Source organism: Triturus cristatus, chromosome 1_2 (assembly GCF_964204655.1).
Source record: "Triturus cristatus chromosome 1_2, aTriCri1.1, whole genome shotgun sequence".
NCBI lineage: Eukaryota > Metazoa > Chordata > Amphibia > Caudata > Salamandridae > Triturus > Triturus cristatus.
In genome coordinates this window covers 936,046,750-936,190,928 of record NC_140580.1, presented here as the reverse complement: position 1 = coordinate 936,190,928, position 144,179 = coordinate 936,046,750, and positions in this window count along the sequence as shown.

Below are 144,179 nucleotides of genomic sequence, written 5' to 3'. Positions count from 1 at the left end.
TGAGGCTTCAGCCTTCCAAGTTGCCCATGGTGAAGCCTGCACCAGGACCCAGTTTGGGTTCAGAGTTGTTGCATCTGTATCCTTTGCACAAACCTAAATTGCTTGCTGGACAAATGCCATTATAAAACATTAGAGGTTCAAACATGTCTGATGATCTTCGAGTTGACCCACGCACAATCTCATAGGAGATGTAGAAATTCTAGTGCTTAGAGCGCAGGAGCTAAAACAACATACGGAGTTATATCCTGACCCAAGGAGCTTTTAGCACCTTATTAATTTATGTGTGTATTCTGCTGTTAATTGATTTATTTACCTACCTCTTAATGAAAGTCAGTTTTGTTTGATTTTTAAAGACAAAATCCATACAGGACATTGTGGTTATTAATAGGATTAGGATAAAGTTTAACTACGCCAGAGTAATCGGAGTAATTGAATTAATTACACATTACTCTTTAATGCGAAATTACTGAGAGTACACTAGCATGAGTTATTAAGAATAATTTCGGGGCAAAAATCCTACCGCAGGAGCACAGGACCACGAACTAAGACAGAGCGAGCAGCTGCTGGCTACTGCTGTTCGAGTCCTGTAGGCTGCTGTTCGAGTCCTGTAGCATTTAAAGCTATATTCTTAGTGCAAAATGCTGCTCATGCCCATTTTGGACGCGATGGTGCATTTCGCACTAAGAAAACAACGCTAAATGCTGGATTACACTTCTCACACAATTAAGCATAATTATAAGTAATTTTGTGTCAATTATTAGTAGAATTACACTAGTTACACCCAGCCCTAGTTATTAAGGGTAATTTACTGCCTCTTACTATATTTTAGTTTCAGCCACTACCGTCTTCTACAATTAGTCTTGACTATTCACCCTTGCTATCTATCATCAGAGAGTCAAGTCTCCAAAAAAATAAACTTGATTTCGATTTGACATGCAAGAGGATTGTATCTCCTGGACACCAGTGGAAAACAACAGCATCCTCAAAGGATGCCCGACAGAAACCCTTGCCTGTCCCACGAACACAAGAAAAGGCCTGAGAATGGATGCCCACCTTGCTCCCAAGAGCCACCCCCAAATCCGGACACATCTACGTGCTCCCAAGAAGTGCCATCGTGTGGCACCTACGTGAAATTAGATTCTATGGGAATCCTTTAAAGAAAAGTGAGCTCAACACAATTGTCCTACAGCTTACTCAGCGGAGCAAGATTGCTTGGAACCAGGTGCCTCGGTTTAAAGCTTTTGGAGAGTCAAGTACCTTGGCCAATACCTACAGTGTGTTTGCAAGAGTTCAAAATATTTAGAAAGTCCTTTCAGTGAATAAAGTCCTTCTGTTCGGACACTTTCCATGCTTTGATGTTGTGAGGCTAGATAGCTCCTAGTGTCATCCCACGGTACTTAGAAACATCTATGTACCAAAGAACTCCTCCAATCCGAGGAGCCGCAAAAGCCCCAATTGGCATCAACCAAGAGGTTCTCCATCATTGAGAACAGCCCTCACTGATTCTTACTCTCTTGCTGGGGATCAGGGGATCCCTCCTTCCGAACAGGATCGCCCAGTGTGGGGTAGCCATCACTGAAGGCCAACTAGGCCACGGCGCAACTGGACAGCGCTTAGATACTTAACACTGACTGGTATTCAAGGGAGAGAAACTCTCAACCCTCCAGAAGCTGAGGAGGAGGCAGGAGTGAGATGTTTCTCTACTTTGAATCTGACACTTACCTTTGCCATTTTATTTATGTTCAAAGCAATTTACTAACAACATTGTTATGGTTCTATTTTTGCTGAAACATGATTGTGTGATATTTTTCTGTGCAGAAAGAGTGCATTCCTTTTAAAAATAAGCTGCTAAAACGATGCTTATTTATTGAAATTGCTTCTATATGTTAACCACTTTGTGCAGAGTACATTTTTCCCAATGGGTGATTGTTGAATACCTTTGTGGAAATTTAGCTCGCAAACTGAACATTATCTGCGCCATCTTGCCCCTCCCCAGCGCCACGCACAGCGAATGCACGGCCGCCATTTTAGGCACCCCACTCTCTCCCCGCTCACTCTCGACCGCCAGCGCTTTCCCCTGGCGCTGCGAGCATCCCCCCCCCGCGCGCCGGCCACCCCCGCTCTCTCATACAGGCCATAAACCCTCTCCTTCTGCGCGACCCTGCTACAGAACCACTTCCGACCGACAACCCATACATGGTCATGCCTCTCCTTTGATAACCCCCTTCCTCTGCGCCCCATTGTCTGAACTGGTCCCAGGCCATCACCTAGCCCTGCGGATGCAGTTTATTGCCCCTACTGTAAGGGAAACACCCCACATCAAAGGGATTACAGTAGATCAAAGCCCCTACCCCCTGAGACCCGGCCGGTTGCACACACCCCCGGGAATTAGCGGAATTCCCTGCTGCGCGATAGCCATCTCCCACTGCGGGTAGGGTGGGAACCTCTACTGTAACCATGTGTGGGATCGGATCTGAGCCGGGGCTTCAGGGGATACTTCCCCCGCACATCAAGGGAATCTCAAGAATGTACTATGTATAATAAAGCAATAAACCAGTGTATAAGAGACCAGGTCTCAGAGATGCAGTTAGAGCACCTCGTGACGATACCTTGCTGTCTGATCTGATGTGTTCTGCTCCGACGGAATAAAACCTTGTTTCCTGCCTTCCAGTCTCCAGCGCCTGCCTCTTTTATTGGTAAATTATCGAGTGGTATGAGAGGCGATTACCGCCGGGCAAATACTTGAAAGGATACCGACTGAAACTGCCGCTACCATTTAACAATTGGCGTCCCAAACGTGGGGCCCATCAGCGACACGTGGATCCAGTGGGAGAGGTCCCGACGACAGAGTGAACGACTGCAACGATCGGGAGAGCTCCTGCCCAATAGACCCTCGTCTGGCAGCCGATCATCCGAACTTCACTGGTTCCGAGCAGACCTCTCTCGAGTGATCTACGGTCCTGACTGGGAACCATCAGGAGTGCCGCGGCAAATACGGAGAGTAGAGGACGATCGGGCGCTGGAGGCGGAAGACGAGAAACTGTCCACGCGGTCCGGGTAAGGTCGTGATACACGACAAATTGAGAAATAATTGATTGATTGTTTAATGCTCTGGAAATACTAGTATTGCTCATTGATTGTGCTCATTGATTGTTCTCTTTGAGATATTCGCTGTCTACAAACGGGGAGGAGTAGAAATACTCTCTCTCTCTCCCTTTGCAGATAGTGAAGGGTAGGTAACGCAGACTTTTGTCCCCGTTGAAACCCGTCGTGCCTATCTTTATCTCCCCATTGATTGATTGTCCGAACATTGATTGTTTTGAAGAATAGTGCTTTTTGAGATATTCTCTGTTTGCAAATAACGTAGAATAGGAATATTCTGTCTAGTCTTTGCAAATAGTGAAGGGTAGGTAACGCAGACTTTTGTCCCCGTTGAAACCCGTCGTGCCTATCTTTATCTCCCCATTGATTGATTGATTGATTGTCCGAACACTAGTTGTTCGATATTGGTTCTTTGGAGGTATTCTCTGCTTACAAATAACGAAGAATAGAGATATTCTGTCTAGTCTTTGCAAGCAGTGAAAAGATAGGTAGTGCTGACTTTTGTCCCCGTTGAAACCCGTCATGCCTATCTTCTCCCCACTGATTGGTAGTTGGTTCTGCCCGGACCGCTTATTAGAGGTGAACCATCCGGCTCCACTGGAAGGCACCCCTAATAAGGACATGTTCACTAAATATGGACTAGTCGCCGTAGCCTATAGCAAGCTGTGGCATAAATATACCAAGAAGGACCCCGAAAGTCAGTGGCCACTGATGGGATCCTTCGACGACCATAAGATAGAAGCGCTAGAAATAGCTCTGCGTAGCAATAAGACGACGCCTACTATGCTTGACAGTATCGGCATGTGGCGCAAAGAAGCAACGCAACGGAAAAAGAGGGAAGAAGTAAAAGCAGAAAAGGAATTACGAAAGGCAGCTCACCTTGCCGCTAGAAAGTTAGAAGAAGACATAAAAGAGAGAAGGGAAACTAAACTAAGACAGGAACCCGAAACCTCAGGCCAGTACGCTGTTAGGACCCCTTCTTTGCTCTACCCTGAGTTGTCCTCCAAGCAGCGAACGAATGACGAGTTACTGTTAGGTCCTCCGATCATTTACATGCCCCCTCCGTATGCACCCTCCCAATCAATAATACAACACCTACAATCCCCGAACACGAGCGAAAGCAGTACAAGGGCCTCGGCCCTCACGGCCTCCGCGCCGGCTGAGCCTCTTGTGCCGAACCCAACGTCGACTACAACGCTAGACGACCATGAGATAGGAAAGAAAGAGTCCACCAGAATGAATCGATTAACTAAGGATGAACGAACAGGAATCGACAAGATAGTAAAGGCACTGGTAGGATCCTTTTTGACCTTACAAAAACTAAAATAACGCTAGGAGTTAGCCCTTTGTGGGACATATGAAACCAAGGGAACGAGTCAAGCTCACGGTCGAGACGACCGCGAGGTAGCCCGACTCCATTACTCTCGCTACCTAAACATGTCTGCCCTACTGCCCACCCCGCCCAATAAGCATGACAAAATCCCGCACAAACGGAAGCCTGCTGACACCCACCATCGACGTCACCAAACTAGGGCTAGATCGCGCACAATTGGGCTATGTTAATTTTCCGATTGCACAGTAACCTCCTTGTGCTCGTCATCAAACTACAAATATGTACAAACACTCCAACGAAGTAATGTAGTTATAACATTTTAATAACTTATAGGATATAACAAACACACCAACAGGGTAAACAGGTTAAAACACGTTTTAAAACAACTATTTAAATGACAGTCTGCTGCAACCTCCATCCCAAAGCCTTAACGTCCACGTGACACCGTCCTCGCCTCTCCTTCCTCGAAATCGCAACATTGGCCTGTTTTGGGCGGTCCCTCTTAGTTGACTTTGGGCTATAAAAGCCATGCAAAAATCCCTTGATATCAGTGGCGGGCGATTGTGCGAATAGGCCGGAGGCTATACGAAGCGCCGAAGTTCTGGCAACACCAAGGCGGAGCCCGCCACGCTGTGCGGGCCTTTCCGCTTTCTCTTCTTTCTTTAATGAGGGCTGGTGCCCTGGCGGGGGGAGGCGACGCGGACGGACCTCCCCCACCTCCCCAGGTGGAGGCTTGCCAGGCACCCCGACCGTCTTTTACTCGCCGGCCAGCTAAGCTGCACCCAGCCATCTTTTTCATCGGCCTGCTGAATTTCACCCTGGCACGCTGTGCGGATCTTCCCAGTCACTTCTTCCTTCCATAACGGGGGGTGCCCTGGCGGGGGGAGGCGACGCGGACGGACCTCCCCCACCTCCCCAGGTGGAGGCTCGCCAGCAGATGAGGGCACCCCAAACCACACCTTTCACACGTCGGCCAGCTGAGTTGCGCCCTGCCACTTCATTCGCCGTTCGGCTGAGCCGGCACCCCTGCACGCGGCCGCCAGGCAACCACCCAAGCACCGGGTTCACCAGGACTGCCGCTAGCGCCCGACGTGAGGAGTGGGCCCCCGCAGCAAGGTAATCGGGGACCCACCCCGGTGGTGATACCATCCAAACTGCTGTCGTCACTGCTACTGGAATCACCCCGGTGGCAGCACCACCCGAACTGCTGCTGTTACTGCTGCTGGCTCCTCTCCGGTGACTGTACCGAAGAGCTGCTGCTACTGCTGCCCTTGAACTCCGGCGGTTGACCCCTCCGGTTCCAGGCCTGGCCCACCGTGAGACAATTCTGGACTCGAAAGCTTGTTTGCTAGGGCATGGGCCCCACCCTTGACAGAACGCTCCCCTCAGCCTTGCAGAATTGGTTGGAGTCATTTGACGTTCGACTCCTGCGGACTTCCGGTAAGGACAAAACCACCACCATTGCTCTTTTTGCCCCCGGGCGGCAGCCACCTTGCCTCCGCTTGATACAGTGAGACAGTAAAGCGTCGGCGGAAGAACCCGCCTGCTGCCCCGCCCTAAGAACAAACCGTGGCATTGCTACAAGGTTGCAGTGACGCCATGCTGACGCAAAGTTGACGCTAACGAAAGTTCTCGAACCACCGAAAGGAATTCTGGTTCAACTGCTAATTCATGGAAAAACTTAGACTGTGCACTGGCCCGACCCCGCCCTAAGATGGCGCTGATGTAGGAGTGGCCTACAACTCCTTGTGGCGTTCCAGTCACATGACATTCGTGTTAAAAAGAGATATATATACATGTATGCGATGCTTTCACACATGACGATGGGGGAGAGGGGGGAACCGACTTTTATGTTAATCTAGTGTTGCTCATGTTGCTCGACGCCTCTTGCACCGTGGCCGGCCTATAGCGGCTGTAGGCCCGTATTTCTACACTGACATTGTTTTAAATAAAGGTCTTCTTAAAAAGGAATTACGGAATCAGTGTCATGACTAATCATCTGGGTTGTTGAAGGTTTTTCTCTTAAATAAATGATTGTTACTCCTAAGCGAAAGCATACAGATAATACAGACCCAATTTGCCAAAAAAAAAAAAATCTTTTTGTTTAACGAAATTTGTACCCATCATGCCTGCCCTTTTTCCAAGAATTGTTGAATCAATAATGAACTATAACTTAAGGTATATGTCGCACGCAAGGTATGGTATCCTGCACCATAATACACGACCAATTGAGAAATACATGCACGACCAGGGAACCCGAATTTAGGAAATGAATGAACTAGAGCATCTTTGCCTCGAACTAAAGAATAATAGGTCCGTGGTATTACCCACCCCTGCGGCTAGCCTGGTACATGGTAGGTAGAACCTTTCGTGTCTGCGCGCGCTGGGGTATTTTGAATACTGCACCTCCCCTCCCCTCCCCTCTTATTTTCCCCTCTATAGGTCACGACGAAGTTCCGACTGAAGAGTGGAGTGGACATGGACCGAACCAAGTTCAATATCAGGGAAAACATAGACAAACGTTGTGAGATAGTGCGTAAAATTACAGACCACCATTGGGAACATGAAAAACTGTATGATATGATTGTGCGTGTGTACTACGATTATACGATATGAATGTGTATGCATTTCATGTTCGGGTCACTTGAAGAGAGCGTCATCGTATGATTGAGGTGCTCGTCCACCGATCAAAGGGAGGAAGAATAAAGGGTCAGACAACCCATAAGATAAACTACAAAATGCTAAAGGTACGCAGCATACATAGGAATAGAGGACAGGAAAGGAGAGGTCCCCGTGCTCGACGCAGCCCTGAGTCTCCGTCTTGATGCATGTACTGTCACACCCTATCCGGCATTTGTGTATACGTGGTCACCGAATTTATGTCTTTTCCCCGCTTGTGTTTTCTTATATGGAACAGACCCATGCTACTCCATGTTGTGTGTGCACCAAGTGGCCTATTATCTTACCCATCTCTCTCTCTCTTGTTTTGTGTCGTATGTACGCCAAAGTAGCCTACTTGATGCACACGTCTCTCTCTCTCTCTCTCTCTCTCTCTCTCTCTCTCTCTCTCTCTCTCTCTCTCTCTCTCTGCACACGTCTCTCTCTCTCTCTCTCTCTCTCTCACTCTCTCTCCCCCTCCCTCGCAAAAGGCTCTTTCTTGTCCTCCTTCTTCTTGAATAAATTAACGACATACACCTCTTTGGTAAGTGTATAATTGGCCCGAACACGGTGGTGTTCGAACAAAATTGACAGAAACAAAAACGACCATACTTTACCACGATTACTACCTCTCCTTTCTGCAAACGTTAAGCCTAATCGGCTGAGAAAGAAAGGACAGGTAAGACGACTGATGTCTCCCAATTTGACCCTCAACACGGGGACTATATGTCAGTGGTTTTTGTTCTTAAAGGACACCATCTCCACCACCCAGAATCACTCCTGACCAATTAGCCCGAAATAGAATGTCTAAAGCACCCTGTTCTCCCAGAAATAACTCCAGCCCTATACTAAGCCGTCTCAGAGTATCCCGAACGAAACAACTGATGGCCCTGTTTTAAGCTGATAAAGGGTCACCTACTGTATGAAAAGGATACTCATGAACGCATGACAGTAGCACCTCGCACTTACGGGTACTACCAAACCTTGTATTATAAGGCGCAGAAACCGACACCTAGAAGGCCAGACGATGGACAGGGACACCCACAGAACCCTGCACCACAGCAGTAATTAATAGATTAGTAACACGCACATTAACATCAGAGTTAATAGGCACCAATCATGTAGTAACAGATAAGAGCATTTCCGCAACTACCCAGTGGTTGGGAGAGAGAATGAAGTATGTAAATGTCTTCCCTGCCAAGATCTCTAAAACTTTCGTTTCTTATAACCTATTCAAGGATAACCTGCAGCCATCGGAAGAGAGGGGTCGGATGTGGCGCACAGTCTGGCTGCGGATCATAAAACATCTATGACATCGACCAAGGGGGAAGCGACGAAGCAACAAGAGTGTGAGACGAGGCACCATTATCAGAACGATGAGCGCGAAGGGCTACATCGAGGCCCCTGCTCACTGACCAGCGTGCCTGAAGTCTCAACCCGTCGGGCCCGATTGATGGGCCCAGTGCTGAAAAGATTCTGCTCTCCTTGGTCCGCATTTTTGATCCGATCCCATGCCACCCCATTCTCTCTTCCTCTTTCATTTGGACTATGACTTTGACCTACTACCGAGGAACAAAGGCCGGCACCCTGTCTCAAAAGTACCTGTGGTGAACTGTGTTAGGAAACAGGACTGGAATCAAAGAACAGTGAGTGGTCGCACCCTGCCACGTGAAGAAATCGGATTTGAGCTGGACCTTAGTTCCACCGCCGGTGCTCAACAGTGCCAACGAAAGAAGAACAACAATGAGAGCTTACCAGTGATAGCTCTTTATGAAACAAGGACACTGGAAAGAAGAACCCATGTCAAAGTTGAAAATCCTCTCCCAACCACCTTATTATATTAACTATCTTCTTATCAAGTTTTCATGATGTTGCATCAATCACTTCCGACTGTACACTGAGAAGTTAAAAAAATGTAACTTTGTATAGTAACATTCATACAACACCAGCCATGTACACGACTATACTGCAACTTTGAATGTACTTCCTCCTCGCCTACTTTATCAAACTGTATGAGACAATGTACAAATGTGTCAGATTACTCCTGCCTACCCTAAACGACTCTGTATCTTTAAAATGTGTGACGAACATTGACGATACTGTAACTAAAAGGCTAACAAAGGCGAATATTGGCCGGACAAGCTGGCGAGATATGTTAAAAGGGAGGACTGTGGAAATTTAGCTCGCAAACTGAACATTATCTGCGCCATCTTGCCCCTCCCCAGCGCCACGCACAGCGAATGCACGGCCGCCATTTTAGGCACCCCACTCTCTCCCCGCTCACTCTCGACCGCCAGCGCTTTCCCCTGGCGCTGCGAGCATCCCCCCCCGCGCGCCGGCCACCCCCGCTCTCTCATACAGGCCATAAACCCTCTCCTTCTGCGCGACCCTGCTACAGAACCACTTCCGACCGACAACCCATACATGGTCATGCCTCTCCTTTGATAACCCCCTTCCTCTGCGCCCCATTGTCTGAACTGGTCCCAGGCCATCACCTAGCCCTGCGGATGCAGTTTATTGCCCCTACTGTAAGGGAAACACCCCACATCAAAGGGATTACAGTAGATCAAAGCCCCTACCCCCTGAGACCCGGCCGGTTGCACACACCCCCGGGAATTAGCGGAATTCCCTGCTGCGCGATAGCCATCTCCCACTGCGGGTAGGGTGGGAACCTCTACTGTAACCATGTGTGGGATCGGATCTGAGCCGGGGCTTCAGGGGATACTTCCCCCGCACATCAAGGGAATCTCAAGAATGTACTATGTATAATAAAGCAATAAACCAGTGTATAAGAGACCAGGTCTCAGAGATGCAGTTAGAGCACCTCGTGACGATACCTTGCTGTCTGATCTGATGTGTTCTGCTCCGACGGAATAAAACCTTGTTTCCTGCCTTCCAGTCTCCAGCGCCTGCCTCTTTTATTGGTAAATTATCGAGTGGTATGAGAGGCGATTACCGCCGGGCAAATACTTGAAAGGATACCGACTGAAACTGCCGCTACCATTTAACACCTTTGCCTGTCTTTAGTTTAGGTTAAGGCCCCTACTACCAATATGTTGGTAATACCAGGAGGTAATACCGCCTGGAGACAATTGGATAGTATAGAGTTTGTTTTTGCCTTGTAAAAACAAAGAATAGAGAAACAAAGTTTGGAGCATAACCACGTCCATTTTGAGTTCACAGATAGGGTTGGAAATAACATAGTTTACTGTAGTTTTTCCACCTTCCACACTGGAAAAACGAGTAACATTGCAGTCCTTCATGGCACAAATGTTGCCACATTTTAGCTGGTGGAATTTCATTTGTAAATGGAAAAACACCTCGGCCATGTTATGATTCCGTTATCTACGCTGCGATAATGCAGAAGGGGTCTGTACCATGCTTGTTGGGTCTTGAGCGCATACATTACCTCGTAATATCTTCGAGTTAATGCATGTCTTTCTGACAGCAGAGTTCGGAAACTCAAAGAGGCAATTACTTCTGCACTGTGGTGCCAGAAAAACATGCAGTAACTCCAGTGCTTTAAGTGGGCAGGTACTCAACAGTACTGAGTACCAGCACTTCAGTTTTTTCTTTAGGGTACCTGCACTTCTCCTTGGCCAGGTAGATAACCTGGACTCACGTGCTCTAAGCAAGAGCAGCTCAAAATACGGGGTTTTCTGATAATGACGGCAGGGTGGACTGGGACAGAAAACAGGCCCTGACCTCAAAATAAAAGTGACCCCTATTAGTGAAATAGATAGCTAAAAAGTGCCCCATTATTGCAGATGGTGGCAGTTTCGAACTTGCAAGGTATAGAAAACTGCATTGATTTGAACTTGCTGCGGGCTATGTTTTTTATTTTTTATTTTATTATCACAGTGACGTTTCAGAACAGCCCATTGGCCACTGCCTGGTTGCCCGATAGGCCAGTCCGACCCATTATGGCGCTGATACCACTCTGAGTGAGCTCGGAGCACCAGTCTAGCTTCGTACTAAGGTTGTATCAGAGCCATCCCGGTTGGAGGTCCTGCGTCACACCGTGATTGACAGCGCGGGGCCAATCACATTGATGTGACACAGTGTGTGCCCCCTTGTTATGCGCATGCTGAAAATCCAGGCTGAGGTGGGGGCAGGCAGAAACTAGGAGAAATTAAATAAGTAAAACATGTTTCGAATGCCGTGTGCTAGGCTGTCTTTGTGGGCCTCTGTCACTGGGGTTTTGTGTATGTGTGTGCGTCAGTATGTGTGTTGTGACCACCATTTCTTATCCCTGGTAAAATGCTGCTCTCTGAATAACCTGTTAGGAAAATTCGGGCTTTCAGAAGCCTGGGTGCAAATATCACATCTCAACTTCATTTGTGTAAAAAAAAATGTAACTTTTTGACAACGTGTTATTGTTTATACATATATCTCAGGAGTAAAGACCAATATTTGAATTATGCAGCAGAAGGAGCGGCAAATCATGTAGTGGGTTTGACTCGATTATGTGGCAAGAAAAGTCAAATTATGTGGCATAAAGCGGTACCTTTTGTGATAGGATTGTTTTATTATTTTGACCTTTACACAAGAAAACACCGCCTTGGTAAGTTTTCAACTCATTAGGATGAGTTGAACTTCTAAATACAGCACTCAGCAAATTACAGGTGACCAGTTAACCCTTGTAATAGCTAGTCTGCATAGTAATACGTGGCAGTGTTTAAGTAACTTTTGATCTGTTTGAGTTAGAAACCATTTTTTTGTTAAAATTTCAAACTCTGTAGCAGATGAAGTATTGTTTGCAAGAGCGGCAAATCCATAATTATGTGGAAATCACAGCATCAGCTGAATCGAATAATCCAGTGTCCTTGGTAATGAGGAAGCATTTCATTTTTCTATTTTAGCTGGGCTGTGATACTTACTTTGCATCATGTTTTAGTATGTTCAGCAAACTGCTGTAGGAGTTCTAAACTTTGTTATGTTCGGCTGACATGCAGTGAAGAGTGACTTAGTTTAAACTTTGTACCAAGAATTCACCAAGATAAGACATTAGGGGGCATATCAACAAGGGCTTTATCTCTGATTTTTTGGCTTTAACCCCTTCAGTGCCCATGACAAGCTGGACTCGTCATGGGCCGCGGTTGCACTGTGCCCATGACGAGTCCAGCTCGTCATAGACCCCGCCCGCTAATGCAACGGCCGGCACAGGGCGGGGAAAGGGGCGGGCACTGAAGGGGTTAAAAGCCAAAAAAAGAGAGATAAAACTAGCGCCCTATCAACAACAGGGTGCTAACATGCAAATTTGCATGTTAGCACCCTTTTACTCTACGCTTCCCCTTGCATCTCTAATGAGATGCAAAGGGGGCGTTCCAGAGTAAAATAATAGGGTAAGCGACATTTCTCCTATTATCAAGAATGTCGCTAACCCTGTTAGAGACAAAAAAAGCAGCGCTAACCGCGGTTAACGCTGCTTTTTTATGTCTGGTATTTTTCTGACTTAGCTATGATATCCTATGGAAGGAGGATATCATGGCTAAGTTTGCCTGTCCCTATCAACAAGGTAACGTGAGATTATCGCTGGGTTTCCAGCGATAATCTCATGTTAGCCTGTTAGCGTGAGGATTTTTATCGCTATTGAGATAAGCGTTGCTAATAGCACGCTATCTCAGCGATAAATATTTACGCGAGCCGGCGATAATTATCCTAGCGCTAAGTGCGCTTAGAGATAATTATCGCCGGTTGTTGTTGATATGCCCCTAAGTGACATAATATAAACTCAGTGACTAGTGATTTTTAAAAACAATTATTAGTAGCCATCTAGAGGCTCATAACAATCACTGGTAAAGCCAATGAACCTGTCTTTCTAATTATGAAAATCCTTTGCATGTTGAGAATAAACTCGTCTCTGTGTTTGTTGCAAGAGTCACTTAAGTTATTGAATTATGTATTCATAGTATTCACTGATGAAAGTACAGGTTCAATGCTAATAGTTGGTGTTCATGAAATGCTCTTGGAGAGGAAAGGTACACACATATTAACTACATTAACTCTCTTACTATGGGTTCCTCATAAAAGAATATACTTAAATTGTGCACATAATCAGAATACCAAATCTCAGTAACACTATACCTGATGGGACTGTATTGCCATTTCTAGCAAACAATGTCAGAAGCACTTGTGTCAGTGTACTCGCTGGCACACTCCAGGCGCAACTACTTACACAGCAGTGTGCAATATCCCACAGTCAAGTATGAGACTCCTGTATCCAGTACTTACGTAAACCTTTTCCCCAAGAAAGCGCAACCGATTCATAACCTATAGGAGGACATCCAGTAGTAAAACCAGGAGCCTGCCAAATCGATTTGAACACTGAAAGTGATGGCTTTCATACATATATGATTCAAACTTATTTAGAACCCTGCCTAGGAGTAAGGCATGCCACAGTGATAGGGCGCAGTTGAAAGTTATACTTTGCTCTAATAGGAGTGAAGCTTAGCCTCTGAATTTGGACATGATCTATATGGATGAGAGCCTCTAAGCACTTGGGGGCGATCTCTGAAAACTGTAATTCTTCCCTTTACACCTACCTCTGGAAGTCATTATATTGTTGTGTGGTCCTGAAGAAGGTGGTTGGCAGAACCATATGCCCACACCGAAACGTACGTTGACCGCTCGTTGGAAAACAGATCCCAGTCCACAACACTACAACTGATGTAAATTCAATCTGTGTTTCTGCCGTTGTCTGTTCTTATGTATTTTTAGTCTGCTGGGACGTTGATATGATTGTTGAGCATGGTAGTTTTTGAGTCTGAATGAATATTAAAGTGAGAGGATTGGTTATGAGGGCAGCTCTTTGAAATGGTAAAATTTTGTTTTTATAGAAATTATAAATATATATGTCTATATTTAGTATAACAGTCATGTCACAATACATGGACTTTCTAAATATGTATGCTGTTTTTCAACAACAAATATGAAACATAAGATATTTTGAAAAAAATAATAAACCTGATTTTACGAAAATCCATAAATATGTAGCATTATATTACTAGTTTAACAGAACCAATAGCACTTAGCAAAAACATTAGAAGAAATACAGGTCAAGTGGATATCTTTTTTACTGTAGCAATATCCCACAGTGCCTGAGTAATATCGTACAGCGTGAAGGGGCAACATGGCACAGAGCAGGTCCAGTATCACTCAGCAGTACTCCAATATGCCTCTCTGCTGGTGGGATGCTGGCCGCACTCAATCCTTAGCCCCAGACTAAAATGGGAAACAGACTTTACAACACGAGCTGAGCCACGTGTGCCATTCGCCACAAGCAGAACCACGCTTGCCATAACCACGCATATGCCTTAACCACGCATATGCCTTAACCATGCAGATGCCTTAACCACTCACATGCGTGGTTAAAGCAGTGCACAGCCTGGTGCACGGATGTACAGGCACAGGAAGAGGAAGGATCGGGAGAGGACGCAGTTTAGTAAGTGGGTCTGGAGCCGGGATTTGGAGGGTGGGGATAGTTTTTAGGGCTCAGGAGGGATGGGGTTGTTTATAGGGCAGGGGGCCAGCTTGTAGGGGTCAGGGCAGGAGGGTCGGGGTCGTTTTCAAGGTAGGGGAAAGGGAGGTAGGAGGCTTTCTTTTTCTGATGATGTATTTAGAGATGAGGATAGTAAAAATCTGAATACAAAGTTTCAAACTGCGTCAAGGAGGACCAGGATCTTGTAAAGCTTAATGTGATGGGTGACACAGTCAGTGGCGGAAGGGCAGGTCGTCTCAGCGGACTGTATGGGGTGCTTTTCGATCCAGGTAGGAGGCGATCAAAAAGAAAAGAAGCTGGAACTGAAAAAGTAGAAATGTGGCAAACAAAAGACCCACTTAAGGATTTCAGAGAGAAAAGATAGAAGTGAAGGCTGGTATTTGACGAGGAACAAAGGGCCCAGCTTGGGTTTCTTAATCAATGGAATAATCTAGGCAGACTTCAAAGGAGAAAATAAGCGTGCCAGAGGGGACAGAGATGGACAAATGAGGGATAAAAGGCAGGAAATGGGATGCTGGATGATATGAAGTCATTACTTTTGAAAGCTAATAATTCATGCATCAGATTTTGTGATATGGAGATCAAAGATTTGTCTTGCAACTTCCACTAAATTGGGTTGATGAGACATGCTGTTTTAACAGTGTTTATATTCAACGGCTCCGCGCTGGCAAATCACGGATATCTGCATTTATGGGAAGACGTCTGCTCTTGGCCCTGATGTGCTGGTACCGGCCGATGCTCACCAGAGAGAAACACAAGGATTGAGCATGGCGAGGATGTGAACTCACCCACTGCACCATGTAAAGCAGGGATCATGGGACTGTGGGATGTTTGACCTAAGCTGTATTACCTGACACAAAGCTGAAGGACGTTTTTACATCCCTGCCTCTTCCCTAGAGAGTCATTGTCAAGGCCGTCATAGACTAGTCTGGCCTAAGACTGGGCTCAGTCTTTTCCATGGACTTCAAACCCCTCCAGCAGGAGGCAGCAAAGAGTTGAGAGAAGTGCAGTCTAATTTACTTTGAAACCTCAAGGGAAGGATCCTATTCCTAGCTCTACACTGACCTTTAGTTACTGAGCTCAATCAGTGTCTGGCACTATGGGCATTTGAGCCACCATGGCTCCCCTTTCCGGAAGATGTGATATCTCCCTGGTTCCCATTGTGATCTCTTCGATGATCAGGAGTACATCACCTTCTGACAGGTCCTTTCTTTTAGAGAACCCAGGAGGCTCTCCAGCCGCAGAAAGTAACATTATTCAAGCCTCTCCTCACCCAAGCAGAAACCAAATGATTTATGAATGAAAATCAAAAAATCAAAATTAGGTGTAGTAAAGTCTCAGGTTCACCTTTCATTAGTATGGTTTATTTGGCCATGAGGACAAACGAATGGCAAGCGCATGCCCTAAAATATCATAAACATGGGGTGGGGGGGCATCTTCCTGAAAATCCTGTGAGGTCACGGCCACAAAGAACTTCCCCAAGTGCTCTCAGATCTGATCATGAAAAATCCACCAGTTCAGCGTCAAAACAGAAAATGGCTGGGAACTGGGAGTTGGCGTGGGCAAAGATAAAAATCAAAAGCTCCTGTGAAAAGTCTAAGAAGGAGGCGCCCCCAGATGTTCGGCGAAGATGCATAACTGCTCTCCGGGGTTGAGTGGACTGTGGAGCTGAGCAAATAGATGTGGGCCAAGGTCCGAGAGGCTTGACCCTCGAAAGACTTCCAGTGCTCCTGCAGGCAGAGGTGCACAGCAGTGAGAAAGAAGAGTGCAAGGCAGAGCACAGCCCCTGCACAGATGGAGGCCACAGGTTACTCCTGCAGTGAGGGAACAGTTTGGAAATGTGGACTCTAGGAAGGAGTTAGGTGTGTGGCAGTCCTGCCAGGAGGGCCTGTAGTTTACACAAATTTGCCCAGACAGAGCTGAGGTTGAGCAAGGGAGTGTACTGAGGAAGATCAAATATAACCACAAAAACACATGGTAAAAGAGTACACCTTGGAGTCCTATGCAATTCCCCCATCGGAGGACTGCTACCTTCTGGATGGTGAGATATTGTGGGAAATAAAGCAGAGCACCTGTTAGCGTTATGGAGCATTATTATGGCATGAAAGACACTTGTAGACCAGTAGGGAGCAGAAGGGGAAATACCTAAAAGAGAAGTCAAATATCACACTAAATAAAGTAGATTACCAAGTAAGTCTACCCAAGAGACCTGAACAAAGCAGAAACTGAAGAGGGTGCTGTAAGCAGTCAAATCAACCCTGCCCCAGGAGGACAATTCCAAATGGCCCCCTGAGAAGTAGAAGGTGCTCCTCAAAGTGACAATACCTCCTAAACTTACTCCTATTTGACCTAAGGACAATGGAAGTTGGGGTCATGGCCACAAGATGGCAGCAAACTTGTGAGGCACTGGCAATTGTGGCCTATATCCATGCTGAATTGCCGCCATCATTGCCCCTAGTCTGCAGATGATGGCAGACCTTTGTTCCTGTTTGTGCAGCTGCCGACAGCTTGGTTTCTGGGCATGGCAGCCACCTCCAAAACACCTGTTTTGACTTGAGCGGCCTGCGAAGCCTGACACTCCCTCGGAGGCCCCACGGTGACAGGGACCACGTGCGAGCCTGAAGCTGAGACCACCCGGTCTCATCGGTGCTGCGGGCCTGCTTGTTCCATTAGGCCACTACCCAGTGAGTGGACCACTGATGGTGCAAACCCCTTGCGGCCGCCGCACTCCCTGATCTTTGCCGTCCAGAGCCTATGACCCTGGGTTTGAGGTCCTACTTCGGATCACCTGCTTCCAGAGGAACGGCCCGCGCAGCTGTTTTGCTCGATTTTCCCGGCCTTCTTGTGAGGAAAAGATGATTAAATGTGACTTCAGTCTCTTTCCATTCAAGTCTAAGGGTTAGAGTAGTGAATGGAGCCTATTTACTAGGCACTTCGACATGATTCTGTGCTCTTCCCCATAGATCAGGGCTCGCACACATAGCCTAGGGGATAGATTCGTTAGTATTAGGGATAACCTGTCCTGTAGTGAGGGTATTTCATGGAGCCGTGCTGAATTCAGGCCTGGTAGGCCTCAAACGGGAGAGACTCCATCTTTCTTTCTGCTCCGGCAGCTTGGGATGCTTCTAGGTCAAAGGTAATGTTTTAGTTATGAGGTGTTATTCGCTTGGAGAGAACCGGTTCAGGCCGGCCCTTATCGAAGGATTGTATTTTTCTTCATGCCGAAGACACTACATCAGGCCGGCCGGCTGGGAACGTGTCCTTGGTACGGGGAGGTACAAGAATTTGGTGGGCGGCAGGTTACGGGCCGGAATTTTCCATGAGGAAACGCACCTCTATATTAGTGAAAGTCTGAGGCAGTTACATGTTTAGTCCGTAGGCGGCATCTAGCCGTTAGCAGTAAAGCTACTACTTATTCCAGGGAAGACAGACGCCATCTGGAAGGCGGAGAAGAACCGAGAGACAGATGCTTTCCTAGCAGAATAGCCAGAGAGGAGAGAGTAGCCGATAAGGAAGAGGTCCCAGTGACTCGGAGAAGGGTGATTCCAGGCGAGCCGAGGCACAGACGAGAAGGGAACCTAGATGACCACTGAGTGCAGGCTACATACTACTAAGGTGATGTCGACCCTTTCTTATTAGAGTGTACAACTTAATCTTTCACTTTTCTTTGCAGGTTATGTGTTATATCGTAATGTTATGTGATTGTGTATGTAATGAGTAATAAAGTATCCAGTTTGTAGTGAACCAACATGTGCTGCGTGTTCTTGTATAAGAGGGTAGCCTATTCTTCTAGTCAGCTGCGGCTACATGAACAGATGTTAACCCTGATCAGGTAAGTGGTAACTGAATAAGGGAAAGAGGAGCCCCTCGAACCTGAGGACAGGCTATGCTCGAACTGGCAATCCTTGTGTGATCTGATGAATAGTAAGACTGATTCCCTTTGTGTATGTTATGGTGATCATAGGATGAACTGTCGTATGAGACTGCCGTCTAGGTAGAGAGGTCTGGATTCGTATAGGATCGCGAGGCCGCCACTTGTGATACTGTCGTATGGGCAGAGAGGTCTGGATTCGTAGGGGATCGCGAGGCCGCCGATTGTGCTGAGACTGCCGTCTGGGTAGAGAGGTCTGGGTTCGTATGGGACCGCGAGGCCGCCACTTGTGATACTGTCGTATGGGCAGAGAGGTCTGGATTCGTAGGGGATCGCGAGGCCGCCGATTGTGCTGAGACTGCCGTCTGGGTAGAGAGGTCTGGGTTCGTATGGGACCGCGAGGCCGCCACTTGTGACACTGTCGTATGGGCAGAGAGGTCTGGATCCGTATGGGATCGCGAGGCCGCCGATTGTGCTGAGACTGCCGTCTGGGTAGAGAGGTCTGGGTTCGTATGGGACCGCGAGGCCGCCACTTGTGATACTGTCGTATGGGCAGAGAGGTCTGGATTCATAGGGGATCGCGAGGCCGCCACTTGTGATACTGTCGTATGGGCAGAGAGGTCTGGATCCGTATGGGATCGCGAGGCCGCCGATTATAAGAGGTCTTGGTATGCATAGTAGGAATCCCCTGTCCTTAGGTGGTAGATATATGTGGTTGCAGGATTGTAAATAGGTTCTAGGGAGGGGGTAACGTTCTGGCTGGGTTAGTGAGGCTCTGATGAGCGGGTTCTATCTGATCCGAAAACCCAAGCAGAACAGCAGCCCAGCACTGCCTTGGAGGCCCCGCGGCGACAGGGGCCGTGGGTGAGCCTGAGGTCGGGTCCACTCGGGTCCGCTGGTGCTGCGGACCGCTCACACAGCTAAGCTGCACCCTGGTGGTCCCAGCAGCCATTCCCCTCCACGGCTGAGTCCCTGCCTAAACTGCCAGGCACGAGACTGGCAGCCTACATCTGGCTAACACAGTGGCCCCGGCAGCTCTGGGATAGCACAAGGTGATCGGTGAGTGCTCTCCACTTGGGGAGAGCTGCATATTTCTTCATGCCAATACTGCAGCCCTAACGCACCTCTGGGGAGCCCAGTGAAGCCTGGATTCTCCTGGGCCTACTATATCTTTGGGTCCCCCGTAGCGCTCTGGTGTCTCCTGGCCCCTGGGGCTACATCTCATGGGCTTCCTGCCACTTCCTGATAGCTGTGTGCTGCTGTGGCTGCCAAATCGTCTGTGTCCCTTATGGAGCCTGAAGGCTGTGCTGTCTTGGTTGGTGCACTTTGGGCCTTCTCTTGGTCATACCTAGCTGCTGGGATACTTGCTGGCCCTGGTTACTGGTCCATGTGGGTGCTGCTCTTCTTTTACTTCACATTCCCCCTTATTGACTCAATTGATGGAGCTCTGCGACTTTACTTCTCCTGTCATATCTTTAGCCTGGCCTACCCCGAGGCCCACCTGCGCTGATCCAACTCTACACACCTGCCATCCTATAGTGTTTTCCATGTATTATTTTCTTGCCTGGCGGTGGTCCGACTAGGCAACTATACTCTGAGGCCTTCTTGCTATTACTGCAGCGCATACCTTCTCCACATCTCTCTGCGCTGCTCACTCCCCTAAGTCCATGGACTGCATGGATCCCAAGCAGCGTAAGCTACTCTTCTATCAGGTAAAACCTGCAAGAAGACACAATTTTGACTCAGATACGGTTTAACCCATGGTTTGCAAACCCAGTACTGATACAGCTAACGGCCCTCTGCTCTCATGGCAGAACTCAAAGCGGGGTTTCGTGCCAGGGCGCCAGTTTCAATACCTTGGCCAGCCATATAGATAAGCTGGGGGAACGCTCCAATCGACCCGGCGCACGGATTGATGGCACAGAGGAATGCATATGGGGCCTGGAGGATGGCGCTGCTAACTCGCTAAAGCTCATGGATAAGATGGAAGGTATTCTTAAGCAAGTTGCCATTTAGAACGAAGACTCAGAGGTCAGGTCCCGTAGAAATAATATCTGTATCTCGGGTATTGTAGAAACTACAAACATGAGGAAAACGGATGTGTTAGTTGAACAGCTTCTTGTCAAACTTTTTGATCGCACCAGATTTTCATTTACCTTTTCAGTCGAACACGCTCATAGCCCCCTGGGCCTTCGGCCATCTGAGGGTGCCCCATCTCAGTTTCTCAGAGGGCGTCTTCTTAATTGCAGGGACAAAGGCACTGCCCTTCAACTGGTCCGGGATTATGCCCCTCCGCTGTCAAGGCACAATCATCTCACTTTACCCTGATTTGACTGTTACTGTACAGGAGGCTCGCACAAAAATCAATGATGTCAAGAACTCCCTTTGTAAACAAGTCCTCGAATATGCCATGCTCTATCCCGCATGTCTATGAGTCCAACTCAATGGAAAGTCCCGAATCTTTGACGCCTCGGCGGAGGTGGGCGCTTTCTGTAAACAGTTACCCTCCAAGCCTTCTACACCTCGACAGGCATCACATGCTAGATCTTCCACTCCTCTGCGGCAACTCCTCTGGATTGAGCTGGCCTGACACAATTCACACATTGGACCCATCCCTCACCTTTGGGCCACCCCCATATGGCGTTAATGCTATGCCCTAGATGCTGTGCACTGTTTTTTGTCTTTTCATCATTTCTCTGTACATTTAAGGAATGTATACATGCAGTTGATTCTTTTTTGCCTTTCAGAGACCTTTAAATTAGTATGCCACGCCATGACGAGCCGTCGCCTATCCCCCATGGTGAACACCGCCCTCAAATTGTTGGGACTGTTTTGTTTTTCGTTTCTATTTTCTGGGATTCACTGGATGCATATCTATCTGGTGTGGGTGGAGGTTCTATGAGTCTTTTCTTTGTTAGTTCTTGAATATTTTCTATGTTCATTTTTCATAGCACATCATATACTTCCTGCACCATGGTTTGACAATGCGCCACATTCCATACTCTCTGCCTTTCTATGACACCACACTCCTGGCCAAAAATGGCAATAGATATCTCCCTCATCACGTGGAACATATGTGGGATTAACAATCCACGGAAGGATTAACAAATTCTGTCCTATCTGTCCAGACATGCGAGAAAAATAGCCTTTCTTCAGGAGACACATCTCTCACCCAATGATGATCATCCATATGCATGGGTATGGGAACACATCACTGTTTTTCTAGTTATAGTTAATATTCCTGCGACATTTGCATTCTCATACACAAAAGCATCCCTTTTTTCCTCCATAATTGCCATTCTGACCTGAACGGCTGTTATATCCTTTTGCAGGGTATCCTAGCCGACAAGCATGTTTTACTGGTAAATGTGTATGCCCCAAACATCGATAACCCAGAATTCTTCCATGAGCTCTATGCCCACATGGAACACCTGAATGTCGACTACATAAAATTGGGCGGAGACTTCAATATGGCACACAACCTTCACCTTGAATCTACCAGCACCTTGTCCAGTAGCAAATCCTGAGCAAGGGATGTGTTCCTACACATCACTGTCACATACGCTCTACAGATTGCCTGGTGTGCCCGGTACCCGTCTGTTCCCGACTTTACTTTCTATTCCGCTCCCCACGCCGTCTGGACAAGGTTAGACTACTGGTTTCTTACTGTTAATGCCTAACTCTGGGTCACTGGGGTCACATTGCTGTCACTGACCATAGTCCCATTCTTCCTGACCTCTAGATACCCTACTGGTGTGGTCAAGATCACACCTGTAAGTTCCATGCCGAGCCTCTCCATGACCCTGTGTTTGGTAGTGAGATACTTGACTCCAATAGTTGAATACTTCATATTGAATACAGGAACAGTCTCGACACAGGCTACCCTCTTGGAGACCTTCAAAGTGTACATAAGCGGAATGTGCATTTCTAAACATGTTGGTATTCTCTGAGACATCCTCTCCCAACTCCAACATATAGAAATGTATTTACAGGATATAGCCCGAGGTGCTGCTTCTGGCGGGGACCCCCGATTGCATCAACGCTTAGTCTTACTGATCTAGTTCCAAGACCTTGCCGACAGGGAGATCACATATATGTGGAAGCATGCCAAAGCCCAGCATTCTGGCAAGAAAGAGTGCCCTAGCTGCACCCTCGCATGTCTACTGTGTCCTAACCAATTAAAAGTTATGTCACCGAACTATGTGCGGACTCTGGATCTCCGATACTAGATGGTGACAATGTCCTGGCAGAGTTCCAGCATTATTATGAACATCTCTATGCTCCTTGTGTGCCTGATGACACACAGGAGATCTCAACGTATCTTGAGAGAGACCCAACGGTTTGACTCACGGATGGCCAGCTGCAGTTTCTTAGTGAACTGATTACTCAAGTGGAGATCGTTAAAGGCAATTGATACCCTATATGGGTCCAAAGCCTTGATGGCTTAATGGGGGCTTTTTACAAGGCCTTCAAAAGTCAACTTGCTCCCCATCTATTATCGCTTTATGCTGAATCTCTAGCTTCTGGTACATTGCCGCCTCCACTCTGCAAAGCGTTCTTACACTCCTATTGAAACCTGGGAAAGATCCCCACCTCTGCTCCTCTTACCGACCCCTCACCCTCATAACCCTAGATGATAAAATTCTAGATAAAGTTCTCGCTATCCGATTGCCTCTTTTAATGGAACAGATTATATCCCCTGTCCAATCCGGCTTTGTTCCCCATGGATCCACTTCCCTTAACTTACACCCCCGTCCCCTCGTCTCTTTATCATTGCGATGGATCCCATAGTCCGTTAATGACAGGAGCGCCATTCACACCGTGGCCTTCAACTCACACATGGCTCCCTTCTCCTCCCCTTCTACACTGATGACATTTTATTGTTTATTTGCAATCCATCGGATAACCTTCCCCCACTTGTGCAGGAAATTATGCATTTCAGCACTCTATCTGGGCTTCAAATCAACTGGGCCAAGTCTGAGACCTTCCCTCTTACTGACGTTGCTCAATCTGCCCCTGCAGGCTATCCTTTAAGATGGGCTGCAGGGGTACCAAATATCTAGGCATCCAACTCCATAGGGACAAAGACCAGATCTTACAGCTTAATTGTGGTCCTGCCCTTGCTGACCTTACTACACAAGTAGAAAGCTGGATTGAATTGCCACTCTCCTTGGCGGGACGAGGGGCAATTATAAAAATGGTGGTACTCCCCAGCTTTCTGAACCTCTACTTAAATATCCCCATCCCCTTCACACAGAATTTTTTAAACACTCTACATAGCCTTCTCATATGCCTTATCAGGGTGGGAACCACCCCTCCATTTGCTGGGACACTCTTACTTTTCCCAATGACAGCAGTGGCTTTAGGGCCCCAGATCTCTATTTGTATTACCTTGCGGCTCAATGCCAATATGCACATCGGTGGTACCACCCACACACCAGCATTCCTTATCTGAAGCCTGAGTGGGACTATTTGGGAGATCTCTCCCACTCCTCGATCCTACCTAAGGGTGTCCCGCTAGACACCTGTGACATTCAGCCTGTGTCCACGAGCTGTTGGGCATGGTGAAGGATTAGGCACATACTAGGCGGTGAACTCTCAACTCCCCCGCACTCCCTCCATTAGATAAACCTTGGCTTCCACCCAGGAGAGAGATACTAGTGCAATACCCACTTAGCTACCATAACCTGCTCACTCTAGAGGACCTCTTTCCTAATGGACATGTCTTGCAATACTCTGATGATCCTCGCTTTCATACGGCTTCATATATGGACCCCTTTGCTCTCCAAAGATTACATAATACCATACGATCTCTTCTACCTTTCTACCCCTTGGCCCCAGAAGACGTTCCACCATTAACGCTTGTAGTATCAGACACTGATGGAGATCGACTGATCTCCAGGCTATACTGACTCTGCATCACCATGAAGCCGGATACCACTATGTTCACGCAGAAGGCCTGGCCCATCACACATAAAATATGATTTTATCGTTGGCACAGACACATGTTATATAATTTTATTCAAATGTGTTATTATTGCTTCCAGTAATGATTTTACATGAAAGGCTGCAATGCTTTATTAACTATAATGGGGGCAGATGATTGCATTGCTTGATGAATTATAAAGATTGCAGATGGATTATGCTTACGGAAGTCAGTGATAGAGTGATGCATTATAACATGTGATTCTGGTCTTTAAGTGTGTGTGTTTGTGTTACCTTTCCTATTCTAAAGAAAAGGCGCAGTCTGGACAGTCATTTATTGAGTGTTATTATTGCGTACCAGTGAATGGTGATTACTAGCCCACACCCCCTCCTGAGTAGGCCTTGTACTGCTCTGATACTCTACTCTGAGAGAGTCAAGCGCTACAATGGGGTGTATGGTTCCCAGTGAGGGGGTAATTGTGGCCCTATTACTAATAAGGATCAAGCCTGCTTCCTCAAAGATATACAAATCTTCCTTTATATTAGAAGGGTGCACAGCTTTGTTTGAATGTCAATGAATAAAAAAGCTTGAACTTGATTAGAATATTTGGAGTAAAGGCTTTCAATAGGGTGAAATGATTTTTTATGATCAATAGAATGAGAATGTTGGACGTAGGAGAGATGCTTACAAAGGTGGTCACGGTTTTGTATCAATTGCCTCAAATCTGAATTCTTGACAACAGGGTACTTTCCCTGTGGTTTACCCAAAGACATGTGAAGCAGCCTCTTAATTGTATTAGATATTGAGCCATTGGCCATTGCCTTATGGAACTCCCCACAGGTCAAAAGAAAGCCATTCTTGAGGGTGAACAGAGCATGCTGTTAGTTGCAGAGGACGTGGCGCTGATCTGCCTGGATCCCTACCTAAGCCAATGTCCATCTTAAAAGATTGCAGAGAATTGGTCAGGTATAAAATGAATGCAGGAAAGGTACCTCTCTAACCAGTTCATTTGGACAGTACCGTGTAAGAATAACTACGGCTGCATAAAATGACAGTAATATATCAAATTCTTGGGGAACATATAACACCTTGGATAGCTGTGATAGGTTTGATTCGGGAGCTTAAGAAAGACTTGGGGCGATGGAAGCGTGAGTACATTTCCTGGGTGGGTAGAATAAGAGCTCTGAAAATGAATGTCCTCCCCAGACTGCCATGTCTACTGCAAGCCCTCCTGATACTCACAGAGAAAGATGAATTTCAGAGGATGCAGAGATACATGCTGGACTTCATGTGATGGGGAAGCCACAGCAGCTGCCAGCTAACCTAGTAAAAACTCCCATAAAAGAAGGTTTTATGGGCCACCTTGACACAAGGGACAATTACAAAGCAGTCCAACAGTGGATAGTGGAGGAATATGCTCACAGACAATCCAATAAACCTTGGCTACACCTGAGCCAAGCAGTGGCAGTTCAAGCTCTCAGCGCATTATATTTTATTATATATGACTCCCTAGGGGAAGTAGACAGCCTAGGCTAAACTGCAATCAGATCACAACTGCTTTTGGTGGAGAATGGGACATGATAGCAGAGTTGAAACACCGAACATCATATTCCTCAGCCCCACGTGGCGGCAAGGCATACAAGTAATTGAGAGATGGAGACAGCAGGACCCTATGTTACCTGTTTGAGATCCTGTGAAAACTGTAAGAAAACATACAAACTACCTGAAGGAAAGCAGTTTAGATTTTTCCCTATCGGACATTGGGCTATTCAACCCACTAACAGGTCTGCCGCGTGCAGACAGAAGATGCAGCTCGAAGGCGCACTGCATTTGTTGGCTGGCACTAGGGGCCTGATCTCCACCCTGTACCAACTATTGGCTCAACCCATAGACACGATTAGTAGGAAATACATGTCCAGATAGGGAAATATCAGACAAATCCTGGGGAGGGCTGTGAAGAGATATAGCATAGCACAATAGGTCAATCCACCACAGAGAATCCATAACATAAATGGTGACAGATTGGTAGCTGACCCCAGATAAACTAATTAAGGGGCATATTCACAAGACGGCGATATGAAATTATCGCCGCTTTTGCGTCCGTTTTCGGGTGAAAAGCGGTGATAATTTCATCGCCTTACCAGCAAAGACACGCTATCGCGTGTCTTGCTGATTTAGTGCCCGTTTCCAGCATGCCTAACTTTGCATCGCTAATGAGATGCAAAGTAGGCGTGGCTGTGAAACCAACCAGGGAAAATATCGGGAAGGCAGCTTTGCGATATTACCAAGGAAGGGTAGTGATTATTTAAATCGCGTTAAGTATGCCTTAACGCAGGAATTTAACGTCTGTTAAATTCCTGACTAAGGCATGCTTAACATGGGGGGTGGATTCTGTGGCTAAGACCACAGGCCCTATCGTCTAGGATATCGCCGTTTTCCACCATGGAAAACGGCGATATCCACACTATCTCTGGGATTTTTATCGCCTCAGCGATGCGCGTTGTTGATAACGCACTAACCGGGCGATAAATTCCAGAGATAGCCGGCGATAAATATGCAAGCGCTAAGCGCGCTTTGCGATATTTATCGCCGGCCCTTGTTAATATGCCCCTAAGATGTATCCAGGAACGTCAGGCAGATGCTGACATGGTTGTTGGTCTAAGGGAGATCCTGTTCATACCCAGCGATCATGCAGACTTTTACCAGGTTATTGGAAAAAGGTCCAAGGAGCCTTAGAGGAAATTTTGGATCAACTGATACGTGACAGAGAGAGGGCACAACACTGCTGGACCTACGCCCAGACTCACTGGACACAACGGTTGGTAGTGACTGCGCATTGATTTTTCAACTAGTGGTAGCGGCGAAGATTAAAACAGCAGCCGCCCCTCCGCACACTGTGTATGTGGTATAGACATATATGGGACACCAGACAATGGAGCATCTCAGACACCACGTATATACCAAGATGATAGCCGGAGTCCCTGGCTACCTGCACTGCACTGTATGGAGCACCAGGAATCACACCTGCCCAGCAAGACTGAGAGCTCTATGTCCATTTCACTGAACAACCCTGTCTGGCGAGGAACACGGGGCAAGTGATGAAAGGGGAATGACTCGGCCAAGGGCAACTCATATTACAGAACCTTTCTGTTGTGGTCTAGTTACTAACCCAAGCTGATGGGCGAGGGGTGGCTAGAAGTGGAGAGAAGGTCATCTTCTGTTCCCTCTCTTCCCGCTTTTTCAACCATTGATCCAGAAGACATGGGTAATAATGACTAAGGTTAGTGGTAGACACCGCAGGGTCCTTTATTGATTCCAAATGCATTTTGAATACGGTTTTAAAAAAGTATAATCAAGATAGCATAGCATGTCAAAGCAATATCGATTCAGCTGTTTCTGCGGATCCATGTTCTGCTGTATTTGGATCTGTGTTTGGAAGGGCAGAGGGAGCGCTCACAGACCTCTGTCTAAATTGTCACAGAACTCTTTACATGCAGTCTGTGTCACCGAAATGGATGATTAATATTTTCCTTTAATCGCTTATTAAGCTCTGCCTACCCCAAGGGCAAGGGGACGCTGTACAAAACCAATATTGATTTTTATGAATATCTAAGTTTGCATATTTTTTATTAGATTGTAGTAATACATTTACTTTGTTGTACTTTCTTCCAAATCAAAGTAAAAGCCAGGAGCACACCAATAAGTATAAGCGAGGAAAAATCCAATTCCAAAATAAAAACAGAAAACAATCAGGAAAACCAATGAATAGAAAAATCAGTCTGAGACGGCAAGTGTAAATTGGTATCTGCAAAGCATGGCAAAAGTTCAGAAGATCCTGGACGTGGCACATTCAGGTGGAAGAGAATACCGCAGGTGCTAAAATGTCAGTTTTTTAAAAACAATTTCTCCATTTTTATTTCACGAACAATAGTAAGACATTCAACTCTCAGGTCAATCAAGGTTATACAGTAGGAGTTAGGATTTGATAAGTACAGACAAATTGAGACCTGATTAGCACGTCCTACCCACGTTCCAACACAGTCGATGGGTTCAGACAATGCAATAAACCATTGTAACCCCCAACAAGAGACTACCCACCCCCCACCCCCGGAGCTTCCGTGAAAGCTAGCCTTTAGGAGGTTTACGTGTTGACTCTTTACCAACCCAGAGTCCATGTTGTCATCGTCACATTCCTGGGACCTGTCACCCACCCTTCCCAGGAAAATTCCCCCCAAGTGATCCTGTCCCCTATGTGTTCGACCCCCGATCTCTCAGGTGAAGTTCCGCTATGGGAAATTGTATGCAAGAGTAGACACCGAGTCAACTCCCCCCAGGCCGTCAGAGCCTCCTGTGACTTCGGGTCCCATGTTGTCCATCTCATGTGTATTTCCTTTGCTCCTGCCCATTCTATGAGATCCCGCTCCCATGCATCCCTAGTCGGCACATGGAGACTTATCCAGTGGATTGCGATTCTCCTTATTGCAATCAGGAGACCTAAAACTGCATATCGCCTACGTAGCTTTTTCTTAGGATTCTCAGGGAGAAGGCCCAACAAACAAACCCTCACTGTCTGTGGGATCGTCCAGCCCGTGGCTATTTGCAGCAGGCCCAAAAACGATGCACCACGGACAATACCAGGTCATGTGTAAGAACTTAGCGGGTTCCAGATGGCGCCTAGGGCAATGTGGCTCTCTGGCAGGCTATATATTATGTACACATTTCGGGGATAGGTAAGTCATGTGGGTGTAATATTGAATCAATTTAAAGCAGGCGCTCACCGACACTTTCTTGGCTCCCGAGTGTATTTTTAGCCAATTCGTTGAGAAATTGGGTCCTCAACATGGCGTTGCCAGGCTTCTTTTATTGGGAGTGGGCGCTGCTGGCTATCTGCTCGCAATGCTCGATAAAGATGTGTTATTAATAACCCTGGGCGTAGTTTGCATAGTAGCGCTACGTGTAGCTACGCGAAGTGCACTTCGCACTACGTGAGATACGCGTAGCACTACGCGAACTGCATAGTGCGCTGTTCGGGATGATTGCACAATGCCAGATGCTTGTCCGCACTGTGCAATCATTGAAAACAACATCTCGCATAGTGCGAGCTGTTGTTTTCTGCCGCTTGAGTAGATTTTTACTCGAGCGGCAGCTTTCTCAACGCGGACTGGTAGTTTCTCATCACGAGCGAGCTGACGAGTGCATACGCGACCACTCGCAATGAGAAACCTGACCTCCCCGCGTTGAGAATCTCACTGGGAGGTTTATTTTCCACACTCGCGATCGCCAACTTGATGTTGCTGATTGCGAACGAGGAAAAAGTCTTGCCGGGATGTCTTTTTGCTCGCTCGCGGTCGGCAACATGACGTTGAGGACCGCGAGCGAGCAAAAATTGTCAACTGCGCTACGTGTTTTTGCACTGTGCTACGTGCAATTCGCGTATCGCGAAGTAGCACAAACTACGCAAGCGTAGCGTAGTTGGCCGCCCAGGGTTACTTATTAATTTAGAATTTCCTACTGTTTCCAACAGATTAACCAGCATGTGTGTGCTCTCTGGTGCCTCCGGGAAGGTAGGCCAGATTTGCTTTGCCGTTTCAGCAATCTTTGCATATTGGAGGAATTGGCCTGTACCCAAATTGAAAGATTCTATGGTGTCCTGCATGGAGATAAATCTCTACTCAGGGTATAGGTCAGATAACATCAAACAACCCCCCTCTTGCCATTTGTCAAAAGCCATGGAGTGTGCAATTTCAGCAAACGGTATGAGCAGCCAAATATCCAAGTCTGGGGCAAATGGGGCTCGTCAGAATATGTGCCTGACTACTCTTTCCCATATTCTTCCCATCAGCCGGATTACATGGGGTAGAGTCTGCAGAATCCTAGTACCTTCCAACAAGTTTCATTCCCAGCTCACCATCCAGCCAATGAATGGCATACTGCAGTTGTGCTGCATAGTAATACAGTTCGAAGTCCGGAACTTCCATAGCCCCCTTTTCCCACTCATGCCTCAGCATTGCTAGACATACTCTACATCTTCTCCCTTGCCAGAGAAGTGTTATAGTTAATTTGTTAAGGTCTACAAAGACATCTCAAGAGAGCTCGCAGAAGGTGTCCTGCATCACATACAGGCAGAGTGGGAGCACCACCATCTTGAGGAGAGCATTTTTGCCTTAAGAGGTAGCTGGAGGGAGTTTCAGAATTGTATAGACAATTTTAACCCCACCATAACTCTCCCCATATAGAGATAAAAAAAATGCTTTTCATTATGGGTAATGTGAACACCTAAATATTTAACACTGTCTGTCTTCCATCGGAGGCCAAGGTCTGGCAATGTTTCCACTTGTTGGTTGGCTAGAAGTCTGAGCAGGAATCGATTTTTGGACATTTACTCATGGTCCCGAGATCTCCCAAAATTCTTTCAAGATCCTGAGCAGCATTGGGACCAACATTTCTGGTTGTCTGAGGTAGGCCAAGGCATCGTCTGCGTACAGAGAAATTATGAGTTCAGTATTGCCCACTGGGATACCCCAACCCTGGAGGGTTTGTCTAAGTTTGCAGGCTAGGTGTTCAATTGCTAACGCAAAAAGTAAAGGTGATAGGGGGCACCCCTGCCTTGTTCCCCGTTGTAACGGTATTGTTTAGAGACATACCGACCAATACGAATCTGTGCCCTGGGCAACTAATACAACAATTTAACCCAATTTATGTACGTGGCCCCCAATCCAGCCCTGGCCAGAACCTTCCACAAATATTCCCAATCAAGGGGGTCGAAGGCTTGCTCAATATCCAGGAAGGCCAGGGCGTAGTTCCCTCCCAGGATAATTGGTAAAATGTCTGTTTGTAGAAAGCACATGAGCAACATTGGTTCCTAGATATCCCTTTGAAGGAAATTTAAAACATGCTTAAGAACAATAGGGCTTGAACAGTGCTTTATCCAGACAGTGTGAACAAAACCAACATCACTTAGTGAGTTATTTAATACTGTTATAGTAAAAGGGCAGACTAGACAATGATTATCAAAATATATACATCTTACTAATTGAAAAAAGGCAAATTATTCATTAATGTTTAGGTGCTGTAGGAGTCAAGAAGGGTGATGGTGCAAAGATAAAAAATGTGATTAACATTATGAACTGTAATACATGGTGATGAACATGTGAAACATGGGGACAAAAACATGAAACTAGACTGATTCTATAAGGACAGTTAACTTTGTAGTGAAGGCAGTCAGAGGCAGATTAGCTGGGATGTGGTCCAATGATACTATCATGCAAAAGGCACCCCAGATTAAGTTCTATTGATGTTTCAACCCACTAAGGTAGTCAATGCGGGGGAATTCCTCAAGACAAATGGAGTAAGGAGGCAACTCGTGTGGCACCATAAACATAACAAATAATATTGTGTTTTTAAGTAATGATTAATGCGAAAGTTCTGTTAGAAAAAGTGAGTTTTGGAGGTGATGCTTACCTGGGTTGTTAAGGGTAATGTTATATAAGAGAGTTTACATATCTTCTGGAAAAAATAAAAGCACTGTCAAAATTGGTGTACAGGGTAGTATAGAGAAGGAGTCTGAGAGACACAGAAGGCAAACAGTTTGATGCTTTAAAACCATGACACGACAAGAGCTTAAACCAGGCACATTCCAAAAAGTTGCAAAAATGTAAGGGAGAAACCCTAATGCTAAGAAAAGGGATGCGTTTGTCAAGCGCAAAAACAAAGAAATCCCTTTTCAACTAGAATGATTGTAACCATGATGGCTATACGAGTAAATATTATAACCTTCTTCAGATGCAGATCATGTGGTATAGGTACTTAACATACATATAAGCAAGCAATAACATCTTTAGTTAATGCAAGGAATTGAGAGAAAATAATCAGTGTTGAGGTAGTTGAGATTTTATAACAGTGATTCCAAACAAGCAATTCCTTAAAGGACAATAAACAATAATGTGCTTCAATTCCAATTATTTTATTAAAAACACTCTTGGTTGTGAACCAGACATTTAAAAACCCAATGATTAAAAACATTTATCACAGTGATTTCATTACCAATTACATCTCTTTACCTTTATCTGTAATATTGTATCTAAAGGTAAATTACAAATACAGAATGATTTTTTCTTTAAAAACACAAACTGCAAATATTATATAAACAGAACAACTGTCAAAAACAGTCGACGTTGCGTTTCGGCGAGATTTTCGTGCTTCCTCGCCTTCTTCAGGACAAACACGTTTTATTTCAGTTTCTCAAATAAAGTTATATTGAGACCCTTCAACAAGTTGTTTCTTGGCTCAACGTCCAAATGGAAGGGTCCTATTTCCCTCCAGTGGTATACTGCTGATAAAATTCAACGTGGTCATCCGTGAACTTTGCGTGACCCGCACTGCAACGTCTTAAAAACACTAATCCCAAATTCCAATTAAATATTGTCACTCACAATATCTTTGGTAGAGCATTTTAAATTTAAAAAAAACATGCTGTTTGTCTGTGGTCGTAATGCCTGTCAGAGGATGGCCATGTAATCTTTCGACCTTGGTCCATCCTGGCAATCCACTCGGGTTTTGCCAAACTGCCACTATGCTTTTTCAATATTGCTGTGTGGCTTTGTTGCAGGTAACCAAATACACCGGTCATTAACTTTCGATCGTGTCCACGCTCTGTCGGTTGTGCGTAACGTGCCTCCGTTCTCCAATTGTGTCTGACAGGCATTACGACCATAGACAAACCGCTTGTTTGGGTTTTTTTATTATTGATTTCAAACACTCTATCAAAGATATAGTGAGTGACAATATTTGACTGGAATTTGGGATTAGTGTTTTTAAGACATTGCAGTGCTAGTCACGCAAAGTTCATGGATGAACACGTAGAATTTTATCATCAATATACCACTGGAGGGAAATAGGACCCTTCCATTTTGACGGTGAGCCAAGAGACGACTTGTTGAAGGGTCTCAATATAACTTTATTTGAGAAACTGAAATAAAATTTGGTTGAACTGAAGAAGGCGGGGAAGCACTAAAATCTTGCCGAAACGCCACGTCAACAGTTTTTGACAGTTTTTCTGTTTATATAATATTTGTATTATGTGTTTTTTTTAAAAATCATTCTGTATTTGTAATTTACCTTTAAACATAGTTTTATTGCCATTTTCATATTTCACACATTGTACATCATACACAGTTTTCAAATAGTTAAGTCAGACTTTACGTCCAGTGTTGTAATTTACCTTTAGATACAAAACTACAGATAAAGGTAAAGAGATGTAATTGGTAATGAAAACACTGTGATAAATGTTTTTAATCATTGGGTTTTTAAATATCTGGTTCACAACCAATAGCGTTTTTAATAAAATAATTGGAATTGAAGCACATTATTGTTTACTGTCCTTTAAGGAATTGCTTATTTGGAATCACTGTTATAAGATCTCAACTACCTCAACACTGATTATTTTCTCTCAATTCCTTGCATTAACTATAGATATTATTGCTTGCTTATATGTATGTTAAGTACCTATACCACATGATCCGCATCTGAAGAAGGTTATAATATCTATTCAAATATCCATCACGGTTACAATCATTCTAGTTAAAAAGGGATTTCTTTGTTTTTACATTCCAAAAAGTGTCAGTCATGCTTTATAAACAACCAGACAACCAGATGTCCTTAGAACATTTGATGGAGGAGTAAGGAAATAACTAAAACAACCAGGAGGAAAAGTCACTCCAAGCAGGAGGGTCAAACAAATCACAATTAAGCAAAGAAAACCAAGAGACTGTGAAACTGTGAGTAGTGGGTTAAATGAAGTTAAGGATGATTTACGGTGTGACTTTCATTGTGCAAGGACCTGCAAGGACGCTACGCTGACAAAAGGGGGAAGGCTGCTGAATCCCACTGCTACGGGACTGCGAGGACCACGGTGCTCAGCGCCGAATTGATTGACCTCACCTGGCTCCTCTTCCCGTTCCTGCCTCCACCACTCACGCAACGACTCGCGGCCCCCGCTTCGCGGGAGCCGCTCGCAGGTCTCACCTGTATAAATCCTCGGCTGGGTGCTCACTCTGTGTGTGACTTTCGTTGTGCAAGGACCTGCAAGGACGCTACGCTGACAAAAGGGGGAAGGCTGCTGAATCCCACTGCTACGGGACTGCGAGGACCACGGTGCTCAGCGCCGAATTGATTGACCTCACCTGGCTCCTCTTCCCGTTCCCGCCCCTCTTGCCCTCCTGGTCATCTGCAAGACCCCACTTGAACGCGCTAGCGGTACGCGCGCGGGACGTAGCACGGGGCGAAGACCGGGCTAAGAGCGGGCCGTTTGTGGCCGTTCGTGGACGGCCGTGGACGGGACGGGCCATTACCCCTAAGTGTGACATTGTTCGTGCCATATAAACTTCTGCGATAGTGTGAGTTACTGCCCTACCTTTACTCGGTTGTTAGCCTGATGTAGTAGCTGTTGTGTTATACTTTCGTATTTTTTCACCTTCTTTTATTACAAACTCAACGTGTTTTTAGGCACATCTCTTTGCACCTTTTCCCTGGCTGCCCCCGCTATTGCGTGTTCCCCACCCTTGAGGATGACTTCCCTAAGGTCTGGTAGGAAGATTACGCAGGACAGTATTGGGGGTCGTGTTACAGGGACTTTGGACAATTTTATTACTAGGGCAGCTCGGGTTCTCGAACAGGAAATTATTTTAACTGAAAAAAGACTGTCTCTAGAAATTTCTGCCAAGAGATCGTCCCTTGGTAACATCATGACAGCTACTTCCCCTGAATGTAGGCCGCCCCAACCTATTGTTGATCAATCAGTTAGCAACGTGTTAGGGTCAGTGGTCCCTTCTGCTTTGAGTACGTTGGATAATGCATCCGCTATCATAAATACTTCTGCACACAGTGGCTTGCTTTCAAACCTTAGTGATAATCATTCCCAGCTCATTATTGAGCAGCCAGGTATAGATACCACGACTCTGGGTTGTAAGCCACTGTCCACTCAAGGCAAGAGAAAACCCGGGGGAGTGCCCCCCAAGGGTAAACGTGCCAAAGTGTCCAAATTGTCCAAACTAGTAAACCCATGTCATGCTCCTCATTCCCATATGTCTCGTAGTACTTCTACCGATGTTGGGAGTTCCTTCCCATCTTATTCTCCCACTACCCTGCCTCCTGGCTATACCGAGCCCCTAGAGCAAATACTTAAATCGTTCTTCTTACCTTATACGAGAGAGTTAATCGTCTCTCCTCTTCTCTAGAGAAATTAGAGAGCATGGTGTTCACTAATACGTCCCTATTGGAGAAGATTATGGTGACACCTCCTGTCTCTAAGATCCCACTTTCTCCTGACACAGCTGTTAAAGTGGGGGTTGCTTCCAATGGCATCACTCCCATGGCTAGTGCACCCTCCGATCCACATGCTCTTAAAGACCATGCTGTGGAAGCATCCCATCCACTAACAAGTATCGTTACGCTTAATGATCCAGTTAGTAACGCTGTCACTACCATGAGTAACCCTACAATCCGACAATCCATTACTGAGGGTGATGGTTCTTTCCTTAAATTCCCACGCATTAACCTCCCCCCAGAGTCACACCCATACACTGTTATTTTGGTAGGGGTTCCAAGGCTCCCGCAGGCTAAGATCGAGTCCCATAGTGAGCTGAAGAACAAAGTAATCTACTGGTTAAATCAAAATAGGCCATTACCGGCTAGATTCTGTGCTGAGATTTTGACAGTTCGCAGGGTGTGTTGGTTGGGCAATGGGGTTAAGAGAGTGGAGGGTGATTGTGTGATTATTAATTTTCGGGATCCCAGGGTGGTGAGTCATATATGTTCCCATCCTAATACCACGAGTGCCACTAGAATAATCACTCTGGATTTGTCACATTTCTATCCTCTTGACCCACGTGTTATACCTAGTGACATGGCAACTGGTTGGGAAAGGGTCAACAGGGGCTTTCGCTGCCAGCCAGGTTTAGATTTTCATCTTCCACTGTCAAATTTCTTCGCCCCCCTGAACAATTTAGATGGGGTTGATTGACCATCCCCAAATCCTCTCAATCTGGGTCGTGTGTCTAAGGCCTTTGATGGCACCGTTCATTCTGGGCTTGTAAGTTGGGGTGGGACTAGGGGGGCACATATGGATTCGGGTGTTTTGTTTTCCAATTATGCTCGTGATCTACAAACTGCCCCTCATAGAAATTTAGATCCCCCATCACCAGCCCCGGAGTGTTTTGACAATTATTTGCTCATTAGTTCCATTATCGCCAATTCACCAAGAACTGAGTTGGTACTCTGTGCTGGTGCGTCGCTAACTGACAATCCTCCAACTACACCCTCTGATCCCTGTGTCCCTGAGACTGAGAAGTTGGCATCTGGCAATATCGCATCCTACCCAGCAGTTCTGAGTTCCTTACCCGCTCCGTTGCTTACTGATATCTCTAGCTCTCCCCCCCTCACTCTGGCCTCATGGAACATTGCTGGTCTCCGAAGTAAAATAATCACGGAGGATTGGTCTGCCTGGGTAACCACCCACGATATTCTCGTTTTTCAGGAAACGTGGGCTGTGGACCCTATTTTTTTCCCTGGATATGTGAACTTTTACAAGGGGGCTTCCAGTGGCACAAGGGGCCGTCCTTCAGGCGGCCTCTGTATATGGGTTAGGCAAACCCTTAAGTTTAGTTTTACTGAGCTGGCCATTGATAGCCCTGATTTACTGATAATCTCCCTGCAACATAATGATGACCCCAAAATTTTGATTATTAATGTATATAACAGGGGCCTTCCAGGTGGGCGAGGTACAAACACCTTTTTACAACTGGGTGGGTTTTTGGACACTGTCGATCCATGCATTAATGTGGTAATAGTGGGTGACCTAAACTGTTGTTTCGAGCCGATGCATTTTGCTTGGGACTCACTCACATCGGAAGTGGATACCATTTTTAACATCCCCCCTCTTGATTTCCCACCCATCAAGCGGTGGACTGAATCTGCTGTCCAGTGGATGAGTTTATGTATGGAGCGCGGCTTCAGGGCTGCCAATGGACGAACCCCATCCGATAAAAATGGTATGGAGACTTTTTCTGATGGTCGAGGTCGTAGTAGTAGAATCGATTACGCCCTAATCAAAGTGGAATTTTGGTCCTCTTTATGCGATATGGTGGTTTTAGACCGCCCGGAGAGTGACCATAACCCCCTAGTTTTGACTTTTCTGCTCTGCCCAGCCCATAGAAACCCACAATCAGAGTTAGTGACTGCTGATGTCTTCCTAACCAATAACCAACGGAGAGTGCGCTGGGAAAAGGTTGCCCTTGACAGTGTAGTACTCTCTGAGATTAGCCTTAAAGTTTCTTGTGCGTTGGAAGACTTGCAGTCTCTTCGGAATCCCGAAGACGTCGTTGGTGAATCTGCCAATATACATGTAAATTTATTTTCTGGCCTTAAGTCCCTTTTTTCCAAACCCTGTAAGGCCACGAAACCATTCACCCCAAAGCTTAGCACATGGTACACTAAAGCTTGCCGTGAGTCCTATAGCAGACTGAAAATTGCTATTATAACTAAAAACCAGGCATCCATTAGACTAGCCAGGAAAGACTATAATAAGGCTAAAGTTCAGGCTAAACAAGATTGGGACAATGATTACGGGAATAACCTTTTGGCAGCCAGCAAACAAAGGAATCTAACTTTGTTTTGGCACATCTTGAAGTGGGGCAACTCTCCGAGTATGCAAGTCCCCTCTAAAAATGTGCCCCCGGACACCTGGGTGTCGCACTATGAATCTCAGTTCTTGGACATCAATTTGGATGTAGAGATCGCCCCTCCATTAAGTAGGGACTTGACTACTTCGTTGAATTTTAAATTTGATTGTGAAGAGGTCAAGACGGCTCTATCCAAGGTACCCAGTGGCAAGGCACCAGGAATTGATTGTGTTCCCGCGGATCTCTTCAAATCTGACCCCTGCAATTGGGTGCCCTATATTGCTTTTTTGGCAAATGCCATAGCTAAGGGGGCTGCTATTCCCGAATCTTGGAAGGGCGCCGAGATTCTTCCCATTTTCAAAAAAGGCGATCGCTCTTGTCCGGGGAATTACCGCCCAATTAGTCTTATTGATTCTGTTAAAAAAAGTGTCGCTAAAATGATTCTGGCTAGGATCCAGTCCTGGATCGAGCAGGAAGATATCATCTCGCCCCTGCAGGCCGGTTTTAGACCTTGCACTAGTACCATAGACCAGGCATTCAAGTTCCAACTGATCGTCTGGAAAACGGTTTATCTCTGTGGTGGCACTTTATATGCTGCCTTTGTAGACCTTCGGTCAGCTTTTGACCTAGTCAACAGGACCAAACTTTGGGGAGCATTAGCGGAGCTTGGGATGCCGGTCGATCTTTTGAATATCGTCGTCAGGTTGCATGAAAACAACTTTGCACAAGTTCGCTTGGGGAATCAAGGGCAGGTTACTGAAAGATTCAAAGTTAGTAGGGGTGTCAGACAAGGGTGCGTCCTTGCGCCCACTCTATTTTCGTTATTCATTAATAGAGTCGTGCAGTATTTCTCTTCGACATCTACGGACGCCCCCACGTTGGGTGGTTCCAAAATACCCCTCCTCATGTTTGCTGACGACACCCTACTTCTATCCCAGACTTTGTCTGGGTTGCAGTCAGCTTTGAATGTATTCGCTAACTTCTGCTCTGATTTCGACCTGCTAGTTAATGTCTCCAAAACCAAATATATGGTCTTTAACAAAGGGAGATGTGTGAAAGGCCATGTGTCCATGAACAACGATATACTTGAACGAACCAATGTTATGACCTATTTGGGGGTAGTTTTTGAAAATAAGCTGAATTGGAGGCCACAAATAGATGTCCTTTCTCTTAAATTTGCCCAACTCTCTGGCTGCTTGGTTAAGGAACAAAAGCAATCTCAGTCGAAAATGATAGGCCCCCCTTTCAAAATCTATAATGCTAGGATAAATTCAGCGATCCTTTATGGCGCTGAACTTTGGGGTTTCGCCGATCTCTCTCCTTTGGTCAAAGCACAACACAAATTTCTTAGAAAGCTCACGGGCCTCCCCAGTTCCACTCCAGTGAAACCACTCTTGCTGGACCTTGGCTGTCATTCTTTTGATGACATTGCTAGGTTTAAACCACTTGCCTTTTGGAGAAGATTATGGACGGTACCGGAACTAGGTCTCTATGCTAAGGCCTTTCTTGATGTCCGCTCCATTCTGGGAGCTGGTAACATCACTTGGTTTAGGCAAGTGAGACTATTTTTGGAATCTATGGGTCTGGGTACTCTTTGGACCGACCCGGCTACTAACCCTTTTCCCTCCAAAAAACATTTTAAAAGTCTATATTGGTCAATGGTGCTACAAAAACATATTTCCCTAGTACCCCCTGAGTCTCTGTCAAGGAGGTTTTTCGAACATAAAAAAGTCCCTCTTTTAGAAGCTTATTGGGACACTATTACCAGGCCCAGAGACAGGAAACTTTATCATCAATTCAGGGTCGGCACCTTACCTACCAATTCTTTTTAAAAAAAATGGAAGGGTGGGTTTTGTGATTCCTGTAGCTGGTGTTCTGACTGTGTTGACACAGTAGGTCATATATTCTTTGCTTGCCCGGCCTATGCTGCCCCGAGGGCTAAATGGCTCAAACCTATATGTCGTACTTTGGGAACTAGACAGGGGTTTGAAGCCCTAAGTATTATGAGATCTGATACTGGTGAATGTGTCGTTGTTGCTGTGGCCACATTTTTAGGCTGGGTATGGATAATTCGAAACAGGAGGCAATAGATTACTTGAGTAATGATGTGTTTCTGATATACTATTACTGTGTTTCCTTGGTCATGTTTTTAACATTCATTTGGATTGTACTTTTATCTTTTTGTAAGTGTCTTTTATGATGAATTTTATCGAAAATAAAGACAAACGGAGGAGGAGCCTAGCGCGCAACCAAGATGGCCGCGTAGGTGCGAGGCTCCCGAGGACCTCCGCAACCTCCTACGACTATCCTGAATTTATCCTGTCTCGGATGAGGGGACTGTGTTGGTGAGCCTGAGCTGAGGTGGCACCCGTTTCCCGTTGTCAAATCGGACCTCGGACACCGGAGTGAGCACCGATTGAAGTCTGCGGCCTTCTCCTCGCCAGACCCCGGATTTGCGCTGAGGGGTGACCCAGTGACAAAGTGAACAACAGCGGCGGGCCGGGCCTGGCGAGTCGCGTACCCCGCACTTTCGCTTTCGCTTTCGCACCCCCTTGCCGTCTCTGCAGGGTTGGGTCGCGGGGCTCTTTGTGTTGGTGTGGCCTCGCTGGGAGACTCGGCCTGCCCGCCGGCTGTGACCCACCCCGCCGATCTGGGGTGGCCCCCCCCGGAGCTTGTGGCCCTGATTGCCTGCCCTTCACGACGTGGCTGGTGCGACCGGGGGACTGGTGGCCATCAAACAAGATGGAGACCGGGCAAAGACCAAGTCGACCCGGCGTGGCACCACCCATCAGGCCAACAGTATGGACCGCTATACCCTCCAGAAGGGATCTCCCGGCGGACCGCACAAGTCCCCTGAGGGCCCTCCTGATGCCCTGGACCTGCCCACGGATCTGACTCTGCGGGATGTCATGGGCGCCATTGCCGAGATGAAGGCCTCGGTGGGCCAGCGGTTCGACACACTGGCACAGAAGATCGACTCGGTCCTCGTGGATGTTGGCCTGGTGAGGGCCGATCTTTCCAAGACCAACGACCGAGTTGATTCTTTGGCCCACACCACATCGGGCCTTACTACTGAGGTGGCGGCACTACAAACAGAGGTGCGCCGGCTTAGTCAGGCGAGCGCGCTTATGGATCGGCGCCTGGAGGACTCCGAGAGTCGGGCCCGGAGTAACAACATCCGCATCATCGGGGTGCCCGAGGGACGGGAGGAAGCGGCGGCGGACCTATTTGTGGAGGACCTGATCGCTACCCATCTCCAGCCACGGGGGCTGAGTAAATTCTTCGCGGTGGAGCGGGCCCACAGGGTTCCCGGGGGAAGGCCGAAGGTCGGAGCCCCTCCGCGACCTCTCATTGCCCGGATTTTCAACTTTCGGGACAGAGACGCTATCCTGCAAGCCTCCAGACTGCATGGGCCGGTTAAGCTTGACAATATGGAGGTGAACTTTTACCCTGATTTCACCCCAGCGGTCCAGAAGCAGAGACTGAGCTTCCTAGGCGTCAAGCGCCGTCTTCGGGACCTGAACCTTAAATACGCTATGCTCTTCCCAGCCAAGCTGCGAGTGGAGGTAGAGGGTCGCACGCACTTTTTTGATCGTCCCGAAGCGGCCGGAGACTGGCTGGACACTCTGTCTGGGGATCGTGATCGAGGGGGCGGGGGGGGGCGGCGGGGGGAGACGGCACACTGGATCGGGACTGAGGGGGTAATATTGGGCTTCACTCTGGACAAAAATGATGCCACTTTCGATTAAGCGTCTGTCTGTATAATTTCCCCTCCTATGGAGGTTGTGTGGGGTCTACTGGGGGTTCTCCTTCCTCCTCTAGGGGGTTTAGCTAGTTTTACTATATATATGGGGCGACAGGCACACTGCACGTTGGGGGGGCTGTTCGGGCTCATGCAGGGGTGCAGGGAGGGGGGAGTTTTGTTGGGGCGGGTGGGCAGGGATGGGGGGTGTTGTTCGTTTTTACCACAAGGCAAAAGTATCATTGTGTTAGCTCTATAGTGCTCTCGGGGGGACAAATGGTGGCTTCTGTCTATGATGGGGGGTAGGGAACTAACTCTGTTGTCCTGGAACGTGAATGGACTGGGGGACAGGATTAAACGTGGTGTGGTCCTGCAGTTCTTGAAGCGAATCTCGCCCGATGTAGTTTTTCTGCAGGAGACACACCTCATTGGCAACTCCTTCTGCGCCATGAATCGGCGTGGCTATCGCCTAGTGGCCCATTCGGGCTTCACGTCTGGCTCAAGGGGTGTGGGCATCATGGTTAAGAACTCGCTCCCGTTGGAGATTGATGAGGTGCTCCATGACGACAGGGGACGTTACACGGTCTTGGTGGGAAGGATGGAGGGCAAAGTGGTCGTTTTTGTGTCAGTATACGTCCCGCCGGGGCTGCAGTCGACTACCTTTGCGGACCTGGGGCGCCTCCTCCTTGGCCTTCCGGGGGGGATTCTGGTGGTGGGGGGGGATTTCAATGCGGTGGTTTCCGGGACTGTGGATCGTCACCCCCCTAGGGACCTCCCCCGGGCCCAAGCGTGGCTATCTGGCCTATTGGACACTTTGGGACTGGTGGATTGCTGGCGTTTAAAACATCCCACGCAGCTACAGTATACCTTCCATTCGGGGGCCCATGGTAGTCTCTCACGACTAGATTATGTCCTGGTCCCGGCGGCCTATGTTGGGCGGGTGGGAGAGGTGCGCCATTTGGCACAGGGTATCTCGGACCATTCCCCGCTCCTGTTACACCTGGATCTTTTTCCAAGGGGTGAGGGTAGGGTGGTCCCGATCAATCCCTGGTACCTGCGCGACCCCACCATTCGCGCTGAATTGATTAAATCCCTCCAGCGCTATTTTGACGAGAATGTGGGGTCCGTGCCTTCGTCTGTCTCACTGTGGGAGGCATTCAAGACAGTACTACGAGGAGAGGCCCTGTCCCTTATTTCCCACACCCGGAGGCGCGAGCGGGAGGAGGTGACCCGGGTGGAAGCTGAGATAGCCGAGTTGGAGGGTAATCTAGAATGTGGGGTGACGGATGCCGTATTACATGTTCTCCAACTCAAGCAAGCGGCCTATAGGGCCCTCGTCACGGAGGCGGCCAGGGGCCTCAGTAGAGAGCAACAGGGGAGACTGTATGATGTGGGTGATAAGGCTGGTAAATTGATTGCGTGGCTGGACAAAAAGGAGAGAGCGAGTCGTGTAGTCCCGCTGATTGAGAAAACGGATGGTGTGTGTGTTACTGAGCCGGAAGAAATTGTCTCCTGCTTCGCGGATTATTTCCGTGGGGTGTATTCCCCGGTGTCTTCTCGCTCTGAAGAGGATTCCCGTGCCCTGCTCAGGGATATCGCGCTGCCTTCCCTTTCGGAGGAGGACAGAGTGTCGTTGGACGCCGCTCCAACCTCCGACGAAATCGCCCTCGCCATACGTTCGGTCGCTTCCGGCAAGGCCATGGGTCCTAATGGTCTCCCCATCGAGTTGTACAAGTTGCGACCGGATACGCTGGCACCACATCTCCGATCGATGTTCCTGGAGGCTCACTCAGTGGGCTCCCTCCCGCTGGACCAGCGTCTGGCTACAATCGTGGTTATCCACAGGGAGGGGAGACCTCGGGACCGGGTTACATCCTATCGGCCCATTTCGCTACTGAACGAGGAGCCCAAAATTCTCGCCAAGGTCCTGGCCAATCGGCTGGTCGGCATGGTGGGCGACCTGGTTCACCAGGATCAGTCCGGCTTTATTCCCCATCGTAACACGGCCCTTAACTTGCGGCGTTTGCATGGGGTGCTCGCACGTGTTCAGTACATACGGGAGCCGGCCATTTTGGCGTCCTTGGACGCCACCATGGCGTTTGACACACTTGAATGGCCATACATCTGGGCGATGCTTGCGAAGTTTGGCTTTGGCGCAGGGTTCATCAGTTGGGTCAAATTGCTGTATTCGGGCCCATTGGCGCAGGTGGTGGTGAACGGTAGAGTATCGGCTCCGTTCGAGCTGGGCCGGGGCACGCGGCAGGGCTGCCCCTTATCGCCGCTCCTTTTCGCGCTTGCCTTGGAGCCCCTGGCCGAGTGGCTGCGGTGGGAACCTTCTATTCGTGGTCTCCGCTGGACCCCCGAGTATGAGGACCGCGTGTCTCTATATGCTGACGATATTCTCCTGTACCTGGCTTCCCCACGTAAATCACTGATAGTACTGGTTGATGTTTTGCATTCATTTGGTCGTAACTCCGGCCTTGTCATCAACTGGGCTTAATCGTGCGTGTATGTTCTCTCTGGGGAGGCTCCTAGTCTCCCGCGGGGCTGTCCGATCCAGATCGCCCCGCAGGGATTTCGGTACCTGGGTGTCTTCATTACTCTGGACCCGGAGGCCCGGTATGATCGGAACTTGCTTCCCCCCCTCCAGCGCCTGAAGGAAGATGTCACGCGCTGGCGGCGCTTGCCGCTTTCGCCGCTCGGCCGGGCGGCATTGTTTAAGATGATGTCTCTGCCGCGTTTCCTGTACGCTTTGCAGAATACTATGGACCTCGTCCCAGCGCGCTACTTCCGCGAGGTGGAGAGTTTACAGCGCCGCCTGTTCTGGGACGGGAGGCCGCGTATCGCCCTGGCGAAGCTGACGCTCCCATGGTATGACGGAGGGATTGCCCTCCCGGATATCAAACGGTACTATTGGGCCTCCCAGCTGGCTGCGATTAATCACGGCCTGTACGTGCCCACCTTAAACCCGGCATTCGAAATGGATAAGATGCTACTCCCGGGTGGGGACTATAATCGAGCGCTCTACTCCAGTGCGCCCGACGCTCGGCTGACCGGCCGCACGTGTGTCATGGTGCGAGTGTGGTCGCGGCTAATGTGGCGATGGGGTGGAAGGACCGTCTGACCCGGGCATCACCACTATACGCGTCCGAGCAGTTGGGCTCCCTGTGGACCTCGAAGGGCTTCGAGAAGTGGGACATGATAGGCATCAGCAAAGTGGGGGATCTCTGGACGAGGGGAGGATTTAAAACGTTCGAGATGCTGCAGACGGAATTCCAGTTGCATGACAGGGAGTACTTTCGGTATTTGCAGATCCGTCATGCACTGGGCTCCGTCTTCCCGGACGTTGCATCCATTCCGGAGTATTCCCCCCTGGAGGATAGAGTGCTGGATGGACACGTTCCGGACAGCACGATCTCACTGATCTACAAAAAACTGATCAATGACCGCTCGGGATTGCTGACTGCCCTTCGTGAGGCTTGGGTTGCCGATGGATTGGAGCTGGACGACGAGGACTGGACCTCTGCGGTGGCCTCCCCGAAAGAGGTGGCCATACCGGCCCGCCTTCGCTTCGTCCAGCTCAAGATACTCCACAGAGTTTACATGACGGGGCCAAGGCTCCTCCGTATGGGCTATGCTGTGGACGGGTTGTGTAAGCGTGGGTGTGGCGCTTTGGGGACCTTTCTGCATATATTGTGGGAATGCCCGGAGGTGGAGCGATTCTGGCGTGGTGTGCATGAGGTCCTGCGTGTGGTTACGCATGTGGTGCTGCTACCCGAAGCGAGGAGATGCCTGTTGAATGTGTGGGAACCTACCGACTACTCGGCGCCACAGACGTGGTGGGTGACTCTGGGATATATGGTGGCCAAGCGCGATATTGCTCAACTGTGGGGATCCCAGAGGTCCCCGACTGTCTCGGCCTGGAAGGAACATATGGATTGGTGCATGTTTCGGGAAAAGGTGGTGTATGTGGCGAGAGGTAAGCCTGGGACATGGGTGAAAGTATGGGGCCCCTGGAACGCCTACCGCGGGGGAATCTGTGCCCCGCCGTTATTGCCTGATCCGCTGCCTGCCCCATCCCCTTAGCCGACCCATCTTCCTTGTTCCGGGCATTGAGTTTACCCAGCCCTAGTCCCGATCTCTTCCCCTTCTTGATACTCCTATGGACTGGTAGGGTCCCCCTCTCAGGGGAGCACATGCTGCTATTTCTGATTGTGGATTGCCTTGTGGGTTTGTTTTTCTGGTTGTTCTTTCAGTTTAAAATGAAACCGTACAGTGGGGTCCGGATGGTGTGGCTATCAACGCTGCTAACTCTTGTGCATCTTCCTCAGCCGCAACACACGCTCTACAATGTGTATCATATGCTCCTTTTGTCTGCTAGCGGCCGGCCGGAAGGTTGTAGGCCCATCTTTGTATATTTTTTGAGTTTTGTAATAAACGGTTTCAAAAAAAAAAAAAAAAAAAAAAAAAAGAAAATAAAGACAAACGGAACGATTTACTGCGTGCAGAGGAAATTATGACAGGATTCTTCAAATACATGAAATAATTATCAATAATGTCTGACCAGTATGAAAACCCTGATAATTTGTACAGGAATCAGGCATCAGTTACTTACACACTACGTGAGTCGAAATAGAAAAATGAAAGGGCACCCACCCCTCTTCACACACCAGTGAATACTGAGTGGACTCACGTGCGGCTCCAGGGTCTATCTATTGGAAACTCCGCAGGATCCAACATGGTGGAACCCAGGGAGCAGTGCATCAAGAATCAACAAGCTGGACAATGATCTCCACGAGCACAATTTAAAAAAGCATTGGCATAGCCAATAGGTCTCGCCTTTGGGACCTTATAAGTGTTTAGCCATGCAACAGTTGCATAGCTAAATACTTATAAGGTCCCAAAAGCGAGACCTATTGGCTATGCCAAGCGGCTGTGCGGCCGCGAAAGTGAAAGTAATCGCGGTAAAGTGCGTCGCGCGCACGCCCGCGCACATGAACTGTAGCTCTAGGCTGGCCTGGTAGCACTTTTTGGAGCCCTCTCAATAAGTCTCGCCAAACCAGCGCATGCGCTGGGTCAGGCGAGACCTAAAAAGGAGGATATACCATCACTCTTAGCATCACAACAGTGGTCAATCACAATCTAGAAACTTGGGAACGTTAGATAATGTAAGGTCACACATTATCTGTTGCATAGGGGAGTACTTCTCCAGAAAGCTCCTTAAAACAAATTAATGGGCAAGGACAAAAAAACTGCTCTAAAATATACAGTTGACAATTGATATAGACAGTTATTGAAAATCACAATCCGACAAGATTGAAACAAGAAACAGAAGAGGACACCACAGTGCAGTATTACAATATACTATTGAGGAAGGGATTTATAACATATCACAAGAACATGCATTATCATAGAGGTGATAGATTATTTATACAGCTATTCCATACTGATAATATACTAATTTTGGAATGCGGACACTCATCAGCAGCAACACTGTGTACATGAGTGGGTGCAGCTATAAGTGATAAGAAAACTGTGCACTGGGCAATGAAAATCTATTTATGACTAAAATAAAAAATATGTACGTATGATATGTATTTATACCACAAAGTTAGTATAGTAAGAAACAATGGTTAGTGTTAGGACCTTAATTATATGATAATCCATTATGAACTTTCATCCATTTCGATGTTTACAGTGAAAGGTTTTTCAGTCTACCTACAGTCCTTGGGGTTCAGTAGAGTGGACCCATTCCCTTCGCTCCGCCTCTGTACACTGGCATCCTAACACACAATCAGTGTATTCAAATTATACTAGACGTGTAGTGTAAACACATATGCACAATGCTTTTATCCCACTGGAACACGCGCACAAATCCAGTGTGAATTTGTATGACTTTGTATGAGATTTTTCTGACTGCAAAATAATCTTTTACTTCTGTGTCCATTAATTTCATACATAGTGTTTCTGCTGATAAGTGACCATAATCTGAAATTATGTTCTTGTTAGATCTGACACTCTTGGCATAGTATTTCCCCAAACATTGTACCTTCACACCCTTTGCTGAATTTGTTTTTGTTGGCATTAGTAGTCTGCCGTTTTACCCGTGCTAATGAGAGCTAAAGTGCTTGTGCTCGCGCCTTAAAAATTGTAAATTTGGAATACACCTAATTGGCACATTTAACTTAACTTGTAAGTATCTAGTTAATGGGACTGTGTGTACCCAAGAAAGTTTGGGCTTGGCAAAAGGTTTATTTTGCAACATCTAAATGGCAGTTTAAAACTGCACACACACAGGGTGCAATGGCAGGCCATGACATGTTTTAAGTGCTACTTAAGTGGGTGGCACAACCAGTGATGCAGGCCTACAAGTAACATTTAAAGTACATGTCCTGGGCACAGGTAGTGCCACTTTACTAGGGACTTACAAGTAAAGTAAATATACTAATTTGATATAAGCTAGTCTAACCATTTTTCACAAGCAGTTTAGCATTGGTTAGCAGCTGTAAAGTGTGCGGAGTCATAAGGCAAGAAAAAACAAGGTCAGCAAAATAGGAGGTCTGAAGGCAAAATGTAAGCGGGAAAGCCAAGCTAAGGATGCCAGATCTAACAATAACGTTGCAATATGTTGTAAGAATATACCTGAATGTTTATTGTATAATGTATAGTAGTGCCTTGTTCCTGTCAGATTTTGATTTTCAGCAACTATCTATGTGAATTGGCAACTGTATATGTTACAGCAGTTTTAGTCTATGCTCATGAGTTTGGTTATGTCAGTCTGGCTAAAGAAATTGTCCTATACGATGCAGATAATAGCTGCCTTACATTTATCACAATTGTGCTTCGCAGATGCTGGTCTGGGGGCCACTGCGCATAGAGGGGCTACTGGCCATCAACCAGGTGGTCGAGGCCATTTGCTAGGGGTGTCCCAGTGGCCCTCCAACTATGGCTATGAAAACTGGGCCAAGGACAACCCTTTCGTCCCTTGACTCTAAGAGTAGTGGGGAGGAGCAGTCACAGGTTTCTGAGGGAAGTAGTACGGGTTGCCCGAGCTCAACAATCAACCAAAAGACACAATCACTTCAAAGTCCATCCCAGTGCTGGTCTTTAAAGGAAAAAAAAATACTTTTCATCTCAAAGCTATACTAAATAACATACATTAATTTGGTTATACAAGATAGTGTCCTTGCATTTGATCCTCCATCATGAAGCTACACCTGATTCCCATTTATTAGTCCTCCTGGGTGGCCCCTCTTTGGTTGGTTCCCCACTCCTGGAAACCAGGTAAAGCATGAATCATGAATCAAGCTCAGGTGCAAGCTTTATGTTTCAAATAAACTGTATGTTACATTACAATTGAATGCACACTCAGTTCAGGATCGTTTTTGAGTCCTACCCCATTTGTTGTATCAGGTGGACAGTCGCCCGTTCCTTATTCCTCTTGAACCAACCTGGTGGCCCCTCCATGCATCTGATGCAGGGGTCGTGGAGGGCAAGGATCTTCCAGTGCTAGGTCAGGCACAGGCCTTATCATTCTACATGCCTCTTGGCTCAGTCCTATTAGGCCGGGCCTCAGCTCTGGTGTAGATGCAATCCTGACCATGGCAATCTACTTGGATCCCATTGGTGCGGTCCCACCTGGGCTGATGGTGGTTGTAGCCTCAATCAAGCCAACGGTCATCATGCCTTTGCAGCCCTAGACTGCGCCAAAGGTAGATGGAGCCTCGATCAAGCCTTCAATGATCACGGCAGATGCAGCCATCAACCAGGCCAATGGTGGATGCTTGTAGTGGTTACCGTCAGGAACCAGGGTGAGGGACCAGGAAGGCCCTCTGTCAGATGGGTCACTGATAGCTCTCTCCCGGGCGGTCAGAGCTAAAGGAATGTCCCTCAGTCCCCAGGGACACGCCCTCTTGCTAGACCAGGGAGGCTCCTTCACACTCTCAACAGGCAGGCAGGCTTCTAGGTGCATCAGGCAGATCCTCAGCTCCTCAAGGAAATATTGCAGACTGCAGGTAAAGTGCTCTCACCTCTTGGAGACAGTCTGTCAGACTCCAGCTCTGGTTGCACGGCAGTTTTTTGAGTACTCTGCAGTCTCCCTTCTCTGGTGAAGAAGGGCTTGGAACTGAAAAACTGTACAGCAAAGATTGAACTCAATCCTAAAGTATAAGGCCATCCAGTGAAACAAGGGCTGAGAAGCTTAAATGTCTCCAGTGACACTACCATATGGAATTGACCTTCATTTCTCTCAACTCCTCCCAAACATTGCCAGTATCAAGGAAGTATATCTCACAGCCTCACTCCACAAAGGTTGGTCTTTGAGGCCTGGCAAATTTTTCCTCAACATAACACTTCTGAGAAAGCCCTCAATGAAGGTGGATGTTTGCTCTTTCCTTTCAATAGAAACTCAGGAGTGGCCTTTTTCTTTAGCAGTGCTCGTCCCTCATTATGAGGGTTAGTCCCACTCTAAGAGATTTGGGGCCTGATTCACAAACTGCACTTTGTAGTGTATGTTGTAGTACTACAAAGCCAACTAAAAAACGTACTACAAAGTGTAAGATTTGCCTATACATACTTATATGTGAAGAGTTCTCTGCCTAACTGCGGATTCTAGGCACATGTAACTACTTTAGATGTAAATGTTGGAGGAGCACAGGGGAGTTGGTGGTAAAAAGGGCCGACTTGCTAGAAAAAGGATGTGAATAGGGAGGAGTAAGAGAGATGTGGGAAGCGCCACCTACCCACACAAGAGTGAGCCAATTGCATTACTCTGGCAGTAGAGACATGTAACTTACACTTTTGCAGTTTACACTTGGAGTTTGTGAATACCACAAGTGGTAAACTTATTACAAAGTGTCAACCTTCTCAAAAGTGCAACTTACCTTTATAATTCAGGCCCTAAGTCTTTTTTTGAGAACTCAAAAAATAATGTTTTATTTTGTGTTTATAGGTGCTGATTAAAACAAAGGGTACCCTATGCATGTCAATGTGAAGCTGGAAAATATACCACTATTGATTGCTATAAGTGCCCCCTTACTGGAGTGCGTAGAAGAATAAGTAGGCACATGCATGTTGTGTCAGACCACAGTTGAACCTGTATTTTTGGGGGGTTGGAATGTCCTAATGGCTAATTCTTGTGACAGGCCAGTGTACAGAGCGTTGAGGGATCAGGATCACAATGGGGCTCCGGCAGGTTTGGGTGCTGGCATAGCATGGGAATGCGGTGCGCGTCTGTTCCATCGCTAATCCTCTACACAGAAGGGTGTTATCGGCCTATCAACAGTGTCCTGATGGGATGAGCCGCTGTTGCAGGAAGGTGGAAAATAATAAAATCAGGGCTGTGGTCAAGGGGATGAGGGTTAGTACTGTTTCTTGTGAAACAGTCTGATGTGGGGGTGAGCTTCCTTGCATAGGGGACTTAGTAACTATGAGACAGTGTCATATGGAGAAATACTCATCCTAACTGCCCCATTCCAATCTGTTTGTGAGACACAAACCATAAGATCTTCTCTGAGTCTTAACAGCAGGGGAATAATGTCTAATGAAGAAACTTGGAAACGTAATGCCATTGATGGGGGACGTCGCGCTCCTAAACCTTGATGATTCATGAAAGGAATATCGAGTGTGAGTGAGTGCAGACTGTCTAAAGAATGGGGGTCTGTCTTCAGTGGATGGTGAGGCTCTCATTCTTTGAGGTATAGCATATGTTACTAAACATGTTTGATGAATATTAAATATCACTGGTTTCATCAATGACTTAGGCCCACATTACTATTGGCGGAAACCCACCCATCCCCATGGGTTTCCGACACTCACAGTTCTAAGTTGGCCCGGTGGTTGTACCTTGTTAATTCAACGTTTTTACTGAGAAATAGCATCAGTTCATTTTTAACAATTCTAATTGCATCACCTTGAAATTATAATGTGTTCCATTATCATGAATTAAGTGCAGTGTTACTGTGAAAGGCAGCACTTTGATTATTTTAATTTGAACTGTTACACTAAAATAACTCTAACAGTCTTCAACACACCAAAACACATTTTCATCAATGACACCAAACAGATACATTCATAGTGGTTAACCCTTTATCATACTCCCTTTACCCTAAACCCAAGACCGTAAAGGCTTAAGCATATATCATTACCGCTTTTCCCATATCCCTTACCCTATAACCAACCCCCTAATCCTTTAACCTTATATCCTTAACCCATACCACAGACCTGAACCCTATGGCCCAATCTGTTAATCCCAAGCTCTTTACCCCAACCCCATACCCTGATTCTTTATAACATGTACCCTTAACCTTATACCACTAACCCTGTACATCTAACCCTTTACCCATAACACCTATATCCCAAATGCCATACCCTTAACCCCTACAACATTAACCTTAGCCCATAATTCCTTAACACTATTATTGTAACTCCTAACCCTTAATTCCTAACCAAGCATCCCTATACCCTGTTCAGCAACCCTTTAACCCAATACCTTTAATCCTATATCGTTAACCTTACTCTTAACTTAATAACCTTAACTCATATACCGAAAAACCTTCAACCCTAACCAACCATTCGCCTCTTTCACCTCATCCTTACCGCAATATCTTTTGGGAATAAACACTTTTAGAAGTGTTCCCTTTTCAGATGATTTACTTTTAGAACCAATTATAGGGATGTGGTATTTTTAGAAGTGGTATTTTAAAAAGTTTTGAGGCAATACCCTGCTAGTGTCCCTAAATCCAGAAATCCCAGGTTCGCCAATCCCAGTTCCACAAAATCCAAACCAAATATTACAGCAGCCAGAGATAATGCTCCGGTTTCACCAGATATAGTTGTGCATCCTGTTAAATGTCGCAGGGGTTGATGCAGACTACCAGTGCATGAATCCAGTCCAGCCCCTGCGCAAGCCCTGCAGCATCACTGGGGAGCCAAAGGTCTGCTAGAAAAAAATTACCACAATACAATGTGTAATATTGAAGATGCTAGGCGAAGAAGAGCACATGTCGTAATTTTTCTAGCGTGTGTTCCTTGGGTGGAATCTCTGGTGACAAGCCTTAATGAAGTTCAGAGTTGGATAAGGATACCCTGGATCTTGGTGAACCACTGACAGAAGCCCCAGAGAGCTTGTCATCCACCAATCTGGAAAGACCTGAAGTTGCTTCGGATTCAATAGGCAACACTGTGAAAGGGAACTATATAGAGGGACAGTAAGAGTGCAGGCAACATATTTGGGGGCTTGGGGAAGGCCCTTTCCATGCCCTGGGTGGGTGTTGGCCCCATACGAACAAATAGCGGGCATTCCCAGCAACTTGAGCCCCATTACTACGTCTTCTGTTAATACATTGGTAATTAGATTGGCATATAGTAAGGGGTGAGACACTAGTGCCATCAGTGGGCAGCACCTGAAACACTTGTTGCACCTGTTCAAAGCAGGGTACTGCAGGGCGGTGTTGCAGGCGAGGCTCATAAAGCTAGCTAAACTTTAGGCTGAGCCTAGGCAGAGGGGCGCCAGCACATCGGTTGTCTTTTCTCATGTCATATCTGGCACGTTCAGCTCCAACTACAGAGTTATCAACCCATGTAGTTCTCGTTGTTTTGGGCAAGAGCTTTTAAGTATGCCCCTTTCGTTTTAGACAAATGTTGACGATGCCCCATTCAAAGAAGAATGCTCACATCCTTCTCCTGAAAGGCCATCTCCACCCTCTCTCCCGCTGGACTCTTTAATCTGTGATTGCCTCCAAGACAAAAAGGTGTAAATCCGAAATTGAGTTTTGCTCTAACTATCGTTATAGGATGAAAAATCACAACCCATAAAGTCAAAAAGGGTGACAAGCCAGAACTGGCTAAAAGTATCACAATAGACACAGAACCACTTAGCAGCTTTGTTTAAAATTTTTACAAAGTGGCCTAGTCCATTTCAAAACAGTGCTTTTTTCACACGCCACAACTCCAATGATCTCTAGTTATATATGTCATTGAGGTTAACTCTTTCATTCGCACCCTGCTTTCAGGTACGTATTGACAGTGCCAATCATTTTGGCCAACCATAAACGATAAAGATGCAAAAATAAAGGTACAATTTGGGACAGCAGCGGTGCAATCTTTCCTAACAAAGAGAATGAGGGCAGAACAGGTGACAGCAGGAGCAGCCCACGTTTGTGACACTCATATAATACACATAAAACACTAGTGGCAACGGTGCAAGCTTCCCTTCTTCACTGAATAGGTACAACAGGAGCAACAATAGTGTAAGCTTCTCTTCCTCTGAGAATGGGTACAGATCGGGGAGCAGTAGTTGAACGCCTTGCTCATAAAATAGATGCCACCATGCAAGTTTCCCACTCACAGAACAGGTACACCGTGGGCAGCAGCAGGTCAAACTACCCCCTCCAAAGATGTTGTCCAGCATAGGAAAAGAAGGCAATTGCCAGGGACCTCCACCTTCCAAGGGGCTCCTGGGAAACTGAACTGTCTCTCTGTTTGACCTCTCTCTATTCTATTTGAACGTCTATCCCTCTCTGCCTACTGTTATTTCTAACTCAGTCTCCCAGAACCAGTTCCATTTTAAGGATTTTTGGGGTCCGGGCAAGACATATTTCAACTGTTATTGTATTACATTGTTCAAATGTAACATAATTTAGTATTGTTTAGCATCATGTGGGATTGAAATGAGTAATACAATTCAAATGTTGCTCTGTATAGCCCCCCCCCATATGTTTTGCACAGAACCCCCATAATCCTTCAAATGACACTGACCCCGTCACAAGAAGAACACAAATTGAGCAGCAGTAATCTGAGCTCTCTTCCGTGCAGAACAAGTGCTGGATGTCAGGAGCTAAACCTGTTTTGCTCTGTCACAGAAGGTAGCCGCAGTGCAAGCTTCCATTCCCTACAGTAGAGTTACAGCTTGGCTTCAGTAGTGAAAGCTTCTATTGCTCATAGAACATAAAAGGTTAAGTTATTTGTGGCATGTAGTTTACACGCAGATCTCTGGAGCAGGTGCTTAATTTACTGAAATGAGATGGATAAGTGAGTGAATATGTGAGTGATTCCACCACTCTCACTTGTGGGTCATTCTGTTAGCACACTTGCTGTTAGTCAGTCAGTCAAAATTCTTTATTCGGCTTGGTAAAACCATAAAAGATATACAAAGCTTCTCCACACAATAATAACCAATGGACAAGCACAGCACATACAAATATAAGAACAATTCTTCAACAAAAAGCACCAATCCATAAATTAATCTCAAGATTTTCATAACACACCAAAATTCGGAAAGAAAAACTTATTTTAAAAACACAGCCTTGTGAAGATACCTATTTAGCCATCGCAAGGGTGCCTCATGGTGCCAGCACAGAATGTTTCTTCGTTTAATAGGCTGCCGGACACAATTAATCACAGCTGTACAAATGGCTACAGAAGGCTGCCGTTGCAGAAAAAGAAATGCTGCTCTGCATTGTCTAAAATTAGATTACTGAGCATTGAACCCTTTCCTGGCAGCCTTATAGAATTTGCAGAAAAACGTAAAGTGAAGAATACACTGGAGAGAACAACCATCACATGGGCAACACAGTAGCTCCACGGCCCACAGTCTGCTCTTTTGAAAAGAGACCAAAGGATGGACAAGATAGAGCCAGAAACAAGTCTAGTAAAATCTGTATTGTGACTTGCCCACCAGTGAGAGATAAGGTTGTATTCCACGAGTAAGAGAAAGCAAAGAGTGGGCACTTACTAAAGGTTTACAAAACCCATCTGGGGCCCTAGCGTCATTGCAAGGTTTAAAGAATAAGGACATAATGATGCCTTTAGTGGCTTTAATTGATTCAGACTCATTAAAAAGCTCTGGGTTACCCAAGCTACCACAAAGTTTTAAAGTAGCATAGCCAGGGAATCTGGGGTGTGTGATCGAGCATCAAACAGTCGCGACTTACAACCGATTAAAGGTAGCTTCCAGTCTTGTCCAGATCGAAAGCCATAACAACAGGGGACAGAGTTGAATTAGGTCCTCCTGATACATCACCCCAAATTCAGATATAACTTGTACCGCTATGGGGGACCGCCAGACACCTTCTCAAAAACCCATTCTCTGCCTTTTGCAAGCTATCTACATCGGTATCAACCCACAATCCCGCGCCTTAGCTGGTCACAGACACACATGAATATCTGTTCACTGCAAACATCTCACTAAAAGGTTTCATGCCTAGGTTAGAAGCAGAGGCCAATGGAATCCCCAGGTATGAAAAGGAACAAACAGTACCGATGTGCGCACCAGGAATAATGTGAGGGCGGGTTTTCACAGCTTTAGAGCCAAAGATCATTGTAAAGGTTTTACTCAAGTTTGTTTAAAAATCCTATTTGTCTATAAAAGAGGCAAATAAATAGTTATTCCTGAAGCCCATTAGCAGGTCTTGCCATTAAAACGGCATCATCTGCATACAGCAATGCTGGTATTGGTTGTGTACCCAACTGCGGCATGTCATGTTCATTAGCCACCAACAATCTCTCGAGATTATTAATATAAAGAGTAAAAAGGGAGAGTACCAGCACTCATCCCTGTCGCACACCTCTCATAATCTTGAGTGGGTCATTGGCCATTTGGACCAAATCTAATCTCGGCAGAGCGATCAGAGAGCAGTTATCCTAAAACTGATATTTAAAGTTCCTCCACCACCAGAAATATTATTTTCTGCCAGAATTCCCCCTTTTTCCCACAATGCTGGCTATTACCTCCCAGCTGGCAGAATGCTGACCATTGTTTTAAGGGCCACCAACGCCAGTAGGACCTGCCCCATCCTGGTCCCAGTTTGCTATTGTCACAATTTTTAAAAAGTGAGACAGAGCAGATCCTAAAAACTATTCACCTATTTCTCTCTAGGCTCCATAGTGAAGGTGGTGGGTTGACATCTAGGAGGTAATAGCCAGGAGCGTGGGGAAATGGGGTAATTCGATTGCTTACTTGCTCAATTGTTAAACTGAAGTGTTGAATTTGTATGCCATAAAATCATAATAATTACCTGTCCTCCTCGTCGCATCTGTATTTTAGAAAAGCTTCATTGCTTTTAAAATCACTACCGTTTACAATTGGAATCACTGCTATCTAAGCGATAAAATGAAAACTAGCAAACCGCTTTCAAACTCTTACCGGCACTCTGATCCTGTGCCGAAACATGCGTTCTACGGCCTGGTGAGGTCCGATCAGGGGACGGAGCACTGAACACACAGACACCATATTAGACTGCAGCGCTCTAGTGTTCTAGGCAACTGAGTAACTTCTACAATAAAAGTATGGCCGCAGAACAGACACGCCGCGGGTATACCTGTGGCACTATACAGGCAAGCCCGTCTGCACCCGTTCGCGTCCCGACCGTGGCCAGCACCAGACACCATACTGGCGGCAACATAGAGGTAACATTCCTAACCACCTACACATCGGCAGAGATACTAAAGTTGAGACCCCACTGTAAACGGTGTAACAACCCTGGGATATTAGACTGCAAGGGTCCAGTTTGCTGTCGCTTCTGGAAGGCACTGCTCCACCCCCTAAACAAAGAGTCGGCGACGAGAGAATGCAGCCAAAACTCGAAGGAAGATTAAAGAAGCACTAATAAATGTCTGTTCCCTACCAAAACATGCCTTAGGCATCGACAATTTGATTGAGGAAGAGCAACTAGATGTCCTCCTCATGACAGAAACATGGCTAAATGAGGATTCCTGCCCTGACTTGCAACTGGCCCTCCCCACTGCGCCTGCACACACCTCGATCGAGAAGGCAGGAGGGGCAGAGGGGTTGCTATAGCCTTTAATAAATCATTAAAATGCACTACATTCCAGGTTGGAGACCTGGTTGGTGCAGAGGCCCTAGGATTTGTCTCCTCTTCCTGGTCCAAATGTTCCTTTGTGGGAGGCCTACTAAATCGCCCCCCCCCCCCGGTTATGCGGGAGACTTTATAAACTCCATTTCCCAAACACTGGGTCAGAAAATCATTCACTACGTGAGCCTCACGATCTTGGGAGATTTTAACATTCAATTGGGAGCCCATCGGACAGCCTAGTATCTAAAGTGACTGAGTAGTTGGCAGGTGCTGATCTTGCCACAACCCTAAAGGGACCCACACATAAAGCAGGCCACACCATAGGCGTCATTTTCTCTAATACCCCACTAGACTTAGACAGGCCAAAAGAAGTTCCAAGGTCAGATCATTTTATACTTCCCTTCTCCTGGCCTTAATCCCCTTCTAAGGATCTAGGAAGAACGGGGCCTGCAACCATGAATCACGCCTGGAATAATGTGGACATACCCTTGCTGAAGGATACTCTTGCGGCCACTAAACCTATACTAAAGGGTGACATTGTATCATACGAGGTCAGTGTGAACAACGGGCTCATAGAAGCCGCCTCTATGGCTGCCCCTGCTGCAAGCGACAGGATTCTTGGACCTCAGCCAACCCCCCTTGGTTTACAAGGGAATTAACAAAAGATAGAAAGCAATGTAAAAAGCTAGAACGCGCATGGCGGAAACCATGCATTGAAGTCGACAAAAGCCGGTACACAGCGGCAATGAGCACCTACCACACTAACCTGAAATTGGCACGTCACACTTTTAGCCTAATTTAATTGAGAAACTAAATCATAATGTCAAAAAAAAAAATAATTTGCTGATTTTACAGACCCTAAAAGCACTGCACCCCCCTTGAAACTAGCATCACTCTATGTTCTCAACTGAGCAGTTGTTTTTAAAGACAATATTTTAAAAATCAAGGACAATCTTGCAAAAAACGCAAGATAATGAGCCCTCGAGCATTGTATGCCATTTAATTGCCCGGGCTCAGGACAAACTAATGCAGTTTACCCCTCCAACGGTCGAAGACCAGGAATGTTTCTTCACCAAAAGGAAATCAGGCTCCCCCTTGATCCTCCCCTCCCGCAAGTTACGAGACTAATAGGGGATAGCCTATGCCCCGTTTTCCATGATCTCTTTACTACTTCCCTATGCTCAGGGATAGTACCCCTCTCCTGGAAAAAGGCAACCGTCATCCCCCTCTTAAAAAAACCAAATGCCAATCCCAAAATTCTCCTGAACTTCAGACCCAGCTCCCTGCTATCTAGGGTCTCTAAGATCATCAAGAAAGTAGTTAAAGCCCAGTTAATGCGATTCATGGAAACCTGCAATCACCTACACCCATCACAGCCAGGTTTTAGGGAACTTCACAGCAACATGACAGCACTTATGGAAATAACAGACTCCATCAAATTCACGTTGCACACTGGTCATAATGCCGCACCAATTCTATTAGACCTCTCAGTGGCATTTGAAAGATCTAGCATGAGATCTTAGTACACCGGCTCACCCACATCGGGGTGGAAGGGAAGGCTTTGGCCTGGCTGAGATCCTTTCTAGAGGATAGGGAACAGGCAGTTTGGCTCAAACCTTATTTTGCGGAAGCCAAATCACTCAAGTATGGAGTACCTCAGATCTCTGCCCTGAACCCCACGCTTTTTAATATATACATGATGACACTGGCATACCTTATCGATTTCTTTGGTATCCAGGTGGGCTCCTATGCAGGTGATACACAACTTCTGCTGACCTATAACGAGTCAGAGGCCAAAGTTAAATTTGCAGTCTGTATGACAGGTGTGATGGACTGGTTGAAGGCCAACTCCTACAATGCAACCCTGAAAAAACGGAGGTCCTACTGTTTGGTAACAACCCGACCCAGCTGATCAGAGGCCTGACCATCCAGTTGCACTGCACCCCCCAGCCGAAATGGCATGAAACCTAGGGGTTCCTGTTGACACATAGCTATCTCTTAAACCCTAGATCTCAGCTGTGATCAAAACCCACATGCAGGATTATAAGGATGTTAAAAAAAATCCTCTAAATTCCTGTCATGGGAAGCCCAGAAAACTGTGGTTCAAGCAGTGATCATATCCAGGCTTGACTATGTCAACATCTTGTACCTAGGAATCCCAGATTACCTTATTCAGAGACTCCAAAAGGTACAAAACATGGCAGCCGCCTTTTGTTTCATATTCCTAGACATGCCTCAATCTCCCAGTACCGAAGCCAGCTACATCTGCTCGCCGTGAAGGAAAGAGTCATTTTAAAGCATTGACAGTGGAGCACTCAGCTTTCTACAAAACAGGTCCGAAATACCTACTTGACAGAATAACCCAATGCTGCCCTAAAAGATCCTTACGGTCACAGTCGGCCCATCTGCGGTCCATCTCCTTTACCAAAAGAATGAAATGAGGAAGCTCAGCCTGCTCAGTACTGGGAGCCAAACATTGGAATTAACTCCCCTTGCCCCTCGGATGCATCCCAGACAAAAAAGCTCTACCGCAAACAACTGAAAATGTACCTGTTCAAGGGATAAGGTGGTCTTGTTTCTCCCAATGACTGTATGCCTCAGCGCCGGGACACTTGTAGAAGTCAAGCGCTCCACAAATCCCACAATTCATTCATTCAGAATGAGGGCCCACACATCTGTTATTTTCATAGGCATCCATGGGAACCCCATCCGGGCTTAGAGCCTTGCCTTTGGGCTCTAGTTAATTTCTAAGGGAACCCCTTACTGTCACTCTCTTTGACATGTCCTGCTTTACTTCACGAGGCTGTCAGTGATGCATCTGTCTGATACTAAAAGTTCTCCTGCAGTCACTATGAGTCATGATGTCACTGACACAACTTCTGTTCTTGTCATAACCTGCAGTGTTACTGCTGTCACTTCCTGCAATATCCAGACTACTAGTATTCAGTTGTCAAAGAATCTTAGACCTGTGGTCTTGCTAGGCCTGCACAGAGAACTTCCTTAATCCTGCAGGAGATGAGAACTGTAAGTAGCTGTGTCTCCCAGTGGGTCAGTCATATTGGATTTTGTCCAGACCGCCATGTTCAATAGTTGTAGAAGCATGGAATACGGCTGTATATTCAGTGCTTAATTTGAGCCGGTGCTTTCCAGTGCTCGGCACCGGCACTTAATTGTCAACTCCGGGGCTTGTGACAGTCTGCCACAAGTTGGCACTAGCTGGCTAATATAGAGAAGACCACAACAACAGTTAATTATTAATTCAATATGCATTAAAGATTACTATTATATGACACCCAAGCCATTCTTATAGCTTTGGGGGCATGGAATAGTTATGTTATGTTATACCATTTTCTAAAGCGCACAGCTGCCCCAGCAAAGGGGCCTCCCAGCACTGATAGCAGAAAACTGCAAAGCTACCAAAGGGAAAGCCTAGGGCAGAGGAAAGAGGTACGTTTTGATTGCCTTACGAAATGACAAATAGTTATCCATGCCATGAATATGCCAAGGTAGCGCGTTCCAGAGTTTGGCTGCCAAAGTACAAAAGGAACGTCCGCCGGCACGCACCCTCCTCACCCGAGGAACAACTGCCAGATGCTGCCCCATCCACCGGAGTTGGTGGGCAGGAATATAAGGTACAAGTAGATTAGCCAGGATGCCTGGTGAAGAGAGCTTTAAAAGTTTAAAAGCAATGCAGAGGGACTTAAATTCTATGCGTTTAGCCACAGGCAGCCAGTGTAGCTGACTGATGGCGTTTGTTGTAGAACACATTCTAGGCAGGCCAAGAAGAGTTCTGGCTGCAGCGTTTTGAACCCTCTGCAGTATCTGAATTTCAGTCTTATTAGTCCCCAAATAAAGTGAACTAGCATAGTCCAATCGCGACAGGATGGAAGCCTGCACAATAACCTGCCTAATGGACGGGTCAAAAAACCCCAGCAGCGGTTTAAGCCCATGCAATATGCCAAAGCAGGTCCATGCCACCTTCTTGGTTTGAGTCTGAAAGGTAAGGGCAGAGTCCACCCAGACTCTTAGATTTTTTACCACCTGTTTAGGGGTGGGTGCACATCCCAGGGTGGCCGGCCACCAGCGTTCACTCCACAGCTCAGGATCTCTCCCTACCAGCAAGACCTCCAACTTGCTGGCATTGAGCTGGAGACAGTTGACAGCCATCCACTCAGCGATAGCCTCGAAGTTGCTCCGAAATGTACAAGCGTTCCGTATGTAGTGGTCAGTGAGTGCAACTACCAACTGAGTATCATCTGCATATGATACCACTGTGAGCCCTCTTCTCTTGGCCACCGCTGCTAAAGGTTGGACATACAGATTGAAAAGTGTAGGGCTCAAAGCTGAGCCCAGTGGCATTCCATGTTTGGAAGTATGGAACATGGAAGCAAAAGTCCGAATTGTCGCACTTGTAAGAGGAGTGTGATGGTTAGTTACTATCATTGGAAGCATTACATGGGCAATGTGTGGTGCAGGCTGCAGTGGCCCCCTGGCACTTATTTTTTCACAAATTAAGGACTGTGTATACTTTGACGGTGTGGTGAAGCCTAGGGGAAGTGGGATACATGATCTGCAGGTAGCTTTGCCTCCCCGTGAGCCAGCCGTATTGGATTAACTCAAGGCCGCCATTTTATATATTTGTAGAAATAAATATTGCCCTATCCAATAGGGCCGCCACATTCATGTACATCCTCCGTACCTCCTCTTCCGGGGCACCAGTGGTTGTAGAAGCATGGTTTCCATTAAACCTGAGCATGGCAAGATTGCATGTCATGCAGTTCACATCGGCTCCCCTGTAGTGTATCTTTCTTGTTTTCTCCCTCGTTTCCCTCCTCGGGCTCCCTTGAAGTTTTGCGGTTGCTTTCTACGGCCTTTCATCCTCTCATTTGCATTTACTGAGAGACTCGCTGCTGTCCTGGAATGTGCCAGGAGACATTCTCTGCCCGCTTCCTCGCCGCTTGACAGAAGAGGAGGGGTGAGGGCACCTCCTGGTGCGGCTAGAAATTGTTTACTCAAATTGTTATATAACCAGTGCCTCATTTGTAACCAACTGCCTTTGTCTCCTTCAGCTCTCCCCTTTTGATGGCCAGCTATCTGATTATCCCAACTCTTCCCTTGTATTATTTCCAGTTCCCTAATAGCCCCCATTACATCTCTAATGTCAGAACCAGTCTTAGGTTTAAATGATAACTGGGAGCCAAGGTGTCTGCAACGGGGTCAGACTGCCCTTTTGGTACTTGACAGCTCCTGGTATAGAATGAGCAGGAAAAAATGACTAATCAGTAGAGTCATTAAAACACCAAATTACAAAACTGTGCTTCAGTACTGTTTAGGTCGAGCCTGGGCAGCGAATGCGCTGCTCTGCGAGGAATGCTGTATTCGAGTATGGACTTGAAGCCCCGCTCACTCTCCCCCCATTGGCTTGTGTCATTGTCCTTTGTAAATTCTGGCTTCTGATTTATTAATAGGCTTGTTAGTCCCGCCTTAGTACCGCCTTGTCTTCATTTGTAACCTCCCATGAGGACTGGCCCTATTACTTCTGTTGTTACACGGTATATCTTATTTAGTCTGTAAGCACTATTTTCTCTAATGAGTTTCTCCTAATGCAGGTACGACATGCTTTCCTGCAACATTTAGCACGCCTCACCTGCTTTCACTTTCCAAGCAGCCCGGGACAATGGCGGCCGCTTCTTTAAAATAAAATAGGTATCGCATTTACAAGAGTTTGAGCTACTGGCATTGTAAATGACAGTGCCTTTTATTTATGTGTTAATTACCAAAACACATAAATAAAAGGCATTGTCATGTATTATGCCAATATCTTAAGCTCTTGCAAATGTGTAAACTATTGCATTGACAATGCTTGTTATATATGTCACCAGCTCCATATCCCTTATAATCTCTTGATGCTCCTTCTCTCTAATAAATATTCCCCCATCACTCTCCATCCTCTGCCTCTAGCCATTACTCCCTTTGTCTCTTTTTCTTTCTCTTGCTCTTTCATGTTCAGTTCTTCAAATGACATTTCTTCTTTTTCAGCCTGTCCTTAACTTCCTCCTATTTCACCCTGTTCTCTTACCCTTAAGTGCCTCATACTCTTCTTTGATACCTACCTCTCTCGTCCTCCTCTCCCACCTTATTCTCTTACATATATAATCACACTCTTTTAATTTTCCTCCTCTCTCCCCATCTACGTCTCACGCACCCACTGTTAAAATTCCTCCTGCTGCTTTTTTCTAACTCCCTCTCAACAAACCAGGACAAGTGGAAGCTTTTTTGCCACCTTAGGTGAAGGTATACATTTCCATTCCACTCCCTCTAGCAAGTGTGCCATACCTGATGTTTGAACTGGTAATGTGACATCCCCTGCTATTGATAGCCTAGCCATCCAGCTAGTATTATTTTCCCCAAATAGCGGAGAGGTGTGGCGCAGCGGCCAGAGCGTCTGACACCAGAGCACGAGGGTCACGGTTTGATCGCCGCTAGCAGCTCAGCTCAGCATCATGTGACTTGGGGCTTCAGCTCACCTAATCTTCCCGATGGCCCCCAGTGCCTTGAAACCCTTAAGAGGGAGATATATTTGCGCTTTACAAATAGGAATTATTATAATAAATATTGCCCCTGTCCTTTTTCTCTCACTTACCATGCTCTTGTTCTCATACCTCCTCTCTTGGACATTTTTCATCATTCATCTTCATTCCTTTTCTTAAATACAAGCTCCTCGCCTTTACTTTCCGACCTTCCTTTATCTATTGCATGTGCCCTCCGATCCATCTCACCAGGGGTGTATTTTCCAGTGGTTTTGTGGTTTTGTGGTTGGCGGGAGAGAGGGGGTGGACTTTTAGGATGGATCACCAGGTCAGCTCAGTTGACTGTTTGCCTCACTGCAGAGTAGTTGTTATGATAGGGCCCTGTCACAACATCTGAAATTGATCCTGTGATCTGGCAGGTAGCGTTCACTGCTACCTCAGTGACACCAGTGACTCCATGCAATGCATTACGCAACGCATGCAAGAATTCTGTGTGTGATGGGGCCATCTGTCCCTCTTGCTCGCACAACATAACCTTTCATCTGTGATTCAGGCAGCTGGTCGTTCATGACGCTACATGGAGACAAGGGTCAGAAAGGCAGAATCTCCTCTGAGTCCGATCTAATGAGTCCTTTTCTCTGTCAGTCATGCAGCCCCTTGATCCAGCATTCGGTCAGGGGTTGCCTCTCTGAGTTCCCTGCTGCGTTCAGGCAGGGTGAACCTGTCTGATGTTGTTTGCAGATGGGGAGGGAGGCTCATGTTCTGCTCTCACAGATAAAGTATAAGCTCTAAATTAAGCATTAGTGTGTGTCCACCTAAGTGTGTGCATGTAAGTGTATGTGAGTGTAGTGCACATGAATGAAGCCGCATGTGAGTGTGGGAGCAGATGAGTCTATTCATGCTTGTGTGTGTGCATGTGAGAGTGTGCATATGAATGACTGTGCATATATCTGTGTGTGCACATGAGTACGTGCAGGAATCCGTGTTTGACCTCATGGCAACATGTTTGAATCCCGGTGGGTCTACTCTCAGTGGCGTAGCAAGGTCAGGTGGTCACCGGGGCGGAAAATTTCTTGTCACCCTCGGCTTTAAAACACATATTTTTGCCATTTTGTCATCCCGCCTCAGTGATGACACCCACTGCACCCACCGCACCCACCGCACCCCCCTTCCTACGCCAATGTCTACTCAGCATTTCATCCTCTCAGCATGATGAGTACCGCTGAGCTGGGTAAAGATAAACATGATACTCAATGCCAAGATACCCCAAGTGGTGAACATGTGCTTTCAGAAACACATCTGCTATGTGTGCATGGAAGTTTGTGTGTATCCACATGAGTGTGTGTGTGTGCATGTGTTTCTGTGTGTGGCTAAAGCAGCACTAGAATTTCCAAAATGAGGGTATTGGCCGGCGTATTAGTTTGATAGTCACAGATAGCTAAATGAGTGGCTGCTCCAGGCTGAGTGTTACTGCATTAGTACCCGAGTGTGTGTCAATTGGGAATAGAATGGTAGGGGGAGCTGTACGTCAGAACCCCTGAAAAGGCTCCTTGTGAATCACTGAGATGTGGCAAGCAACATTGCATTGCATTGAGTGGCACAGAAAAATAAAATGATAATGACGTCTTGTTATTATCATTTTCTTTTCCTTTTTTTGCACTGCTCAAAGAGCAGTGGGGCGATACTTCTCCGCCTTAGCGGAGGAGCCGCCACTGCTAAGTGGATGCTAGATGTTGCTGCATTTTATTTATACCTTGCTACCACAGTCTCACAATTTCAGAGGCAAGTTGTACTACATGTCTAATATTTGAGCCATGGAATCTCTCATAACATGTATGCAGCTATATTTTATTCTGAAATAGGGAACCCTTCATGTGCCAGCTGAGAGGTGGATGGCAATTTGTAAGGTGGTCATAGGCTGCCTGAAATTAAACCTCTGCATGAAGCTTTGTATAAATGTGCAGCTTAGTGCCACTTGTTTGTCTCAGAATGAAAAAAGCATAATGTTCATCATTTTGACTCTAAATCTATGAGCTTGAAGCTGAAATTTTGGGGCAACAAGTTACTTAGCATGGAGCTCATTGGAGCATCCTTGGCAGGCCAAATTCTATTTGCCACACCACATGAAGAAAAAACACAGCGGCAAAGGTCTAGGGTCCTACTACTTAAACCCGAGGCAGTAATGTGGATTTGGCTACAGTGTTGGGCTTTCTGTGTGTTGGACAATTAGCACTGAGGTGTGTAGAAAGAATGGTCAAGATATTCAAAAGGAGAGAAAGTATATGTGATCAATTTGTTCATCTTTAGGTGGGATCTGTTTGTGATGTTGCCCTTCCGGTACAACAGCCTTCCTACCTGCCTTCAACATGCTGGGCGTCATGCCTGTTGGCTGAGATATGTGCATTGATGAAGTTTGAGGATGTCCAGAGAGACATGAGAGTTTTGAAGGTCAGAAAGTCCAACACTCGTGGCCCCAGGTAAGCCCTCAAGAAGAGATGTCTGATTGCACTATTTTAGCACAAATTTCTAAACATTGTCTTGTGATGAATGAATCTATAACACTTCCAGGCAGGGTCAAACCTACTTGGCACTCCTTGAAAGCACTGGAAAATGTCTCAAGGGCCCTTTAAAAATATATGGCTTTTTAGCAAATTGTGTTCATGACAAACTTTTCTAAATTATCCATGGAGTTGTGGCTGCCTTATAATGTTACATGCTGCTAGGTTTCAGCAGCTTTTCCTCCTATCTCACAAAATTTGTGACTGTTCTTTCTCATTTACCCCCTGATATTTCTTCAGTACCCCCAGACTAATGCAATTCTATTGCTGGGACTGATCTCTTCGAACTTCCTCTCAAGGCCTGGTGTGCAACTAAGACTGCCATTGCTGCCCCCTCTCTCTCCATCTGGTTGTGTCTTGCTATACCAGGGCTTGTGCCGGGGCTGCTCTCTTGTGCTCCCCTTGTCCTTCTTGTGCTACATTGCTCTGTCAAATAATGGGACTAGAGTGGACCACATCACCCATCATCGGCCACTACCATTACCATTGGCTAGTTCACTTTGGACCGCTGGTGGCTGGGTCGCCATCATCAAACGCTGATCGTGCTTATGGATTGTCCAAAACCAGATTGCGTTCAGGCAAGGGAGCAATCCAGTGTCCTGGCTTCACCTACAACTATGGCGAATATCAGGTAGGACTGAATGCTCAGTGCAACACCTCGCTCCTCCACAGCAGATTGCAGTGGTAAGACACAGTCATCAGAGATAAGATGGCATTGTTCTTGCTGTGTTTCTTTAATGCAGTACACATCTTGTTCCCATAAATGCCCTGCAGTTGTTTGGCCTGTGACCTTCCACTGAACGTTTTTTAACTATGACCAGCTTTAAAGAGCCAGTGTGAGTGAACCAAGCCCAACACACAACACAGTACTGAAGTGGCACAATGCCAGCCTCGTACATGTACATACTACTGTATGCCATGTGAATGTTGCATTGCATTGTGCCAATTTGTAACACAGCACTATGCCATGTGGTCAGCTTATTGTATTGTCAAGCAGTTTCTTACTCATCTAGGCTTTGTAGAGTGTTCTCACTTAGGGGTGTGCGATGTTGTCTTTCCAGTGGGACACCCCCGCGCCGCACGGCCACCAGCTGCTGCGTGTGCCCCTTGCCTGCCCTGCTGCCTCGTTGAGCCTCGTTTGCCGGCTGCCGCCGCTGCGAGTGCTGTTGCCGCTTTTTCCTGGTTTATCAAGCATTTGTGCTTGTCTTGCCGATCTGTGTTTTCTCTGTTTTGCCCGTTTTTTTGTCATTTATTTTTGCCTGTTTGTTTTTAAAGTGTGCGCTCTCCTTCCTTGTTGCCCGCCTACCGCGCCACCCCCCGCCCTCCCTTCCCGCCACCGCCGCTTGTCCCCGCCCCTTTTTCTTCTGTATCCCTCCCCGCTCCCGCCTCCCAGCTGCCCCGCCCACCCGCGCACTTGGCCTTAAATGGCGACCGTGCGACGCAGGTGAGTGTGACCCACTTGTGGGACACCCCCGCGCCGCACGGCCACCAGCTGCTGCGTGTGCCCCTTGCCTGCCCTGCTGCCTCGTTGAGCCTCGTTTGCCGGCTGCCGCCGCTGCGAGTGCTGTTGCCGCTTTTTCCTGGTTTATCAAGCATTTGTGCTTGTCTTGCCGATCTGTGTTTTCTCTGTTTTGCCCGTTTTTTTGTCATTTATTTTTGCCTGTTTGTTTTTAAAGTGTGCGCTCTCCTTCCTTGTTGCCCGCCTACCGCGCCACCCCCCGCCCTCCCTTCCCGCCACCGCCGCTTGTCCCCGCCCCTTTTTCTTCTGTATCCCTCCCCGCTCCCGCCTCCCAGCTGCCCCGCCCACCCGCGCACTTCGCCTTATATGGCGACCGTGCGAACGCGCAGCGGTCACGCGCAGCGGGCGCGCCGATTGTGCGCCGAAGGCGCGCCAAAGGTAAGCCCGTCTGCGCCCGTCCGCGACCGGACCGCGACCAGCGCCAGGACCCCTGGCCCCCGAGGAGCCCGACCGACCCGCCTGACGTACTCCGCCGCCACCCTCATCGCACTCAACACCGGCCGACTCCCAGAATGCCATCAAGCCACACCACGACACACCCACGGACCTTTCAGCTGCCACGCCTGCAAGTTCACCTGCATCCGGACCAGCCTCGCACCAGCACCCGCAAAGTCGAACTCCAGCAGCTACCACCTCAAGTGCATCCTGCTCAACACCCGCTCCGTCCACAGACACGCCATCGAACTCTGGAACCTCCTAGACGCCACAGCCCCTGACGTTGCCTTCCTCACGGAGACCTGGATGAACGCCTCTTCAGCTCCCGACATCGCCATCGCCATCCCAGAGGGCTACAAGATCATCCGGAGGGACCGCAACGCCAACCAGATGGGAGGAGGCATCGCCATCATCCACAGGAACACCATCCGTCTCACGACCAGCACCGACAACACCCTGACCAGCGCCGAACACCTGCACTTCCAGATCCACACCAACCCGAACACCACCCTCAGAGGCACCCTGATCTACCGACCCCCTGGACCACGCACGCAATTCAGCGAGGACATCGCCGACTTCGTCAGCCCGCATGCCCTCCCCTCCGCCGACTACATCCTCCTGGGGGACCTGAACTTCCACCTGGAGAACAACAACGACCACAACACCAGCACCCTGCTCGACAACCTCGCCAACCTGGGACTCAAGCAACTGGTGTCCACCCCCACCCACCTCGCCGGACACACACTCGACGCCGTCTTCTCATCCAGCACAGACATAGACTTCAGCCACGCCACAGAGCTTCAATGGACGGACCACAGCTGCGTCCACTTCACCTTCAAGAGAACGACGACCCACCAACACCAGCAACACACCGCCCGCAGAAGCTGGAACAAGATCACAGCAGACCAGCTCGCCACCTCCCTGAGCCAACACCCTCCTGCCAGCTCAGCGAACCCCAGCCAGGCCGCCGACAACCTCACGAAGTGGATCACCACCTGCGCGGACGAGCTCGCCCCGCTGAGGACCCCGCCCAGCAGACCCACCAGCAAGAAGGCCCCATGGTTCACCGACGAACTCAAGAGCTCCAAGAAGAACTGCCGAGCCCTCGAGAAAGCCTGGAAAAAGGACCCGACACCGGACAACAGGACCTCCTACAAACTGGCCACCCGGAAACACCACCAGCTGATCCGCGCCGCCAAGAGAACAGCATTCAAGGACCGGTTGGACAACAACGCACACAACAGCAAGGAACTCTTCAACATCGTGAAAGAGCTTTCCAACCCCAGAGCAGGAAACAACGACATCACCCCATCACAAGACCTCTGCAACTCCCTCGCCTCATACTTCCACAACAAGATCACGGACATACACAGCAGTTTCAACAACCAACCAACGCACACCACGACCGACCTGCCACCCCCCCCCACCACCACCCTCCACGCCTGGACCCCGATCAGCACAGAAGACACCATCCGCACGATGAACTCCATCCACTCCGGATCACCAACCGACCCCTGCCCTCACCACGTCTTCAACAAGGCCGACGCTGCCATCGCACCCCACCTGCGAGACATCATCAACACATCCTTCGACACCGCCATCTTCCCCGAAAGCTGGAAACACGCCGAACTCAGCGCTCTACTCAAAAAACCAACAGCGGACCCCACCGACCTCAAGAATTACCGCCCCATCTCGCTTCTACCGTTTCCAGCCAAAGTCATCGAGAAGACCGTCAACAAGCAGATGGCCGCCTTCCTCGAGACGAACGGATCCCTCGACCCCTCACAGTCCGGCTTCCGAGCCAAACACAGCACCGAGACCGCCCTCATCGCCGCCACCGATGACATCCGAGCCCTGATGGACAAGGGAGAAACAGCGGCCCTCATCCTCCTAGACCTCTCCGCGGCATTCGACACGGTCTGCCACCGCACCCTAACACGGCGCCTCAGCAACATCGGCATCCAGGACAAGGCACTGGAATGGATCATCTCCTTCCTCGACGGAAGAACACAGCGAGTCCGCCTACCACCGCACAAGTCAGAGGCCTCCGAAGTCATCTGCGGCGTCCCCCAAGGATCATCACTGAGCCCCACCCTCTTCAACGTCTACATGAGCCCCCTCGCGGCCATCGTACGCAAACACCACCTCAGCATCATCTCCTACGCCGACGACACCCAGCTGATCCTCTCCCTGACCAACAACCCCGCCGCCGCCAGAGCCAACCTGCACGAAGGGATGAAAGAGGTAGCCGAGTGGATGACGACCAGCCGCCTGAAACTGAACTCGGACAAGACGGAGGTCCTCATCCTGGGCTCTTCACCCTCCGCCTGGGACGACTCCTGGTGGCCTCCCGCCCTGGGCACCGCGCCCAAACCGACAGACCATGCACGAAACCTGGGCTTCATCCTGGACTCCTCCCTCTCCATGACCAGGCAAGTCAACAGCGTCTCCTCGGCGTGCTTCAACATCCTACGCATGCTACGAAAGATCTTTTGGTGGATCCCCTCAGAGACCAGGAAGACCGTCACCCAGGCCCTCGTCACCAGCCGACTGGACTACGGCAACGCCCTCTACGCCGGGACCACCGCCAAGCTCCAGAAGAGACTCCAGCGGATCCAAAACGCCTCAGCCAGACTCATCCTCGACATCCCACGATCCAGCCACATCTCCGGTCATCTGAGAGACCTTCACTGGCTCCCCATCAACAAGAGAATCACCTTCCGCCTCCTCACCCACGCACACAAAGCCCTACACGACCAAGGCCCGAGCTACCTCAACAGCCGAGTCAACTTCTACGCTCCCAAACGCCACCTCCGATCAGCCAACCACGCCCTCGCCGCCGTCCCCCGCATCCGAAGAGCGACTACAGGAGGAAGGTCCTTCTCCTACCTGGCCGCCAAGACCTGGAACTCCCTCCCGTCCGACCTGCGCCTGACCCAAGACCACCTCTCCTTCAGGAAGAAGCTGAAGACCTGGCTGTTCGAGCAGTAGCGGCACCCCCCCTCCCCAGCGCCTTGAGACCCTACGGGTACGTAGCGCGCTTTATAAGTGTCACTGATTGATTGATTGATTGATCTATACATTCATGTTCCCAAGAATATTCCTTAAAAGTCCGAGCTCCAAACCAATTTCGCTAACTCTGTCCGTCCCGTGCCATGCCCCAGCCCACCACATGTCCTTTTTACTGTGGCTTGTTGAGAAATCGCACACTCACACTCCCACTAATATGATTGGCTAAGCTAGACCCCTCTATCTTACTCTCCTATCCGACACTTTTTATTTACCCATCCCTGCTCTCTTAGCTCACCACACACACACACACACACCCACAGGCCCTCTTCTCTTTCTGCCGCCCTATCATTACCCTCCGTCATTGATTCATTTCTCACATCTTTGGCATGTCTTTTACTCTCACATTATTCTCCCATCCTTTTCTCAAAGAACCTCCTGTCTTTCCCAGACGCTCCTTTAAGCATCCCAGTATCAGAACCGTCCTGTCGCTGACACCACCACACACAGAGCTTTCCTCTACTCCCAATCCTCCCTTACCTCACAAAACCCTCTTACTTGCCCTTCTCACATACCCTCTTCCACTTTTCTCCCACACACACCTTAACTTCTCCTACACTCTGCCTCCCCTCATGTGTGTTTCTCTCTTTCTTACCTTCTGTTTCACTAAATAATTTCGCTTTTTTGCTCTTTCATTGACACAGACGCCAAGGATGGCGTTTTTATACTCTTTATCACCAGTGCAAATGTTAAATGAACATTTTCAAAACTACTCTGGTGAAAATGAAGCTATGTTTCACAATTAGGCAACATTGACATAGATAGCCTGAGGCCGGAAGAGAAAATCCCATGAAGGATTGCAGACTTAAGTGAATGCAGCGATGATTTCAAATGACCTATGGATATTTATTTGTGAAAAAGAAGCAAAACAAAGATTTGGGGTCCTAATCAAATAACTGGACTTTGTGTTGATTCTTTGGTTTTTGCACATTGGGGAGTAGCCGTAATCTATTAAATCAGTGTTAATGGCTGAGTAAATACACTAAAGCCAGGCACATCTTTGCTAAACTCCAGGTGTTGAGTGCGCATGCATCAGGCAACTTCTGCTTCCAGTTTTAATGTAGCACCTGTTCAAAATGTTGAGGGCCACCACCGGGGTGAGGTTAGTTGAACCCCCAGAGATGATCTGCAGGCTCAAGTGCTGATGCAGTTCCCACTACCTTCCTCCTGCCTTTGAGGTTACCTTGACAGGTAAGGCTGGGAATGCTCATCTCAAACCAGTTGAAGAGTAAGAAAGAGCTATGGTGCAAGTAAACCTCATTCCGTCAGCAGATACAGAGTCTTGGATAGGAATGAGTTGGTCGAGTGATCTTCTGTTTGAATGTCGCTGTAGGGCTCATTCTGAAATTCAGTTGGGTTCTAAGGGCGGTCTTTTCTCCCAAAAGGATACCCTGCCTCCGGCTGATGGATGCTGTTTACAGGGTGAATTAGAATGGGTTTATCCCTAAACATGGCTGAGGTCTTGTATATGCGCATTCCTTCCTCTTAGAGGCCCACAGAAGTATTGGCCCACACTCTAGTCACCGCACGCATCGGGAGAGATGGCTCAAAAAAGCCCACGCAACACCATTTTCAAGTGAGAAAGGCCACTTTATAAGAACAGGTCTGCATAGATAAACATTAAGGACCTGATTACGATGCTGGGCAGACTGCAACTGACGACCGTCGGTTAAGACCTGCCAGACATCTGCCATTGCAGTCCACCCACTGCATTACGATGCGGCGGGCAAAAGGCATCAGGTGGAAGGACCGTCTACCATGCTTTGAGCCTGTCGGAGCCTCAGAAGCCATCATATTCCAATAATGACGGTAGAGCCAGCCTCGGCTCCGTCATCGGGATTATGATGTCACTTTCCGACAGCCTTTCCATGTCGGCCCTTCGGACATGGAAAGGCAGTTGGAAAGTTACCTTAGGGGCCCCTAGCAGGGCCCTTGCCCCTCTGCAGCCTCCGCAATGAGGCTTGGTGGCACCTATGGTGCCCCCATAAACATCCCTGCACCGTGTGGCAGGCACCTCACTGTCCAAAAACATCCATTTTACAATGGCAACTTGTGCTGCAGGCCTTTTCATAGGGCGGTCACATCCAAATTGTGCGGTCAGAACTGCTGACTTGTGGTTGGGCGGTTTCCAGTCCACTATGGTGTCCGACATAGTAATGATGGCCAAAATTCCTACGGCATAAACCTTACAGCCAAATTCTTCCTCACTAATACAGCAACTACCAGACAACCTTCCCTCCCTTACACCTCCCTCAGAACCTCCCACAGAGGCATCCAACCCACACACACAAATCCTCCACATTCCTGCTTCCTCTTAAAAACACCCATTATAAGCCTCCAAAATTCCCCTTCATGCTCACTCATCAAATTCACTAAACTTACCCCACCCGTGGAGCTGGAGTCTCTGCTGTGCTGTGACCTCAGTCAAGATCATTCTTCCTGACCCTGACCTTCGGTCCTTTAACAGAAGCAGATCTAGCCCTACCAGCGGCTAGCTAGTAGGAAACTAACTGGGACTAGACAAGCAGGGTGTAACACACAGACCTTCTCAATCAAACGCTAACCAATAATGCAGTAAAAACTTAACTGATACTAAAACTGAACTAAATAAAAACTCCCATAGGGCATACCCCCAACAGTCCATTACACCCACAATCCTATTACATCAAAAACAAGCATTAGCCCAAAACCCATGTACAAAAAATCATCTCCTCAAATTCCTAAAAAAAAGAGGTAGCCCGAGTGGGACCTCACAAATAGCTCAGCCCTGCCTGCAAGTGTGGTCACCTCTCCCCCAATGTCTCTTCAGTTAGCCTCACCCTCATAACTCCAACCAGTCTTCTATTCCGGGCCAGACTGGGAACCCATAGCATCCCTGGTAATTTTGTCAGACCAGCCCCCAGGGTTTGCAAGTGTGAAGCGCTGCTGCTTTTGTTACTTGGGGCCGATATTGCAGCATTGCTGCAAAACCATCCCCCAGAAACAAAACCATCCCCCAAAAACAAAACCATACCCCAGAAACAAAACCATACCCCAGAAACAAAACCAGCCCCCTGCACTGCAAAACCAGCCCGCACCCTTCCAGCCTCCCAGGGAAAAGCCTGATGTTCACTATGACCAGTCCAGCCCTGCTTCTATTGCATGCTGACTGGCCTGCAACATCTGCCTGAAATTCCTAGGTGGAGACCACAGGGTCAATCGGATCCACCCCGAGACCCCATTCTTCACACCTCATGGCCTCCTAGGCCTCTCCTAATTTACACGGGCAGGTTGACCTATCCCTGGATATACATAGCTAGGTAAGGACCAGAGCAATACTATGGGTGTTGGTTCCACTGAGGCAGGCCAGTTCAAGAACAATTGACCCTCTTTTGAATGTTGTAACATCGGGTAACATGCATCACCATGCAGTGCATCTGAGCTGGTGGAAGGAAGCATTCAGGAGTATAATGCAGGCTGTAGACTAAAGACATGCACAGCCTCCTGGAGGAGAAAAACACAAACACAATTACACACTGCTCTTCAGAACAGCAGCCGACATCATTATTGGGAACGCGAAACTGTTCCATGGCGAGTACACTTTATCAGAGTCACAGTTTCTCCAAAGCTGTTTTGCGAGCACACACTGAGAAATTGGGTGCATTCAGCCTTTCACACTGTGTCCATTTGTCTCCGCGCAACCGAAAATTGGTGCAAATGCCATCTGAGCCTTCTCTCCTCCTACTCACAGCAATAGCTCATCCATTCGAAGCCCAGCGGGGCTCCTATTCAAAGCCTAGCATGCCTACATTCCATTAGAGCAGAATGTATCCTTCAGGTCACTGAATAGATCCACCAGAGAGGCACTTGTCATACTCGTATTCAAGTCAAACTCTCCATTCGCAGTACGTATACCGTGCGCCTAGGATCCATCCGACTCCATCACCATAGATAGAAATAAATTGGAACTGAAAATCTGTGGCTCGTCTGTCCTTAATGAAGGGATTGATGGTTGAGAGTCAATGAGATGTGACATCTCCAAAGCCGACCTTGCACCTAGACCACTGGAATGGCAGTGAAGAGCTATGACATCACAGGTGCGATACAGCAAGGATGGTTCGAAAACCATGTCATAGTCAATGTCTACTGCACAACCTTGACGTCTGGTGACTTAAGGGGGTGGCTGGTTGATAGGGGATCTGGAGATCATGCTCAGGCTGGCTATCTGACCAACAGCTCCAATCAGAGGGCAGTGCCCACAGCATTGCCTCAATAGAGAACCCCAATGCTGCTGGTGCAGCGATAAATTAACTGAGCAGGCATCACAGGGGTCAAACTCTTCACCACCTAAAGTACAAAACACACAAAATGCTATCCAGCATATCCCCCACATTCTACTTGCTTCTTCTGTAGCACTTCCCCGGCGTACATTGTTTAAATGCTCGATTAGGGTGCTCTTAATACCACTCCACCCCATATAATCAAGGCAACCCTAATTGCACTTTGAGAAACAGTAGATGAGAGCAGAAGATTTTCTAGCCCCTGGTAGCAATTACTGCTGTTTGCAAGAAAGAGTTGCAGATATTGCAATGTTGACCACAAAGGGCGCAGCAGGGATGGGATTGGGCCAGATGTACCAATAGACTAGTCACAAAAATGGGTGGCAATTTGGGTGCAGTAAGTTTCGCAACCAGTGTGGATCGTTGCTAACTGACCTATGTACCAATAGGTCTGTTACCAAAGTTCCAATTAGGAGTGGGTTGCAAGCCATTTTACGTCATTACTATTCATCAGGTGGTTTGAATTGTGACTAACTCTGATCGCAGACAATCACAAGGATGCTGGCCTGCAAGGGACAGTAGACTACCATGTCTGTAATTGTTTTTCAATAAAGTAATTTTTTTCTAACGCAGAACTTTTTCTTTGAAGCAAATCGGGCTGCTTTTAAAAAAAAAATGCTGGCTATGGTCTCCTGGACCACGGCCTAGCCCCCCGGAAACGTCTACAAAAAATTCACAAAGGGGAAAGGGTGCAAACGGGACCCCTGCCGCTTTGCGAATGTGCTCGCACCCCAACTTGGGAGTCAGTAACTTTTCAATGGCTTGTTACCGCTATTACGCTTCTAAACAATTGATAAATTAGATACTGATTTGGTCTTTGAAAGGGTGCCCATAGCATGTCACTTCCAAGTACGGAACCAGTTTCCAGTCCCAATCCCATTTTGGGAGTTAGTAAAACTTTACAACTCCTAAAGCTGGATTTGTAATTTGTGAAAAACCTATTTTGCAGTCGCAAACTCTAAATCGGAGTGTTTGTGAATAGGTTTGTAATTCTAGCTCATGGTCCTTCTGAGCCTTTGCAGATCGGGCGCCTCGGGAGCACAGTCAGATTCACTCAGCTCCAAAGATGCTCTTGGTTGCATGTCAAAGATGAGAACTGCCCTAGCAGGAGGGCTTCAGGCGCACTACAAGAACTCCATAGGACACTACAGAGACTTGATGCCGAAAGCATTGGCGCGATGAAGGGTGCACGACAAATGTAGTTGCGACACCGCATATTTCACAATCTAACCAGCTCTCCACCATAGTTTAAGAACAGAGAGGGGGTTCAAAAATACTAACAGCCTTTCTTCTTAAAGGGTAGTAATAGTTTGCTGTTTGCACTATATATTGCCCATTACAGAACCAGGAAATGCTCCCCTGTATTAAAACCTGCACTGCTGTTACCGCTGGTGGTGGTACCGTTACTGTGGGTGGTAAATGCATCACTATTGAGATGGGGAATCTCCTGCAGCGCTCCGGAGAGCGCGCTTCCCTGCCCTGTGCTATTTTACCAGCAGGGTCTATATTTTTATTTTTGTTTTTCCCAAGTTAGCCCGGCAATAATACAGGCTCGCGGGTGGCCTCCTGATTAAAATGGGCTGAGACCCCAGACTGGTGCTCTGAGGTGGCGGGGGGGGGGGTTCAACCAAAATCCACCCCAATGCAAGACTGTCCTCTTTAAATGTGCTTTGTGGGGCTGGCAGTGGTGGCACGGTGATCATTGGTGAAGGCCTCTTTACTGGTCTACTTCAAGGGGGGTGATGCCTACTGTCACTGTGTAAAAGCTTCTGCCAGACTCCCTATTGCTGGTCTTTAACCTATTTTTTTTTTAATTGTTTTTAATAGTTACAGAAAACGTTGTTAAACAAAACACTTTAGAATAGTCCGTATACAGAGCAGAGATCATCCGATACATATGTCCAGTACAAATTACGGCGTTTTGTGAACAGTTTACAATTATCCGTCTAATAGAAGATTATAAATCCATTTGGTGTCAGGGTGAGACATAGTATATAATGTACACAAAGGAAAAAAGTAAGAAGAAATGGGGGGGAAGGAGGAGGAGGTGAGAAAAGTCTCAACTGGCGCCCACACATGCTAGTATACTGAATAGTATTTCACTCCATTAACTGGGTCTGCACAAGTTACAGAAAAAACGGGAAGGAGTAAAAATACAATCTATCAAAGAATTGCTGGCCTGGTGTCAGTAGTTAGAGCAAATATAAACACTTTTGTATGTGTGGATACATTGCAAGTTGGAGAGATAAAGGGAGGGGGACAGGGACGGCTAGGAACTAAGTGCGTTGTATCAATGCATTAATGGGTCTGGGTGAGCACCGTTTTGTGATGCAATGTGGTCATCGGTATGGACTGCCATATCGGGTGCTGTGTCCTGATCTGTTGTGCGGAAATCTAACAGTGTTGCATCCCATGCTGGAGCTAATGGTTGCCTTCATATTCCTATTGCATCTTCTTGGCGGAGTGCAACACTTTCCGCCTGTGCCCAACATAAGAGATATTGGTACCAGGCCCTGGCCGCTGGAGGTTCAGGCGATTTCCAACGGGGTGTGAGCAATCGCTTAGCCACTAAGAGGCCTAGGTTACTTTATGTCTCTTGGATCTACGATAAAGACCCAGGATGCACACCTCCCATGTCCAATCCAGTGTCCTTTCTGTGCATGATGTCAGCCTCCTAATAACTTCGGCCCAGTAGGGCTGTATAACTGTACAAGACCACAACATCTGCAGAAGGTCAGTCCCCAGTTCTTTACATCTAGCACATTTGACATCTGTACGATTAAAATTTTTATTAATTTTGGCGTGTGTGAGGTAGGCTCTGTGGACAATGTAGTACTGGATGAGCCTGAATCGCGCATTACGGGGAATTCTCGTGGGGCTTTCAAGTATGCGTCCCCATTCCCGATCCGTGACCTGCCGTTGGAAGTCCGCATCCCATTGGGCGCGCAGAGAGAGCAGTGGCGGTGCTGTGTGTGCCCTAATTGATTCCGCAAACCATTTGGTAAGGTGGCGACCAGTTCCAACCTCGTGTAAATATTGTATGGTGAGATGTGTGTCAGGTTCCTGTAGTGTGGTGCCCCAGTGTGTGGTCCGTGTGCGGGTGATCACGGCATGATGAAGGAACTGCCCTCATGGTAGGCCAGTATTTTCCACCAGGTCTTCAAAGGGAATAAAGCTGTCCATCATGGAATAAATCTCCCACCGTCAGTATGCCCACTTCCACCCATTGCATGAGCTCTACAGTGGATATCGCTCGATGTCTTTTGGGGGTGACCAATATAGGTAGAGAGGGCGCATATGGTATCAACTGGTGTGTTAGGCGAAGGCAGCAACGATAGCATTGATAAGCAACTTTCAGTAACAGCTGCTTAGGTGGGCTCCCTTTCCTGTCAGGGTGGAAGAGTGTCACTATTTGGGGTTGGGTGTACCCGGACGCCTGTGTCGCCGTATCCCCAAGGTTGCGGGCACTGAGCCAGCGTGCCACCCACTTAAGTGGTGCTGTTAAGTAGTAGCGCGACATGTTTGGTAGTGAGAGGCATCCCTGTGTGGTCGACGGGTACATTTCAACCATTGCTACCCTGCTGCACAAATCATGCCAGATAAAGTGCCGTATATCTGACTTCAAATCCCTGAATAGTGGGGGTCAAAGATAAAGTGGTAAGTTAGTGAAGTTATAAAGTTAACACGGTAAGACCACCATTTTTATTAAAGCAATTCGACCCATAACTGCTAGGGGGAGGGTTTTTCAGAAGGACATTTGCGTCTGCGCTGCTGTGATGACGGATCACTGACATAATATCGACTACAAAAATATAGACTTACAAAAATATCGATGCCAAAATATAGAATACCAAAATATCGACTCCCTATCTCCAAACAGGAAAGTACAAAAATATAGAATCCAAAATATCGTTGTAAATAATATATTTAGTCAAAATATCGAATTTTTAAAATGTTTTAAAAGTAATGTAAAATTAATGAAATAATACATATAATTAACTGACACATACTTAAAAATACTTAAATAACATTAAAATTAATAAATAATTAATGTAAGTAAAAAAAATAACTAATACATATATATTAACGTAATATTTATTAAAAATATTCAATATTTTCTGCGTAGGATAGCGGGCGGGTAAAATTTACTATTACCACTCCAGTAAGTGCAATAGTAGGGAAAGCGTTGGATAGCGGGAGGGTAAAAATTACTATTCCCACTCCAGAGAGTGCAACAGTAGGGAAAGTGTTGGATAGCGGGAGGGTAAAATTTACTATTCCCACTCCAGTGAGTGCAACAGTAGGGAAAGCGTTGGATAGCGTAGGGGTAAAAATTACTATTCCCACTCCAGAGAGTGCAACAGTAGGGAAAGCATTGGATAGCGTAGGGATAAAAATTACTATTCCCACTCCAGAGAGTGCAACAGTAGGGAAAGCGTTGGATAGCGGGAGTGTCAAATTTACTATTCCCACTCCAGTGAGTGCAACAGTAGGGAAAGCGTTGGATAGCGGTAGGGTAAAAATTTTCTATTCCCACTCCAGAGAATGCAACAGTAGGGAAAGCGTTGGATAGCGGGAGGGTAAAAATTACTATTCCCACTCCAGAGAATGCAACAGTACGGAAAGCGTTGGATAGCGGGAGGGAAAAAATTACTATTCCCACTCCAGAGAGTGCAATAATAGGGAAAGTATTGGATAGCGTAGGGGTAAAAATTACTATTCCCACTCGAGAGAGTGCAACAGTAGGGAAAGTGTTGGATAGCGGGAGAGAAAAATTTACTATTCCCACTCCAGTGAGTGCAACAGTAGGGAAAGCGTTGGATAGCATAGGGGTAAAAATTACTATTCCCACTCCAGAGAGTGCAACAGTAGGGAAAGCATTGGATAGCGTAGGGATAAAAATTACTATTCCCACTCCAGAGAGTGCAACAGTAGGGAAAGCGTTGGATAGCGGGAGTTCAAAATTTACTATTCCCACTCCAGTGATTACAACAGTAGAGAAAATGTCTAATGGCGTAGGGGTAAAAATTACTATTCCCACTCCAAAGAGTGCAACAGTAGGGAAAGCGTTGGATAGCGTAGGGATAAAAATTACTATTCCCACTCCAGAGAGTGCAACAGTAGGGAAAGCGTTGGATAGCGGGAGGGTAAAATTTACTATTCCCACTCCAGTGAGTGCAACAGTAGGGAAAGCGTTGGATGCGTAGGGGTAAAAATTACTATTCCCACTCCAGAGAGTGCAACAGTAGGGGAAGCATTGGATAGCGTAGGGATAAAAATTACTATTCCCACTCCAGAGAGTGCAACAGTAGGGAAAGCGTTGGATAGCGGTAGGGTAAAAATTACTATTCCCACTCCAGAGAGTGCAATAATAGGGAAAGCACTGGATAGCGTAGGGGTAAAAATTACTATTCCCACTCAAGTAAGTGCAAAAGTAGGGAAAATAATAAATTAATATTTTGTTGAAAATTAATTAATTATTAATACCAAAACAAGTATTACAATTAATTACCAATCACACAAGATTTAATAATTGATTATTTATAAATACCAATATATTTTTGTTTAATTAATTACCTATTAATAATTAATTAAAAACCAATTGTTTTTCAATAACAAACATTAATAAATGCTAATAATACCAATTAATCATTAATTAATAATATATTGATTAACGATGCACACAAATGATTTAAATAATTAATTTTTTACAATTATATTACTTCCCACCATATTCCCCTATAAACACACTACCCGCTACAAATATTAAATGAATACAACTAACATAATTATCAATTAAACAATTAATACAAATTAATTACCAATTAATACAAATTATTTACCAATTAATAATTAATCAACAACCAATTAATTTTCAATACCAATTCATAATTAACTAATAACAGTTAAATTACTTCCCACCCTATTCCCCTATAAACCCACAACCCGCTACAGAAGTAAAACGCTAAATTAAATTAAAGATATATTAATTAACAATATACACACATCAATTAAATAATTAATTATTTACAATTATATTACTTCCCACCATATTCCCCTATAAACACACTACCCGCTACAAATATTAAATGAATACAATTAACATAATTATCAATTAAACAATTAATACAAATTAATTACCAATTAATACAAATTATTTACCAATTAATAATGAATCAACAACCAATTAATTTTCAATACCAATTAATAATTAACTAATAACAATTAAATTACTTCCCACCCTATTCCCCTATAAACCCACAACCCGCTACAGAAGTAAAACGCAAAATTAAATTAAAAATAATTAATAATTCCTATAAATTATTATTTAATGTACTATAATTAAATTACTTCCCACCCTACTCCCCTATAAACCCACAACCCGCTACGGAATTAAATTACACAAAAATAAAATAACATAAAATTCATTACTTTAAAAATATACTAACATACATTACAATATTAATACATACTTTTAACACATATACTAACACTTAAAACACTATAAAAAATTCGATATTTTTAACAACTATATTATGACTGTCGATATTACTTACTTCTATATTATTGCAATCGATATTTCTTACCTGTTTTTCGATATTCTTCACCACTATATTTTGGCAATTCGATATTCTGTCCATTCTATATTTAAAACTCGATATTCTGTCCACTCGATATTTTTTTTTCGATATTATGTCTATTTACCTGTGATGATACGTGTCAGGCTGCCCTCCAAAAGATCCCGCTGTTCGCGGTATATATGGACTCCGACATATCGGAATGCTGTCATTTGCCAGTGGACTGGCAGACCATTGATAACTAAGCGTGGGTCTGGTATAGAATCGTCGAAGGAATAGAGGCATGATTTGTCCCAATTCACTTTGAGTCCGGACACCAACGCAAAGTGTTCCAGCATACGTTCAACGGGCCCGCAGGGCTGTCTTACGTCTCTAAGGTAAATAAGTAGGTCATCCGCATACAGCAATACCGCTTGTATGCCATCACCTAAAGGAATCCCCCATTCAGCTTGGGTAATGCGGAGCGCTTCCGCCAATGGCTCGACCGCCAGCGCACATAGTAAGGGAGAGAGTGGACAACCCTGCCTCGTGCCACGCCTTATGGGGACATGGTTTGACAAGTAGTGTCCTGTCCTGACCCTGGCCGTAGGGTTTGTGTATAATAGCTTGACAAAGCTCGGGAACACATCACCAAGCTCATATCCCTGCAGCACCTCAAACAGGAAACCCCACTACAAGGTGTCAAAGGCCTTCTCTAGGTCTAAGACCAAACATCCAGCACGTGGCCAGTTGATGTTCGACTAAAGTGCTACTCTAAAAAATCGCCTCAGATTCAACAATGTACTCCGAGCCGGAACACTGGTCTTTAACCTATTAATCGTAGGTATAGTGTGGAAGGCATATGTAGACCCTGTACCTTTTGTAGCTTGAGTGTGTGGACTATGTGTGCTGGATGGAATCAATTTTGAATTCCTGGTGTGTGAAGCAACCTGTATAGAGAAAGACTTCATGCAAGGCTTTCCAGGTCACTGGCGACCTGAGATATTATCCTTATTCATGTTCTCACACCAACCTCCATCACTCGCTGCAGAGGGATAGAGGGTCTTATGGAGAGATGAGATGGGCCTGCTCCCGCTGAAGCCTGCTGCCTTACTTCTGCCAGAGCACACACAGCTCCTCCCACTCTTCATGCTGGATCTGCAGCTAAAAGAGAAATGGCCTTCTGTCTGTTCCCCAAAAACATCTCCACCTGGACCAGTCGGAACCTTACCAGTAGGGTCTCGGGGTATCACCCCTCATCAGACAGGCTAGCTTGAATATAGTGGCATTTAACCCAGATCTGTGACTGAGGTTGAATGTTTGATTTGTTCAGCATTTCGTCCATCGTCTGTTCTTTTTGAGTTTGTTGCCCTGAGCTGGAAGAGTATGCTTAGACGTGGGTCCCGTGCTCACTACGCCACCAGATTCAAGCAAGCCTGGCTGATGAGAGGATGATATCCCAAAACCGGTCCCTGGATGCTTGTTTCTGTTCCAGGGAGGACCTGGCTTGGCAGTTCGGGCTTCACTGTTGCCACGGGGAACAGGGTCAAGACTGATTTGCATCTAGCTGGGTCTAAACTGAAATAGCGTGGTGTGCAAAAAAACAATGGATTTAACCCAGATCTGTAATTGGGGATGAATGATTAATTTGCTCAGCACTCAGTCCATCATCTGTTCTTTTACATTTGTCACCCTGAGTGGGAAGAGTATGCCCAGACGAGGGTCCTGTGCTTGCTAAGCCACCAGATTCAAGCTAGTCTAGCTGATATGGGGTAATACACCGAAACCGATAACAGGGTGCTTGTTTCTGGTCCAGGGAGGACATGGCTTGGCAGTATGGGCTGGACTGTTCTCATGGGGAGCAGGGTCAAGACTGATTTGCATATGGCTGGGTCTAAGCTGGAATGACGTGGTGTGCAAAGACAAATGGATTTAACCCAGATCTGTGACTGGGGGTGAATGTTTGATTTGTTCAGCATTCCGTCCATCATCTGTTCTTTGTGCATACTATAGTTAGTACCCATAAGTTACAACGTTTTCTCCATGTGGGTTCATATTAAAATTGTGACTTTGACGCCCCTTTTTAGGTTGTTTTGAAAAAGAAAACCAACATCCAGTGAAAAACGGTTTTAAACTTAACTTGCGAGAAAGCAACATATCGATTTTCAACACCAATAAGCACACATGAGGGAATAGTGCCAGTATGAGGGGGGAAAAGTCATACAAGGGTATAAACATATAAAAAGTTTGAAAACAACGCAAAACAGGCCAGTAATCAGGATCTATGGGAGACACTGCTCGCTTAATAGAAAATGTGCACTCATAACATATGCAAACAGGGAGTGGATGGGATTGTAAAGGAACGTGTAGCTAGCAGGGGAAGGTGGAAGCAGCACACGAGAGACAAAAGCAACATGGAGGGCAGGGGAGAAGAGCTCGAGGGAGAAAGCAACATGGAGCATGGGGGAGTTTGAGGGGAAGAAGCACACGAGAATTGGAAAACGGATGCGTTCTCATGCAGCGCTAAGCCATACAGCAAAAAAATCAGTTCCCTTAAAGTTAGCAGTGGAATAATAGAAGCCAGCCAATCAAAGAGGTGATAAAGAGGCTATACTCCAGGGGCGGGAAACATAATATGAACAAGCTGGGACAAGGAAGCAGTGACGTGGCTAGAGTCTTTGCCACCCGGGATGATCCCTTAGTTTGCCACCCAGTGCAGGTCAGAGCTGGTGAAAGATGACGACGAGCAGAGGAGAGGGGAGGAGGCGGGGGGGGGAGGGGGTAGCGACAGACACTGAGGAGATAAAAAAAGAAGAATCCCCTTGCGTTCAACTCCCACCCCTTCCCCCCGCCCCAGCTACGCCACTGCAAGGAAAGCCATTGAATAACAAGCAAGCAAGCAAGAGTGACAATGAAGCCACCCAATAGAAAGCGATTGGCAAGCCCACAATAGGTCTTTTGCAAACACTCAGCTCTATTTAGAAAGCTCGACCTAAAAATGCTCAGATCTGACCAGGCCACAGCATCATACCCAGATGTCTCATGAGCACGACCGACATAACAGGTTCTCATACCAGTCCTCATACCCACATATCATGAGTCCCACAAGCAAAACACATGGGGGCAGATTTATATCAGATGCGCGCCACTTTTACGCCGCCGTTGCGTCACTTTTGTGATGCAGCGGCGGCGTAAACCCTGCGCCATGTTGCGCCCCATTTACATTGTGACGCATCTATGGAGATGCGTCACGGTGTAAAGCCCTGCGCCACATGAAACCTGCGTCAGGTTTCCAGTGGGCGTTTCTACTCGGGGGGGGGGGCGTTCCGTCACAGGAACGCCCCTGAAAAGTGACTCAGTGAAATCTATAAGATTTCACTGAGTCACTTTCCCAACGCTGATGCGTCAAAACCCTGCGCCTGCTTGAAGCAGGCGTAAGGCTTGATGCATCATGTTAGGGATAGGGTATGTTGGAACAGTGCTGAAGTTGCGTCGCGCTTGCGATACAACTTCAGCACTGCGCCAACCTTACGCCGGCAGATGCGTCACGTATCTGCTTGTCCTTGCGCCACGATGCACCGCATTGTAAATGCGGCGCATCTGCGGTGGCACAAGGGTAAACTTGCGTGACGCATCTTCCCTGGCGCATCCATGCTGATTTGCAGGGATGCGCCAGGGAACATAAATCTGCCCCAAGGTTTTGTTTCCTATTCGCGCTTGCGACGTGTCACTTTTAGTGAAATTCTGTGCAACTCCATGACAATTACAAAAATGACACACTTCTCAGTTAAAAAGTTTCTCAAGATAGTGGAAGCAAATTGGTTCGAGCTGAAAATCTATCTGGACAAGACATTTTCTGCGCGAACCAGTCTCCTGTGAACAAAAATTATGCAAAATTGTGTGGTGTCAATTTCTAGAAATGCATACCGCAAAATGTCGTTAAGTCCTATCCAAGCTTTACAACACAACCCACTACACTAAACATAAACCATCAATAGTAGGCCATCAGCCATAACCTCACCCTCGTTGGCTAGAAATGACCACATTTGAAAGCTCAGCAGGTGAGTCATGGGAAAGCTGCGTGGCCATAAACTATTGTTTTAAGGAGAGGATGCGGGGCAGCGGACAGAGCTGCGGACTCGCGAGCTAGGGAGGCAGGTTCGAGTCTCGGCGTCGGCTCAACATCATGTGATTCGGGACAAATCACTTTAATCTACTGGTGTGGTAACCATGGACAGCGCCTGGATACCCTCACGGGTGATAAGCCGCGCTATATAGACCTACAAATTCAATTCAATTGGAGGGCCGGTCCTTGGATGGCTCTGGAAAGACATAGGTTTGGTTTTCAGCCCTCAAATGCTTTGTGACAAGTTCCCCTCTGTTCGCACTGCTGCTGAGACTTTAAGAGCCTTTTTTCCAGCAACTCTCGGAGCCCTGCGTTCTGTTGTCTACCCCGCAGAACATCAGGCTGTTATTGTCACGCGGACATTAATCTGGGCTTGTGCTCTACTGCCAGATGAAACCACCAGGGTGCTTGTCTGTACTTTCTCTCTGTAGCGGCGCGAGTGCCTAATGTATGTGCCATGCCCCCGTTAACGGCTGGGCGCCATTCGCTCTCAGAAGGAACGGCACCGGCACCGGCTATTTCCGAGGGGAGCAAAGTCAATTTACTTGTTTGGACAAAAGATGAGAGGAGGAGTCCTAGAGTGAGGAGCTGATTGCGTTCGGCGCGTGAGGGACATTTACAAGACGCTTTCCACGAGGCCTGCAGCTCCAGTGGTCCGGGCTGTTTCCAAGGGAACAGATGCGCTGGCTATGCCGCGCGTGTGTTGCTTCACCCCCGAATATATCCACCGCCACTTCCTAACTGAAGGGTTTTATAATTACAGCCTCTTCCAATATGGCCGGGCTGCGAGCGCGCTAGGTAATTTTAGTGCTACCTCATGACTCTAGCATCTTCAGGTCTGGCACGAGCTCCTCGACATAGAGGGCTGGGAGACAGGCTGACTCTATTGCAGTGCGAAATCACACAATTCTCACCCAAATTACCGGAAATGTCTCCAGAATGGTGCGAAATGCACTTTGAAGGAAGGACACACAGACCTATCGTTCAGAAGTCAACCAAGATACCGACAAGGGGACGGGTTTAATGTTCAATGAGAAAAAGCCTCTCTTGGCGCATTTTTTGCTCAAATCTGCCTCCTGCAAGACATTTTCTGTGGCTGCAGGAAAGAATGCGCAGAATATCATTCTGGAGTAATCTGTGGAATTTTGCACATTTTTCATAAAGTGAAATTGCACAGGCGATACAAATGACAATGCGGATAATGGAAAATTTCTCATTGGCCAAGTGGATTGCCACCCAGCTGACTCTAGATGTCCAGAAGCCCGCGTGGACCCAAAATTCAGAGCAGCCAAATCACCCTGTGCAGCGAATCAGGAGCTTCTCCAACAAGAGTCAAGAACCCTAGATTTTCAAGTGCACGCAAGCGCTCTATGCAATTCTATCAGACACTAGGCGTATGGCTTGTGTCAAACACATGCGTGTAAAACCCATAGGAGACTTACAACATACAAACACTCAGAGCAATCTGAACATCAGGAGATGAGAGTGTTGAGTGGTCCCACCCTATGGAGCAAAGACCCTAGAAGGCCAAAAATACAATCTCAGTATCAAAGGCTGAGAGCCTTGAGGGCTCTCAGCATCTGTACAAAGACCCTACAAGTGTGCTACACTATCCATATATTGAGAGATGTGAACCCTAATCCATGTTGCAGGGAGGCTGAGCAGGGAAACCAAAACCCTAGGAAGAAAAACAAACGCTCTTAAAGCCTATTATTTATTGGGCAACGTTTCTGTACATTTCTGTGATAATTTCTGTTGCAAGATCCCACAGATATGTACATATTTAGACAACGTGATTTTCCCACGATCCTAGTATTCTAGTTTGTCTCTTCGATCAGAGTTACGTTTCGATTAAAACAAGATCTCATTATGGTAGAGTCCATACATAAGGCTTAAAAGTATTGGAAACTTTGTTGGTCACTTTAATTTACAACTTAAAAAGGGACCCTTAAAATGTGTTGGGAGATAGACCGCACTTTGAATAGTTAATCATGTCACATGCAAAAAAAAATAATTACAGAAGCCATTAATGATGCTCAGTAAATTGTGAATGTCGTGCTTTGATTGCGAGATGAAAATCAGATGGCCTTCTGTAAGCACAACTAGTTGATATTTCTCTCTCTTTATCTGAGACCAGAGATTTGAGAGTTGCTTCTAATGTCAAATAGCAATTTAGAACAAAGGGGATGAAAGGAAGCAACCCACTTTGGTCCCTTGCTAATTGGATCTGAAATTACGTGACCACAGAGTTGAGCTAGGAGGGTCCTCATCCTGGCAAACCTGGTCTAATTTAATTTACTTGTGAGTCCCTTGTATATGGTACTCCATGTACACAGGGCCTGTAAATTAATGGCCGCAGCGCTCATTGTGCCACCTATTGAAGTAGCTTGTAAAACATGCCTCATGCCTGTCACTGCAGCCTGTAGTGCAGTTTTAAATTGCATTTGGACTTGACAAACCTTTTTAATACTTGTAAATCACTCCCAAAGTAGACCCTAACCACTCCTAATACAAAGTGCATGGTTTTTAAACAGCACAGTAGGAAATGTATTAATGTTTTACATGTCCTGACAGTGAAAAACTCCTAAAGTTGTGTTTTTTTCACTGCTGTAAGGCTATCTTTTCCATAGACTAACACTGGGTTATATCATTACACTTAATAGGTAACAGCTTCAGTTTGGAAAAAGATAGGGAAAGAATCTTCCACTCCTTTGAATTGTAATTTAACACACACTTTAATGGTAAAGTTGGATTTTTAAGTTGCTATTCTTAAAAGGCCACTTTTAGAAAGTTGGCATGTTTCTGCCTAAACCAAATGTGCTTTTCTACCAGTGTCCAGGGTCACACGGCTGTGTATGGCTCTCCTGCGGTGTGTTGAGTTTTCCTTACAGCTATGGGGACAAAAGGGCCTTGGGTGTGGGGCAGGGTGTTCCTCTCCAGAGCAGGATGTCCTGGGGGTTGTACAAAAGGTAGTCTCAGGGCTTTGCCCGCCTTCTTCCAGATGTCTAAGGACTGACTCCCCAGCCACTGACAAATGCAGCTCACACTTTCTCCTTTGTTACCCTAAACAGTTTGGGCTGAACCAAGGAAAGGGGGCAGGCTAAGCAAAGGGGGCATTCCCTACCCCCAGGCTGGCAGCGAGTTCTAAGAATACACCCTTCAGAACCTCTCATCAGAAAACTCCTGGACCTATGGAAGATTCAGAAGAAGGACTGCCCTGCTCTCTGAAGAAGGAAGATTGGACCTGCTTGTCTGCACCACAGGCTCCCTGGAAGTGAATCAAAGGGTTGTTTGAGCAAGAGACACAACACGTTTCCAGATGCCTCCCTGCAACTGTCCAGCTGACCAGTGCCAATTTCCCCTGCCTAAAACCAGCCTGAGCCCTGCTGCTAGCCTCTGCTAGAGTGAGTTCTGATCAACAAGAGGTGCCCCCCCAGGTCCTAGACCCTTGGTAGGCATAAGAATGTACATCTCCTACCTGTAAACCAAGTGAAAGGTGAAAACCCCGATGTTTGGGCTCCTCGCTACCCTGAGCAGATTCTTTTTGCCAGGAAACAACCACCGCCAACCCAGTTTCTTACACAACCCAACTAAACTTGGGCTGTAAGGAGAGGTTAAGCATAGAGTAAGAAACCTATGTAGCGAACTGGTGTAGCAGGAACTTGGACGGCTCCCAAAGCAGTTGACCATCAACAACTTGACCATGAGACTGATTCCCTCCTAACATAAAAACCATAGTCTTTTAAGTATTAATTTTGAGGAAATGTAGTCACATCCAGAAAAATACAGCTCTAAGACAGAATCAAACGTGAGCCTAAGGCCCTCATTAAGAGTTTGGTGAATTATGATGTGGGGATACCGGAGGGCAGAATCCCTGATTCTGGACCATATTCCAGCACCTAAATGTATTCATCACAAGATTCATCCCCATAACGGGGAAAAAGCACATGAACACAAGTATACTGGGTCTCCCTGATTTCAAGGAGAAAACAGCTGACAGTATCTCCTGCTCAGTGCAGGCTGAACATGTCAGTGAAAGTGCTGGTTTGGGTCTGGGGTCAACAGGGGTTAAGTCTGAGTATGGGTACTCTGGAGGAACGTTGTCTGCTCCCCTCTGTGTTGTGCTCTGGGAGGAGATGGAAATGTCATTAACCCAGGGCTGTCTTTCTTCTCAGGTGAAGGTATAGGGGAGTCCAGGGTTTGCTTCAGGGGAAGATTGGATGTTCTTCCTGTGATGCTGCAGTTATTGGATGGGAGCTAGATTTTGCTTCAATCTTCAGCCCCTGCAGCATTTTACTGATGCACTCCTTGTTAAAATCCTGAGCAAAAAGTTAAATCTGAAAACCGCAATTCAGATTTCAATATACAGGACAAGATTTGATGAAATCAACAAAGAAATGAACCATAAAAAGAAATTTGTCACCCAAAAAATTCACGAAATACAGAAAATATAAAGAAATTCAGCCACAAAAAAATCTATCAATCACAACACCAACTATTATGCACAACAATAACCACAGAGCAAACACACTAATGTAATAAAATAGGAACCATTCTCACAGAAATGGTTGTAAACTCTGATGAATGGAGTAGCGGGGATGAATATATGGCTCACCCCTGAGAGGTTTCCTCCCACCAACGTGTGCACATTTTTTCTTCCTCACAGTTTCTGGCTGAGCAAAGTTGGGAGCTTTCTGCCTGACCAACTACTCCCCGCCTATCAGCCTTCATTAGAAAGAGGGAGTGGCAGAGGAAGAGGAAGGCATAAACAAAGCAAATCGCAACAAATTCAATGGTCAGGCCAAACCAGTGCTTAATTTGTTAAAATACTAAGTGCCAGGGTACTCGTCAGGAAGGCACTGTAGCTGGAACCACCCTGGCAGGGCTGCCAATGACAGTACCAATAGAACTACTAACCATCACGCTCCTACCAATGTGACAATTCAGATTATTCCAGGCCACCATTGCCTTAAGAATGTCTTGGCCAGTAGGTATTAGTCATTTTTAATGTATGTTGAATTAATAAACAACTGTTGTTGTGATCGTTTCTAAATCAGATAAACAGCACCACCATGTGGCAGACTGTCATAAGTGCCAGTGTTGACAATTGAGTGCTAGTGTGGAGCAGCAGACACCACTGGCTCAAATTAAGCATTAAGCATTAAACCAAACGCACACATCAGGAAAATGGCAAAGAATTCCACTCCCGGGACAAACAAACAAATGTAGATGTACATTTTTCCAGTTGAGAATTATAAGTAATGGAAATGGCTTTGATGAACAAATGATTTGGCTTTGTCCCTACAACTAGGATGGACCTATTTACTCTTCAATATGAGCTTGTGGAATTTTTCCATAAGATACAACTCAAATCTCACTTCTCTAGTAGGACCCCCAACTGAGGTAGAGACCCCCAAAACACTGGACTCTGTAATTGGTCACAATTTATGCCTACCAAATGCACCCCCATTGAAATCCTTTCTTTTGAACAATCGGTCCTAAAAGACATTGAGAAGCTAACAACTAAGGAACTCTTTTGACATACATCACACAATAAACTGAGTGCACGCAGCACCCTGGCTAATGAAAATAAATAACTATAAAATCTGCAGATAAAGGCTGGGCCATTTTCATTATGTCTACAGCCACCTATGGAGAGAAGTGTCTGAGCCGTCTAGGAGATAGGACTAGTTTTGCGGTTCTACCAGAAGACCCCACTAAAAAAACTCCTGAACTCTATCTAGGTTATGCTTATGAGGCAGAATGTGTGGTATGGATCATCAAAACAGAGGCAGATTTCCTCATAAAAAAAGATCAATAGATTAATTATTTTTACATCCTTCCTAATAGTCACAAGCCAAAAAGAACTTGTGCTGGACTTTCAATTATGTCAGGAATTGGCTCACTTTTGGAATTAGTATCTAGTTTCCTGTAACTTCTTTCTCAGACTATATGTAGAACAAATGCCTTCATTTGTAAAGGATACAAAGGGCATTTGAAACCCAATCAAGTAGATTCATTTTGAGAGTTCAACTGATCTATCTATTGATTCCGATAGATATGGGTTCTTCAAACTGGGGGGTAGGCCCCCCTTGGGCAGCCCCAAGTGGTCCCAGGAGGGCTCCAGACTCTGGCCAAAAACACATTATGCTGATAAAAGTGCTTTGTTTTCAGCTGAGCGGCAGTAAGGCGCTCTCTAATGGTCCACCACTGACATCTTTTGTCATTTATATCCTGGCTGGAAGAAGGTGACAAAAGGGAAGGGACTTCAAATATTCTTCAACCTCCCACCCCCATTTCAAATAATCACACGTGGATACTTCTACACGTTAGTAAGGCCTGCCTGACCAACATAGTATTTTGGCAATCACGTATTTGATTGCATTTTAAAATGGTGTAGAACTTGGCCGCCATTTTTAAATAAGTCTGGACATATTTAAACACTGCTAGTTTAATAGAATAACTGTGAAAACTTTTGGGGGTGGGCCCCAAAGATTTATTTTTTTCATGTGGGGGGCATGGCGTTAAAAGATTTGAAGACCACTGTATTAGATGTAGAGGCATTATATACAAGTGAGAAAGATATTTTCTGAATGAATGATTTACTGTAATAGATACTCATGCTTGAAATAACTTTAGACAAACCAGACCACGATTGGCATATTTTCTGTGGCGCTTCGCTGTGTCATGTGTATTTTCATATCTCGCTAGAATAAAAATCCAATGTACCTTAATGAGCTTTCACAGAGTGCCGTGAACAAAGCGTAGTTACTCAAGGTCAAACCTAGCTGCCCCAGAGAAACCACATACTATGTATCCATGTCTGTTCCATGTGTAGACACTTGCTTGTGAGAAACTCCATGCAGTATAATTAAGAGAAATATATTGAATGCATTTAGTTGTGATGTGTCTCTTCTGCCTTATTCTCCTTGGTTGCGAACCTGTGACACGAGTAATACTGTACTGAATGCAAGAAATTCTTTGTTTAGGACCCTATAAAAAAGTGTGATTTCTTGCTGTGAGAGGGAGCCTCTTTCCGTTACCTTTGAAGGCAAATCTATGCCATGTTTCTCTCTTATTTATGTCCTCCATTAATGAGCTGAACTTCACTGAGTTCTTGATTGATTCTGTAATTGAGCTTGTACTCTGGTTTATTGACTAAATGATTTTGACTAGATTGAATTAACTTCTGTATGCCTAAAACTCTTAAAATCAAAACTTCAAGGTTGAGACTTTGGTCTCTGTCATTCTTGTAGGACCTAATGCGTTCTACATTTCTGTTAATTGAAATTTCAATGCTTGAGTCCTTAAAATTGAGACGAGTTCAGCGGGGAACACCAAAGTCGGTCTAGGGACTGCACAACTCCCAAGCTCCCGATGCATCCTGGGACACACAGGATGTAATGCTACACGTCATGAAAGGAAATCATGTGAACACTTGAATGGAGACAATACTACCCCATAAAAATCATTATTGAATGTGCCACTCTGGCTTTAAAAATAATTTGTTCCAATGTGAAGAAAAGCCATTCCATCAAATTCAAGAAACTTCTATGGGGAGCAAATCTGCCCCATGTTTGGCTTGCATTTACATGCATGTTGCATACACTGAAATAAAAACAGAGCCTGAAAAAAGTAACTACAAAACAAAGAAACATGCAAGGAATAACATTTGGAAGGCAGTACTTGAAACTTTCATTAAAACTAAAAGTAACAGAATCATGTGTCGGATACATTTACACCAACTTCCAACTATGTTAAAAAAAAAAGAACTGTCTCATAATTAATACTGTCCAACTATCTTTAGAACTCCTACTATTTGCCTTCAAAAGGGCACAGAACTGTAGAGATATGTTGGTCCTCCCCAGACCTAAAAATGACCATATCCAAGATCTAATAGCGACCAAGTGGGGTTTCCCAACTTTGATTGGCCCCTTCACATGTGATCACTGCAATGTGTGCCCTTTGGGTACCCCCACAAAAGAATTTGAACTTGGTCTAAGGCATAAATGGCAATCGAAAAAACATGGCAATTAGGTCACGAGAACACTGCTTTAGAATGGAGCCCCCCTGCATAGCCCTGATTACACTGCCAAGGAAGGCCTAAGGACGGGGCACTGCCTTGCCTAATCTCAGGATGTATTACCGGGAGGCCCACCTGATAGGGGTGAACGACTGAAACTTCTCGGATCAGAGTGAGCCCTCCCTCATGGCAGAGAGGAGGGCGATGGACCCAGTGGGGTACCTGGGGTACCTGTATGGGGGATGGGAGATAAGGGGGATCCCACCACCGATGGCAATAGTGTTTGATATCTGGCACAGGTCTTAGTCACTCATAGGGTGGAAGGGATGAGCTACAACGGTGACATGACTGTGGGAGGCGGAGGCACTCGGGCCTCAGGAATATTGAGGCCTACAAAAAGTGGGACGTGTTGGGCATCTCGTAGTGGGGGATGTCTGGAGGGATAGCAGGTTGATCACCTTTCCGGAGCTACAAGCCGAATATGAGCTGTCGGGCAGTCAGTATCTCAGATACCTGCAGATGCAGCATATTCCTCAGAGCTATAGTTCATTACTGGAAGAACCACCAGAGAAGCACCTTTAGAGTACAGAGTGTTTCTGTCCCCTCTGCATGTGCACACCATCTCCTCAGTGTACACCATGCTTTTGGCTCCTAGCCTCCCTGACTTGGCCCCCATTAGAGGTCGATGGAAAAGATATCTGGGTGAACTGGAGAACGAGGTCTGCCGCTATCCACGTGAGGTGATTATCAGGGCGGGTTTTCGCTTGGTCCAGCTGAAACTATTTCACAAAGTATAGAGGGAACGCCTGCACAGACTGGGGCGATGTGACTCCGATGATTGCCTGTGAGGGTGTGGCCGAAGAGATTCACCCCTCCACACGATATAGGAATGCCCTCTGATACAGAGATACTGGGAGCGGGTGGGGTCACGTGTGACCAAGGTGGTGGAGACCCATCTACAGCTTACTCAATAGTTGCTTGCATTGTCATCTGAGAGGAACAGACATTGGAGAAGTATACTCTGCTTTTCTGTAATGTGTCTTTGGCGATGGCGAGATGGGACAGGCGTTGGGGAAGCCCAGTCCTACCAACATTGCGGGAGTGGGAATCAAATCTTAGTTGGTCTATGCGGTCTAAGGAGCAATTATATAAATAAGTATAGGGGATGTCCCCGCCCGTTTGAGAGAGTATGGTATCCCTGGAGGGCTGCAAAAGCCTACAATTGACGGGGTTGGCCCACCGATGGGAGGATCCTGAAAAGTTCATGGGTGAGGATAGGCTGGGCCTCGGTGGAGGAGCTGCCCGTTCTGGTTCATCACAGGCGACCGCATTCCTGGAAAGAAATGTCCAATTACAAACGCTCTGACCGCCAGTAGTGGTAGAGGGTGGAGTAGTAAGATTCCTGGGTAAGACGCATAAATGCCTGTGGGTGGATAGATAGGGCAGGGGGGGAATGGGTGGGGAATTATGGGAATGTTTTATTGGTGTGAATTAGGCCGGCCCTCTGATCATGTGTTATCCCCCTGTTATTGGTGTACTGTGTGTACCACGTTGATAAATGCAAAGAAACAGTTTTTTTCTAAAAAGAAACACCATACAAATTGCACGACAATGAATGCCATATATGTGATAAACTCTCCATGTGAACTCAGAAATATATTGGAATGACAACATGTAAAATTAAGACCAGAATCACGGAACATAGGAGTACAATCTGACACATTACCACAAAACCGACTGCTCATTCCCCATGAAAAGGCCAGAGTGCAGCCTAACCTTGATTATCATAGAAATAATAGACAATCAAACCGATGCATATGACCACATTTCCGAAAAAGACCATAGATATTTATTTAAACTCATATTACAGGCCTGAATGATGATGTACCAAAGGCAGTGACAATATTATGATTAGCTTTGTTAAGAAGCAGTAAATGCAGCCCAAACCACAACTCTAGTTTTTAGAACTCTCCTTGAAAGTAGTAAAAAAAAATAAACACCAATCTAAATGCGGAAGATCCCTCATTTCACAGACTGGGTTCTAAATTCTAATATGTACCGTCTACCACGAACAGACATTACAAAAACGACATTCAATGATGGCGCCTGCTGAGTTAAAATTGCGCTATTAGCTTGCGATGTACAGTGCCCACTTGATGCCACATAAACAAGGAGGAAGAATCTTTTTCCCATTATACGAGATTGTGTTTCTGTGAGCCTTTCCCATTTTAAGAAATACACATGAAAACAACTTTGTTTGGGCTATGGGCTGTCCTTGGCAGTGTCATACTGGAGGACCTATGTCTCACCCAAACGGCCATGGCTTGATCTTTTAGCAGACATAACTATAAATAAATAAACATATGTGTATGTGTATGTGTATTAGTGGTATGCGCCTCATGCCATACAAATATAGACGCATACACCAACAGAGTTAGGAATTGTTCTATAAATGCACACTACAAAAACAACATTTAATAGTGCTGCCCACTGGGTAAATTGCGCTATTAGCATTTTATATGCAACACCAACTGAACGCTATGGCATATGCTGACGCGTATACGTCATCTTGCAACGTCAGCGCTGGTTGGGGCACTGTGGAAATGGGCACAGGCTCCACCTTTGTATTTAACGCCGGGATGTAGAAAGAGCATCCTGCGGGCAGGGACGCCAGCACTCACGGGCTGCAGATGCATGGCTATTGTTTCCAGTGGCGGCTGCCAGGAGGGAAAAGTGGTAGGGCACCACAGGAGGCAATAATAAATCAATTGGAATTAAAATGTACCTGCCGCATCGATGCTCTTCTGATCACAGGCTCCCACACTCCCCTGCGCCAATCCAGACGCTGCTCTCATGCTGGTAATACTATTACCCAGCATGAGAGCAGCGCCGAGATCGGGCAGAGCGGGCTGCTTTCACGCTCCCAGGCTCCACAGGGGGGCTGGCAGAGCCGTTTGCCAGGGCCAGTTTCGGTTCCCAGTCCGGCCCTGGTGCAAACGTATTGATTTCTAACTCTTTTCCCACTATTAAATAGGATATGACCAGGATGACACCAATGGGGCCCAGAATCTCTGAATATTGGGTTTTTAAGTGGGCCAGGTCCTGCCGGTGCCATGCACAAGCAGTTCTAAAGAACAGATGCTGAAACGGGTCCCTATTGTGCTCTTCATTTTTGCCTACACCCTAGGCTTGAGAAAAAAATCTTCACTCTGGGGCACCACCAGCCATCACCAGCCTTTAATCAAACAATCAATCAATCTATCAGGGGATTGTAAGTGCGCTACTCACCCACGAGAGTCTCAAGGCGCTGAGGGGTGTGGAGGGGGTCCGCAGATCTGTTTAGCCGAAGTGCCAGGTCTTGAGGGTCTTCCTGAAGGTGTTCAGGGAGGGGGCATGTCTGATGTCTGCTGGGAGCTCGTTACAGGTTTTGGCCGCAATGTGAGAGAAGGATCTTCCGCCTGTTCTGGCTCTGTGGATGCGCGGGGTTTCGGCTAGTGCGAGGTCAGAAGTTCGGAGGTTTCTTTTGGGTACATGGAAGTTTATTCTGTCGTTGAGGTATTTGGGTCCGGTATTGTGTAGGCATTTGTAGGTGTGGATGAGGATTTTGAAGGTGACTCTTTTCTCCACAGGGAGCCAGTGGAGCTTTTGTAGGTGTTGGCTGATGTGTTCGTGCCGGGGGATGCCGAGGAAAAGTCTGGCAGCAGTGTTCTGTACCGTCTGGAGTTTGCGGAGTAGGGACTTGTTTATGCCGCCGTAGAGTGCGTTTCCATAGTCCAGTTTGCTGGTGATGAGCGGGTGGGTGACCGTCTTCCTTGACTCGGGGGGATCCATTTGAAAGTCTTGCAGAGGATGTGGAGGGTGCTGAAGCAGCTGGAGGTGACGGCGTTGACCTGTCGGTTCATGGTGAGGGATGAGTTGAGTACTATGCCAAGTTTTCTGGTGTGGTCCGAGGGGGTTGGTGGGCTTCCGAGGGCAGTCGGCCATCAGGTGTTGTCCCATGCTCAAGTGGTGGCTCCAAGGACGAGGACTTCTGTCTTCTCGGCGTTGAGCTTTAGGCAGCTGTTGGTCACCCAGACTGTGACGTCCTGCATTCCTTTCTGGAAGTTGAGTCTGGCGATGGTGGGGTCTTTGGCGAGGAAGAGGATGAGCTGGGTGTCGTCACCGTAGGATACAATGTTGAGGCCGTGTTGTCGGACGATGGCAGCGAGGGGGGCCATGTAGATGTTGAAGAGGGTCGGGCTTAGTGATGACCCCTGTGGGACTCCGCAGGTGATTTCCGTGGGATCGGAGAGGAAGGGTGGCAGTCTAATTCTTTAGCTTCTTCCGGTGAGGAATGATCGGATTCAGTCTAGGGCTGTTCCTTGTATGCCGGCGTCGTGTAGTCTAGCGACGAGTGTGTGGTGGGAAACGGTATTGAAGACTGCTGATAGGTCAAGTAGGATAAGATCTGCGGAGTGGCCTTGGTCCAGGAGGATGCGCATGTCTTCTGTGGCGGAGACTAGGGCGGTCTCGGTGCTGTGGTTGCTACGGATTCCGGATTGGGACGGGACGAGGACAGTGTTGTCTTCGATGAATCGTGTCAGTTCCCTGTTGACTGTTTTCTCAGCAACTTTGGCCGCGAAGGGGAAGAGCATGATGGGCCGGTAGTTTTTGAGGTCGGTGGGATCGGCTGTGGGCTTCTTGATCAGCGGGCCTGACTTCTGCACGTTTCCAGTTGTCTGGGAAGGTGCCTGTTTCGAAGGAGGTGTTGATGGTGCATTGTAGTTCGGGTGCGTTGGTGGCTCTGTGGTAGATGTGTGGAGGGCAGGGGTGGGTAGCGTCCCCTGAGTGAATGCCTTTCATGGTCGGAGTGGTGTCTTTGGTCGTGATCGGCGTCCAGGTGGAGATGGTGGGCTGGCTGGTGTGTCTGGGGGGCGGGCCGGCTGTGGTGTCTGGTGGATGGTCGACGAAGTTGTCATAGAGGTTTTTTATCCTGAGGTGGAAGTAGGTTCTGAGCTTATCGCAGAGGGCTTGGGACGGGGTGATGTCTGTGGCTTTGCTGTGGGAGTTGGTAAATTCCTGAATGACACTGAAGAGTTCCTTGGAGTTGGCGAGGATTTTTGTTGTGGATGAAAGTCCTATTGGTGGTTCTAATTCGGTTGTGGTAGTCGATCATGGCGTCCTTGTAGGTGGTGTAGTTTTCAGGTGTCTTGGTGTTTCTCCAGTTCTTCTCCAGGCGTCTGGCTTCTTGGAGATCGGTGGTGAACCAGGCGGCTTTCCTGGGTCGCTGTTTGTCGGGGTTGCTAAGCGGGGCAAGCTTGTTTGCGCAGTTGGAGATCCAAGTATGGAGTTCCCTGGCTGCGACGTTGGCATCAGATGTCGAGGTGTGGTTGTCTCGGGTGAGGTGGTGCTTGTCAGTGACCTTGCTCCAGTTCCTTCGTGGAGGGCGTGGAACTGGTTTGGGTGTCTTGGGTTTGTGGAGGGTGAAGTGTACGCAGTGGCGGTCAGTCCAAGGGGGTTTCGCTGTGTGGCTGAAGTGAATGCTGTTTCCTGCTGCAAAGATGGGGTCGAGGGTGTGATGAGTTGTTTAAGTCCGATGTTGGTGAACTTGTCACGAAGGGTGGTGGAGTTGGGGTCGCTGTGGTTGTCGAGGTGGAAGTTCAGGTCTCCAATGAGTATGTAGTTCGTTGAGGCGATGGCATGGGGTGCGATGAGGTCGGTGATGGTGGCGGCGAAGGGGGCCCGGGGGCCAGGGGATCTGTAGACGAGGGTACCGCAGAGTGTGGAGTTGGGGCTGGTCTGGATCTGGAAGTGCAGGTGTTTGGCGTAGGGGAAGGTTTTGCTGGAGGTGGTGAGGTGGAGGGTGTTCTTGTGGGCGATGGCGAGCCCCCCTCCCGGGTGATTGGGGCAGTCCCTCCTCTGGATTTTAAATCTGTCTGGGATGGCGATATTGATGTCGGGGGCGGAGGAGGCATTGGTGCAGGTCTTCCTGAAGAAGGGGATGTCGGGCGAGAGGTAGTCAAGTAGGTTCCAGATCTCCACGGCGTGTTTGTGCACGGAGCGCACGTTGAGGGGGATGCATCTCAGGGTGTCAGCGGTGCTGGTGTCGGAGGTGTTGGAGGCCGGGGTGGAGGTGATGTTCTGGCGGCAGTGGACGCAGGAGAACTGGCCATGGGTCTTGTTTGGCGTAGCCTGTTGGCAGTCTCTGAGTCTTCCGGGGTTGAGTGCGTGGAGGGTGGCTTTGCTGTAGCGGTGGATGGTTGGAGATCCAGGGTTCCTGGCGCTGGTCGTGGTCGGGTAGGGGAGAGGTGCATACGGGCTTGCCTTTGGCGCGCCTTTAGCGCCGGCGGCCGCGCAGCAGCTGCTTTTAAGTAGGGTAGTGGGGAGGGACTTGCAGCTGAGAGGCGGGAGTGGGGAATCGTCAGGGGCCACAGGGGGGCAGCGGCAGGAAGGGAAACGAGCGGGAAAAAGGAGAAGAAAACAGACAAATTACGGGAGGAAACTGAATGAAAGTAGGTAGAGTCAAAACAATACAACAGCAGGGGCCAAGTCAAAACAGAAGTTTTGGTGATGCATGCTGCCATGAAGGAGATAATCAGAAGATAGGATCACATGCTAGTGATCGGAAAGTGCACGCCTAGAATCTGCAGCGGGCAGGAGGGGTGAAGGGCAGAGGGAAGGCGCAGGCTCTTGATTTAACAGGTTTGCAGTGATAAAGTTGTTTCACAGTATCATAATTACAGAATTGAAAACTTTTCACTCTTATTTACCACAAAGGCATTGTTGTTACTCATTCATCTTCTGCAGCTAACAACCATTGATAAATGCAATAGCCTGGGCTTGTTCTATGTACATGGCAGTTGTTCTATTATATATCTGGATGCAATAACAGAATGAAGCAGCAACATACCATTCAGGCAGCAGAGATTTTTATCTTACATGTTTAAGCCACGCCCTTTATTACATAGGTGACACCATTTTGAGGGACCCCTCTTTTTTTCAACCCACTTAAAGCCCTGGGTAAGCCGACCCTTCACCCTCAACCAGTGACCCCTACTCGTGCAATTGAATGAAGTAAATGTGACTGGAGTCATCAGTATGACAGGTTTTCACCTTAATTTGATAAAAGGATAGGAGTTTTGCACTATGTGCATTTGTCTCTAGCATGTGTGTGCCGTGGCCACTGGTGCTGATATGTTTATGGGTGATGGTAATTCCCCTGTTAGGCTCTCAACCATGTAGACATGAGGCATATATTGAATGTATTGCTCTCTCTCTCTCTCTCTCTCTCTCTCTCTCTCTCTCTCTCTCTCTCTATCTCTATCTCTCTATCTCTATATATATAAGATGTAAGAGCTGGTTGTTATTATCATATTATGTTTTGCTGCTGCTGCAGCTCTGTGGGTGGGGCAAAGCTGCTCCGCTCTCTGAACAGGGCAGGGGAGGAGTGGTTTGCCCACTCCAAGTGCGCATGAATGCTCGGCCGGCCATCTTGGGCAGGCCAAACATTCATGGACACTTTGCATGTTCTCCACACAGGCTGCATTACAGCCTGGGTGGAGAACATACCCAGGACCCCAAGTCCATGGTTGAGCGCCGAACCACGGCACATTGCAGCCTTATGATTGGCTATGGGGAGCCTGGGAGCCAGGTGCTTCTTGCTTCACTGTTCCGGCCTGGAGAGATGACGGAGGAGAGAAAAGGAGGGACGCGGCAATCAGGTACTCCCCCACCCCAATCCGTGCTGCCGGCCACTGCTACAGGTACTGTTTTTAACACCCCATCAGGCCCCTTTTGTCCTCTCATCTCCCTTTCAGCCCCTGTCGCCACACACCAACACACCCTCCTCCAACAAACAACTTAGCACCAGCAGTATGGAGCTAAGATGTGAGTGAATCGGTTAGTTGGGGGGGTGAAGAGATGTTTGAGTACAGAGGTCAGTCGCTGCTCTGATGCAATCAGCCAAGATTTGACCTGTAAACACAAAAACAGCCCTGTGCTGCCTAATTGTATTCACCAGCAGCAGTGAGGATGCCAAATTTTTTTCCGCCCAGGGCACGGCTGGCTCTGCTATATTTAGTGATAAAGTGGGGAGCTAGTTTGAAAGTTTTAATCGAACACAGGACACTGAGGGTGCTGGAAAACAATGTAGTGGCTTTTAATTCGACAGTGGTGGTGAGGGCAAGCCTCCAAATGTGGAGGCAGGGCCAACCTTGGGCATGATCGACCTGCGCCCAGGCCCGGGGCGCCAATATTCCGAGGGGTGCAGCAGGACGCTGCTGGCTCAATGTCATGCAAACAGCAGCTCGTCCATCCCACTTGGTCTCAATTGGGTCCTGTGGAAGAATTTGTAATCAGCCCTTAATATACTTGAGCCTAATTGTTAGCACCCAATCAACCCCCTCCCTGCCATCCTCCCATTTCCTCACACCTCTTGCCGTCACACCGCAAAAAGCCCCCCCATCACAACAAACATAACATTTTCTTTCCACCTTGACAGAAAACCATGTTTTTTAAAAAAGTTTTGGGCACTGGCAACAAATCAAACTGGGGCAAAAGCACGCTATACCTGCAGAAACAGGCACCTCTCTAAGTCTCAGCCAGAGACCCATGCTCAATGTCTGCACATCTGATTAACCTAGAGGGGGCATATTATCAAGACAGGCGATAAAATTCCTTCACATCTAACATGGGCTTCAATTGGAATACCATAAAGCATATTCTCAAGCCCATTATCGCCGTTTTAGCGACAGTTTTCTGCCGCTAAAGCGGCAATAATTTTATCGCCTGTCTTGATAATATGCCCCCCAGTCTTCAAACTTTTTCTGCCGAAGCCCTCCCCCAGGAAAAATAACAATTAGCCAAATCCCCTAGGCCAAACAGATGCCACTCTCTGCCATCCCACCCTGAGGTCTCCACCTAGAAAAGTCCTCACACACATGCATTCAAAGTGCAGCCAGGGACTTCACTCTGCTGCCCCTAGCACACACTGCTCCTACGTACACCCTCTGCTCCTCCCAGCACACACTGGTCCTAGGCACACACCCTGCTGCTCCCAGCACACACTGCTTCTAGGCACACACGCTGCTGCTCTTAGCTTACACTGCTCCTAGGCACTTCACTCTGCTGCTCCTAGCACACACTGCTCCTAGACACACGCCTTGCTGCTCCCAGCACACACTGCTCATAGACACACACTCTGCTGCTCCTAAGCCACACACTCTGCTGCTCTTAGGCACACACTCTGCTGCTCCTAGGCACACACTCTGCTGCTCTTAGCACACACTGCTCCTAGGCACACACACTGCTCCTAGACACACACTCTGCCGCTCTAAGAACACACTGCTCCTAGGCACACACTCTGCTGCTCCTAGCACACACTGCTCCTAGGCACACACTCTGCTGCTCCTTACACACACTGCTTCTAGGCACGCACTCTGCTGCTCCCAGCACACACTGCTCCTAGGCCTACACTCTGCTGCTCTTACGACACACTGCTCCTAGCCATACACTCTGCTGCTCCTAGCACACACTGCTCCTAGACACACGCCTTGCTGCTCCCAGCACACACTGCTCATAGACACACACTCTGCTGCTCCTAAGCCACACACTCTGCTGCTCTTAGGCACACACTCTGCTGCTCCTAGGCACACACTCTGCTGCTCTTAGCACACACTGCTCCTAGGCACACACACTGCTCCTAGACACACACTCTGCCGCTCTAAGAACACACTGCTCCTAGGCACACACTCTGCTGCTCCTAGCACACACTGCTCCTAGGCACACACTCTGCTGCTCCTTACACACACTGCTTCTAGGCACGCACTCTGCTGCTCCCAGCACACACTGCTCCTAGGCCTACACTCTGCTGCTCTTACGACACACTGCTCCTAGCCATACACTCTGCTGCTCCCAGCACACACTGCTCTTAGGCATACACTCTGCTGCTCCTTGCACACACTGCTCCAAGGCACACACTCTGCTGCTCATAGCACACACTGATCCTAGGCACACTCTCTGCTGCTCCTAGCACACACTCTGCTGCTCCTAGCACACTCTGTTCCTTGGCACACAATATGCTGCTCCTTGCACACACTGCTCCAAGGCACACACTCTGCTGCTCCTTGCGCACACTGCTCCTAGGCACGCACTCTGCTGCTCTTAGCACACATTGCTCCTAGGCACACACTCTGCTGCTCCTAGCACACCCTGCTCCTAGGCATGCTTTCTCCTGCTCCTAGCACACCCTGCTCCTAGCACACCCTGCTCCTAGGAACACATTCTGCTGCTCCTATCGCACACTGCTCCTAGGCACACACTCTGCTGCTCTTAGCACACATTGCTCCTAGGCACACAATCTGCTGCTCCTAGCGCACTCTGCTCCTAGCGCATTCTGCTCCTAGCGCACTCTGCTCCTAGCGCACACTGCTCCTAGCGCACACTGCTCCTAGGCATGCATTCTGCTGCTCCTAACGCACACTGCTCCTAGGCATGCATTCTGCTGCTCCTAGCACACTCTGCTCCTAGCACACACTGCTTCTAGGAACACATTCTGCTGCTCTTAGGCACGCACTCTGCTGCTCTTAGCACACATTGCTCCTAGGCACACACTCTGCTGCTCCTAGCACACCCTGCTCCCAGGCGCTTCACTCTGCTGGTCCTAGCACACCCTGCTCCTAGCACACCCTGCTCCTAGCACACCCTGCTACTAGCACACCCTGCTCCCAGGCGCTTCACTCTGCTGGTCCTAGCACACCCTGCTCCTAGCACACCCTGCTCCCAGGCGCTTCACTCTGCTGGTCCTAGCACACCCTGCTCCTAGCACACCCTGCTCCTTGGCACACACTTTGCTGCTCCTAGCACGCCCTGCTCCTAGGCGCTTCACTCTGCTGCTCCTAGCACACCCTGCTCCTAGGCACACACTCTGCTGCTCCTAGTTAATTCGAACTTTAAAGCCATACACATGGAAAAGTGACATGTCCCTTTGCAGTAATATTTTTCACATACACATGTATTTATATTTTTAACATATAACTTGCAGTTTTGCAGCAATGAAAGTGTGCCAACTGTGCAGTACGGATTCCAATTTTAAGAAGACTGCTGCTCATTTGGTTCATGCGGTTCCTGCAGTTCTATGTATGACCTGGAGTTCACAAGGTCCAATCCTGTGAAACGGTCCAAGGGGCTGTGCTTTTGTTTCAAATGTCGCCCGTGTAATCCGCTTTGCCCTCGCAGACCCAAAATGTTATTCTTAGGACGTTGATTAAATAATTGCCAATGAATTGGCTAACAATATTCAGTGTAAAAACAGTTAGTAGTGTATGTGTGTAACTACATAATACCAATAAATTGTGTTTTATGTAGCCCTTCGTCCCACTTATCTGCAAGTTTCTAAGCATGTATAAATCAGTTAATAATATTTTAGTAATTTAATGAGACTCAATTGTTTGATTTTGGGAGGATGGGAGGCTGCAGTTATACTCGTGATTTTCAAGTTACCAAGTTTCATCAGTGACCCTTTAAATAAAAGAGCCCTCTTGAAGCACTGTTAATTTAAATAAACATTCGCATCATCTGCATGCATATACATCCCTGCGCACATACACACACAACCAGTGCCACCAGCCCCCTTCCCCCCTTCCCAGCCTCACCTCCCACTGGGGTAAGCTGGGAAAGGACAAGCATGTTTCTCCTGATGAGTCGCTGTTACTGGCCCACAGCTGTGCTGTCCCATGAGGCTGCTGTTCACCTTTTGCATCTACTTAACAGCATTCATGGTGGCAAATTTCCGAGAGGGGTGCTGGCTATGCCTTTAGTTTTCCTAATGTGTAAGCTGCATCATGGCAGGAAGCTCACCCTCTAAAGCAGCAGGGGGAACTGCTTGTAGCCCTCATTGTTTTATTATTCCTGCTGGGGTGGCACCCCCACCTCTCCTATCTAAATCTCCACCTCTCCTATCTTGTCTATGCAGAGAGCCTCACACATGTATGTTTACTACTTAGCAATAAATGTGAAAGGGACCAGGGCTGTGCTTGAAAAAAAGAAGCATACTTACTACTAAAAGGGAGTGGATGAGGGAGAAGTGAGAAGTGAGAAGGGGTTCATGGAAGGTTAGGAAAGGACGTGCACCACAAAAGCCCATTGCTGTGCCCAAACTGCCCTTCTAAAGTTACTACAGCCAAAATGGGACTCATATCAGTAATAAAATACTCCAGCTCTTAGAGGAGTGGGTCCAGCATCACACATGGCCAGTCACTGGTGCTGCAACATTCTCACTTAGAAAATAATAGCAATAGGGACTTAAAATAAAACCCCACAGGAAATAATGTTAAATTAAATTCAATTATTTAAAATAAGTAAAAAATATAGGTAAATATAATGTCATGTTTAAAATATCTCAAAATAAAACATTTATTATTTAGTTATATTATATTAAATATTTCAACAACATTTTTTGAACTTATAAATAAATGTAACATTCATTTTTACTAATATATAATTCAATAGGTATTACTTAATTCTATACACTACTTTTATTAATGCATAATATTTCTTTTACTTCAGGTGAGAATTCATTTTTTTATTTAAACTTCAGAAAAATAATTTTTATTTCATGTAATATATTTAAATTATTTAAGAATGCTATTCAAAATTAAGTGTGGAAGCATTTTAATCTGTTCCATGTTTAAAATAAATGTATAGGATGAATTTAGATTAATAACTAACAAACATATTGTGAATAATTTATTACACAGTTTATTAAACCTTTTTGCTTTTCTGTACACTTTACCATAGGGAGACTCAATGAGATCTCACAATTGAGAAACTATTGAAAACAGTATTCCATAATGGTTGCCTTTTTTAGAGAAAATCACCAAATGCATGATAAGGCGCACTGCAGATCAGATGAGTGGCAAGAAATGTTCTCATTAGCACTGCCTGGGGAGCTGTGGTACCCTCTAGAGAAGCAAAGAAATGAATGGGTAACATTAAAAGGAGAAAATAGAAAACGAAAGGACTGACAACAAACCCTGACACTGAAGTGAACTAATATTAAGGAGGATGTGCACTTGTGATAAAATAATTCCGTCATTCATAGGACAAGAGAGACAATTACTGATGTGAACTAAACCATTATCAATGCAGTACACTCTCATGAAAGAGACCATGACACTCAGGCACATCTATGGGAGTTAGGGCTGCCCCAAATGTCCTCAATGTGTCTATATGAATATATATTTATATATGGAGGTATATAATATTGAATGATTATTATTTTATTACACTATCCTGGCGGAAAGCTAAGCCCTTCAGGCCATCCAAAGACTTCTAGCAAGAATTATTACTGTGCAACCATGAAATGTAATGTAATGTAAATAAAACTTATAAAGCACTGCTTATGCCCGAGGGCGTCTTGGCGCTATAGAACTCTCATCAAGGGCAACATAAATAGCCAACGTGATAAGCGGGAGGGTAGGATGCTTTATCCATCCTGTGTAAAAAGCCAGGTTTTTAAGGCTTTTCTGAAACTGAGAAGAGAAGGAGCTGTTTGTGAGGTAAAAGGCAATGTATTTCAGAGCATTGCCGTTGTCCTGTAAATGCTCCTACCCCCCCCCCCCCCCCTCCCCCATGTAGTCTTATTAAATGGGGAGACCATGAAGTTCCTGGTCGAACCTGAACGTGGTGCTCTTGCCGGGATGTACATTTACATTTTTTCTTAAACCAGTCAGGCCCCAGTCCTTGCAAAGATGTAAATGCCAGACAGAGGACTTTGAACTTACATCTTTGTCTAACTGGCAACCAATGCAGTTTGCTGATGGCTTCTCTCGCTGATTCGTATTTAGGTATTTAAAAAATGAAGCGGGCTGCTGCATTTTGCAGAATCTGGAGTCTGTTCAGAAGACCTGATGTTAGAGTGAGATAGAGACTGTTACAGTAGTCTATCCGTGTAAGGACCATAGCCATGGTCACTGTTTTTAAAAGATCGTGAGGTAGATATTTTTTGATTTGTTTTATCAGCCTTATGGAGCAGAAGGATGCAGATGTGATTTTGTTGACTTGCTCTTTGAATTTCGATTCACTTTCAATCAAGACTCCTAGGTTCTTTACCTTGGTAGAAGGTATGGGCAGTGCATCCAACTCTAGCGGCCACCAGTCCGGTGTCCAAAGGGAGGGTTTGTTACTGCAGATGATGACCTCGGTCTTTGAGGCATTCAACTTTAGGCAATTGCAGTCCATCCAACTGCTCACCTTCCTCATACATGAGCTGAATGCCTCACCTGCACTATTATCCCTGTTAGTCAGAGACACCACAATTTGGGTGTCGTCCGCATATGAAGCCAAGGAAAAACCAGCATCTTTGATGATTGACACCAGAGGCGTAACTTAAAGATTAAAAAGTGTGGGGCTTAGTGCCGATCCCTTTGGGACTCCGTATGGCAGGAAAAACTGCCGGGAGACAAAATTGCCCTTTGCCACTGTTGGACTTGGCCCTTTTTGCAGGGTCATCCCTAAACTTTTTGCCTTCCTCCTGCATTTTTTCTGACCTGTTGTTGGCTGTTTTATGACTCTGGGCACTTTACCACTGCTGTTCAGTGCTAAAGTGCATATGCTCTCCCCATTGTAAATGTATATGTTGGTTGGATTCCATGATTGGCTTATTTGGTTTACTATCAGACCCCAGTAAAGTGCACCAGGAGTGCCCAGAGCTTGTAAATACAAATGCCGCTGGTGGGCATGCAGCACTGGTTGTGCCACCCACAGACGCGGCCTGGTAAAATGTGTCTAGGTCTGCCATTGCAGAACCTGCGTGCAGTCTGGTACTGACATGCTGACTGGACAAGTGCACACACTTGCCAGTCCCTAAACCTTCCCTTAACTTCATATTAGTCACCCCTATGGTAGGCCCAAGGGCCGGGTGTATTGTAGCATAAGGTAGGACAAGCCCTGATGTGTGTGGCATGTCCTAATAGTGAATTACAGCCATTTTCGTTTTTCACTATTGTAAGGCTACCCTGTTCTCATAGGCCAGAATGGGCTGTTAAGATTGTTACATCCTATAATCCTAACAGGCCCAGGGAATATTGGAAGAAAATCAAGTTTAGTATGCCTGAACTCAGAATAATAAGGTACATCTTTTAGCAAGGTTTATTTTAATATTGTGCGTTTGCAAATGCCACTTTTAGAATTTGGCCTTTGCTTGCCTCACCATTTCAGCCCGCCTCTGCGTGATGTGTATCTGCTGTCTGGCTTGTGTGAGTGACAGGGCTGGGGAAACCCAGATGGGCAGAGCTAGGTAGCCTGGTGGTGAATAGAAAGATTGACATATAGATGGGTGGGAGGAGTACACCTGGACTCTGAATAGGGTTGTGCTCTGCCACCACAATGCTGGCTCCGCCCCCTGTGGAGTGTCTGATGGCTCTGCCCTGCACCCTGAAAGAAGAAGCCTGCATCGCATCAACAAAGTGCTCCAGAACTGGACTGAACTAGGCAAGGGCCCCCCTGGCCTGGGAGAACAAAGGATTTGTGGTATAAATGTAGGAGCCCTGCTCCTAAGAAACTAGATCCGGTCCTGCCAAGAAGAAACCTCTGTCCGACCTGAAGGTACTGGAAAATCTGCATGGAGGAGTACTTTCCCTGACCTGGGGGATTGGCCTGCAGTGGTTGCCTTGCTGCTGAAGAAGAGGAAGAAAAGACTCAAGGAACTTTTATTTGACTTGTGCTGAGAGATCTCCAAGGGCTTGTGAGTGATCTTGCCCCCTGAACGAAGTCCCAGGACCAGTGGACTTCACCGCCGTGAGATCGCCTTGGAAAACGGACCGTTTTCCCCGCCTCTTCGACTCGAACTGCTGCGTACGTCTCGCTGATCGCAGCGTACCCCCTGAAAGCTGGTATCCCGCTGTCCGGCCCGAACAACGTGACTAAGGCCCCTCTACGAGCCGTAGCTCGCACCGCAAAGGAAGGTATTGTCCGGCCTGAGGAACGCGACTAACAGGCCCCTACGAGCCGTAGCTCGCACCGTAACGGAAGGACTGCGCACCGTACTTGCTACTATCCCCTACGAACCGTACTGCCGGCGTACGCTCCTTTCCCCTGCCTTGGAAAGGCTGCGGCGCGTACGGTAGTTGCGTATGTCTCCCCTGTGCGGAGCGTACTGTTCGCTTGTATCCAGCGCTTCGAGTCAAGTTTGCCGATCTCATGGTACGGCACAAACGTCGCAATGAACTTTGAACGCACCGTACCTACGCACCGTCCCCTGAAGCCCTGCACGCCCAAGGTCTAACGTACCGTAGTACACATTGCACCAGGAGGACAACGCACCGTACATCGCGCTTGATGTCAGCGCAGCATCCGTGACGAACTCACCAAGTAAAGGTTCTGTGCCTGTTCGCACCGTAGGGTGTACGCTTCATCCCGAAGCACCTACAGTGCGTGTGAGACCCGTTCCCAAGCAGTTTTTACCACGTACGAAGCGTACAGATAGGAACGAAGCGCACAGAACTTTAAAACTACGCTAAAACCAAGAACTCTTTGTCTAATAAGTATTGTGGGCTGTTTTTACGTTATCTGGTCTTGTGCTAAGCCTAAACTATATATATAAAGTATTATTTTTCTATATCCCAGTGTGGAGTCCATTTGTGGGGTTCTCACTGAGTTACTGTGTGTGTGTTCACAAATGCTTAACCTGAACGCTCTGAGATAGGCCTTGTCTGCTCGCGCCAAGCTACCTAGAGGGTGAGCAGGGGTTATTGTCGGAGTGTACCCCCCTACCCTGACTAGAGGAACGGTTCCCTGCTTGACACAAGTACCTACCTGTGTCAACCAGAGAACCCGGATTCTAACAGCCATGTTTTGTTGTCGATTAGTCAGAAATGATTTTAGAAGATTCATTGCTGTTCCTTTTATCCCCAAGTCCTGGAGCCGGTCGACCAAGATCGTATTGCTGACCATATCAAAGGCCGCAGAGAGGTCAAGCAGCACCAACGCTGCCGTCCCCCCTCTGTCAAGAACTTCCCGTATGTCTTCCATTGCTACAATTATTGCAGATTCTCTACTATGATATTTTCTAAATCAGTGTTGTGTGTCGTCTAGCAGTTAGTTCACTTCTATGTATTTTGAGATTTGTTGGTTCATAATTTTGTCTGCCGGCTTAGCAGCAAAAGGGAGTCTTGAGATAGGGCGGTAATTACTCGGGTCCGCAGTGTCCTCCAGATTGTCTTTCTTTAGAAGTGGGAGAATTGAGGCAAGTTTCCACTGGGAGAGGAAGATCCCTCTAGCGAACATATCATTAAGGATTTGTCCCAGATTTTTTGCCACTTGGGCATGTATCATGTGCATTATACTGGGTGGGCAGGGATCATATGGTGAGCCAGATTTAATTAACAGAATTAGGTCTCTGAGTTGTTCCTCCAGGGGGTCTTAAAAGTGAAGAAGCTGTTTCTGCCCTCTAGGTCAGTTGGCGTATGCTCAGCCTGATGATTAGCTACTTTGTTTGCCACAAATTTATTGTAAATATTAACAACCTTCTCTTGAAAAAAGCTAGCTAGCGTGTCACAGAAATCTTGATTTATCCCAGCTTTACTGGCACAAGTTGCTGTAACCAGCTTTTTTATTACAGAGAAGAGAGGTTTATTTGTACCATCTACCCCATGGCTTTTTCAAAGGGCGTAACAAACACAAAAATCATTCCCTACAAAGGTAATCTGTGAGATTTCATGTAACCAAACACCTGACTGCAAGCTTTAACACGGTGCAAAAATAATCCTCCATTAAAGGAAACGGTATTTAACATATGTGTAACTTAGTAAATAAATATGGCCTAGGGCCTTTCTCATAGCTTTTCATAATAAACAGACCAGACCTATGGCGTCTGGCATATTTTTTCCCAGTGCAGCAATCAGGCCAATAGCTGTTATTGCCGGCTTGTCATTGTAACCAACTACCGCATACTGTATTGAGTGTAAGTTTTCCAACAAAGCAACCATCAGACATACAGTGATAAAACTATAAGTGTATACAAAATTATAGTTAGCAAACCAAAATACTATCTCCCCTAAGAGGGCCGAACAAGATTTCTCACGTAGCAAATCTTCTCCATGCTAGTTTGTCACAAGGGATAATCAAACTCGGGGAGAGGATTTGGCCTAACGGCTAGGGCGCTCGACCTCGGACCGGGGAAACTGGGTTCGAGTCTCGGTAATGTCGCTGAACTTCCAGTGAGTCTGGGCAAATCACTTAATCTCCCCATGCCTAACAAAGAATGAATGTGTGTCCTAATGTAATGTAACCGGTGCTATGTAAAGCGCTCTGATACCTGATTGGATTCGGGTCAAGTTCGCGCAATATAAAACTTTGCAAAAAATTAAAAAAAACTCAAAACATTTGCTTACTGGAATAATCTGTGAGATTCCACATACCAAATCCTTCTATGCATGCTTTCATACAGAGTGATAACAATCCAACCTTAAATAGTTTGATGTTAACATATGTCTTTCACAACATATGTGCCTGGGATCCTGCCTTTAACTTAACATTTCATAATAAAAAGATCAGACCTATAGCCATGATCAGTGGCTTGCCACCATAACTAACTCAGTCCTGCTGCATTAAGTACAACCTTTGTCAAAAGAAAAAAAGTGTAATATAAGAATTCTTTCTGGTGGAATCAAATACTGCACTCAAGGAAAATAACATATGGGTGAAGCCTACGCCCCTCCTGGTGAGAACCTCTCCAAACCTGGATCTCTTGATCGAATAGGAAAAACAGACACTGATGGCTGACGGCATCCAGTCACCCAATCCTAATAACTCTAAAAAGGTACGATTGGTGAGCTGGTACAAGACATAATTGTCTTTATTGAAGTTTCACTGACTGCAGAAACTCAAGACTTGCGTTTGAGATCGATGCTCGTAGGTTCCAATGGAGTGAGGTAGATGTCATATGAATAATGTGTGACTTGCTGTAGCATCTGTCTTTAGACTTGTTTGTGGATGACACTTGTTGTCCAAGATCACATGAAGGATTCTACTTCAAAATGTATTCTTCCACAAATCGACAGTATGGCTCCCTCTAAAATTTGCCAATATGGATATTTGAAATTGTCTTCCATATACCAATACCTATTAATTAAATTTAAAAGAAAATCGGCCCACCTAACATTGACTTAGAACAATATCCTGCAGCTTGAATATGCTAAATTAAGTCTCCTATTTGGGGTTCATTTTCAAAATTCCATTGCAGTCAGCCATTATTTTCAGAATGTATTGAAAAGAAGCTTTCCTTCATTTAAGCCTTCTCCTCCTGTGAGGGACTTAACACTGTACTTTCATTAATTCGTAAGTGCTCCGTTTAGTCAGTACCCACATCAGAGTTTGCATAACATTAAAGAGCTTTTGCTAAAAAATAATAACACTTCTTTCTAAAGTGTATGAACTGCAGGTGCTGTTGGTAGATGACACATATATAGTTATTTATCAAATTGAGGAAGTTATTACTATACAGCCTTCAGACTGAAAATTAACCGTCTATCTGGACCCGTGAATAAAACTCTGTTTCAGGGTTCCATTTAGTCATTTTAACATTCACTTACCTCACCTGTCTAGGCCCACACACCCCCATGCACAACTGCGGTGACTCCTAAAAGATCTCCGCTAAATAGCCCTCTTGCGGGGCCTGTGAGGGACTGCAGCGCCACTCCCACGAGGAGCTACGCCCCATGATGAAGCAGGGTGTGTGAGGGCACTAAATACTCAAGGAGTAATTCCCCCTTTTTTGACCTCTCATATTGACTTCGAATTGGGTGGTCTCAGTTACCCATTACTGGCTTTTTTCTATCTCTCCTCCTTTTCCCATTTTTTTAGGAACAGCTACCCCCCAGTTTGTACATTTTCTAGTCCTAACCATTTGGTTCCTGGCTCACACAACTAGGTGTAGGTGGCAGTTGGCCTTTGTATATTGCCAGAATGGGATGTAGAATGGGAGGTAGCTCCCTTTCTGTTAGGGCGGCTATGGCCTGAAACAGCCTGCCTTTCGAGCTTAGGAATAACCATGACCTTAGGCTGTTTAAAAAGCAGTTACAAACCTTGCTTTTTAGTTAGTCTTCTTGCCGCGGCACTCACTTCCACTCCGCTCTGAATAGGCTTTTGCACCGGGACACTTCCGAGTATCCGTGCGCGTTACAAATGGCGGATAACATAACATAACATATATTCCTCCAAGACAGCATCACAATAGAGAGTCTGGGTGTTGGCAGTGTGGGCCATCTGTGGCAGGATGAGGGGACAGAGCTGTCACGTACCACACGTGAACCTCAAAGGGACTGCTCCAGCACACTCAAAAAGGACTTCACACTAGTCTTTAGTCACCCCAGACAATCTGGGCCCAGGGCATGGAGGAAGGATATTACAGACACATCTGTTGAGGGGAAACCGTAGAAGCTTCTCCCATTTTAAAGTGGGCACCAGTTATCAACAGTGTACCCTCAGATCACATTTTTCAGATCACTTCTGGACCTGTACGAGACTCAGAGGAAGGACTGTCCAGCTGCTCTCCTGCCCTGTTGCTCTGCCAGCAATAAAGACTGCTCTGCTGTCTTGCACAGCTGCCACGTTTTCAGATTGCTTAGGTTTGACATTTCCATGGTTTCGCCGTACGTATGAGTGACTTTAACTGCCAAATGTGTGACACTTAGAGTGACACTTTCATGAAAATTAAACCAAGCAATTAAGTCCACGGGTGAAGAAAAGTATTTGAAATGACTCCCTTGTAAGCACTTCAAAGCTCTATAAACTAACCTACTGCGGCCCAGTAGGTTAATGAACATGCCACAGAGTTGAGCATATGACCTGCGACCACACTCTAACGGATGTATGACGATACAAGGGCCATTTCAACGAGGTCTGTTAGATCGCGGTTTTCATTACGCAAGTCGTTACATCGACTTGCGCTGGAGGGGCGCTGGACTTAGGAATAGTGTAAATTACGATTCCAACTCCAGTCTACATACAGTAGGGAAGGTGTTGGAAACAGTCATTTACACTATTCCTTAGTCTACAGCGCCCTCCAGTGCAAGTCGAAGTAACGACTTGCGCAGTGAAAACCACGATGTAATAGTACCACGTTGAAATGGATGCGTGGTAAACGTTGTCTCCCCACTGTAACAGAGACATTGCACTCATTATGACTGAACTTCAGTTTAAACTGCTGCTGGACTCACAAGTGCCACCAGAAGTGCCTCATACAAGTCATACCTAACCTGCTAGACTGAGTTTTAAAGTTAGTTCTTCAACAGGGACGGGCAGTGCTGACTGTAGTAAGCTGATGAGCAGGCCTGCTGGTGATGATCGCCCTTCCTTGTACGTTTTCCTAAAGCGGCCACTGTGATCCGCCTCAGAGTAGGGCTTGCCAGCTTGTGCTTATCTGGTTATGCACAGTCTTGCACCGCAGTGTTTCCCGTCATCGGAGGAAGGGTGAAGTCTTCAGCTGTCAGAATGCTTGGCTGTGTGGCTTGAGTGCTGGCGCTTTTAAGGATGCATTTGGCCCTCCAGTCAGGCAGGATAAGAAGGAGCCCCCCCAAAATACCCAAGTCGGATACAAGCTGATGTTGTCTATATAGCTGGCTTGTCTTTCACCCTGAAAAGAATTGTGGTTGTTGCTTGAGTAGGTTTGCATCCCCCTCAAACAATATTTATATTTCTCACAATAAATTAATGTAGAAAGCCACTGACTGAGAGGTTTGTGAATCAGCTGTTCCTCCTCTTTTGTATCTTTTGCTCTCCATGTGTTTATGTTTACTCATTGGGTTTGACAAGCACAAGTAACACATGTTCCTTATAAAGTCGATATGCTAAACTATCCCTCAACACTCGAGCTTCGGTGTAGTGAGCGTTCCAGAGTCTAGCGACAGCTTCTTGAAATGCCTGTAGATAAAAATCCTTACAGCAATAATAGTACATAACCTAAAATATCCTAGGATGCAATCAATATTTTTTCATCTGCCTTAAGAGCGTTTCTAGTAAACCTTCAGGAGTAAATTTAAAATGTGATTAATCTATTGATTGTACCGCTAGAGCCTTCACTTCATGCTTCTCTTCTTTTGTTGACCATCATTCAGCCTGTTAGTATTTTCTCCTGCGTTCAGCTGTATTGATAGTTAACTATGACTCTGGATGTTTGCTTTTGTGCTTAACAAGCACAACAATTAGGATTTTAAGTTGCCAAATGATGGTAAAAGTAAGAGGTGCAAGCCCGAAAAAGGTGTTCATCCTCCTATGTCTTGTAGCACAGCCATACTGGGAACAGAAACCAGTCCTGGCAATTCCACTCGACAAGCCCCGGGGGTGGGGGTAAGGGTGCAACTGAGAAGCTCCGTCCCGGGGAGGAGGGGGAGAGTGGGGGGAGGAGTGCTAGTATCAAGCACCGCTGACGCATTTGTTACAGGGGGCCAATATTGCAGCACTGCTGCAAAACCAGTCCCCAGTAACTAAACCGGCTCCCACCCTTCCGACCCCTGGGAAAACGCCCGGTGCCCACTACGGCGAGTCCAGCCCTGAGCGGACCACTTTAAGTAGTGCTGCTCTATCAATAAAATATTTTTAGTAGCATATTAAGTGCCTTTAGAAATGTGACATACCTCCCGCCACCTACTCCTTTGTGGCATGGAAGAACACATGCCACAAAGGAGTAGGTAAAGCAAAGCCAAAGGGGATGATGGACGGAGTGATCAACATTGCAAGCACTTACCCCCAGTCAACTGATCCGGGTTTAATCCATCATCATTCTTTAGCTCACTCCCCCACCCCAGTTCAGACATGGCCATATGCAAATCAGTCTGACCCTGTGCCTCAGGGGAACAATCCAGCCCGAACTGCCAAGCCATGTCTTCCATGGACCGGAAACAAGCATCCTGGGTCCTGTTTCAGGTTCATAACCTTCATCAGCCAGGATAGCTTGACTCCAGTGGCAAAGTGAGCAAGGGACCCACGTCTGGGGATACCCTGCCAACTTAGGGCGAACAAAGCAAAACCAAAGGGGATGATGGACGGAGTGTTGAACATTGCAAGCACTCACCCCCAGTCAACTGATCTGGGTTTAATCCATCATCATTCTTTAGCTCACGCCGCCACCCCAGTTCAGACATGGCCATATGCAAATCAGTCTGACCCTGTACCTCATGGGAACAGTCCAGCCCGAACTGCCAAGCCATGTCTTCCCTGGACCGGAAACAAGCATCCTGTGACCGGTTTCGGGTTCGTAACCCTCATCAGCCAGGCTATCTTGAATCCAGTGGCAAAGTGAGCAAGGGACCCACGTCTGGGGATACCCTGGCAAATTAGGGTGAACAAAGCAAAACCAAAGGGGATGATGGACGGAGTGTTGAACATTGCAAGCACTCACCCCCAGTCAACTGATCTGTGTTTAATCCTTCATCATTATGTTTTTGCTCACTCCGCCACCCCAGTTCAGACATGACCATATGCAAATCAGTCTGACCCTGTACCTCATGGGAACAGTCCAGCCCGAACTGCCAAGCCATGTCTTCCCTGGACCGGAAACAAGCATCCTGTGACCGGTTTCGGGTTCGTAACCCTCATCAGCCAGGCTATCTTGAATCCAGTGGCAAAGTGAGCAAGGGAGGTATGTCAAAGGAGTAGGTGGAGGGAGGTATGACACATTTCTAAAGGCACTCAATATGCTACTAAAAATATTTTATTGATAGAGCAGCACTACTTAAATATGGGATGACGATTTAGTTTAGGCACTTGGCTCATAGCCTCGCTCTGACTTTATGACCCCTTCTACTCCCAGTGGTCTTTTTGCTCTCCTCAAGGCCTAATAAATATCCAGGCAGGATACCCATTAGAAGTGCTCCCAATTTGTGATGAATAAGAAAACAGAGGGATGGGGAGATAAAGGGGTATCCCATGCGGCGGTAAAGTGGTTTAAAAAATAAAATCTCTCAAGGGTTGACAGTATATGAAGTTTTTTTTTAGTTTTTTTTATTTTATTGAAAACAACAGTGAGCTGCATATACAATTATCATTCATGATTTCACTTCCTTACACATATTTGGCACTTTTTAAAACAGTATCTCACATATGCCTCCATCACTACTACATGTCATCGTCTGAGTCACTTTCAGCTTCTGGGGGTATACAAATATTCCCTCTGTATATGTTCCATTTACCCCATACTCTTCCCCATTTTTGTGGACATTTCCTATTAATAAATGTAGCCTTTTCCGCTACCATGACCATATCCATATCAGTGCACCATTGCATTAGTGTCGGTACATTCTCAACTCCCCACTTTTGCGCTATGTTCCGCTTAGCGATTATCATGCCTGTCGTAGCCCATTGGCGTTCAGCGTGGTTAAGATCTGTCGGCTCCCACACGTTGAGAAGACAGCATTTAGGTTCTAGTGGGACATGCTTACCGGTAACCTCTATGATGGTTCCCAACACTGTCTCCCAATATGGCATAAGTTTCATGCAGTCCCATAAGGTGTGATAGAACGTACCTACTTCTCCGCATTGTCGCATGCAACAAGGGTCAGGAATCCTCCCCATCTTATGAAGTACAGCCCTGGTGTAGTAGGTCCTATGCAATATTTTGAACTGCACCAGTCTTAGTCTAGAGGAGATTGCCACCTCCTTGGGCGATGCTATCACGTCTCGCCAGGCAGGGTCATCCATGTCTCCCACCTGTAACTGCCAGGACTCTCTGAGCCGGACAAGTGGATCCACCCGGTTATTAATGATTTTCTTACATGTTAGTGAAGTTGCTCGTTAATGCAGATATTCAGTGAGCAGTCAGTCCTCTAAAGGTGAAGACTCCGGGAGCGTCCCAGCAGGAGGAAGGACGGCCTCTATTGAAGTCCAAATCTTGACACGTTCTGTATTCATCCAAATACCCCATTGTATAAGCAGGTCGTGGTTATATGGAAAAGACCCAGTTATGGACATGAATTGCATACTTCATGTACCCATGGATAATTCCTTCCTCACAAAGTTTACCAACCTTAATGTCCTTGGTGTGTAAGATGTCAATCCCTCGTTGGACACAAACTGTAACAGTTCTGTAAGTATTGTAGCTCACAACTGCAGTGTTGCCTGTGAAAAACCCAAGACTGGTTCTGCATCTTTTGGCTATCCCTGAGCCCAGTGCTGTATTTCTGAGAGGTGAGTCCAAACTTGGTGACAAGGATGGTTTTCAGTAGGATGTACTTCATTTGATCCCTCACCTCTAGTGCAAGAAAGGTATCCCTCCCTACTGGAGGTATGTGTTTCCAGAGTGATGCCCCCCAAAATTGTTCTGGGGCCCTGTGCATCTTAAGGGCCACCTCATTGACAGAAAACCACTTGTTTATGTTATTCCCCTACCACATAGCTGGGCACCAGATATTTAGGCATGCAAACATTCTTGTTCCTTCAGAAACTGTGGGTACACTGCCGCCATTGTTGCTGGACTTTGCTAGTCTATCTCTGGTGTCCAGCTCTCTAAGACTTAGCTCATGGGCAATTCTCCTCTGTTCCATGGACAAAATATTTTCCTCCATCTTGAGCGTGGCCATTTGCAATTGAAACTCCCTCTCTGCCTTCCTGCTTGCCAGCCCCTCATAGGGTAGGCCGTGTGAAGATACCCTGTTTCCTGGTCTGGCAGGAAATTTCAACTCAGAAATCCTCTCCCTCCTCTGAGTGCTGTATCTCAGGGCTAGAATCTAGGCCCTGCTCATCCATATCATCGTCCTCATTACCATCCTCTGTTGCTGTCAGTAACTGGCGAACGGCTGTCCAGACCCTAAGTGCTTTCTGAAGCTCCAACTTCTTGGTGCCTTTCTTAGTTTGCAGTCCCCTTTCCTTACAGAACTGTTTGAACTCGGCCATAGTGTAAATTTCCAGGTTGGCCAGCTTAAATTACATTACTGCAGGAATGGCCACAGACAGTCAGGTAGCAATAATAGTGTATTAACATAAGCAAAAGAGCCAAAACAAGGAGAATTTCAGGAACTTGAATTGGTATCAAATTCTTTATTTGGGATTTTAGTGTAACACAAAATCACTGTATAGCACTGCACAAATACAAGTCCAAATCTCACCGGTGCCACCAAATTAGGTTACTGGCTGAGGTGCTACCCTCCTCAAGCAACAACCACAATTCTTGACATGGTGAAATACAAACAACCCCAAATTACCCTGTGCTTAACCCTCTGGTAGCTTGCCACAAAAGCAGCCTTGCTTAACTTAGAAGAAATGTGTAAAGCAGGGGCGCAACTAGACTTGAACTTCGGGGCGCTAGTACTTTAAGCAGTGGTGGTGGCGGCTACCATTTCACTCAGTAGCGGCCAAGACATCCTTGAAGCCAATACTGGAATGTACATTGGGAAGGCGAATAGGTCTGGCTTTAATGTGTTAACACATGCAAACAACATATGTGCATGCCTGGTCTTTCATGCTTTAGCACATTAAAGCCAGATCTATTGGTGTCGCCAATAAATTCCCCTGAGACAATGTGCACCGCTGGGGCTCAGAGTGTGTCCGTCAAATCTGCAAGCATCGAATGTCTGCAAGATGGTACTATGCGAGTCCTAAGCATATCTGACACACAGAACAGAAAGCACCGAAGGGTTAGTGAAAATGTGTCTTTTCTTACTAACAGCAGTACAAGCTGAAAAATGAACAAATGCGCAAGGTAACAACTAGTGGTGTCTGGGGGGAAACTCACAGTGAGCTCAAGAAAGAGCTCCTACAGACACTGAGAAGTAGAATTATGAACCCCAATTGACGTGTGAAGAACCGAGATAAAAATCAAAAGGAGCTTACTGACAGCTCAAAAGGAAGGGGTATCCACAGAGAATAATAAGCCCAATACCTTTTCACAATGTAAAAGCACACTGCCTGCAGCCCCAGTGAGTGCAGAGCTCATGTGCCTTCATCTGAACAGATGCCTTGTGCTCTCTCACAGGCAGGTGGAAGGTATGGGTAGCAGTAATGAGGAGTGTGCAGAGCCGTTATCACTGTGGGCACCATGATTTGTGGGGTCACCAAGCCATACACCAACAATGATTGCACATGCACTAACTGAGGCTCCTTCAGAAAATCCATCCTATTGTAACCTTGAAGTTGACCTGCCCTCACAGACTTTATGCTTTACTTCTCCCTCACACACATTGGGCTTTGCCTGCTCCAACCAAGCCCAGGGAGGTGAATATAAAGCAGCAAATTCACTTAATATGTCAGGGGTTTACATTTGATGTTCTATGTAAAACACAATTTCAAATTTGACTGGTAACTGGACCACCTTGCACAATTCTGAAACATAGATGCTAAGTGACTCTGTCACACATGCAATACTTTCACCCCCACCTAGTGCTTGATTTGCTAAAAGAAAACATAAGTGCTGGTGACCAGAATGTTTCTTTGGAGATAGGTCCCTGAGTATTGGTGGATTTTTATCCACTACCAGCACTGGCATCACCCACTGGCAAGGTGTCAGACTTATTGTGAAGCACAGAGCAAAAGGAATAGGTGAAATGTGTTGTAAAGTATGACTTGGCATCACAGAGGTGTTGCCTGTTCACACTTCTCTCACCATGCCATCTTCTGTTTCACACTCATTCTCTGTTATTCCCGTCTTCCCCACACTCTCCTCTCATTGCTTTCTCCTATCTCACCTTTCTCTCTATCTTCTCTCACACACACTCACATTTATCTCACTACTATCTAATGTGCCTCTCTTTCTCTCTTCAATGTCTTCTTTCAATCCCTTATCACTCAGTTACCCCCCACCTTCTTCACCTCACTCTCTTTCAGAAACAGGCCATGTGCAAGACTAACTTGGGTGACAGGAGTGTGACACTCCCACAGAATATTAGCTGGTCCTGGTTTCCCACTTCTCACAGGTGAACTGCAAGAGTTGAGGTGCAAGAGGTGGAGAAAAATGAAAAGGTAAGATGGCAGGGAGCGGGAGAGGATGCAGTGGCATGTGGAGATAGGGACCAGAAGGACAGGGGGCAAGATGAAAAGTGCTGAGGTCCAAGTGACAACCTATACGCAGTGTAATAGATGTTAATATGCACTGTAGCACATAGGAAGATAAAAGCAGACCTGAGCAAAAAAGCAGAGGCAATGAAAAAACATATCAAAATTGAACTCTTGTCTCCACACCAAGCTTAAACTTCAAAATCTACTCTTTAGGCAGACATTAAAATGAGGGGAGTCACCTGGACCATGACTCAGAATCAGGTGAATAAAACCACTGAACTCCATTTACTGATTTGGAGTAGGTGGTGGGTAGGTAAAGGCAGGGTGGGAACCAACAAAAAGTAGACCAGCTCGAGAGACAAGGACCTGCAACCGCACAGCCAGAATACATTTAACTTGAGCCTTTGAAATGTATATGTTTCTCGGATTTGGAGCAGGCACCCTTCTTGCTTAGGCTCATGGTTTTCCAGTCTCCAATTGCCACTCACAAAGATGGTATAGATGATCAAGAGGTTGACCACATAAGGGCAGAGTGGTCTGGGGAACACCATGCTGCTGCAGCACAAAGCTTTGGCGGGCTCAGTGCCAGGTGCAGCCCATCAAAAAACAGTGTCATTCTGAGCTCCCTCTTTAGTCTATTACATGTCAGCCCACCAAACACCTAGGGGGAGAAGCACACAAGGACCTACTGTGAGGTGGACTCAGAGGTTAGCACTTGATAGCCTTCAACCACGCTTAGGAGAAAATTGCACCACAAGTGTACCTCTGCTGTGGCGTGTATGTCCAGTACTACCCAAACTGAGCAAAAGAGCAAGCATGTTATGTTATGTTACGCTATGCAGATACGTAGCGTGCACTATCACCCATGAGAGTATCTCTGCACTGAGCTGGTGTGAGCCTAGCCAAGCCTATGGCCTGGTCTTCAGCTTCTTGTGAAATTCAAAAAGTGAGGAGGAGGCTTTTATGTGTAATGGTAGGTCGTTCCACTCTTAAAGAGCGATGTAGAAGAAGGCTCGACCGCCGTATCATGCGCTCTCGCAAATTTGTTCAGACCACGCTACTACTGTTCTTTTAATATTGGCACCGGGAAATCTTTATTAAAATTTTCTTTCCCTGTAGTCAATTTTATATCACTTTTTTCTACACTGCACTTGATTTTTCACCTTACCTAGGCTATCTTCATCGATCTTTAGGAGATATGATCCTTCTTGTATAGTTAAAACATCTGTGAGCTCCTCCCTTAGACACACGCAGGGAGTAGTAGCTCCTTAACCACACCAGGTGTGGTTAAGAGGAGATCCCATATGATGAAGCATGCCACCTCAGTGGGTGATGGGATTATGTCCTCTTTATGAGGACTTCTTTGTCCAGATAGTAGTTTGAGTACCATTCAGGTTTCTATATTCTCCACCTTATTGATTTTTGTAATTTTGTGTTCTTGATCCCTGGACCTCTTTGTTTATACATAACATCAATGCTTAGCTTTAGCTGGCCTTCTTGCTGGGAAAGGACAGGCATCGAAGAACAATTTACACAGAGGATTGGCACAGCTACCTATGGACCATCTTTTAAGAGTTCCTGTCCCAACTAATAGATGATAGAGCTGTTCACCCATCCCACCCCTATTTAGCCAACATCATTGTGTGTGTTCTTATTTTTAGGTTTTACCTGAGACAGCACATGCACTGTTTCTGGAAAGACATTTGGCTTACCTACAGGGGGCTTAGAACCCGCTCATGGCTTACCATTGGTTGGCTTCATCGTCACTCATTTCCTTGCCACTCTTTGATCAGCGTATGCCAGCTTCACTTACTCTTCGTGTGTTTGTCCCTCCTCTGGAACATAGCTCAAGTATTGCTCCTTTGCCAGTGGCCTTCCAATGATCGCAAGTTCTGAGTTCAACTTTTTTTTAGTTGCAGCATTTTCAAAAAGGACATGTGTTTGCAAGCTGCCTCCCCCTCCTCCGTCCTGCTCTGAGTTTTTGCTCGTCTCCCCCTCCCATCCCATGTTGTTGCTTGCCCCCTCCTCTCCCCATTGTTGTTTGCAGACTCCACCCTCCCATTGTTGTTTATTCTCGTTGTTGCCTGCCCCTATTGTTGCTTTCCCCCTCCCACCCAACTGTATTGCTTGCCTGTGTTGTGCTACCACTCTCCCGTCCTGCGTTGTTTTGCTTGTGCCCATTGGTGATGCCTCCTCCCATCCCATGTTGTTTTGCTTTTCCTTGTTTTTGCTTGCCCCCTCCGATCTTGCGTTGCTGTTTGCCCCTTTCTATCACATGCTATTGTTAACCTCCTACCACCCCATGTTGTTGCTTATCCCCATTGTTGCGTGCCCCCTCTGACTCCACGTGTTACCTGCGCGTATTGTTGCTGTTCACTCCGTCCCGTGGTGCCTTGCTGTTTCCACCCCACCCCCTCCCATCCTGTGTTGTTGCTTACACCATCCCACCCTCTTGTCCTACATTGTTGCTTCCACTAACCACCTTCCAGTCCTGCCAGAACAAAAAGCATAGGCAAAGCCAATAGGTCTCTCGTATGCAATTACTGGCTTTGTCAATGTTTTTACCCATGTTGCATTGCAGTGCGGTTGTTAGGTAGCTTGGCTGAAAGTTTCTTAAACAACCTATGATGTGGCCTGCGCCCTTCTGTGCCATAGCACTGTGTTTTTATTGCTGACAGGAGTGCGGGGCAGGAGGCATCTATATTCTCCTCGTCGAATGCCCTCCCTCAATCCAAGACGCCTCCCGTCAGCAATTTATTTTTAAGTGCTACCATGAGGCCAGTGCTCGGCACGTCATAGCTTTTTTTCAGCACTTTTTTTTTTTTACTTTCAGCCTTGCTGCACAGCAGCCGCGCTAAAAACATTGAGAAAGGCAAAGTGCACATGGGTGAGGCCTATTTGCTTTGCCAGTGCTTGTTTAGTCAATCCTAGTAAGGTCTGGACTGTTGGCTGATCAATTAATTTCTACAAAAACCGTTGAAAAAAGGAAAAATCTTTCTTTACTTGTTTTCATTTATATAGCGCTTATAAACCCCTGCATGGGTAGTCAGCACTATATAAATGCACTTACAAATCCAGACAATATGTGATTTCTGCCACCTTCTTTGCATCCAGTGCCTTTCAAGATCAGATGCCTCACTTTCATACCAGTGCCAATTGTCAAACATTGTTTCTCCTTTAAAACAATAGTGATGGTAAAGCACATTGAATGGCACAATTGGAACCCCTGCTGTGGAGTTTTTGTTCTGGGATGTTGTGAATAGCCTGTGACACCTACCCCTACCTGTAAGGACAGTGCAGCATCAGAGACTGAACATATCCCTCGAGAAAAGATAACGGGGTATATTCTCAAGAACGTGTGATAAACATCGCAAATTTTGCTTAGCGCAACTTTGCATATCACAGTCCATCGCGTGAAAACAATACCATGTCAACGTGGTATTCACAATCCGGCGGCACCATGTGATAGTCACACGATAACGATTCAAATGACCGCGTTAAACACAACACCACGCCACAAAAATGCAAAACACCTACACCAAAAAAGTAGCGATGAGGCCATCCGCGGTACACAACTCAGTGATAACCAGCGACAGGCCTGCAATTCCCACGCCTCATGCGGGAAAACGCAACATAAAAGCAGAGCACAAAAACAGTGAGATGACAATGTATGAGCACACCCCCACATCCGTGACATAGAACAAATGACCATCATTCCGCATCACATAGGCATCTCCACACAGTCACAATGTACAATGACATACAGCCTGCATGTAAACTGCGCCAATGCAGACACATGCTTGGAACATGTAGTGAAACAGCATTTTCCAACTGCATTGCAGAGGGACACGCAACCCCTCTTGCACACAGACGTGTCATGACCATGAGCAATCAATCATGCCAGCGTGGATAAATGTAGGGGCAGTGACACCCGATTACGTACATGTTGCACATGTTGTGGGATCTGAGTCACAGGGGGCATCCCTGCATCAAGGTGGTACATAACCGACCTCACAATGAGCCCTGATGTCACCTGTAGGCCAGAAATGGCAGCCAAAATGGAATGACCCTGGACACAAGTGAAACGCCGAAGAGTGGGATACCCTACCAACTGTGACACACAGGACTGGCAGTTCAAATTCAAATATCTTTATTCGATTGTATTTTTTTACAATCATAAAAGTTCATATCACAAATATATATACATAGAACAAATTTCACAAATAGACAATTAAAAAGTTCATATCATAAACATACAATCATGAGCAAGATTACACAGATAAAGAGGTAAGTCCTCCAGTTCCCCTTTTTTTTTTTTTTTTTTTTTTTTTTTGAGCAGCAAGAGTATGAGACAAAATATGTTGCGAAACTGTTTTAAAACCAGAGCAGCAGACAAAACGAACCAGTTAAAAATATAAATAAGAATGCAAGTTTAAAATGAAGGAGAAGTACAATATTAGTTACAGCATAATTAACCCTCCATACTATTCCTGAAAATGATAGCTAGTTTCAGGAAGCTGCAAATATATAAAGTGCAGTCACTATTTAAAAGTTGAAGGTAAAAAAGTGCTGGTTTGATCTGTGTGAAATTGAGTTTTTTTAAGCAAGGCTTTAGGTATAACTTCCGCGGTACTGTATAATAAGGGCAAATAAATAAAAAATGCACCAAATCTTGCGGAGACTTCCCGTCGCAGCCGCAAGCAGGAAGCACTTGACCTCGGTGTGCCCCTTTCGGAGTTGCTAACAGGAGGTGGAATAAATCAAAGCGGAACCTTATCAGTAGAAAGCGCTCATAGCCGGACATAGGCCAAGTTAGATAAGGTTCCATACTTAGGGTTGTTTGAAGTAAAGCATGTTTCCTAATGCTAGCTTTCAGCAATTCACCCTCCTCCCGGGCAAAGTACCTAGTGAGTAAGAATGTTTTTTTCACAAAGGATACATCGGCTCTAGTTATAGTCTCTGGGGCTGAGAACAAGTCAGGTCGTCCTAATTCCGTAAGACGGTCGTTTATGTACCTCAACCATGGTACCTTAAACCTGCCGTCCCAGGTTAAGGCTTCCTTTAAGATGTCATGAGTGAGTGGTATATCTTTATTTAGCCAGGAGGTCAGCCAACATAACAGGGGACTTGCTGCTAATCTATCACTTAGAAAGGGTACCCCTAACTCCTCATGCACCGAGAAGTTTCCAGTTCCCCTTGGCAGCCTCAAAACCTTCTTTAAAAAGTTATTTTCTGCAATCTCCAGGGCTTGTGTTAGGCTGTAGCCCCAGAGCTCGCTGCCGTAACAGGCAATGGCAACGCTTTTGGCTTGGTAAAGTTTAAGTAAAGCAGCCACCGGGCTATTACCCATTTTTCTGGCGAACCCGAGTATGGCTGCGTTAGTTCGTGTTACCTCACCCTTCTTTTTAACAACAGCTGGGCCCCAAGTTAATTGATTGTCAAGTAGGACACCAAGATAGGAGAAGGTTTTAGAGTTTGGGATTTTTCCGCCGTTTATGGATAAAAAATTAGGCTTTCGCATTCCTTGGCCTATTTTCATCACATATGACTTTGAGTTATTAATACTCAAGCCTCGAGAGCACATAAAATCTTGAAATGAGTTTAAAAGTAACTGGAGACCATTTGCCGTCCTAGAAATAAGGACGGCATCGTCCGCGTATAGCAGAACCGGGACGCCTTTTCGGCCGACATAGGGGTAATCAGCTCCTGTTTTTATCAGGTAATCTTCTAGCTCATTAATGTATAAATTGAACAAAAATGGGGCTAGGATACACCCTTGACGGACTCCCCGATTAATTCTAATGTCACTTGTTACTTTCAGATCTTGCGTGTAACGTACATTAGCTCTAGTGTCTGAGTGCAGGTCAGCCAGAATATGAATTAGGTTCTGCTCAACGCCCATCTTGGACATGATGTCCCACAGTTTACCTCTATCGACGCAATCAAAAGCGGACGATAGGTCCATGAAGGCCAAGTGAATCGTTCCCTGCCGGGCCAGGGTGTATTTGCCCACTATTAAATATAGATTCAGACATTGGGTTATTGTAGAATGACCAGGTCTGAAACCATATTGTATAGGGGATATAATTTTATTCTCTGATGCCCATATTGATAACCTATTCAAGATTGCACCACCTATTACTTTAGCTACAGAATTAATTAGCGATATTGGCCTGTAGCATAGTGGACTACCACGGTCGCCCTTTTTGAATACAGGAACTATAGTTGATTGTCCCCAGGACTTTGGACAACCAGAGATTATAGCTGCATTTATCACCCTGGTAAGGACAGGTGCCCATACCGAGGTACAAGATTTAAAAAGATCCGGTGGCAAGCCATCTGGACCTGGGGCCTTATTTCCAGTTAGACCTTGGATAGCCTTTTCTATTTCATTGTCTGTAAAAGATAAAAAGTTCTCCTTAGGTATTAAAAGATCAGTTACTGTCTGTTGGTCATTGCTTTTAAAAATTGCACTAAAATGAGTAACCCAGTCTTTCTCTGAAATGTTTGTGCCTAATGCAGTATCACTCGGGTTGTCATACATTGGCTTATTTATAATTTCCCAGAATTTGCTACTGTTACCCAAAACTGAGGGATCAAGTAGACGCTCCCAGGTATAGGCTTTTATTTCCTTTTTCCGTTTGATAAGAGTTTTTTTATATATCATACGGAGATTTTTAATATTTCCTGGGTCTCTGGGTTTGATTTTTAGCGCCTTTCTTAAGTTATTACTTGCCGAGGAACATGCGTTATCAAACCATTTAGGGTTATTTTTAGCCGTCCCCTTTACTGGGACTGATAGCAGCGACCCTACTGTTGTCACAATTCGTTCAAAAATATCTAAGATTTGTTCTGGGGGCAAACATGTTAGTACACAATCCATTAAGTCCCTACCACATGTCTGGTTAATTTCTATATAAAAATTTTCTTGATTTACCATCTGCCATTTCAAGCGACGCTTTCCGTTAATACATTTTAATATACCCGCATCTTCACAGTGCTTCCGTTGTTCAAATACACCCCCACTTAAGTTAATAGAAAGTGGGTTATGATCGCTGTGGATGCTAGTTTGAATCACGAAATTAGAGGCCTGATTGGCAAGATCGGCGGATAGTAACATAAAATCTATGAACGACCCAGAACCAGAGCCTTTAAATGTTGGGACATCATAGACTTTGGTCTCAGGGACCAGCGACATGGCAACAAGCAAGTTATTTTCATTTAGCATGTCATTTAAATATGACCCTTGCCTAGTGTGGCGGAAATGAAATCCATCCATGCTGTTACATCCCAGGGCACCCATAGGGGTGTCTCGGGGGTTACCGCAGGGATGAACATTAAAATCCCCCACAATTAAAGCATTACACGGCAATGTACCTGGTCCTTCTTTCAATAGTTCATTCAATGACAATATATTACACTCCCCTTCGTCATTTATAGCATTATAGAAATTAACTAGTGTTAAAACATGTTTGCCTCGCTTCAGTACAAGCAGTTGGATATTACAATTAACAGTTTTAAGGCTGGTTATATCACACATAAGAGCCAAATTGACAAAAATAGCAAGACCCCCCCTTGCTCTGCCGCTAGCTGAGGGGGCTGCTGGCCTAAGAAAGCTTTGATATCCTTCAATGAAGGCATTATTTCCTTCCATCCAGGTCTCTTGGAGACATATAATTGCAAATTTTCTAACAAATGCGAGCCAGGTTGGATCACTTAGCTTGTCAGCCAGGCCTGCTATGTTCCAGGAGACTAAGTTCATATTGAAGACAGCAGCATTCATATTAAAGGGAGCGGCCTCGATGCCGCTGGGAACTAATGTATGATCAGGTTGTTCAGCGCTGATAGCTCCCACAGTTACTGCTGCAGAGGGTTCTGAGTCTATATGAATTGGATGGATATTAAAAGCTTCTATCTGGTGTTGCATTGTACTAATATGCTCCAAGCCGTCAAGTTCAGAGCTAGCTAAAAAAGAATCTCTGACCAAATCTGTAGGGACGCTACTATCTAAGTTAATAAAGGGGGGGGAGAGATTCTCATCATGGACAAGGTTACTAAATTTAAAATCGATAGGCAGAGATGAAGCTGATAGATCACACAGTCAATCGACACCCTCCATACCATTACGCTCATAGAGGGCATTGTACCTATTTGAGATAGGAACATTATATTGGGTGTTAGAATATGTTAATCGGGGGGTGTTATAATTGTTATATGATGCATTTATATACTCCTGATTCTCCGGGTAAAATGTTGAGAAGTTAACTTTGCTGGGCATATCTAGTATATCATTTCTAAAATAACGTCGATCCTTTATAGTAAAGGGTTCGCGATTCCTCTGAATTGCACCATTGTAATTTGGGTTATGCATAGTGTAGTTTGCCTCATCCTCAGTGTTAGGATATGAATTGCTATGATTTCGTGAAGGGTAAAAATAGCTTAAATCCTTAGTGCGAATTAAGCTATGGATCAAATTATCCTTCCAGCTAGAAATATGCCTTACCGCTCTAGTGTCATCGAAAGTGACTATAATGCAGTCACCCTCGGTTGATTTAAATCTATGGCCCACCCAGTCGACCCTCCTAACATTTGTGATCTTACCATTAATATGGCAGGGGAGCGGTCTATGACTGGTTAACCAGTGACTAACTTTATTCTTTAAATCACCATATCTCTCCGTTTTACCCATTTCTAATTGTGGTACACCTATCATTACTATGGTGTAAAGTTGGGATTCAGGAGGGAGATTAATGTGAATGGGTTTCTTGTTTTGTTGGGGCTGCATATACTTTTGCACTGGTCGAGTATTCTGAGGTGGTGGTACTGTAAGGATAGGCCTGTCTGGCTCAACCTGAACGTCAGGTGGTATGGAAGATGTGCCTTCCGTAGCCCATTCACTTTCATCACCGCCAGATGGGGTTCCCATCATAGTGGTAGGCATAACTGGAGGGGTTAAAGTAGTATTACATGTACTTGTATGTTGGTTAGGATTAATCTGAGCCTTAGCATTCAATAGCATAGAGGAATTCATGTTATATCCCGTAATGTCAAGGTTATCTGTCTGGGTATAGATGTTAATACCTTGAGGCAAATTCGAGAGATCCTTAAGATGAAGTTTATCAAAGTTCTTTACAATTTGTTCTATACTAGAAATTTTCTCATTTAGGGGTTGGAGTAGGGATTTAAACATCTGTTCTAAACTCAATAAATATGATCTATCAATTACACACACCTCATCAGTCTGCGTTGTCTCATTTATAACGGTTTTGCTGTTCTTGAACAAGTTTCTATTAGGCAACGTTACTGCTTGCTCTTCAGCTGTTATAATATCGTTAGAGGTACTGGTTGTTGGTTTAGCCATTTTAAAATTGAGCCATACATCTTTAGCTGAAGACTTGCGTTTGCCTATAGGTTTATATATCTTCCTCATGATCGATTTTGATTTTGTTTTTTGCCTACCATATCGTGGTCTCTTTGTTTTTGGGGAAGGGGATTTATCTGCATCTATGGTATTGATTAAAAGGGAGCTTTCTGCAAGCACAACCCCTGAAGGAGTCAGTGACGTATTTTCCAAATGTAGTGCACATGGAATAGCCCCACCAATAGAAGCGGATTGGGGGCTGCCTTCAATATTGGTCGGTAGAGTGGGAAGGACTGGAGACGTATTTCTTCTACAGCTATTACTATTTGGCAATCCTGAAAAGGACTGCTGTAATAGCGAGTCCTCTACACTGATGATGGACTCCGCAGTGTTATTTTGCACTGAAGTATGCATGGATAGATTAGGAAAACACAGATTAGGAGTAAGTGAGAGGCGTCTCTCCGTGTTTTGAATTGCATCAGCGACCACTCCAATGGTTTTTTGCAGCATTAAGTCTATAGCTGTAAGGGAAGGCAATGGAGTTACAGGCACGGACTTATTTCTCGTCGTTGATCTTGTCGCCATATTGGTTTTCCTAGACTTGGACATTTCAAGCTGGGTGTTCAACTATTTGGAAATACAATAGGATATAAGTGCCGAGGTGATGCGAGATAGAGTTTCCAAGGCACACAAATCAGACCTATGGCATTTACGAGACACAATGATATCACCTTACAGCAATGGCAACCAGGAAAGAGTTGTTAGGGGGGTAGCCCGTCCCGTCTCCTTCAGTCCCCTGAGGGCCACAGAGGGCCGGCCCTTTGCCCGGGCTTAGCCCGGCTGAGACCGCGCGCGAGACCGCGACGCGGAGAGTGAGCTCGGTTTTTAAAGCGCCTCCTGACGCTACTTCCGGGATGTTGGGGCCGGGGAGGCTGGGAGCTGTAGTTCAATCCCCCTCCTGCTCCACACAGCGGCCACGCGATGTCAGGCGCGGCAGCGGGAGGGAGGGGACGCCAAGGACAGCAGACTCTGGACCACGCTGTCGGGCCGCGGAAAAACACTCACGATGCACTCTGCGCTGGTAGGACACCCGCTCCACCGTGAGTGAGCTCGGTTTTTAAAGCGCCTCCTGACGCTACTTCCGGGATGTTGGGGCCGGGGAGGCTGGGAGCTGTAGTTCAATCCCCCTCCTGCTCCACACAGCGGCCACGCGATGTCAGGCGCGGCAGCGGGAGGGAGGGGACGCCAAGGACAGCAGACTCTGGACCACGCTGTCGGGCCGCGGAAAAACACTCACGATGCACTCTGCGCTGGTAGGACACCCGCTCCACCGTGAGTGAGCTCGGTTTTTAAAGCGCCTCCTGACGCTACTTCCGGGATGTTGGGGCCGGGGAGGCTGGGAGCTGTAGTTCAATCCCCCTCCTGCTCCACACAGCGGCCACGCGATGTCAGGCGCGGCAGCGGGAGGGAGGGGACGCCAAGGACAGCAGACTCTGGACCACGCTGTCGGGCCGCGGAAAAACACTCACGATGCACTCTGCGCTGGCAGTTCGAATATGTGACTCCCCAAACAGCACCACTGCACAGGGGTGACACACCCACCATACATGAACACATCACAAACTCGCCATCAACACATGTCGCACTCACACCTGACTGAGTGACGTGCTGGTACAGATGAGTGACATGCATTTAGTGAATGTAGGTTTGTAAGGCATTTAATTGCAAATTCCGTGCCTGTGGTCAATCTGTGCTGTCCCATGAATGCCAAGGACAGTCATAATGTGACTTGATCATCTAAAGAAATTTGTACTGATGTCGTCCCTGTGGGCTATTCCTGCTGCCGCTGCAGTGGGGCATGGTCCACCTGCCTCATCCTCATCATCCAGTGCCTCTGGGACTAGTATCCATGGTGCGTTGCTGCGTACACATATGTTGTGCAACACACAACATGCAACGATCATCTTGCACACGATGTCTGGCGTGTACAGGAGCCATCCACCTGCAATGTCCAGGCACCTGAAACGTGACTTCAATATGCCAAATGTGCGTTCTACTATGCCCCTGGTGCGTTTGTGGGCCGCATTGTACTGCCTCTGAGACTGTGTGTTTGGGGCACGGAGGGGTGTCATCATCCAAGCGCAAAGTGCATATCCCTGGTCACCTGAGACAGTGCAGAGACATGAGTCAACAGTTGGTTCGGCATGATGTGTTGGCAGGCTCACTGTGTCATTGGTGTGTGATATGTGTGACTTTGTGATTCCTGTTTGACATGTACTGCCTGTTGCACATGAGCGGCATCAATGTGTAGTACGTACCCTTACTGCTGCTCCATCCTCCCCCTGAGCCTATTCACCATTGTGCGCAGCCCGGTTGTATCACGTGCACCCCACGGCACACCATTGCTATGCTCATCTGCGCATGTCCACAAGCCTGACAACGACACTGTGATGTAGTATGCTGAAGGTGTGCGGCCACGTGTGTGAAGCCTATGGTAAGGACAGGGCAGACACAGATGTAGGGTACATGTCTGGCCGAACACGCCCTGCGCCTGAGTGTAGACCTCTGGCCCATGCTGCGGAAATAGCGACACACACACAACAGTTGGCATGTATGTTCCCGGACCCCGTGCGGGCTTGCCCACCCTCATGTACCCTTCTGGCGAGGCCACACGCCGTGGGCATGCCACGAAGCAACATCGCACATTGCGTTATGGGTGGCGCTGGCACCACACCAGACTAAAACGCATCAGTTGCCTCTTTCCCAAGGCCTAATCTCAACCACGCCCAGAGCCACGTGTCGAAAGACCACACCCCACGTCATACTGTCGTATGCCAGTCAGCTCACTTACGTTCACAGGGGGGTCCGACACAGCCACACTTCAAAGGTCTACACCACTGCCTGAGATGACACAGTTGTGCACGCTGTACACAGCACGAAGTGATGTGGTATGGCCGGGGCCCACATGAACACATAATAATCACACGGACACAATGAGATCATTTGTGGTACGGGCACGTGCGCCCCACACCTTTATTGCCAGGGTCACACGCCCAATGATGCCTGTGCTGGATAGGTGTAGGGTAGTGTAAGAAACCCCATAGGGGTTGGCTGGTGCTGCCAACAACTACAACAGTGATCAGACAATCAGAAGTCCAAAGTACAAACAGCAAGAGTCCATGACTGGAGCTGCACAGAGTTAGTGGCACAGGATGTACTGCGGCAGGCACAGGCACACCCGCAAGGAACGGTGACTTTTGGTGCACTGAGATAGGGCCACAAGAGCTGAGCGGGTCCTCGTTGATGTCCCAGGAAAATGTTGCGGAGTGTTACGGTGGACAGTGGAAGGTGTCCATCCAGGGAATGATGCAGAGGGCAGGAGCAAGCAGAAACAGGCATAATGTAGGAGATGAATGCTACAGTTTCCTGTATCCCACCATGTCAGTATCAGCTACATGATGAAGACAACCCCCAGGCCATGGACTCAGATGCCAAATTAGTCCAACGGGAGGGTGCCCATGACTCCTATGGCACAGAGTCAGTGGCACCAGAGCTGAAAGGGGATGCAGTCTGCGATGAGGCCTGTACCCTGATATCAACTCTGCAATAGAGAAATCAAGAGTCTGTTCCAAATGAGTGTCTGACTCGACCGCAGTGTGTGCCGGAGGCAGGGGTCATCATGGGGCAGCCGCTGTGCACCCTGCTCCCCCTGGATCACTAACACAGGGCGTTGGACTGGCATGTGGAAAGGTTTCCTGGGTGACGGAGGTGGAGGCACCAGAGCAGGGCGGGTGTGCACACAGCGACGATGCTGTGTCCTGGCTGTGACAGACTGAAAAGGATTTGTCTGAGGCCTGCTGGACCGGTGTGTAGGCCTAAGGCAGAAGTCCGCAAGGGCCCACAGACACGTGTGGTCGCACTGCTATGCAAGGAGTTGGTGGCACCACATCGAAGGGAGTATAGGGATTTGAGCTCTGCCTTAAATATGTACTCTGCCATTGAGTAATCAAGACTCAGTTCCAAATGTGGAACCTACTTGTCCGCTGTGTATGCCCGGGAAGGAGTACTGCATGCTTTGCTCGCAGAGGCCGTGATGGTCTGAGGAGTCTGCCATGGTCCCGGGCCTCAGCCGTGGAGCTGGCACAGACACGTGGTGGGCACTCTTAAAGACACACCGGTGTCGGCAGGTGTGCAGTGTGGCCAGGATGCACAAGGGTGGACGATACTGGTTCGGGGAGATGCGGCCTGGGCTGAGGCAGGGACACACGATTGCAGGCACATCCGCACACGGCGTCAGCCTCGTGGCGGGCTGAGAGGCCCCGCCCTGGCAGAGACGTTGGGCATTCCGGAAAAGAACCACGCCCAGAGCTATGTGCTTTTTATTCACACCCCTGCGCTAGCCTGGCGTACGCCGGGCAAGCCCACTACGCACATGCTTGCAGGGGGGACATAACAAGCTACATTTCCGAGATCTTCCCCACTGGCTGGGGTGACATGGTTGCGTCCACTGTCCACAACACTACCACCACCAGCAGTATTTGTCGGCATGGATATGTCTGAGGTCTGCATACTGCTCTCTGTCCAGTACATCCACGCCACACTTGGCAATGTGTGCATTCTCATTCATGGGTCACTTGCCTCCTTCGCACATGCCTGGTTGCCTCCTACCTCCACATTCCGCTGGTGTGTGGCTGATGTGCCATGCCGTTGGTGGGTCATGTACATGGCTAGCCCAGGTTGCCACAGTAAATTGTGCTGTCGGATCTGGTGGGTGGGCATGTTGTTTGGAATGTTGTTTGTGGGTTTGTGACTTATGTATTGCCAGAGTTGTGGGTTGCATGATTGTGGAGTTGAGGTGTGTGGTGTGCCCAGTTGGTACTTACTAACGAGCACTGCATTTCCGTAGGTGCCATCCTGGAAGCGCCGGTTGATGATGGACTGTCGAAAGATGTATGAGTCGTGCACACTGCCTGGGTAGTTGGCGACGACATTGGTGAAGAGTCCCTGGTGGTCCACTATTGCCTGCACACTGATTGAATGCATGTGCTTTCTGTTGCGGTAATTGTGTGCAGTGTTGCCAGGAGGGACAAGTAGGACATGTGTGCAGTCGATTGCCCCCAAGACGTGTGGAAATCCAGCTATGGCGTAGAATCCTTGCTTTGTATCCAGCTGTTCCTGCGCAGTGTGGGGGTAGTATAGGTACTGGGGTACCAAGCTGATGATGGCATCCAGGACAGGTGTGAGGAACTTGGATAGGGCTGGCTGTGAGACTCCTCCGACTATGGCAGTTGTTGGTTGGAATGTCCCAGAGGCCAACAGGTTCAGCACAGCCAGCAGCTTTGTCTGCAGAGGGATGTTGGTTCTCCGCTGTGTTGGGACTGTCAGTCTGTGGGCAATGATATTCAGGATGCAGAGGATGGTTGTCCTTTTGAGCCTGTAGTGGGCAATGACATGCTCTGGTGTTACGTCTGTGAGGCTGGTGCATTTCCTGAAGGTCTGCTGTCTTTGTCTGCGCTGCCTCTGTGGTGGTCCGAGGGGGGGGGGGGTCCGGGTGGGGGTAGCGGTTCTGGGGGTGGGGGGGGAGGGGGGTGTTGTGACCCTGTGGGGGCTCCGAGTTGCATGATGAGTAGCTCCATGGCATCTGTTGATCTTCAGTTGTGGCTCTGGGCTTGGCTCCCTTTCTGTTGCCGGTTGTCGTCCGACTTTGCACCAGGTCGGAGCAGGTGTTAATTTCCTGCTGCTAACGTGCCTTATCGCCTCTTTTGGGATCTTTTCGCCGTTGTGGCTGGTCGTTGAGAATGTTGTGGAGTGGTGTTGTCATGGCTTTTTGCTCGGGAACGCCTACTCTGCATCTCATAAGCGATAGTTGCCGGGGTCATCAGTGGCGATGTTTTTTGAGGATGCTATCTCCGGAAAGCTGGTGATATGGGCTGTTCGCACCGGCTTGTGAATGGGGCGGTAACTTTATCGCGAGTTTGGCTGCGATCAAGTGCTGTTAACTCAGCGATAGCTCCTTGAGAATATGCCCCAACAGAGCTGAAGCCCAGGCTAGGGATCATAACAGAGGTGGGCGGGGGCAGTGTTAACGTACTTTCAGCCCGACGGACTGTCTGGTATAAATTATGTATGCAGGACTGCAAACTGTATTAGAGTAAAAACACAAGGAAAATCCCACATCACTTTATTAAATTTGACTCTATTTTTCTAATCTGGTCGATTACCTACAGAATACTGAGGACAGATTAATCTTGAAAATACATAGGCGCAAGGCAATTCTTGAACAACTTTCATGACTGGCTGCCTGTCATGAACAGAATCCTCTTTAAATCCCTGGTTATTTTCCCTAGAGGTTTTACAAGACTGGGCCTAAGTACCTCAGGGAAAGGTTTACTCATTATTGTCCATCTAGGGATTTCAGATCGTCTGATGTCTGTCTGTTAAAAAAACCCAGGTTTAGGCTGCCTGAAATGGGGGTGGGGGTTGTTTACTTGGCTGCCAAGGATTGGAACAGCACTCCATTTGTATCATGTCACAGTACGCACGAGACCCACTTTAGAAAGCACCTAGAAACGTGCCTATTCAATGTGGATTTATCATCCATGAGAAGTTATGCTTGTCTTACATAAGCACAAAACACCCCTTTTGGTCACTCTACATGCTACGTCATTCATTCATTCATTCATTCATTCATTCATTCATTCATCACACTGTTAAGTGCTGCGTCCTATAACATGATAACCGCAACTCGGTAGAAATTACGCACAACATGGAAACATTTCCCATATCGGCTAAAAAACCACACACACACACTGCCAACCACACACCCTGCACTGCGTAGCGCGCTATCCATACAGGCAATCGCTGCAGCACCCAACATAGGGGTAACGGCTTATGGTGAAGGACGGCGGCGCTCTTAAGCCTGGCCTAAAACGTAGGACTGCCAGGACGCTCGTTCGCCTCAAAGGAGCCTGGATTTAAAAAATCGGAGTCACGGCCACTCCATGGCGGGGCGCAAGGACCAGACATGCTGTTTTTGTTGTTCCGGTCTTATATAGCGTGAACCCGACCCGGTATTGGAGCGCTTTACACCAGCACCGGTTACGTTACACAAGGACACATGCATTTTGTATATATTCTGGTAGGCAGAGGGAGATGTGATTTGCTAAGGATCACAGGATGGTGAGCACTGAGCAGACGCCGAGACTCGAACATGGTCCTCAGCTCCTAAATCGGCAGCTCTTTGCCGATTACGCCACCTGCATTTATTTCAGGCACCAGAACCCGCCCTGGAACGAACAGCAAAATACAGATTTTAACGTTTTTTGTTAGACTCTGGAGTCCGAGCTAATAGAGACATAGACACCCGACAGAATTATTATATAATAAAAACACACAAAGAAGGGGGGAAAGGTATTGAAAAATAATCAGCTGCTAGCAAACAGTTCCGTAAAGCTTCGCTTTTGGGCGCCTCATTAGAAGAGCTACAGCGCCACCTCCTGACAATACAATGTTTCAGCTGTAAAATGTTGTTGCCTTACTCCAGCGAATGAATATTTGGCTGCATTAGAGTGTGCAAAACTGTTTCCGAAGTTGTAAGAAATGCGCAACCAGATGCCTGCGTTCCTACAAATACTATTTAAAAACAATAAACTCTCTCCTTGTTCCTATATCCCACCAAACCTGTTGCTTTGAAATGACGCAGCAGGGAAAGGTGCAGACAAGAGGACTATTGTTGATTGTACACTGGTGTGTATGGCTTGACATCTCGAGTCACATCGCAAGAACGCCCAGGAGCGTGCCAGTCATTACACGTTATCCGAGAGCTTAACCAGCTCACCCCTCGTGTCCACATCGAGTGCCACCCTGGGTAGGACTGGCCTATTATAGGGCAGCCAGGCGGTGCCCGATGGGCTGGTCAGACGATCAGTGTGTAGGCCGTTTTCTGGCTGTTTGTGGGCCTCTTTTATGGCCTTCTGGGCCGGTTTTTGCTGTTTATTTCCCTGATCTTAAAACAAACATTGCCTGTAGCGAGCTAAAATCCACGCCGTCTTCCATACCTCGCAAAACACTCATACTGCGTCTTTTTGCAAGTTCAAAATAGCTCCAAATTGCAAACATGGGCCACCTTTTTAGGTATCTAATTCACTAATGAGAGCCACTTTTATTTTAGTGCCCGGGCCTATTTTCTGTCCTGTTGTGACTCTGGTGTCACCCAACACCATGAAAGGTGGATTTGGATCAAGGCCAATCAGCTCAACGAGGGAGTCACCTTCAAGCTCCTCAATCACGCCTACAAAGCTCTACACGACAAAGGACCAGCGTACCTTAACCACTGCCTTTCATTTCACATACCAACCAGACAACTCCGATCCTCCCAACTCACCCTCGCCTCCATCCCCAGGATCCACAAGACCAGCGTTCTCCTACCTCGCCGCCAAGACCTAGAACACCCTGCCCCTGCACCTCAGGTAATCAGCATCACTGACCCAATCCAGGAAGGACCTCAAGACCTGGCTCTTCGGATGATCCTCCACCAAGTCTGACCAGCAGCCCCATCACCTCCCCTCCCCCAGCACCTTGAGACACTCACAGGGGAGTAGCCGCGCTTTACAAGCCCCTGATTGATTGATTTAATCAGCTGGTTTTTTAATTAGATCTATCCGCGGCATTTAACACTGTTCCTCATCCCATTCTCCTGGAATGTTTAGGAAACAGAGCAATTCATGGTTCAACACTGCACTAGCTCCAGCCATCTTTGGAAAGATGCCAGATGGTTCATCTTCTCCCTTTTTCTTCAGCCTCAAAGTCCCTGAGATGCTTGTCCACTGGGGCTTCCTTAACTCTGATGTTATTTAACGTAAACGTGACTCCCCTTGCCACCATTATTCCGTCATTTGGCCTGAAGGTGGTTTCATGTGTTGATGAAATTCAGCTCATGATTTCTTTCCAAAAAGCTGGCAAGGAGTTTATACAGGCTTTGGCTCATCACATTGGCGGATTGGACCCCTTACTTCATGGTCCAGTAGATGGTGGCCGATGGAGCTAGCTGAGTCACCAACTCTGATTACCACAGTAAGGAATCCGACGATTACATTTTAAAAAGGATCTCTCCCTTCGCCCTCCAAGGATTGACAGTAATGGCAGCCAAAATGGAATGACCCTGGACACAAGTGAAACGCCGAAGAGTGGGATACCCTACCAACTGTGACACACAGGACTGGCAGTTCGAATATGTGACACCCCAAACAGCACCACTGCACAGAGATGACACACCCACCATCCATGAACACATCACAAACTCGCCATCAACACATGTTGCACTCACACCTGACCAAGTGATGTGCTGGTACAGATGAGTGACATGCACTTAGTTGAATGTAGGTTTGTAAGGCACTTAGTTGAATGTAGGTTTGTAAGGCATTTAATTGCAAATTCCGTGCCTGTGGTCAATCTGTGCTGTCCCATGAATGCCAAGGACAGTCACAATGTGACTTGATCATCTAAAGAAATTTGTAATGATGTCGTCCCTGCAGGCTATTCCTGCTGCCGCTGCAGTGGGGCGTGGTCCACCTGCCTCATCCTCATCCTCATCCTCATCATCTGGTGCCTCTGGGACTAGTATCCATGGTGCCTTGCTGCGTACACATATGTTGTGCAACACACAACATGCAACGATCATCTTGCACACGATGTCTGGCCTGTACAGGAGCCGTCCACCTGTGATGTCCAGGCACCTGAAACGTGACTTCAATACGCCAAATGTGCATTCCACGATGCCCCTGGTGCGTTTGTGGGCTGCATTGTACTGCCTCTGGGACTGTGTGTTCGGGGCACGGAGGGGTGTCATCATCTAAGCGCAGAGTGCATTTCCCTGGTCACCTGAGACAGTGCAGAGAGACATGAGTCAACAGTTGGTTTGGCATGATGTGTTGGCAGGCTCACTGTGTCATTGGTGTGTGATATGTGTGACTGGGATTCCTGTATGACATGTACTGCCTGTTGCACATGAGCAGCATCAATGTGTAGAATGTAGCCTCACTGCTGCTCCCCCCTCCCCCCAAGCCTATTCACCAGCGTGCGCAGCACGGTTGCATCACCTGCACCCCACGGCACACAATTACCATGCCCGTCTGTGCATGTCCACAAGCCTGACAACGACACTGTGATGTAGTATGCTGAAGGTGTGCGACCACGTGTGTGTAAGCCTATGGTAAGGACAGGGCAGACACAGATGTAGGGTACATGCCTGGCCGAACTCGCCCTGCGCCTGAGTGTTAACCTCTGGCCCATGCTGCGGTAATAGCGACACACACAACAGTTGGCTTGTATGTTCCCGGACCCTGTGCGGGCTTGCCCACCCTCATGTACCCCTCGGGCGAGGCCACATGCCGTGGGCATGCCACTAAGCAACATTGCACATTGCGTGATGGGTGGTGCCGGCACCACACCAGACACACACGCATCAGTTGCCTCTTTTTCCAAGTCAGGCACATTGTTTTAGACCCCACGCACCATTCCTTACCTGCTGCCCCTCCCACACTGGGCTGCACCTCAGATTGGAGACCGCCCAGACGTCATCAATGTTCGCGAGCTGGCTAGCCTGCCATGGCATGAACTCGTCCAACACTAGGCTGTACTGTACTAAGCGCGATAATATACATCTAAAATGGCCACTGGGGCTAAAACAAACACGCGGTCTAGTGTTTTAGGCGTAGATAAACCCATGCAAGTCGTTACGGAACGCAGAACTCTGCACTTGACGAAGAGAAATCCACCAGGATCCGGTCTACTTTTTTTTCATATGCATCTTTTATATAGCGCGAACTCGACCCGAAGGTATTGGATCGCTTTACATGAGCACCGTATTTACATTACATATTTAGGCACGGGGAGATTCAGTGATTTGCCCACAATCACAGGATGTGGACGCGACCCCGAGGCTCGATCCCTGGTTTCCTGCACCAAAGTCAGCAGCGCCGACCAACCCCTAAGCCACCAGTATGCGTGATTGTTACACCTTACTCCTTAACTCTGCAGCAGACACTGGCTAATTCTTTTAAGATTCCAAAACTTTCCATCATCGTTTTCAATGTTATTCTTACTGACCTACGTTCAACTCAACCTCGACGTATTCTTGCATAACAGAATCGACAAACGCTCCCATTATCTCACATCCAACGATCCATATTTCGCACATCACATCATTATCACATTTATTTTTTCACTTGATCATCACGCACTTTACTGAGACATCAGCAAAGATGGTATATTTCTCGACATACAATGAAAACAGACAAATACTTTACTAGCAAACGCAGCATTTAAAACTTCCTTCAAAAGTAAACAGAAACCAATAAAATGTTAGGCAAGAAGAAAAAACAAGCATTTGACAAAGCCAGTTGCTCTGGCCCTTGTACAGCATATGCACTCAAAGACACAACATGCAGCACTCCACTCAAAACAGTCAAATCGGGTACCCACATTGCTGACAACACACACTAAATGGCTACAGAGATCACACACACAAAGCAACATGCTTGAAGCACATGCACAGACCAACAACAGACAAGCCGAATGCAAGCAAAACACACTTTGAAGCACTCACACAAACACTGGTGTGTACCAACATGTGGGCACTAACGAACAAAAAGCAACTGAAATTTGGATACATGCAAAAGATTGCACATACAGACAACAGATTTTAAACGTGTTAATACTACAAAATAGCACAAAGACACAAGCGATGGCCAAGCAAAAAGGTCTGCGTTGCAGTTTCAAGAGAAGCTTGGTGTGTTGGCTTTACCAATGTCTCCTTAAGAGGTAAAATGACTGAAGACAGTGGGATTAACAGATACACTGAGCAGCAATAGCTTCTCTTTTTATGTGTGTAAAATACAAATTAAACTTGCTTAAAAAGCATTTAAGACAAACATTTTATTTTGCCATAAGTTGAAATGTGCTCCACCCTACAAAGGGGATTGATTTACACTGGTATCTCGACATTGTAGGATAACCAACATGCTGGAAATTATAGCTGACTAGTAATTCAAGGTTGCTACAGCCAGTTGATGGGAGCCAAATTCTTAACAAATAAAAAATAA